Source organism: Coturnix japonica, unplaced genomic scaffold (assembly GCF_054131305.1).
Source record: "Coturnix japonica strain WE unplaced genomic scaffold, WE-NBRP24 Scf046, whole genome shotgun sequence".
Taxonomy (NCBI): Eukaryota; Metazoa; Chordata; class Aves; order Galliformes; family Phasianidae; genus Coturnix; species Coturnix japonica.
Window position 1 is genome coordinate 2,092,626 of NW_028188949.1, and position 112,020 is coordinate 2,204,645.

Here is a 112,020-nt window from a genome sequence, read left to right on the forward strand (position 1 = left end):
CAGGGGGACTGGAACTAAATGACCTTAAAGATTCAGTCAGTTCTATTGTTTTTCTACCCTTAATTTTGCTTGAAAGGTTTTAGAATAAATGAGATTCTGGTTTCCATGAAAACTGTTTGCAGGGAGCTCCATTGTAGCTAGTAAGTCTATCTTTAAGTTCAAGGGCAATAATGCATTGACTGTTGAAAAGGGAAATGACTCAGGAATGGATGATGGTTTAGAATAAAACATAATCCTACTTATTTTCTATGCAAATATGTGTAAGGAAAAGATGCTGCACTCAGTTCTGGAAATACCCTGACAAATATATCTCTAGTGTTTCACAGCTGGAGATATCAAGATTGTTAAACCACTGGAAGATGTGGAAGTGAATGAATATGGGAGTGCATCTTTTGTCTGTGAGATTTCACACGATGAGGTTCAGACCCAGTGGTACAAAGATGACAACAAGCTGAAGGCTGATGACAACATTAGATGGTAGGGTGTAAGAGGGGGATCTTTCTCCTGAGTGGGGGGTGGGTTGGAGATCAAGCATATAAGACATCTGAAATGAAGTGAAGAGGGTTCAGAAGGGAGTTCCCCTTTTGTTTTGGGACTGAGGTTTAGGTGGAACAAGTGACATGGTGGGATGCTTAGTGTGGGAAGTGTGATGCTATCCCACCATCCCACACTGCTGGGAGCAGGTAGGAAATGAGTGCAGTTATTTCCAAAGTGGGGGTGAACAGGGCAGTCAGTTCACCTCTCCAAAGAGGTTTTGTCTGACAGTGAGTGTGATCCTTCTGTATCAGGTACTTTGAAGGTGACGGTGGCCACATTTGGTCAGTCCTTGTAGAAGCCATGTTTAGATTACGCTTTGGTGGGGATGTGGACGTGGGGGAATGGGTGGTTTCATTGACATGGGAGAACAGGCAGTGATGCTGTGAAACCAGATGGGTGATGCTCAGCCTGGCCATGTGCCTCAGAGCTCTTTGCTCAAGGAAGCCAAGTGTAGTTGTGGGTTTGCTCTCAAGAGCACAGTTTGGTAGGGATGAGTTGGTGGCTGGACTAGATGACCTTAGTGGTCTTTTCCAGCCTTAGTGACTCTGTGGTTCTCTGCTTCAGGAAAGAGCTACTCGCTGACTTACACACTTGTCCAAGTCAAGGATGCAGCAGAAATAAAATCTGTAGCAGAAAAGGCAGAATCTCGTGCCCATCTTACAGTTAAAGGTAATTATGCTTCTGATGACGATTTTGATTAAATTATCTTATGTTATAAACGAGCTAACATCCTTTGCTTTAATGTCAAGGAAGTTAAACACCACCAGGACCTTTCACAGAAATAAAAACTCCTACCTACCTACCTTTCTGCCCACAAAATATCCAGCTTCTCTTTTGGAATTTACTTTTGCTAAGTAAAACAGATTATTTTCTTAGGAGGTTGATTTTCTACGTTTAGACTTCAGATTTGTGTTTGAACGTTGAGGGATAAAAAACATAGCTTGACCTTTTCTTCATTTTCTCTTGCTGTTTGAAAAGAACACAGGGTTTTGTTTTTTTGTTTTTAATATATACAATGTTAGGGTATATATATGATGTTAAGTGTGATAAAGAAAAGGGAGACATTTGAGTTAGCACACTACTCAAGAGTTCAGTCCCCAGCTTTGCCACTGTTACCATTATAAGGGCAAGAAAATCCTGGAAAATGAATTTCTCCTAAGTAGAGTCATTACATTTGAGCTACAGAGACCTTTACTAGGAGAAAACTTGTTGTTCAGAGCTAAGTTGCTGTATTTAACCAAAGTAATTATCAATGTCCGTGTTTCAATGAACCTCTTTTCCATTTCGTAATGCGAGGAGTTTGATATTGGGATGGGAAGGTCATGGTTTGATTTAGATGTTGGACTGGGAATCAGAAGATCTGGGCTCTTTTCAGGTTGTCAGTCTTATTGTCTGACTTCTTAACAACATTCTTTTCTTTCTATTATTTTTTTAATGATGTTTCAAGGCATTCTGAGCTGATAGGTGTAGTGTTCATGTGCAGTAATGCTGACGTGAGTAAGTGGGGTGATAATGTAAGGGTTTTTTACATTCCTTCTAAATCTCTGCTTTCTCTAGTTCCATACTTCTTAAAGAGCAATCCATTAATCTAGTAAAGGAGCTGTGTGATGACTATGTGACTGAGACTGAAAAAGCCAAATTTGAATGCGAGATATCCATTCCTTCTGTGAAACCTCCCAAGTGGTATTCCTACGTGGGGAAGTCTTACAGGCTGGCAGAAACTTGATTATGCAGCAAGAAGGCACCATCCACCAGCTGACCATACCGAAAACCACCACTGATATGACAAGCACCATTCAGTTCTCAATTGGCAAATCCAAATCCACAGCCAATCTGCTTGTCAGAGGTAACATATCCAGGCTTGGTTTACATCATGAAGATGAAGAATTAATTAACGTACTGCCTTCCTTCACTGGGGTCTTTGAAATATTGTGTGTGTGTCTGGAGGGTCTGCTCCATTTCCAGTTCAAAGTCGTTGGACACTAAATGAGACAGCTGCATCTCAGTAAAAGATCTGTTTGAATAGCTGTGATGTGATTACTATTCAGATCTACAGAGCTGAGGTTTTGTCCTTGGCTATACCAAAGAAGTCAAATCAGGTGAAATTAATTGTATTTCTGAACTAGACAAGGTTAAGTTTGGTAGCACCTAAATTTGGTGCGGTTTGTCATTGATTTCACCTGAATGAAACTTCCAGGCTTTTTATCTGCTGTTGTCCCCAGCGTAAGATTATCCATTCACATCCTAAAGTACTTGTTATATTTTCAACTCACTCTTATTTGAATAAAAGCCTCAACAATTGGGAGCAATTTAATAAGCACAGAACAAGAGCTGGACCTTGCATTTGGTAGATAATATACAGTATTACTTTATAGAAATGTAGTCAATGGCATTCCCTATAGACAATCGTTTGTTTTATCTTTAGAGTCGTTCAAAGAACCATTGTGAACTTGACATTAATTGGAATGGAATACACGCAAGAGACTTTCCTCTTCTTCCAATTGTCCTCATCCTTTCTTCTCTTCCACCCCTGCTTTGCAGATTACCATATAGAAATCACCAGGAAGTTGGAGGACAAGACAGCTTTGGAACATCATTCTGTCATCCTGTCCTGTGACTTCAGGCCTTCTCCAAAGGTTGTGAAATGGTTCAAAGGCCACACACTCATCAAGCCCTCTGAGAAGTACAAGATCAAGAGGGATAAGCATTCAGCAGAGCTCAGAATTCTGAAGCTGAAGCCCGATGATGCTGGTGTGTACAAGTGCAAGGCAGGAACTGCAGAGACTGAGGCCACGCTGACAGCTGAAGGTATGAGCAGGGAGGGTGGCCTCTTCCATGTCCTATTTCACCTCAGATTTCTCTTCTTGAGGTTGATTTCTGCCGTTCTCTCCTGCTAACTTTATAAATGTATTATCTTCACTGAGAAGATTACACAAAGATCATCTAGTCCAACCATTCTACCACATCCCAGTATGATTTATAGTAACAGTGGTAACAGTTCACCTTGTTTCCCCACAGCCCGCAATGTAGAAGTAACGAAGCACCTGCAGGATGTGGAAATTGAAGAGAGCTCCGCTGTCTTCTCCTGCGAGCTGTCCCATGATGACGAGGACGTGGAATGGTTCCTGAATGGCAACCTCCTTTACACCAACAATTACAAGGACATCAAGAACGTTGGCAATTGCTGCACACTGACAATGAAGCAGGTTAAGCCTGAGGATGCTGGCACAGTGACAGTGGAGTCAGACAAGGTGTCAGAAAGTGCGTGCCTGAAGGTGATAGGTGGGTCTGATCACACCCCTCCTGGATGTAAGAGATGCTAAGGAGCACCAGTTCATTCTATTGTGCAGCAATCCTGCTTCTAAAGCTCACCTCTCTGGGGTGAAAAGTCATCAGAGGCTTTCTTCCAGTGGGAGGTTCCATTGCAGCAGATATCAACGAAGGAGGATGGTTTTGGTGTCCTGCCAAAGCATTCCATTGCTTTTTATCATCATTTTACTTAACACAAGAAGAGTTACAAGAGCAATTTCTTTTACTGCTTCAGTAACATGCAGTGTCAGTGCTGTTGTCTCCAAGGATTTATGACTGCAGGGAGAGATCATTCAGTGTGTGTTTTGCCTCTGGGATGACTAATGACCAGGCTGTGAGCAACCTGATCTAGCTGTGAATGTCCCTTTTTATTGCAGGGGAGCTGGGCTAGATGGCCTTTAAGGGTCTCTTCCAATTCTAAGGGTACTGTGATTCTAATCTGCTCTCCCCAGCAATTAAGCTCTTTTACTCTGTGCGCTCAGAGTTTGAAGGATTTCCTCTTTCTCCTTTCTTTTGCATTTGGTGGAAGTTTTTTCCCTAGTATAAACATCTGATGTGTGAAGTAGAAGACAGATAAAAGGAGTCAATAAAACAGGAAAATCAAAAGTGTTCAGCAGCTTATCCTCTTAATCCTGTGGCCTGCTGTATGAGCTCTGCTCCATGTGAGGGCAATGCCAGCTCTCCAGCTTTAGAAGAGCTGCATCCCAATTACTTCATATGATATCAGTCCCACCCAAGGCAATGCAGGCTGTCCCTCCTATTCCCTGTATTCTCCTACTGATTAGTTCAGAATTCCATAAAGTGCATTCAGTCAACACACATGAAACCGCTTTATGTTCTATATTGGTGTCGTCAGTGCTGGTAAAGATTTATTTATCCCTCTTTAAAAATCTGAAAGCAACTGGAAATGTCTCAACTTCTGTATCACATTGTTCTGTTTTGCCTTTTTAATGGCAGAGAAGCCTGCTGTCTTCGTGAAGTCCTTGGATGATGTTTTTGGTGAGGAGCGGGGTGTGATTAAATTGGAATGCAAAGTCTCTAAAGAGAAGGTCAAACCAGTGTGGAAGAAGGACGGTGTTCTGCTCACTTCTGGCAACAAGTATGAGCTGGTACAGTCTGGGAAGACCCTATATCCCCTTATCCATGACTTCGAGAAGTCAGATGCAGGTTTCTATACCTGTGATATTGGCAGTGATGTTGCCAAATCAAAGGTCGGCATTCAGGGTAAGTACTGTGGAAAGTAAAGGAGTGCTGAAAGCACATTCAGTGTGGTCACTATGTCTTACACCTATTCCCCCACGAGCCTTAATAGTTTCTAAAAATAGAAGTGTATTACTGCAATTTAGCACAGTGATGTCTGGAAAATTCCCATTGCTTTTGATGTAAATTTATCTCATTTTGCCATGAAAATCACCAAACACATCAAGAATGTCCTGGAAATATTTCCTTTCTAAACATCCCTAAAATGGAGAAATGGTTTGAACACCAGTAGGGGTAGGATGGTAACAAATTAGCTAATAGAAACATTTAATTTCTTGTCATAGGCAAAACCCTTTTTCTCACGCAGCATCCTAGAGTTGTCCTCTCTGTTAGGTTGTTCCCTTTGTAGCTCATTGAATCTTCATTCTGCTCCATGGACTGAGCTGCTCGCCTTGTAGTTCTTCCAGAGCAAAGCCAAGAGATTCACGTCTCTTTTTTTTTTTATAGCTTTCTGGTAATTCTGAGTGGAGAATGTCTTAGAGAATACATCAGTAAGGAATGCAGCCATGTTCTGCAAATCCTGAGTTAAAACACCAGTACTGCTACTCATGTCAGTCACAAATGCCTTTTCTCCATATAAACCTCATACTAACATATCTCTTACCTTCCAGAGCTGAATAGTGGCATTACCAAACGGCTGAAAACCACTGAAATCCAGGAGGGAGAAGATTGTACTTTTGAATGCATTCTGTCCCATGAAAGCATTGATGAGTTCAACTGGACACTGAATGGAAGCAGAGTGGAAAATGGTGGGCGATTTAAAGCTTGTAACGTGAGTCGGAAATATACTGTCATTATCAAAAGTGTGACTCCTACTGACGCTGGGGAAGTCGTTTTTACTGCCCGTGGTCTAACCTCCAAAGCCTCTCTGTCTGTGAAAGGTAATGAGATGGGAGAGATTCTGGGGTCTGATTCCTTCAACTGTCTTCTGATAAGATTGTCGTGAGAGCTAACTCATAATATGGTTAAAGTGAATAGCAACCTTCTACTTGAACCTTGAAGCACTGAGAATTTCTCTTAAAAATAAGTAAAAGGACAAAACATTTTACACAAATGTGAGAACTACCCAAAGCACTGGGGTAGTGTTGGAAATGGGCATCTCACTACAGCTTGTTCCATTAACAGTAAATCAGGAATGATCTGTTGAGGGAACTGTGGGAGCAAATATCCTCTAAGTATAAGCTGAAGGGATGGCCTTCACATCATCTAGCTGTACAACAAATTCCTATCTAGAGCATGTGCATCTGAGAGCATCATCCGAGGCTCCCAGTGTGATGAGTGGAGAGAAGAAAGAGGCAGTTTTCAGACATGGTTCATCATCCTCAATTGGGTAGATTTAAGAGAGAATAAATGCTGCCTGGAATTCTATTGTCTGTACTTTGCAGATTACTGCTGGCTGTAGGATGGCCTCTGTTGCAAGTGCCTCTCTAACTTATCTCCAGCATGTAGATGCATGTATTTTGAGAGAGGCATCCTACCCTAAGTGTATGTTACTCAAAAAGCAATGTTTTCTTCCAGGAAAACCTACTGAGGTTTCAAAACAGCTGGAGGATAAGACAGCAGCAGCAGGACAGGACATCAGCCTGAGCTGTGAGCTGTCAAAACCGGATTTGAACATCAGGTGGTACAAGGATGGCAAAGCAATCAGAAAAAGCCAGAAGTACGACTTGCAGCAGGAGGGAAGTGGGACCATTCTGATCATCCATGACTCTACTGCCAAGGACAGTGGGGAGTACCCCTGTGAGACAGAGGACTCCATAACAAAAGCCAGGGTCACTGTGCAAGGTGAGTTGAAAAGCACACTGGGGATGGCATGTAGAGAAGTCGAGGTAAATATCTGCAGCCTGTGGGTGATGTTTTTCTCTTCTGTTTCCTTGAGCAGGATCAATTCTTAGTTTTCAGAAAATATGATAGATTAAAATCTTTTCCTTAAAATAATCTGGAAACGGAATGATTCTCCAGTGTGATGTGGATCTGGGCAGCCTGGTCTGGTGGTTGGTGACCCCTTGGAGGGGGTTTGAAACTAGATGATCTTTGAGGTCCTTTTCTACTCAGGCCACTCTATGATTCTGTGATCATTCTATGATTCTATGATCTTGGGTGTTAGTGAGCCAAGAAAAGATGGCAATCTGAATTAGTCTCTATTGAATATGTGTAATCAAAACTATATGCAGTTGATCAGATGAGATCCTACCAGCGCATGTATAATGGTATTGAACTTTCCAGATATCTACTGGAATTATCAAACCTATGTAAATGGGTGGACTCTGTGGTCTTCTTAGACTCTTTGCATCTCTATGTGATATTCTGAAATGAGGGCAGAGGAGATTCAGGACACCTCTGTATGCTTGGGACTTGTTGTGGTAACAAATCCCTTTGTCCTACACCCTCATCCTTTTTTTTTCCCTTCCAGAAAAACCTAATTACTTTATCAAGGAACTTTCAGATGTGAAAATTGAAGAAAGTGGAAGTGCACTTTTTACATGTCAGAGCGAGAAAGCCGCATCCTTCGTCATATGGAGGAAAGGCATTGCTGAGCTCAGGCCTGGCAGGAAATACAAGAGGGCACAGAAAGGACGAGACCTGCAGCTGAGCATAAAAAATCTGGAGAAAAGTGACAGTGACGTGTACACCTGTGACATTGGTGATGCCCAGTCCAGAGCCAAGCTGGTTGTACAAGGTATGTGTGAGAGCCATATGACTGCGCATCCTGTTTCTCCACTCCCAAGACATTATCCTGGTAGAATTTGTACATTTATGGCAGGTCTTTGGGGCTGCAGCTGTCTGGCCTGAATAGCGGTTCACAAGCCATGCACAGAGCAAGCTGCACGGAAAGGGAAAGAACTACCGACTAGAGCAGTGCCATTGAGAACTTTATGTATCATTTAAAAACCAAAAATGCTGATGTACGGTGAGGCTGGTGACCCAGAAATCAGTGTGAACTTTCTATCTCTGACCTTTCTGAGTTACAAATAGTCCTCCAGAGTTCTAGGCAAATATTCCCTGATGCTGCATTCTGGGTAGTTGTCACGGTTTAAACAAAAATCTACCTGTGTCCGTGACAGGGGGGACACAGGCAAGTGAGGTGCTAGAAGGAGCTGAACCTCTGTCCCAACTACTTCAGAAGCAGCCCAAACCCCCTCGTACATGGCTAAGATCTCCTTCTCAGTTGGAGTGTAGCACTCCTCAGACCCTTTATATGCTCGACTCCAAAGTCCCGGGGGTTGGCCTTGGGTTTCTCCTAAAGCTCTTTGCCACAAACTCCAAGTGGGACCTTTCTCTCCAGCAGCAGTGTAGAGGATGTTCTTTACGTCCTGTCCGTACTGGCCCCAAGGCCACGGCATGGGCTATGTCTTGTTTTCTCTGCTCAAAAGCCTGCTGCTGCTGCTCAGGACCCCATGAGAAATTATTCTTCTTCCGTGTTACCTGATAGAGGGGGCTCACTATGTGGCTGTAGTTTGGGACATGCATTCTCCAAAAGCTTACTACTCCCAGAAAAGATTGGGTCTCTGTCTTGTTGGTGGGAGGAGACATAGCAGTGATTTTTTCAATCACATCTGCTGGGATGTGTCGATGCCCATCTTGCCATTTTACACCTAAGAACTGGATTTCCTGGGCAGACCCCTTCACCTTGCTGCGCTTAATGGCAAAACCAGCTTGCAAAAGAATTTGGATTATCTGTTTTCTTTTCTTGAAAATCTCTGCTGCTGTATGGCCCCACACGACAATATCATCAATATACTGCAAGTGTTCGGGAGCAGTAAAATTATTCATGCTTTATATGATGTTATGATGTGGAATACTGATAGCAAAATTACAAAATTATTAAACCATGACACCCTGGTATTTTTCTTTTTTTTTCTTAATTATTTTCCTTTTTTTTTTTTTCTTAAATATTTTCCTTTTTACTATTGAAATGTTATGGGCACATCTTATAGAAACACAAGGCTGTTTACAAAGAAGTGCATGCTGTGTTGCTGTATGATGAGCAAGACACATCTATTCTTCATCTAGCAGGAATAGTTGCTGAGCCTTAAGAACAGTTTCAGAAAGCTTTGGGAATTTGGGCGTTTTCCTTGTTTCTGCAACACAAAATGAAAATTTACGCTGTATACAAAGAAAAGGGGAGTCCGAACTTGTACGTTAAATTTGAAGGAGATCAATCTGGGGTAATATTAAAAAAAAAAAAAAAAAAAAAAAGGGGGGGGGAGTGTGGTCATCAAATACTATAAAATATATTAGCTGTTACTAGAATGCCACTTATCTTCCCCCCATACGAATCACTGTCATGTTGTATGTGAATTTGTGAGGTGGGTTTTGAAGCTGAAATTAAAAACTTCTTGTATGGCTGTCTTCATAGTGGCTATCCAGACTATCTGTAGAAATAACAGCTATTATGTAGTCAGCTATTCACCAGTTTTAACTGATTATAAATTATGTTTCAGGGTGGAGAACATAGCATAGTGCCTGACACCTGTGTTGATCCTGAGGGCATTCTTGATTCTGTGCATTATGATGTCATGGATATTAAAGAGCAAGCTGAGGCAGCACATAGTTCCATTGTATCCCTGGGGGACCCGAAGGAAGATACTGGCTGGTTTGAAAAGCAGCTGGAGAAAACTAACTTTGAACTGATGGAGACCAAAGAAGAGCTACCAGAGAAAAACACCAAACTACTTAAAACTGAAGAAGAGCTGATGCAGAAGAGCAAAGGTGAGTTATGCGATGTGAAAGGTAGAAGACAGAAATAGTTCATTAATCTAAAAGAGAAATAACCAGTCTGAGTAGGAATTAGAGGAGATGTTCTACCTTTGGAACCATAGCCTGTAGATAAGTGATAGTTTGTTCCTTGTGTATATTCAGGTTCAGCAATTCCACGGTTTTTGGTTATTTCTTTTCTTTTTTCCCCCTCTCCTTTAAACTGCAACTAGCAGCTTTACGCTTTCGTAAGTATGGGGTTAAATGTCTATATCTTGATTTTTACTTTTATATTGTAATCTCTACTCTTCTTTATGTCTTGTTGATGCAATGTTTTCGTTCCAAGAAATATAGAAAACTTTTGAATCACTCCCAATAAGTGAAGACCACATGCAAATTAATTAATCTGTTCAAAAGCTACCTAAACATTAGAATATCTGTAAAAATTGATTACTTAATAATCTATTGGCTACTTATGTAATACAACCTTTTCTGTGTGTTACAGACTTTGAAATGCAGGTGATTAAATTGGATGAGTCTGTTGAGCAACTTAAAGAAGCAACTGAGGTAACTTTATCAAGAAGATGTTGTGTAAAATTGTTTTAATACCAACTTGTGGTAGCTTAAAATGCTATTCCAGTAGGCTCCATTAATAGATTTCTTACCGAGCTTAGCTTAACTGAATTTGCCTTTAATGCATTGTGTAATTCAGCTACTTAACACTACATTAGAAACTGATGACTGAATTTTTTTTATTTTTTATTTCCAATCTCAATCAAGGTGCAGAAAGATGACATTATTACAGAGCTACAAGACTTAAAATCTCATTTAGAAGAAAAAGTAAAAGATTATGTGAGTTTTACACATCTCCGTATCCTTATACAAAAAAAGGAAAACACTAATTCTATGCTTGTAATCAACACATTTTTGGAAAACTGATTTTCTGTATGTAGCTGGTACTCGCTTGAAATTGTAAACAATTCAAATTTATCTGAAGGTAGTTGTTGTTAACACAAACAACAAAAATATCAGCGTGTTCCACTAACTCCTGCCTCACACTCCTACATCAGAGGAAGAGCAACAGTAAAAGTATGTTGAGTAGAGTTGGAAGTACAAGTAGGAATGGTCAGGATATCTCCACGTTCTATGCAGTCCATAAAACTTTAACCTGACTAATGTACCGCGAGCTACTGAATATGTGAAGACTAGCTTGATTAAGTATGTGTGCATACCACTTCTGGTGGTTTTTGTTCATTTTTTGATGTTTGGTAGCCTGAAGTAGCTCTGAAAACATTTATAGTTAATTCTGTCACTCAGATCTCTAACCTTGTAAGCTTAGCAACTTGACCCTTCTTAGTCGTTGACTGTCTGCATCACTGCAACTTAGTATTTCCATGGTATTAAAGCTGACTGTGATGAGTAGTCATGTCCTCACCTATTACTTCTTCCAAGAACAAGGCTCCAACTCTATCTGTGAGATTGTGTGGCCTGAACACTTCTGAGGCTTTTCTTTTCATAAGCTACTAAAGATGAATAATCAGTCCTTGGCAGTGCCAGCATGGCTTAACAATCGTCATCTTGTAAGTAAGGAAGCTTCACTTGTGGTCAAGGACACAATCTAAAATATGCGTGACAGAGCTGACTAAGCTTTAAGGTTGGATTATATCTGTCACGATGAAAGTGATTTTAGCAGCTTAGCAGAAGTGTGATGTGATGAACTTGTATGAGAGCTGACCATTTGCTCTTTGACCATGTTTGTAATTTTGTTGACTTCTTGGAAACAGGAAATTCTTTGATAAACTGGTAAACTCTTGATTGTGTGCAAGTCTTTTACTTTGTAACCTGCTAGGCTCTTGCTTTCCCTTGTATACTCTACCGAGTATTGCACTTGTCATTATCTGAAGGTGTACTTGTTCTGTCTGCTATTGAGATTTGTAACTGATGTCTATAGAGTCACCGGGTAAATATTTTAGCTGTATGGTTTTGTGTAAATATTTGCCTACAGAAGATTACTGAGACTTAAGTGCTCCTTTTGTTAAGCTTCAATGTAACTGATCTTATATCAATACAGGAAAAAACTACCTACCATTTAACTACCATTAAAGCAGAACCGGCAGAAGAGAACACTAATAAAGGAACTGAAAGCAGCCAATTTTCAGTGCTTTCAGTTAAAGCACTGAAACAAGATAAAACTGAGTTGGAAGTGGGAAGAAAGCGCAGTACTGATGAAGATAAGCCTACTGTGGAAGAGCCACCTCCAAAGAAAGGTACAGTTTCTTCCATCGTTGAACAGGGTGTCTTCCAAAACAATAAATTGCTTCCTATTCCGGATAGGAAGCAAAAGGCTGTGAAGCGCGTACCTTATGGTATAAGGAGAAAAGCCACTGTGTTAAACTGTAAATAGAAGTAACTGTTATGTAAATATCCCTTTTTCAGAAGGTCCTATGCTGTTCATTTTTGAATGCTTAAGAATAAAAGTTTTTGCACTATTTTTTTCCTTTTTGCTGCTTTTTCCTCATCTGTTGATGCACTTGCAGATTTGGTAATAGTTTTAAAGCAGTTTCTTTAGGATTGTTTCAACTGCTGTTGCTGATCTTCTGAGTAGCATCAGCTGTTCAAGTGCTTTTTTTTGTTTGTTTGTTTTGTTTTTCCTGAAGCAACTATCAAAATTGTTGACGACCTGTTAATTGCTCGCTCATGGGCAATATTTGAGCAAAATGGTTTGGATAAGCTCTGATGCATTTAACTTCACTTCTGGGCACAGCTGAGCATCAGTGTTCCTAGAATTACGGAAGGCATATACAATGTAGAAGGGAAAATCTAAAACTTAGCTGTAGTCCCTTCCTTTCTTGTATTCCTCTTGCAAAATATGTGCAAGGGAGAAAGTCAAGGCCTTCTTTGGATGAGATGCTGTTCTTGGATGATTTGTCCCTGCTGCCTTTATTTGGCATAAATATTGAATCCTAATGTGACCACTGAATGGCATCACATATAAGCATCTTACCAGAGACTGAGGGAGGGATGTGGACTCCTCCATACTCCAAATAGTAGTGGGTTTGTTCTAATCATATGACCAAAGCTCTCATTTAAAAATTAATGACAGCAATGCTCCACATAGGAATTAAAATGGGTAGCTGATAGTCACAATGTCAGCATGAAGTTTTCTGTTAAGAAGTACTGAGTATTCAATCATGTTAAAATTTTCTTCTATTTGTGAGTATTAATAGCGTCCAATTTCAAAAACCGCTTAATATATATTCTTTAGCTATGTTAAATATACACAGTAGAACAATGAGCACAGGTATGTTGTGCTGGTTCTTTTGTAGAATTAGTTATATAAGTAGCACGAGCAAAAGTGTTTTAGGAGATGCTAGGTTATCTCAGCTTCAAGTTCAGGGTATTTACACCATTCTCTGAGCTTTTAGGTCTTGTTTCCTATGCTCTGTAATAATGCTTTTTCCCTACTTCCTGTGTAAGGAGCTTCTAGACTGAACATTACACATCTTCTCCCTAGTCTTATTTATCTTGCTTTAGTGCTTGCTTGTTGTTTTTAGCATAAAGTGTTTAGATTACTTATAAATCATATTCCCCTCACTAGTGTTGCTGGGAGCAGCAGTCAAAACCCAAAACCTGGTTTGGGGTGGAATACGCCACTGCTGTTTCTTCAGTATGACTTTTAAATCAGTTGAGGGCTGTATATAAAACTCCTTAGATGAGTTAAGAGGCTGTTTCCATGCAGTACATGTGAATCTGTATGTAATGCAGGCTGCACGTGGGCACTATAAAATTCTTCATTTCTGTAGTTGTAGTAATAAAAGGACTGTACAAGAATCACCATGGAATATATTGTTGTGGTGACCCAATCCCTAGTAAGTCTTGACTTATATTTATTTTTCTAATACTTAAAGTATGCATATTATGGAATGGACATAACTGGATTCTAAAGCAGTGATGAAATACAGCAGAAGTCGCTTTTGATAGAAAGAAAATGCATGTGATTTTAGCTAATTGCTCACCAGTTAAAGAAAAAAACAGCCCCAAGCTAATGGAATATTTATGGAAACTTGAATCTGCAAATTTGTACAACTTTATGAGTGAACTTTATATGCAAAAGAGTAAGTGTGGACAGAAGTAGGAATCCTCATATTTTGTTTAGAGATCAACTGAATAAGAGAGACAGATATCAACACTTAAGTGATCAACTTGTCCAGGGTTTTATCTTTCTTTTGAAAGTAAGAGGACTGTGAGTTGGAATGAAATTTCTTAGAGAACTTTTTATCTACCATTTAGATGTAGATGGAGTGATTCCTGGCTGCCTTATAGGGATTGCTGAAGCACGGAAGATAGAAAGAATATAGCTGTGAATTATCTATCTCGTTCCCATGTTTCTTAAATCTAATTAGATTTTCTACTGGTGTGGAGTGGAAGGTTTGAGTAGTGCCATGGTAAAAGTGTTCTTCCAGACTGAAAACCTTTTGCTGTTAATTCTGTATAGAAATCTGAGGCACCTGATTACGTGTTCAGAGGACTTTAATTCCTTCACTAGTATCAAATACTATGTGATGTGAGGGCATGGCTTGCATATTACGACAGTTTTTCACTTAGAAGTTGCTACTTGGTGTTGTGAACTGCTGTGTAATAATTATTTTAATCAATCTGAGCTACATTCCTTTTCCCTTTTTTTTTTTTTTGTTTGTTTGTTTTACAGTAGTTGTAAATGAGAGAAAGAAAAAGAACACTGTAGAGCAAAAGACAATTGAACACATGAAACAAAAGTGCTCCGCGTACCGAAAGGAAGTACTAGCTCTGAGGGAAAGAACTGAAATCTTGGAACGTCATTTAGCTGTGCTTGAAGAACAATGCAGAAGAGAAAAAAATAAAAAAGAAGATTTCAGTAAGCAGGTAACAAGCCTGCGTATTGAGCTTTCTTTTTCTGAAGAAACAGCTGATGTCCTCCGTGAACAAATTCTGCAGGGTCAAGCTGACTATCGGGAAATTGCTTCTGAACTGGATGAACAGAAATCTATAAATATGACACTAGAAGACAAAAATGCCCAACTAACTAACAACATAGAAGTTGCCAAAGAATATATAATTGATAAAGTGTCACAAGTAAAAGAAATGCGGACCAAATTAGATGAATTATACAAATGTCACTTAGAGTTTCATGCCATCAGTACTGACTTTGTCAGTGTAAAGGATTCCTCAGACTCTGAAAAAGATGAGACAGGGACATCTCAAATTAGTTCTGCATGCATTCAGTCACAGACTTCTTCCATCTCAGATCTTGTGCAGGACCTCTCCTTTAGCTATAGTCTTGAGAGGATTTGGGAAGTATGCAGAAGTATTGTTGATGTTTCCTCACAAAAAAGTCAGCACATCAAAGCACTGCTTCAAGACAATGAAAACCTAAAGGCGGGACTGAATAATGCTGAAAATCATAATCGTCAACTTGTAATGAAGCTATGTGAGATTACAACTCACACTAGTCAGGAAGAAGATCTTGTGAATCAGTTACATGAGCAAATAGAAAAGAAAACTCAGGACTTTGAAGAAAAGACTGCAGAAGATCAGAGAGTGCACAATTTCAGGAGGAAGTTGCCAACTGTGAGGTAAAAATAAGAGAGCTTGAGTATCGCCTGGAGGCTTCCAAGACAATGGAAGACAATGTGTCAAAACTCAATGAATTACTTAAAGAAAAAGAATCTATTATTGTTAATCTAGAGACAGTTACAGCAACTCTGCAGGAGAAGTCTGCAAATGCAGACAAAAAGGTTGAAGAGTTAAGTAGCAAAAAAGCAAATCTGATTCAAGAAGTTATGCAGTTGAAAAACAGCTTGGAGCAGATGAAACATTCTCTTCGGGAAAAGGAAAAGAGTGAGATGGAGAAAGTTCAACGTACAGAATTGTAAGTAACCACTGAGTTAACTTAGAGCCCTTTGAGAATGAACTAGAGTTAAAAATAGTTAATGGGAACATCCCTTCGACTTAACGCATTTGCATGCTTATCAATGGCCAAACTACTACTTTAGGATGCTTTGGTATGCTACTTGAGTTCCAAGGGAAAACAGGAGTGTGCAAGGAAATAAAGAATAATATGGGGATTTCTGGTGGTTTTGTTGTACATCCCTCAGAATAGCATCTGAATAATTTATTGCTTCAGCATCTGATTATGAGAAGCAAGCTGAAATTCAAAAGTAATTGTTTAAAACTTGTCACTGGTCTAGATAGATTTAAGAGTCTTTTTACAAATAGAAACCAACAGGCAGGGCATGGATGAAGCTGTAATTGCTGTTTCCATGAGATGTGTAACATTAATGTTCTTTGTGTCTTTATTTTTAACATAAGGCTAGAAAATATTCTTTCTGAGAGTTCTGCCCTTGTACTGAATTTGAAAAAAGATTTGCAGAGGAAAGAAGAAGAGTATGCAGATCTAAAAGACAAACATTCTGATGCCGAGAAACAAATTCAGCAACTACAAAGCGAGGTTTGTAGTCAACTGAGCTATTTTTTTTCTGTAAGATTATGCTTGGCTTTCTGCTGTTAAAACTTCTCTAACTATGAAGCTGGAAATTTCACACTAGTGTGGCTAGCAGCAAATCTTAGGTAAAGTTGCCATTGAAGCTCTAGAGGGGACCAGAAGTTAAAACATGGTTTCGCATAGATAATGAACAGAGGAAAGTAAAGTTGGTTGGTAGTCTGGAATAAGGTTTGTGAAGAGAATAGCTAATCTGCCTCTGGAGGGGACTTGTTATTATCTCTACGTTACTGGTGACTTGCCATTGGTATCCGTGGTAACTCCAAAGCCTAAAACCTAAGTCTTGTGAAAAAACGCTGATAACTGGGAAGAAGAATGCTATTTACTTGAAGAGAAATAGACTAATTTCCAGAGGCTCTTTAATATAAGCATGTATATTTTTTTTCTTCAATTTCAGCTTCAGTGATGTTAATAGTTAAAATTTAATTATTAAACAAGTAGATATTTTAAAACCCATTTTGCAGGATCTTAGTCTGCAAGTTTATTGGGTGTGCTTGGGTTGGAAAATTGAAGCTTAAAAATGAATTCATGTCTTCCTTGGTAACCTTGCACTTGCTGTCGTTTTCCTACTCAGCACTTGTTTGTGAATTCCTCTTTATTTAACAAAGAAGTATTTGGCCAGGTTGGATTACAGAAGTCTTTTAATGAACCGTGAGCTGTGCTTACATTACAGGTGTCCACGATGCGTTCTGTGGAGGAATACCTCAGGAATAAGATGGATGAAATTGAAAGGATTGATAACCAGTTTAAGGATGAACTTGAAAGTCTTGTTAACCATTTTAAGGATGAGCTGGATTATAAAGACTTCTATATCCAACAACTTAAACAGGTATTTTACTTGCTCTTAATTTTTATTAAATGAGTGATGGAGGTTTTCCAAGCAACAGGGAAAAGGTGAAAAAAAAAATTGGAGCAAAATAAAAGTGGCCAACTGAAATTAGCGGTAGACCATGAAAGATATTCAAATAATTAGTCACTACAGAGCACTGGCAGATTGTTTTCAATACAATAATCTGCATAGTAAATACATATATAATATATGCATATAACCTGATCTTGTTGAGTGACATCACGATATGTTAATTGAAATGTCTTACCATAAACTCTTTTTATCAGCTTGAGTCCTTATTTATGCTTTATGAAAAGCTTATTAATTCTAGGCTGTCTTAAAGATTCTGCTTGTTTTTACTGTGTATGCTTTTCTTTCAACATGAAATATAGGAGCTGGTGGAAACTGAGAGGATGGAAGATATCTCCAAAGACTATGACCAACTATGTGATGGTCAGCCATTATTTGTGTGTGTGTGTGTGGAATATCCGTGTAAATGTTGTCACATTGCTAATGACTTTGAGTCTTCTGTGTTTCGATTTTAAAACATATCTGCATGTATTTGTATGTAAATATTTCAATGGAGATGCTCTATTTCTTTTAAAAGAGCTTTTGGTCATGGGAGAATCTTGATTTGAGAATAATGGGAGCTAGTAGGGAGTTCATCTGTAAATTTTCAAACCTTCAGATCTGTGTGCAAGGGATAGAACAATTGAAGTTATGCGGATGGCATTAGAAGAACAAGAGGAAGTGCAGCTTGAACAAGATGAAATGCTTCAAGCTCAGTTAGAAGAGAACCAAAAATTAGCTTCAGGTAATCTTTCCAGGGAAAGGGAGCAGGGATGCAAAAGGGGTTTAGACGTACTGTGATAGCCACTTCCATTTTCATGTGACTGTTACTTAGGCATTAACGTTCCATAGTAAACAACAACTCTCTTGTAGTTAAAGGCTTCTGTTATTTCTTTATGTCTGTAGCAGATAAAACCGAAGCTGCTTTAGTAAAAAGTCATTGGTGTGGTATTTCAAATATATATTTGAAATGATATGTTATCTAACCTCATTTTGTGTATTGAGTAGAACTGATTGCATGGAAACACAAATACAGTGAACTGGAATACCAGAGCAATAGTGACTGGCAGCAAAAGAACAACAAAAGTGATGAGGCAAATTTGAATGAAAACAGTACAGAATTAATAAAGCTGCAAAAAGAGCTGGAGGTAACTTAACTTCAAAGTTGTAACTTGATAAAGTAAACTGTTATATTGATTACAGAAACTTCCTGTAAAAGCTGCAGTGCAACATGCAATAGGGACCAGGTGCAGCTTTTTTGTGGTACGTTAAGAATGGCATCACTGATGCCCCCATAGTATAGGAAGTGTAGCCTTCCCTACATTATGCTGCCATGAGCAGTGCTTCTTTTGCTGGCCTTTGAACAGTTAGTTGTCTTATCCCATCTGATGTTATTTTTTGTTGTTGTTGTTTGTTTGTTTTTTTAAATAAAAGTAATGGGCTGGCAGTGGGAGTTTTCTAAGTGAGTATACAATAGGTTACATCCACTCTGTTAGTGGAATGGTTCTGAACTTCTTTCCTCCTTCACCTTGAGTAGGCTTATTCATGATATATTTTTTTAATGCACAGAGCCAATTCACTTTTTCAAGAAGAGGTGAAAGTTGAGCATTCATTGCTTCATTCTATACCACGTCAATGTGCTATAAGCAGAGTATACTTATACAATTGTTGTTTGCAAGAAAGGAATACTAACTCAAAGCAAATTGTAACTTACGGTGTATTTGTCAAAACTGTTTTCTGTTAGTTGCTTGGGCAACTAATATAAGCTATCGAAATCATCATCTAACTTTATCACCAGGAAGCCTTTTTTGTTGGGCTGCGGGTCTACTAATTGTCCTTGGTTAAAAGACTTTTATTTTTCCAAGCAGTTTCTCAGGTGCTCTGTCCTATATATGAGAATGTCTGCCAGTAGGTTTGATAGGAAAGGAGACTACTCCTACAGTGTAAACTGTGTTGCTTTTCTTTGTCTTTCAACCCTAATGGAGCTGCAAGTTTTTCTACAACTGCTGCAAGGCAGCGTAAAGTGTTAGAAGTTTTTAAGTTAAAAGAGTTTTTCTTATACTGACTTTTGGTGTAAGTTCTGTAAAGCTTGTGTGAACATTTATAAAGAAAAAGAGATGTTTTATGGAGGCTCTCCAGTCTGAATAAGAAATACTGGAAATGATTATTTTTTAATGGAAAAGAACTAATGATTATCCAATACCTGCCTTTGGGAATATTCTGTAGTAAAAACTGCTAATGTTTCTGTTATCTTGCAGAAACAAGTCTATTTAATGATGACCTGGCTTTTAAGACTTTTATTCCTTAATGACTCACTATTTCATTTTTGGTTTCTTTGAAATAGGAAAGTGAGACTAAGTATCAAACTGATAGAAAAAAGTGGCTGGAGGAGAAAGAAGAGCTCCTAAATCAGATAAAAGAAGCTGAGAATCTTCGCAACAAAGAAATGAAACAATTTGCTGAGGACCGACAACATTATAGAAAGCAACAAGCAGAAATCGTAAGTGATGAGATCCTGGCAGAGTTGTCTGGTGCCTGTAGTTTGGAGACAACTACATACCAAGTATTAACAGTAAGGGTGCATAAGAGCAGCTTGTCCAAGTCCCCTTGCTTTCTTATGCGCCAAAGCCCATATGAGAACTGCTTGATTTGGAAAAGGAAGGAATGGGGGGGCCACAAAAAGAAAGATCTTTCATAAGCGCATAATGAAATGTCACATATGTGGGACATCAATAAGAAAATTACAGTTGAAAAATAGATCACTATTTAATGAGGCTAAGAAAGTATTTTGTACAAAAGCTTTTGTTTGTTCTCTTTTCTGCAAAGCAGAAGGCCTTTAAGCCTTTATAAGGAAGAAAAGGCAATTGAGTTTCTAAAGAAACCCCACAAACTTCTCTCCAGATACTGAATAAAAATACTTGGTCAAACGGCCACAGTTTTGCTCCTTTATCACTTTCCAAATAGTGACTGATAACAAAGTCACTTGAGTTACTTGAGCTGTTTGCTGGGCTCTTGTCATGTAACTTCTTAAACATGTGAATCTGTACATTCTGCAAAGCTTTTTTTACATCTGGAAGTAGTTAGTCCCGACTTTCTGGACCTGCAAGCAGCATAGAAGGATGTGAGGAGCTTAGTATTATTATCACTTTGTGACTTTATTTTCCTAAAGCTCATTAGTAATCATTAAATGAGCAAATTGAAGTTGTTAAATAATACTAATATTTTTTCACAAGGAGAGTAATGTAGGTTGTCTAATAGAAGCATGGTTTTGCTTCTGTAAGTTTGTAGTGCAACTAGTTCTAGAGCTCCTGTGGATCTTGAAGAGATCATACATTTACTAAGACTGTAAAACGGTGCTAACTACCGAAGTGTTAGAACAGTTCAGTGTGTAGTAGGTGATGTTCACTGTTCATCTGTTCTTCATTTAGGAAAGACTTGTTGCCCAGCTGGAAGAAAAGGACCGTAATCTTCAAAAGTGGCGTGAGGAGAGAGATCAGTTAGTAGAAGCTTTGGAAGAACAGCTCAAAAGTTTGGCTTTAAATGAAAGCTTGGAGCAGATGAAACATTCTCTTCGGGAAAAGGAAAAGAGTGAGATGGAGAAAGTTCAACGTATAGAATCGTAAGTAACCACTGAGTTAACTTAGAGCCCTTTGAGAATGAACTAGAGTTAAAAATAGTTAATGGGAACATCCCTTTGACTTAATGCATCTGCATGCTTATCAATGGCCAAACTACTACTTTAGGATGCTTTGGTATGCTACTTGAGTTCCAAGGGAAAACAGGAGTGTGCAAGGAAATAAAGAATAATATGGGGATTTCTGGTGGTTTTGTTGTACATCCCTCAGAATAGCATCTGAATAATTTATTAATTACAGAAGTCTTTTAATGAACCGTGAGCTGTGCTTACATTACAGGTGTCCACGATGCGTTCTGTGGAGGAATCCCTCAGGAATAAGATGGATGAACTTGAAAGGATTAATAACCAGTTTAAGGATGAGCTGGATTATAAAGACTATACTATCCAACAACTTAAACAGGTATTTTTCTTGCTCTTAATTTTTATTAAATGAATGATGCAGGTTTTCCAAGCAACAGGAAAAAGGTCAAAAAAAAAAAAAAAAATGGAGCAAAATGAAAGTGGCCAACTGAAATTAGTGGTAGACCATGAAAGATATTCAAATAATTAGTCACTACAGAGCACTGGCAGATTGCTTTAAATACAATAATCTGCATAGTAAATACATATGTAATACATGCATATAACCTGATCTTGTTGAGTGACATCACGATATGTTAATTGAAATGTCTTACCATAAACTCTTTTTATCAGCTTGAGTCCTTATTTATGCTATATGAAAAACTTATTAATTCTAGGCTGTCTTAAAAATTCTGCTTGTTTCTACTGTGTATGCTTTTCTTTCAACATGAAATATAGGAGCTGGTGGAGGAAAAGGACCATAATATTCAAAAGTGGCGTGAGGAGAGAGATCAGTTAGTAGAAGCTTTGGAAGAACAGCTCAAAACTTTGGCTTCTAATGCCATACAAAAAGAGACAGAAATAGCAGAACTGAGACAATCTGCCTTAAAGGATTCAAGCAAGGTCAGCTCTCCTTTCCTCCTACCTGATTAGCTACCCATAAATTCTGTAAGACTCCTGTACCTGCTCTTTGTATTCTGGGTGTGCTTCTGTTCTTGAACACTGTCGTATTGACATCATGTGCAACTAACCAAAAAAAGCACCAGATTTTATTTTTGTTCTTCAGAAACAGAATTTCTGTTAATTACTAAAATTTCAAATTTTTCAGTAGTTCAGATAAGCAGATGTCAGTTTGATGCTTATGATCCTACAGTCAGACTGGACATCTGTAGCTTTTTCCGATAATTCACAGCATTTCCGGATCCCAAGCTAGGCTCAATACTCAGACAGTAGTTCTGTCTCAGGTTTCTTACTTTCTTTGCTTTCTCTGAGGTAGTATCTACAATGGCATGAAAAGACAGAAGGGGACGTGGAGAGAGATTAAGGGAAGCATCAAAAAGCAGAGGGGGGATGATCTCTGGAAGTTGCATTTCTTATTTCAACATCCAGCTTTTAATCAAGATAGCCAATCTAAGACGTAGCATAGAATTTCAGAAGCTAAACAGAAGACTAAATGAGTTGTGCTCTTTTGAGAATGTTTGGATTCACTTTCTCTGAGAAGAAAGATGTTCTCATAGCAAAACTTCCCCTACAACTGCCGACTTTCTCACAGTACCGAGGATTTGGGAACAAATAAAAGCTCAGGTTATTATATCTTAAGAGAGATGAAGGCTGAAGCACATAAGTAAAATAGAAGAATCAAAATATATTGTATTACAACTTCCCAGGCAATTCTGTGACTACTGCACTTGTAACAGTGAAATGTTACTGTTCTTGAATAGTTAAGTGTTCTAGCCTGCAATTCTAAAACTGATGCTACTAAGTAATTGCAATACTGCTTGTGTGTGTTAATTCCTTTTGCCAATCCCACAACTCAGCAGTTTTTACTGTTTATTAGGATAATGCAACTGTGATAGAAGAGTTAAGAAAAGAACTGGCTGACAAAGATGACTTTATAAAGGAATTAAAACAACGCATTAACCACAGTAGCCCTCAGTGTTTGCCAGAAATACCTTTACTTGAAGAAAGACAAAGTAGAAGGAATGACTCTGTAAATGAAAAGGTATGATTATATTTATAGAAAGTCAGTACTTAACATCTTGTTAACCCCTTTTTGTTCTTCTGTTTTCCTAGGAGATACTGGAGCTGGAATCATTTTTCTTAGCATATAGTCCTTTAACTCCATATTCAGTGATGAGTACTTGTTGGTTCTTTTTGTCTTCCACTCAAACATGAGCTCTCATCTTCTCAAAAATATTTTATTTACTAGAACACCATCTCTCTGTGTACATTATGGAACTTTTCCATGCAGTTTTCCATGTATTCGTATGTGGATGCTGAAGATTAGGCAGAGGTTTAGCCTTTGGTGTTCTAACATAGCAGCTGTGAGCGTGCAGAGTATGGGGGGAATGGATGACAAAATGACCAGCGTTACAGATTTTGTCCCTAAATAATGTCTCACTTTCTCTCTTTTGGAGGCAGAATACTGCCTGAGACTGTTAGTGAGACCCAGTAGGGTGTATCTGAAGATCACACAATGAATAGATGTTACTACCTTCCCACGCTTGTGCTGTGTTTCAGCTTACGTGTTCATGTGGCGTCTGAGCTTGAGGTTTTACACTGTAGCTTTAGAAAACTCGAGATATTTTGGAGGTCTAATGCATAGCCTAATCTTTACTCCTTTTAAATATTTACAGCTTAGGAAACAACAAAGCAAAACTAAAACTGGAGAAAGTATTCCATTAAGATACAAAGCTGAAGACAATTATTTGTCACGTCGATGTACTAGGAGCCTCACTTCATTAAATGAATCTGAGGTTAGTATGAAACTTCAGATCTGAAAATGTTGTGATTGTATTGCTTTTGATAAGGAATGAGTAGGAAAAGATCTCATGTTCTCTAAACAATTCCCAAGTTTTAATTTATTTATCCCTTTCAAGGTGATCAGATCACCTGTTTTTATAGCCTTTGATAGGAATAAAAGCTGTTGAAACAATTGTGTGATGAATTTTTGTCAGGTGCTGTTGAAAACTCTCCTCATGTTAATGCTTATGAAGTGGCTCATGATTAGATAAGTTACTTGGAAAAAATTCATGGAGCCACTGAAACGGGCACAGCAAATTGAACTTATTTTCTTCCTCTGCGGGATTTCTGGATATTGTTTTGTTAGCAGATGATGTTAATCATTCCTATATAAGTTTTTAATTGCTAACTTTCATAAAATAGCAGTTACATATATTTTAAAAACAAAGTATTTATTAACCAACTTAATTCTTGGAAATACAGTGGGTGGTGATACTCCATTCAGATTCTTAGCAGAGCCTGATAAAGTGGCTCTGACTACTTTTTGTCTTTCTACAATCTTTGGTAACTTTTTGAGAGGAAGAAGACTCCCCTCAGGGGGTCGGAACAGTGTAAGTAGTAAAAGCTGCTAGTCTGTGTTTGGGACACTGGAGTTTGCTAGTTACTAGCAGCAGTAGAAGCAGCCATCTACCATTTTCTGATGCCCCCAGCAGCCTGTCTTCTATGTGTTCAACCAGCATCTGAACTCATTTTTGATATGCTAGCTGAATTCCTGCCATAGAGAAGGAGGAGTCCAGGTGATCTCAGTTCTGACTTTGTTGTTCCTGTTGAGAAAAACAGGATTGGGTGGATTGTGGACAGTAAGTGCTGCTGGGGAAATGCATACTGACATTTCCCTGTCACTTAGCTGTGCATTTGCTGCCATTTGACCATGAGCAGGTACATGATAGCCTTCAGCTTAAGTACGGTGTCATTGCTTGAATGCCTGTATTCTCTCCAGGGAAAAGATAGCAATGGAGTTCTTTAATGACTTGTACTGGGCTTGCACCTTGCCAGCTGGACCTTACTTATGTAAATAACATCTCTAGTGTAGAAGAGGAAGGGCAAATTCCCTAAGATTAAGCTGGAAGTTAATTGAACACTTGAATCAAATGCTCCTTTTCCTGCCCAGTTCTGACACAGCAGAGTTGAGATGAAGAAAATCGTGTCAGTTCTACCACCATTCTCTATTAAAAAAAAGTGTAGTTGTCTGTGCCCTTGAGAAAAAATGACTTGTAAAGTATCAGGCTTAGTTTAACATGGAGAACTTTTTTTGTGATCATAGATTGGAAATAATTTTAAATGTAACAAGTTCTAGGAAAGAGGGGTAAAACTCTGCTGTAACTGAAATAGACTCCTTCTGTTACAAGTGTTCTTACAGCAGGAAAATCGAATGCTTACATATCCTTTTCCAGATGCTTTATAACTTTTTAATCTCATGGCTACCTTAACACTTGCACTTAAAATTCTTCTGTGCTATCAGGAGCATTTGGAAACTGTCCTCGACTCTTCTGGAGTGTCCGCAGAAAATGGCAAAACTAGTCAGTTCCCAAAACCGGAGCTGGAAATCCCACTGACACCTCTGCAACCTGATAAGATGGAGATAAAGCAGCACGGCAGCATGATACCTTTAGGAGTGAAAATGCCTAAGGCAAAAAAGAAAAGAAGTGATGACATGGATGAGGTATGACCTAGACCCAACAGAAAACAAAATATCTGATGCCTTTTTACCATTCTCATTTAAGCATTAAAAAAATGCTATTTCTACCTCAGTAAAGTAGTTGAAGAATTTAATCAATGAACTGCTTTAATGAACAAAACTAATAGCCAAGCTCAGTGATAATGGTTTAAGAGAAGGGAATTTCTCTTAACTCCATTGTGTATTTTCTTTGAAACCTGTAGACATAAATCAGCTTTTTAGACATTGTGAGATGTCTAATACTGATATCTTAATGTCCTGTTTTTATAATTGAATGCTTATTTATTATTTGATTTACAGTGGAATAGTTACCACTAGCAGATACTTCCCTACTATTAGCAAAAGTTTTTAAAGTGTTCACTTTTGTGACATCAATTGTTCTTTCCAAAAGAATCATGGCTGAAACTTGTCTTATTTTCCCAGGATTTTGTGAAAAATGAGAACACGAAAAATACAAAATCTGTCATGGCTTTTAATTCACCCTCTGCAAGTGACGAGAAAATGGTTGTTTTTTGTTCTAGTTTTGAAGCTAGCTTGGGACTTCCTGTAATTGTGTGGTCACACGAAAGAAGCAGTGTCTTATCCTTATGTGTATACCTGAATGGGAATCTTACATGCTTATGAGCTCTTCCTATTAAATTCCATAAGCTAACCAAAGGGCAAGTCAGTCTGTCCCCAGAGCGTGTAATGGCTGTACTGTGTAATGATTTGGAGGGAAGGATATTGCACACTGAATAGTTGGGAAGAGAAGCTTTAGTGTATTATCGTGTGCTTTTGTAAGTGAAGCCCTTGTATTAAACTAAGGTTCATATCATTAATATGCATGGCAGTTATTAAAAACAGATGTTCACATGTGATAGCAGTATCCTTGGCATGGTCAGAGTATGAGTAGTAGATTTTTCCCATCTGTTGTCTTCTGTTTTGTATGTTTGTTTATTTTATGTAATTAGAACAGCTTATGTAAGAATCAACTCCACCGCTTGGGAGCTACTTTTAAAGAAACTACTGCTTTATTAAGAAACTGTAAGAAACGTATGCCTTGAAATAGCTGAGATTTTGACAACTCCCTAAAGGGTATAAAATTGTCTACATTACTTGCCGTTGTGGTATCATCAGCATAATGAACAGAGGTGTCAGTAGTAAAGCTCAAAATGTCAACTTAAAATAACGTTGAACTAAAATGAAGTTTAAACAATGCTCTTGTTTCACATGTTCACATCTCTGTTGAACAGAAATCCGGAAAAGACTACTTCCTGAGAAAGCGAGTACATGCTTCAAGACTGACTAAAAAGAAGGATGAAACACTGCAAAAAGTTGGAGATTTTATTCAAAGCTCTCCTTCTATTATACACTCTAAAGGTTGGTGTAGAATAAGTTTTATTCCATGTTTTCTAGACATTGTAGAATGGCTTGTTTCTGCTGTAGGCTATTAATGTATGTGTTCTTAGACTTGTCTGCCATGTTAAGTTGTCCTTTGATTTATGAAGTAAATGCATTCATTCGTCTCTTCAGAGATTCATTATTACATTTGTGAAAACCTACAAGTATACAGAGAAAGTTGGTTCTGTCTTGTGCTTCTGTCAGCACGAAAGTTAGGCCTGTTGTTTAACTCCTGCTGAAGTTTCTGACTTCCAGCGACTTCTGAGCCATGATTGTCTTTCATACTCCATTTTAATGCGTGCTTTAATCTGCCGTACCTGAACCTATAAACAGTTTCAGCTATAGAAGCAATAAAGAACCTCGATGAACAAATACAATTTCTGAGTATTTTCACTTAAATTTTATGTGTCATTTATAAACCAAGTTTGTTACGAAGCTTTTTTTGCATTCAGTGATTCAAAGACTCACAAAACCAGTAAGTTGATTGGTTTATGTATCAAAACAAATTTCTTCTAGCCAAGAAGCTGATGTCAGCAGTAAGTTCTCCTAAATCAAACGAACCTGAAAGTCTCGAAGAAGGAGAGACCAAGCCAAAACGATCCAAAAGGAAGCTGTATTCCACTGTCGTTTCTGGCCCTCTAGATATACCTGCTTCTTCGGTAAGCGATTATACTGTAGTCTTGGCTTAAAATAAACTACTAAGGAGTCCAAACAGACTGGAGGTTTCATCTATTTGCAGGGGGAGGTTGAAAGTACTGAGGTATTTCTTTATTCTACCAAGTCATTCTTGTTGGTCTTCCTGCTGTTCTGTTTTATTTTGTCCTCAAAGATCTCTGTGTTTGGCTGGCTTACAGTTTACTAAGTAGGTGATGTAGCAATCACGGAGATGTCTTCTAATTTGGAATCATAGATAATTTCAGTGTGTCGAAGTGGGATTATTCTACTACACGCTTTTCTAGAGCACAACTTAGACAGCTTTTTAGGTATGCTTAAACTATGATCTCCTGTCTAAGCCAACTTGCAAGGATCTGATGTGCCAGTTTCATGACTCTGTCAGCAGCTATTGTGCTAAGAACATTCTTGCTCTGTTGGAACTGCATCTTTTAATTATATTAGAGTCCTTTTTCTGTTCAGCATAGTGATCATTTGCCCATACTGTAATATCCCTCTGAATTTTTTGATGATTTGACGAATGATAGGGGCAGAAAAAATGTTATTTTTTTTTTGTTAGAGGATGAAGAAGATGAGACAATTTCTTCTCTCACTGTAGTTCTGAGAACATGGAACTGAACCGAGAACTGAAATTCTGGGCAAGTCATAGCTACAGGGATTGAGGCTAAAAATGTTTTCTGAAAGCTTCATGTTTCACAAAACAAGTATTATAATACTCTTTTGAAAACAAGTATTTCAAAATGAAAGCTGCCTTCAGGCTTTCCTCAGATGTGTGTGCTTTTTTAAGATAAACAGGATTTTGTACATTCTCCATATTTGTTCCTTGTGATTAAGCTGCATTAAAATGATCTCGGTATCCCATAGTTTTCTGAATAAAATATAATAAGCAAATGCCATTCTGAAATCCATTTAGGGGAAGAAATATGTTTGCGTGGGTCAAGAAGAGCTTGTCAGTCTTGTGTGAAAACATGAGTAACTTTTGAAATGTTTTCTTCAGGAATCTGAGGAACAAAAGAAGGAAAGTGATCATCTGATCATCAAGCGACGGCTGAGATCCAGAACAGCTAAAAAACCTTGAAGAAGCGTGTTTGTTCCCCTTTCTCAGGACATACTTTTATCGTAGTATTAAAACTGGTTGTTAATAAACAGTAACAGTTACTCCGTTGTGTTCTTAAATTTGTATATAGGTGTTTGTTGCAGAACGGCGGGAGAAAAGCAGACGACCACACCTGTCATTGACATATGATCAGCGAATCTCATTTATTCCTTGGCTGCGTGTACCTTTATAATACGGATAATTAGCTCATACATATTGCAACATATCTCTGTTTCGTTCGATTTGTTGGCCTCAATTATATTATATTGTGTTATCTTGTATTTCGATATCATATTTAGTAAAGTAAGTTTTTCCTCCTTAGATTGCCGCTGTTTTATCCCATTCCCCTTTTCCCCCTCCTTTCCGGGCCCCGGGGGGGGGGGCCCACGGGGTGGCTTCCCCTGTCACAGGCATAGGTAAATCTAAGTAACCCGTGACACCATCCAAAGCCAATCTTCCCTCTTTCTGCCTGAAACTGTTTCCCCTCCTCCTATCCCAAGTGACCCTGCTAACAGCTTTAGAAAGCCTTCATGCAGCATGAAAACTTGCCTGTGAGCAAACAAGCAGAGAGAGCAGCAAGGATTGCTGTTGCACTGCGTCACGCCGCTCACTGCCCTCTCCTCCCTTACAGGTTTCAAATGGAATTGGTCCCCAAACTGCCGCCCCTGATACACCGCAAGTCCTCCGGGAGCTTCTCTGGGGCACGGAAGCCAAAAAAAGATGAGACTTTGCCACCTCTTTCCAAGGGCAGGAAAGGTAAAGTGGCTTCCAGCTCCTTTCCACGGCACAGGCAACCAACTGGAGGTGGGCAGTCTCTTGCTGACCATCATCCCAGGGCTCTCACTTGTTTCAAACCTTCCTGCCGGCTCAGCATGGCTTCTTCCCCTTAGATAATGGTTGGCCTGTCCAAAAGGGAAGTGCTGGGTGTGACGTACCCCCATCCCTGGCTATGGCAGGAGGATGTGGGGATCTCAGGCCCTGCCCTCCCCCAGTGGAAGGGCAGGGACCCCAAAAGTCATTCTGCTGCCTTCTTGTCACCAGCCAGGTCCTCTTTCCCATAGCCAACGTCCCTCCTGCAGCCCCAAAACAGAGCTGAGCTGCAGAAAGGAGGCCCTCCTGTTCATATGCTCCCTTCAAATACTACAAGGCCGCAGTGAGGTCTCCCTGAAGCCTTCTTTTCTCCAAGCCAAACAAGCCCAGTTCCCTCAACCTGTCCTCGTAGGAAAGGTGCTCCAGCCCTCTGATCATCTTCGTTGTCGCCCTTAGCATTATTTGCATTTCTCTTTTGCCTTCCTAAAAAACACACCTGCTTCCGGGCACATTTCATCCCACTGTTAGGCCTTGTAAGAAGCACTATGGCAAGTCCACATGCAGAAAACACTGTCATTCCATTCAGTAACAGAGAAACCATTCTGCCCTTGCTCATGACTCTCGTCCCTGTTTCCTCCTGAACTGGGCAGTGTTTGTGGGCAATGAAAGAAATCCCCATATTCCAGAAAATAAAGACAAATAAGAAATAGGCAGAAAAGCGGCACTAATACTTTGTCACTGGTGGGAATCTCCACAGAATGTGTTGTGCTGAAGGTGTGAGGTTAAGGGATCATCACTCTCAAGATAAAAGTCATAGCATGGAAGATTTAGGGATGGCGTGCTGACTAGAAGGAATAAACAACACTTACCTTGTATCTTATTCATTTTCTCTCTCTTATCATCGGATATCTTATCCTCATCTACAAAGCTCTGAGGTTGTCCAAAGCCTGTTGCCATGAGCTTTGCTAAACGCAGCAGTGCTGTGGCTCAGAGGTATTACACTGGCACATCGCAAAGGAGAACTCCATAACCCAAGTGTAGAGGGAAGAAGAAAGGGGAACTGTTACAATTAATTACCTCCTCTAAATTGGTAACTGTAGGCTTCTTGTCACACACTCGTGCCTTAAAGCAGAACACCACAGATGTTGACAACCATGACAGGGATTTCTGCATACAAGCAACCACACGAGGCTGGGCACACTCTCCTGTCTCTTTGCCATGTCTAGAAAGACCCAGAAGAGCTCAGTGTTCTCTTGCTGTTAGTTTACATCCTCCAAGCACTTCCAAAGGCACGCTGCTCTGTAGAAAAAGCTGAGCTGCCCAGAAAGTTTGTGCAGGAAGAAGGCAGCAGTGTCAGTGCCCGTCATCCTGGGGGACCTGAATGCATTTGTGAAGAGAAAAGGGAAAGTAGAGCTAAGAGAGCAAAACCAACAGGCACTAGCAGTGCTGCCCACAGGGGGCGGGGCTTGAGGCAGGGCCTGTGCCAGAGGGGGGCCTGGCACAGTTAGGGCCAGCTCAGGGCCCAGAGCAGAGGGGGAGCAGGCAGAGGCAGGGCCTTGGGGCCCAGGATGGAGGAGGACCAGGCACAGCTGGGGCCAGCTCAGGGCCCAGACTGGAGAGGGACCCAGCACAGTTGAGGCCACTGCAGGGCCCAGGTGAGAGGGGAACCCAGCACAGTCGGGGCTGCTTTGGGGCCCAGGCTGGAAAGGGGCCTGGCACAGCCAGGGCCTTGTGGCAGCACTCAGACTCTCCAGTTCAACCGTTAACCATAACCTCAAATGGTAACTGTAGTGGAAGGCAGGAGCTGATACAGCTGCTTTACTCTGTTTTAATTTTCCAAAGAATGGTGAAGGACTCGAGCTAGTATCCAAAAAAAGGAATTTCTGAAAAAAAAACCCAACACAAATCTAAACAAAAAATCCCAAATACACTTTTCTGAAGAACAGGATTCACAAAATGTTGCTATGGAGCAGATCTCCAAATAGAGACTCTTTCTCTTAGACAGCCAGCTCTAACATGAGATTAGGGAGGGCAGCAACCAGGCTCTCCCCCTTTTTTGCACATATGAAGTGCTTCCAGCTGTGCTCCACAGCAGAACATCTTTCAATGAAGATTAAAGCCTGTGAAATGAAAGAATCCATTCCTATTTCTTTCACATTTGTGTTCATTGACTTCAGTTCCAACCAGGTGGACTCGCAGTGTCTTGCAAGTGACACCTGGAAGCAGGTACAGAGTGGAGACCCAGCACCCTCAATCTCCAGGTGAGTAACAGCAGCCAAGGAGGCCTTTGGGCTCTGCAGGGTCCAAGTGTGGAGCATTACACACAGGAACACCTGAGTATAAAGACAGTGGCAGAGCTGTAGAGCTAGCCATAACAGAGAGGCACAGTGGCTCAGTTAATTTCCTGCAGTAACACAGAAAAAAAGAGCCATGAGGGAAATGCAGATGCTTTCTGCCTTCCTCTTTTGTCTCATGCCTTCTGCCCCCATCAGAGGGGAGGAATGAGCTGCACTTCCACAGAGACATTCCCCTCACAGCCACTCACACCTCAGGTGTGGAGGAGCTAGCTGGGGCTGCTGGTGGCAGCTGTGGAACACTGCCATCTGTGGTGCCCCATCCTACCTTTGACACTGTGCAAATGACTGCAAGCAGAGATGTAGCAGAGGGAACACAAAGCATTTAATAGCTTATCAAACAAAGCAATGAGTAATAGAAATGACAGTATTTCCAAAGAAGTGGCAGGGAACTGGGGTTCTGTAGCAGGCTTTAGAGGCTCTGCATGGAACACAGCCCCAGGACACAACCCATCAGCTGCTGGGGCAGCAGCATCCTTGTCAGTGGGGGATGTCGCCAGTGGTGGACAGGGACAGAGAGAAGCCACACCTTGATGTAGCTCTGCATCTGCTCCTTTCCTGCTCATGTCCAGTCCTTTCATCTATTGCACTTTCAATCTTCTGTCCTTCTTTCTTACCTTTATCCTTTCTTCTTTTCTGCTCTTTTCCTCTTCTTAAGTTGTTTTACCTGTATCTGCTTTTCCCCTCTTCTGTTGTTTTACTGCTCTGGTCTGCATCCGGTGTCTGCACCACAGCTCTAGGTTGGACTTTGTGTTGGGATGGAGAAAGGTTCACAGGGCATAGATTTGTACAAGAAGAGCTCTCGTGCTGTGCCCAACAGGTGATGAAAAGGAGCCCTCAGGACCCAGGACCACAAAGGCAGCTTTTTTTCCCAAAGGCCACAGCGTAAGCTCGTGTAACTGGGAAGGATTCTGTTGTATATCTCCTGGAAGTGCCTTTGAATGAATAATTTTCTGATTTGTTCCCAATTGTTGCTCAGAGGAAATGAGGCTTTTATCCTTGTATCTTTGCAGGAAGACAGAGAGGAGGGAACCTGTCTGGTGAAATGCTCAGGTGCCATTTCCTTCCTTGCACCAACAGCCTGTTTGTGTCCACGCGATGCCAGTTGTCCTCCTGACAGTTTCTACTGATGTTTCCCTGAGACCTTCTGCTAAGCTCTACTGTTTCTGTTTTCTCAAAGCTTTGTTAGGACTAAAAGAGGAGTGGATAACAGATGGAAGGATCTGGCCTTCTGCTGGATGATAGCCACCTGCATGTCATGTTCCTGCTTTCTCTTTTCCACAGGTGGCATTGTGCTTCCCAAGGAGCATATGGACCTTTTAGATGGGAGTGCACAGCAATGATCCAACAGGGTCTCAGCTTCCTTCCTGCTCTGCACCTGAGTGAGGGACACCGTGACCTGCTTAGGAGGCAAGATGTCATGTCAGGGAGGTGCGTTTTCCTTGTTTTTTTTTTTTTGTCATCTGTGCTTTGCTGTGCTGTGATATTTTTTTGCGTTGCAGTGCTATGGTTTTCTTTCCTATTTGGTGTTTTCTATGTCTTATTCATTTATTTATTTTTATAATTTTTTTCTTGTCTTTCCTTCTTTTGACTTGAAGGGGTGGAGCCTGGCTGCACCTCTCTTACAGCTCATTTCAGGGGGCTGACTGCCCTTGGGTGGGATTTTTTTCTGTTGATTTCTCCTCTGTGGAGTTTGTTCTGTGCACTTCCATCCTCAGAGGTGGGTGAGCCATTCTTTCCTTGCCTTTGTAATATTGTGCTAGTCTTTCTGCTGCTACAGATAGTATGTGGTTGTTTTTTCTGGGTTTTTTTTTTTTTTCCTGGGTTTTTTTATACTTAGATTCCCTGGTCTTTGGCTTGCTTTTTTCTTTATTTTTCTTTGTATTGCTTTTTTTTTTTTTTTTTTTTTTTCCTTAATTTGCTGTGTCATGTTCTCCTTTATGGTGACATTTGCAAGAGACTGTGAATTCTCCTGGTTCAAACTGCAGTCGGCTTCATCAAATGTGTAAGAAATATATAAGGGCTGCTGAGGCCAGGCTAGATTTCCATTTCTTTATGAACTGGGGTGTTGCTGCGGATGCGTTTATCTCCTGTTTTGTCTCTTGTGCTTGTTCAAGAATTTTAGAACATACTATGTCAGTGTTTGTTTCTATCCTGCTTTCTCTTCTCTCTGGCAGGTCAGCTCATGCTAGAAGTTGATGGCATCACTGTATGAATCGAGGTCAGTTTAGGAGCAGCTGCTGGTGGAAGGAATCAAGTCCAGGCTAATAAATGGAAGCATCTCCTGGTAAGGTGTCAGAGGCGGCAGTAATGATGTCTGTCATCGTAAAAACCAGAGGGCAGGCTCATCCAAGTTCTTGCTGGCTGATGTTTGGGAGTATCTTGTTTTCCAGCTGAAAGATAAGAAAGCTAAACATGCTGAGCCGTTACAGCTTGAGCTGAAGTTGTGAATGTGCTCCCGGATGTTTCCTTTAGTGGTAAATCATGTTCTGGCACTGTGGTAGTCCTATCTCTGTCATGATTTGGAGCACAGTGTCTGGTTGCGAGCCTTGTGTGCCTGTTTCCATGAACCTTGCTTTCTTTCTGTCTTCAGAGTAAGGGCAGGGTGCTTCCTTGCTTTTGGTGGATTCATCCAGGAGGCTTTCAGAAGGCCAATTGCAGTATTCATAACACAGAGGGACACAATGGGAATGGACTGTTGTTACCACCAGGCAAAAGTTTCTTATGTCATGAACAATATAAACAAAATTCTTACTTCTGGCCTGGCCCTGAGCTGCTGCAGCTTAAAGGCTGTTTGCTTTTGGGTGGCCCTTCGTGGAATTACCTGATGAATTTTCCCCCAATTTTTTAATGGCATTTTTAATGGCACTCATAGCTACTAAATTTGGGAGAGGAGTTAGATAAGGTTAGGGTAAGCTGCTTCTTTTTTTTTCTATTCTCCTAGGTGACTGTATTTTCTGCCAGTGCTGTGCTAGCTCTGTAACCGGGGATGGTCCTAATGCTCATGAAAAGGCTCTACTGGCAGCACAGAATTTGACCATTGGGCTGCCTGCTGGATTAATTTCTGTAGATTGAACAAACCATCTCAAAAAGCATACAATCAGTTTATTTTTTGAAAGGCTGTCAGCTTTTGAGGTCGCTGAGAAGTCTTGGTTTATCAGTCACTAGCAGCTTGCTGGAGCTTGAAGTAGTTGAATCGTCCCTTACAGAGCTGTTAAATAAAACCTTCTAATTACTTTGGCATTGTAGCTCTGAGCTAGGCTATACCGCTGGTGTGTGTGCCTGTGCTGCAGATGCCATCCTTCCTCATCCTTCTCCTCCTCCTTGGCAGAAGGTATCACCATCAGCTTTCTACCTCACCCAGCAGTTGTTCTCTGAGCAGAGACTTGGTCGCTTCCCAGTTTCTCTGTGGCACCCCCCTAGGCTGTTAGTTCTCTCTTTTTCTATTGGTGTTCTGTTTAGTCTTCAGTTTGCCCTTAGATGCCAGGCCACTTGAAAAGAGTTTTCAAATCATATCCATCCTGATTTCTTTACGTGTTGTCCTTTTTAAAAACAAACAAACAAACAAAAAATCAGCAACAACAACAACAAAAACCAAGAGGAATACTCTGGAATTTTCTATAGCAATCACCATTTCAGACTTGTCCATTATTCCTTTTGAGGCTGTTCTCTAATTTATTTAGTTCAAGATCAGTCCCCGTCCTTTGTTCTCCCTGCTTTTCTGTCCTGTCTGTATTTATTTGTTTTTCTCTTCAGCCTGCTTTCCTTCCAGTGCTGACAGTCATGGGGAACTCCTAGTTGTGTCAAGGAAAATGAATGCCACAGCACACATTCCTTCTTGATGTATAGCGGGTGCTGGTGATAGCAGAGCCCCTGTTCTCTGTGAGCAACTTGTGCTTAGCCTGCATTCGTTGATCTCTGATCTGCTAACCTTGTGAGAAGATGAAACAGAGCATCCAGCTACTTCACTGGGATTGTGGTTTGCACTGCTTTGACTTTAGTCCTGCAGGCCAGTGATGGACAAGGCAGAGGTGTTGGGATACTGAGAGAAGTGTTTGTGTTTGGAACTCTGCATTTTTTTATTTTTATTTTTTTCTTAACCATCACTGGGGACTGCTTCAGTTTAGCAGAGGAGCCTTAGTGGCGTGGTTGCCTCAGGTGTACCTGATCTCATGATGGTATGTGGCCTTTTGGCAGAGTTTGGGAACTGACACCTCAAAACAGTGTTTAGAACTAGTTGCAGGTGATAGCAAGGCTAATCCAGTAAGGTTTTGATGAATCTGTCACAGAAGAGTTACCTGTCCTTATGAGCATGGCTGGTGTGTGGTATGTTGCTGCGACCTTCCTCCTTCTGTGTTTGATGAAGTAGATGCTTTTTGGTAGGGACGTTAAGGCTTTGGATGTGATAAGTTGGAATCCTATTGTGAGCCCAAATTCAGCAAACAGTTACTGCTTAACAGGGGCCTCAGGCATATGTTTTAAGTTTCTCTGTTTCCTGTAGGACTTAAAAACATGTTTATAGCTTTGCGGAATATATATGGCACAAGGTGTGCTTGAGTATCTTGTGTTCTCTTTGGCAAGGACGTAATAAAAACCAGTCCTGGATGTTTGGTGAGGGAGCAGTGTTGAGAGGGGCGAGCCAAGTGGTGGTAGGAGTCCTGAGCCACCTAGTTTCTGTGCCTCTGTGTGGAGCTTTGTGCTTTGGAAATGCCCAGATTAGCTTTGGCTAAGCCTCTGAGCTTCTGGATGCTTCTCATAACCAGCTCAAACCTCTCAAAAGCTTGAGGATTGTCCATCGCTAATTTTCAAATGAATTGCATGGGGAAATGAAGATAAAAACCAAAACCCTCAAGTAGAAGTACTTGTTATTTTAAGAATAGAAAGGATAATGAATATGCCAGTAGTGTTTGATTGTTATGGAGGAGCACAAAGTAGTGGCCAGGAGATAGGAGAAATAAGGAGGAATGTCTCTTGGTTCTTTTCTCTAGGATCTTCAGGAACTGTTGATAAACGTAAAGATGGGTAATACACACATAAAGAATGATAGTGGTTTTAAGGGTTGGAAAAATATTGTGAAGCACCCGTGTTTCGCCCCAGATTAAAAGATTTGGAACTCTCCCAGAGTAGAGAACAGTTTGTCTGATTTCCATTTTGCTGAGCAGTTCAGGCCATCAGAGAGGACTTGCTGGCCTCTGGACAAAGGGAGAGTGTGAAGGAGAGGAGGAAATAAAGATGTTAAGATCTGTGAAGAAGGATGAATGGCAATGGTTGTTTGTCACCTTACTGCCCTTCTTGTCTCCCTAGAGCCCAGCTGACTTCCTGGGATTGCTGAATAGCTGCCTCTCGCTGCCTTTTGCTGCCTCCTACCTATCAGACTAAAAACCAGTGGTGTAAAACTGAGTGTGAATTTAGTGGGGTAAGTCCTTGAGTAATCGTTATTTCCGTAAAAGGCATTGGATGTCTCAGGATGGAAGTCCAGGTACCTGCCCAAGTGTATTACAGCAGTCATGGAATTTCTATTTCAGAGACTTTTTCAAAGCCCTTCAGATGGAAAGGCAAAGGGATGTGCAACTTTGGAGTAGTAAATGGTGCATATCAAAATGTAAAGAGGGCTAATTAATGTAAACAGACTCCAGTCATGTCGGTGTATAGCTTTCTTTAGGAGGGTACTCAGGAATTCTTTTCTGACAATGAGTGATAGTGTCCCAACTCCAGGTGCGTGCTCAGCTTGGAAATGCATGCACATAGCTTTTGCTTGGCCAGCTGCTTTGAATGCATCGCACTACATCATCTTGTCTTGACCTCTTTGCTCCCTCCATCAAAAGTTTTGCTCGGTCTAGACTCGTTGCAGGTGCTCACTGTGTTATCTTGACCCACGTGAGATCAATACAGAGATGAATACAGAAAATTAAGTAGGGTTGTGCAGCACTAATTTGAACGTCTTAGGGGAATGATCGTGCTTAGGATAGGGTATCTTCCACACTGCTGATTGTCATCGTCGCCCACCCTTTGTGGGACTCAGACTTGTAGAACTAGCTCTTTGAAGAGAGGGCTCCCAAGGTATTAACCCATGTAAACTTCAGAGTACCAGGTTGTGTGATGGCATTTATGGGGCAGAGCCCACAGGGAATATGCCTCTGTGTCACTCAGTCTTGTGATGACACAGCGCCCGCTGCAGCCTGGGGTCAGTGGGACTGCAGGCACAGCGGCATGGAAGCTGAGCCAGCCACAGCCTGGTGCGTGCTGTGCAAGTTGCCCTGCCTGGTGCTGGGCTTAGTGCTGCCCTGTGCTGATGAAGGCAGCCTCGGAGTGGTGTGGGGCAGCACTTTTTGCAGCTCCCTGCCAATCAGGACCCCGACCAGCAGCAGGTTACTTGTGTGAGCAGGGGCGTGGGGGGGAGCCCATTTCACTTGCTGTTACAGCCTCAGAGAAATGTGGTTATTTTTAAAATGAAGCTTCTGACTGCCGGAGGACTCGTGTCATTCTCGCATCCCACTTTAGTGGATCCTGTCATGTGACTTGAAAGCACAGGCTGAGAGTGCAGGCTTATTGGATTTCATTTGATCTTTCCTGACGACAGGAACCAATGGGTGGCTTCCAGAATAGTTCAAGATGTCTCTGTTAAGAGCGAGTTTTACTACACGTAACTGGAACACCAAGCTCTTGATATTGTGCTGGTGATTAAAGCATTCTTTCCAATCAGCTGAAGAAATAGGCTTAGGAACACAGAGCATAATTCCTAGCTGCAGTAGATGATAGTGTAGCTTGAAGAAGTGTTCCCGTGGCGGCTCAGGTAGTTTAGATCTTAGTAGCATCTGGTAGTCTAAAGTGTGACTAATTCAGCTGATGTACTTCTCTTTGTATTTTTGGCTCTTCATTGTTGGTGGGTAATTTCAGCAACCAGCCCAGCAAAGACTACTGGTTGGCAGATAGGCTTCTGTACTTAGCCTTGGAAGGCAGAAGGATGCAGAGAGTAACATTTTGCAGAGTGCAGAGTGATTATAGAAACTGCAGAAGGTCAGCTTTGATAGGGATCATAGAGTCATAGAATTGCTCAGGTTGGAAAAGACCTTAAAGATGGTCAAGTCCAACCATAACCTGACCAAACGTACCCTAAACCTGACAACCTGCTGCCAAATCATGTCCCTGAGCACCACATCCAAATGGTTCTTAAACACATGCAGGGGTGGTGACTCAACCACCTGCTTGGTTTTTCCTTTGAGGAGCAAGCTGTCAGAGATGTCACTGCAGGAGCTGGTGCGGAAGCTGGACAGAGGTGTGTACTTGGTTTTCAAGAAGTTGCAGGGCCTAAGAATCTGCCTGGAGAAAGTGATTGTGGGGAAGCCAGAGACACTGCAAGTTCCATCACAGCTGCCACAAGGACTGTGGTGTTAAATCTCATAGAATCATAGAATTGCTCAGGTTGGAAAAGGCATTAAGGATCATCAAGTCCACCCACAACCTAACCGTACTAGCCTAACTCTAACAGCCCTCCACTACACTTTGTCTCTGAGCACCCCATCAAAATGATTTTGATGATACCTTTTGCATACCCCTTTTACCTTTGCCTTTTCTTCTATGTCACTTACCTTTTGCCTTTCCTCTGTTGAATTTGCCCTCAGGTTTTTGCTTTTCGCACTGCCATTTGCTTTTGCCCTTTGCCTTTGAATTTTGCATTTTGCTTTTGGTGTTTTCCTTTTGTCCTATGTCATTTGCCGTTTTCCTTTACCTTTGGCATTAGCTTTTTCACTTTACCTTTTGCATTTCCCTTTTGCCTTTGTCTTTTGTCCTCTGCAATTTTCCTTTTGCCTTTGCCTTTTGCTTTTTCTTTTGCCTTTGTTGTTATGCACTGTCTTTAGCCATAGCCATTTGCATTGACAAGTTGCCTTTGCATTTTCAGTTTTCCTTTTGGCTTTTGCCTTTGCCTTCTCTCCTGTGCCATTTGCCTTTTTCCTTTGCTTTGTCATTTTGCCATTTTCAGTTCCCTTTTGCCTTTGCCTTTTGTACTAACTGTCCCACTTAGCTTTTGCCTTTGCCTTTTGGAATCTGCCACTTACCTTTTGTCTGTGCATTTTTCTTTTGCCTTTCGCCTTTTCCTTTATGCTTTGTCTTTTGCTCTTTCCATTAGCTTTCACCCGTTGTCTTTGCATTTTCAGTTTTTATTTTGTCATTTCCCGTTGCCTTCTGTCGTATGCAATTTGCCTTTTCCTTTACTCTTTCAATTTTCCTTTTTCATTTCCCTATTGCCTTGGCCTTTTGATCTATGCCACGTACCATTTTCCTTTTGTTTATTGCCTTTTACCTATTGCATTTTACATTTGTCTTTGCCTTTTGCATACATATTACATTTTCCCGTTGGCCTTGGTGGGTGCATCTGCCCTTGTGTTTTGTATTTTCCCTTTGCCTTTTGCCTCAGCCCTTGGCTTTTGACCTTCCGTTTGCCCGTTGCCTTTTTCTTTTGCCCTTGCCTTATAGCTTTGCCGTTGCATTTTGTCTTTTCCCTCTGCCATTTGCTTTGGCCTGTTGCATTTGCCTGTTGCCTTTGCCTTTGGCAGTTTGCTTTTGCTTTTGCCTTTGCCTTTGCCTTGTGTCCTATGCCATTTTGTTTTGCCATTGCCTTTACCGTTGCCTTTTGCCCTTTTTATTTTTCATGTCTTGCTTTGCTGCTCCGTCTATGTTCCCATGGATTGCTTTTGAGTTTTGGTTTTTTTTTTTCATATCTGTGGATTCCTTTATTTTTTTTTCCTTTTCCAGTCTTGGCATTCTTTTATCCTTCACTATGCGGTATTCCTTTTTGTTACTCAGTATTTCAAGCCATTTTGCTTTCTTTACCTTGGCTTCTTAGTTCTTCAGCTTTCATTTCTCTTTTTTGTTTTATCTTTGCTCTTTAGTTTTTCTTTTGAATCTTTACCTGCCCTTGTTTTTGAGTGTTCTTTGTTTCTTTCCAGTGCTCAGCACTGGTGAGCTTTTTTATTGTTTCTTTGATATGGACTCTTTGCTTTGACATGATCTTGTGTTCAGGTGATTTGCTTTACTCTTGCATTTCTAGACCTTTTTTTGCTTTGCTCTGTTTTCCTTCCATGTTTCGTTTTCCCCTGTTTGATTTTTTATAGTGCTCCTTTTACTTTACTTTCCATGGTCCTTGTTTCATTATTGTTGCCTCTTTGTCTTTCCTGTTCCTTTATTTTCCTTAGTGATTTTTGATATTGTTTTTCTTTCGTTTCCTCTTTGTGTGTCCTGCCATTCTGTCTCCTGCCAGTATGTGTTTCCTGCTATTGCGTGTTTGTCTCCTGCCAGTGTGTTTTTTCTTTCTGTCTTATAATACTTCTCTGTTTACTCTCATGGCTGCTTAAATCCATCCCTTACCTCCTTCTTGGCATGACTGCAGATGCTTTGCATTCCTACAAAGATATGTTTTGTTCTAAATGTCATCCGGAGACCCAATCTGGGCTTGTCACCCTGATGTAGCATCTCTGGTTGAGGCAGCAGCATGCCCTGTAGCTACCCATTCCTCCTCCCTGGCATGGATGTATTACTTTTTGTGTCCTCGAGACTCTGTTTGCATGTCTGCATTCTGTCTTTGATACTACTTTTCCCTAGTGCTTTCCCTTCGTACATTTCCTCAGAGTTTTTCCTCATTGATTTTTCTTAGTGTTGTTGCTTATTGTTTTTCCGTACTGTTGTGTTTTTTTTATTTTATTTTTTCTTTTTTTTTTTGTTTGTGTTTGTTACCTGCCAGTGTATGCCTCCGGTCAGTTCGTGTCTCCTGCCAGTGCTTGTGTCCTGCTACTTTATGTTTCCTGCCTGTGTTCCTCTCCTTCCAGTCTGTTTTTTTTTTTTCTTTCTTTCTTTCTCTCTTTTCTTTTTCTTTTCCTCTTGTCACTTCTGAGATTCATTTCCCAGTATCTAGCCTTACCTTCTCTGGTGGAGGTAGCAGCATGCCCTGTAGCTACCTATTCCTCTTCCCTTGTATTGTTGGTGATATCTTAGCCTTTTTCTGGCTCTGTTGTCATCTCTGCATCACCATGGGAGTGCATTCTTTTCCTTATCCTTTGTTTGATCTGTATTCCTTTGTTTGTTTCAGTTGTTGTTGAATTGTTATTTTGTTGTTGTTGTTTTTTACTTATGCTGTTTTTTTCATTTCTCTTAATCTCTGAATTTTATCTCGTTATCACTTAGCCTAATTTATAGCCTGCAGTTCTTTTCCCCGTGTCACGTTCAGGTTTGGAACCAGTCAGCCTGGGGTTACACCTCCCCATGTTGCATCTTTGTTGTTGCTAGGGAAAAGGAGTGGTTCCTTTTCTACAAGATACTCTGAAAACATCTGTACTAAATGCACGGGGTTTGATTTTGGTTGGGGAAAACAAACTGCTTCCCGTCTTACTCCCCCGTCACTTCCTTGGAGCCTTTCCTACTGCTTGCATTTGCAGTTCGTCTTGTAGACATGTAGTTAGATAAGAGCATCTCTGCTTTCCTCGTCCCTTTCCAGCTTGCCCTGATTCTTCTGCTGCTGTCCTGCCTCTTCTGCTTCTTTCTCTGGTTCTCCTTGTTAAATAAATTGCAGCCCAACCTTCAAAAAGGAAAGAAGAATTTAACTGCAGTGACCCATGTCCTTATCCCACTGTGGTCTGTGCTGAAATGGCTATTGACTGAATTGGGAACAAGGCTGCCTTCCCCCTGCTTTCACATAGCCTCTCTATGGCATACAATAAGTGGGGTTTCACAGGTTGCGTGAGGAGCAGCCAGGTCCAAACCTTCCCTCCTTGTCAATGCAGTGGCTGGGGAGGTTTCAAAGCTCCTTGGAGCCAGGGAGCTCTTTGGTGGAGCTGACGGAGGAAGGTCCCACCTCCATCAGGGGAAATAAGAAGGAACTCTGCCATGCAAAATAAGGAATAACATACCAAGTGGGGATTGTACAGTGAAGCAGGAAACTGATGCTCTGTTGGAATATGGAATAAAGGGGGACTAAAAGAGGGAAACTTAAAGCTAGTTTATAGAAACAAGTAAAGGATAGTTAAATTTTACAAGTAAAAGAAACAAGGGGCATAGGAGAGCAAAGAGGATGCAGCTAAGGAGTGAGACCTCACGGACGACATCAGGCAAGGAGGAGAATAACTACTTGTAAACTACCAGAAGAGGAGTTTCATCCCCCTGATAAGAACAAGAGGGGGTCTTCATGCTAAAGACCTACTGAATATGTATCAGAATTCCGAGAACTACTGACTATGTATTAGAATTCTGAGAAATCATTGACTATGTATTAGATGTACCTATATCTGTGTCACGATTTTACAAGTTGGTGTGCAAGTTTGGTGGAGCTATCCCCCTTGCACCCGGCACTGGAATAAACATACCTGCTTTATAACCCATCTCTGGATTATAGAGTTTTATTCCGCAAGTCAGGATGAAATGCATTCATTTGGCTATGGCTTTTTGGATGCAGCACTGCTCAGTAGCCCTGGGCTGTGGGAGCACTGACATGATGCAGCGGGATGCCACTGGGATGCAGGGACAATTCCTGCTTTTCCGCAACCCAAACTCAGGTCTTGTGGAGGCCCCGGAAGGAAGAGTGCAGTGCTGTGCAGTGTTACTGGGCTGGGGATGAAGGCTGAGGATGACTCATCCCCACTCAAGGGAAGTGCTGTGTGTGGCTGGTCTCATGCGTGTGCCATGGACTCTTTCCTTACCGGAACACACAGGAGTTTTGAGGCACAGCACTGAATGACTGTGCTGGGTTTTCCAGAGCCCCCAGGGCTTTGGGGACATTACTGCCACCATGTTGCTGTGCCCTGGCTGCTGGTGGGTCTCAGTTCATTGCTGTCCCTTTACCCCCCACCGCTGCCATCCCTAGAATTGATCCCTAGCTTGATGCCTTGTTCCATCCTCTTCCTGGTGACTCTTTAGGACAAATAGGGACAGAGCCACTGGTGTCTCCCCGCCTTGTAGGCCTGGGGATTGTCCTGAGTACCCAGCATCACTCTGCTGATGAGAACCAGTTTCTAGGGTCTGTCCCCTGTCCTCAGCTTGGCTGGGGTCCACCCGTATGGAATCACCTGTAAATAAGGGATAATAGGGACAGCAGCAGGACTGGGGGCTGCTGCAGCACCCATGTGCATCCAACCCCTCAGCATCACATAGGAGACCCCCTCTACTTGCTCAGTGAAGAAATAGCCCCCCCCCCCCCCAAAAAAAAAAATCCCCGAGTGACTCATTTGGGGCTAAAAAGGCAGCAAAAAGCAGAAGCTTGGGAAGTGTGGGAGGGGCATGGGAGGCCTTTGCTCCTGTCCCCATTTGGGGTAAGAAAAGGGGCTAAAGGGTTGCAGAGTGGGACCCCCTCAGCTGTCTGCCCCCAGAAGCTGGAGGGGGAGGAAAGGAGAGGGAGAAGTGGAAGATGAGGGGGGAAATGAGGACACTTTGAGTTTGACAAAAAGCCTTTCATTCCAGGAAAGAAACGCTTGGCTTTGACTCAGCAGCACTCAGAGCAAAAGCCATCCCCGTGCCCGCTGTGACATCCTGCCAAACTTCTGCCCTGCAGCGCTTGGCTCACCTTGTTGCCTCTGTTTCCCCTCGTGCGACGTGCAGTGGTGCCACCCCCAGCCATCCTCAGGACCCACAGTGAGTCTGTTGGTGGCCAGTGTGTCACTGAGTGACAGCATCAGGTGGGAATGCATCAACATAGAGCCAGGGGAGAGCAGAGCAGCGCTGGGGTGGGGGGAAGTCAGCCCCAAGGGGAAAGTCTCCCCCGTGAAAAAAGTGGGTCATTTAATACCTTGCGTGAGATGCTGGAGAACAGGAAATGAATGAGCTTAATATGTGCCACCTGGGTACTTCCTGAACGTCCTCCAACACCACAAGTGCTGTCCAGAGCTCTCCAGTGTCCGCTCGTGCTCCTTGCAGTTCCCCAGTAAGCTCCCATTGCTTCCCAGTATTGTCTAGACTCTCTTTGTGCAAACTCTGTATCCCCCAGTACTGCCTGGAGCCACCACAGTGCTGTCTGCGTCCTTCAATAGCCTCCCAGTGGCACCAGTACTGCCCAGTGCCCCCAGTTAACACAGCCATTGTACAGTACATGACCATCTCCTTCCACGAGAACAACACAAGGCCACAGAGACGTTGACAGCAACGATGGTGCTGGAGACATTCAGTCTGGAGGAGCTGCAGCTCTTGGTTCACTGCAACCACTCCAGCATCCCCAGAGGTGGGCATGGAGGTCTGGGTGGCCTTTGGTGCTGCAGGAATGACTGCAGGCAGAGATGTACCCAAGTGAGCACCAAACATTTAACACATTAACAGTCTAAACAGTAAAGAAATGACAATATTCCCAACCATTTCCAGGTAAAGGCAGAAATCTTCCTTTTACACTTTGTACCTATTAAACAAAGAAACAAACACGTGCTGAAATCACAAGTGATAACCTTGCTGCCAGTACTGGTTGACCTGAGTGATCTCTCCAGAGGTGCTTTGAAGTGGTTGTTCCCTTGGCAGAGGAGAGAAGTAAGCTTCGTGCTTGGGTACTTAAAATAAAGTTCAGTGTTCTGGGTCTTCCAGTGCGCCTGCCTGGGGAAGCAAGCAATTCTTTGGGAGAAACCATCACATTTCTCTTTCATTTGACAGAACTCGGTGCAGTATCAGCTTAATGTGAACACTGAGGTCCATCTGCAATTATTTTAGAGAGTTTTGTGCCACACAACCCGACTGTTTGTTTCATCTTGCTTCAGATGGAATGGCTGACTTCCTGACTGGCATCCTCACTCGAGCAGAGAGCCACTTGGGCTCCTGTCCCCGTGACCTGGATGCTGAAAAGAAGCTGTGGGACTCAGCCAGGAGGGATCTGTCATTTCATTTGCTGGGAGGAACCAGCAGGCCTACCTTGCCAGTGTCCAGAGTGCCTGCCTCATTTTTGGCCAAAGTCAGCAGTAGATGGACTCAGAGCTCTGTGCATGTGCCTCTTCACTGTCCTGCTTGGCTGGTGGCACTCAGGGGGGATTTTGTGAGGTGAGGTCTCTGCTGGGCGATTCAAGCCCAACACATTTGAAGTTGAGTGGCAGACAGTATGTATTTTGATTTCCAGGCTTGTGACTTGGTAACAGGGACTGGCAAGTAGGATGGAGAGGGCTCTCTGGAGATTTTGCCCTGTTGCTGCACATTGCTGCCAGCACCACAGCAGGAGGCAGATGGCCATACATCAGTGGTGGGATGCACAGAGAATGAACACCTGCCTGCCCATCAATAATTCCCCAGAGACCACAGTCTGCAACTAAGGAGACAGAGTGACAGAAAGCATGCTGTAGGTTTGCAGTCCACTTTATGTCTAGCACTTAGAGGTATGTTTTGTCTGAACTGTCTGATACTTTGGTCAGTTAGTGCTACAGAACAGAAGCAGACAGTGACTTCTGTATGGGCAATTGATTCTAACAAAGAGAAAAGCACTGCAGGAAGCCTTACCTCCACCTGCAGAGAAATCAGTTCCCAGCCCTATGTCAGTTCAGTTAAGCATCACTGCTCCTTCCCCAAGGAGGATCCTCTATGAAATGCAATAGGACAAAATGTGAACCTTTCACAATGTATCAATCCTTTCAAACCAAGGCATCTAGCATCTCAAAATGACTACTGCTCGACTACCAGGTCGTTTCAGATCACATAGGCTTCAACATCTGGGAAGCCTCTGTTATTAAAGGAGAAAAGGGCTCATGCACTTGAATAAGGGCCACAACTTTGGGGACAGCAGCTACTCCCATTCTTTTCCATCTAAAGCTGTAATTTAGCTTTCACTGCATCTACTTCATGCAGCCATTCATTAGTTCTGCAGTGCACTGAATGGTGCAAAGACTGTGGATCAAGGGAACCAATCTAACCAGTCCTTAATTTCCTGATGAGAAATCTCTCTCAGTCTCTTGGAATAGCACTGATCACTTGGAGCACATTAAAGTAAAGCACCCAGGAAAAAGGTGGCAAAAGTTGAATCACAGCGCCGCCTGCTGGAGACCGACATCTCGAGGGAAGCAGGATGGGTGTTGCAGCCAAATGTGCTCCTCCACCACTGGTTTTCTGAGACGTACCCGTGAGCACCACACATTTGTACGGTCTGTCTGTCCGTAGAGCTACAAAGGCAGAAGCAGAACATCTATATGGTTTGTTGCAGCTGTGGGTTGTGACTGATATCAGTCCTTGGATCTGTTACACTTCACAATTGCGTTCAGAGTTTTTTCAGGTCATCCTGGCTTTCTGGTGCTCCCTGCACAGTGACACCATCTCTTCTGTCACCCCATTTAGTCAAACTGACTGTGATTTGCATGTAGCTCCTCCACGGTGCTTCCAAATTCCTAACAAAGTGGGAAATGAGCCAAGGGACCCATCTGATATCTGATAGATGCTGACACAAAAGCAATCTGTCATAAAGCCCTTTGCACTGATGCGATTCAGTGTAATACCTAGCATGGGTTTGTTTACCTTTCCTTGAGACTGCAGGTCATTTCTAGCAGTAACAATGCTTACTGCAGGTCACTCAACACCACGTTATGACTATGAGTCTTACTTGAAATCCATTCCTAGCCATGAGAGCTGGGCAGTATTTAAATAGCGCTTCTTTGGAGCTCAGGATTGGTTCATCCCTAAAGGTAGGAAATAGGGAAGGGGGGTGTCCTGGAAATGGGTGATGCTGAGATGGTGGAGATGCTGAACGCCTTCTTTACTTTGGTTTTCACTTCAAAGACTGCCCCTTGGGACTCCTGGACCCTGGAGGGAAGAGAGAAAGCCTGGGAAATGGAGAGCTTTCCTCTGGGTGAGGACGGGGTGATCTGGGAGCATCTGGGTGGGATCAGTGTGCACAAATCCATAGACTCTGATGGGATGCATCCACATGTGCGGAGGGAGCTGGCAGAGGTAATTGCCAAACTCTGTCATCTTTGACAGGTCTTGGAGAAGAGAAGTGCCTGAAAGCTGGAGGAGAGCCTGTGACTCTGCAGTCTTCAGAAAGGAGCAGGAGGAGGATCTGGTAAACTGCACGGCAGTCAGTTTCACCTCTGTCCCTGGAAAGGTGCTGGAACAGTTTGGTCTGGATGCCTTCTGCGAGCAATTGGAAAGGAAGAAGTTTATCAGCAGTATGCAGCTTGGATTCACCGAGGAAAAGTCATGCTCAACCAACCCTGCAGCCTTCTATAATGGCATCACAGCACAGAGTCCATTTGGAGACCTGTGGCCTGCAGTGTTCCCCAGGGCTTGGTGCTGTGTCTGATCTTGTTCAGTATCTTCACTGATGACCTTGAGGAGGGGATAGTGTCCATGCTCTGTAAGTACGCCTATGATACAAAGCTGGGAAGAATGGCTGGCACACCTGAAGTCTGTGCTGCCATTCAGCAAGACCTGGACAGACTGGAGAGCTGGGCACCAATAAACGTGAAGAGGTTTAACAAAAGCAAGTGCAGAATCTTCAGCCTGGGAAGGAGTAGCAGCAAGTATCAGTACAAGGGCATGGAATGTTGTGTGGGCACCTGGGTGTGCAAAGGAGGCATGGTGGCACACATAGATGCCCATGCACATGGGTAGACAGAAGGACAGGGTTGCACATCAATGTGTGTGCACAGTGTTATTCAAATGGCTGGGGTCATACAAGTATGAGCAGGCATGTGGCTGTGTGCAAGAGAGGAGCTGCCCATGTTTGTGTGCAGGGCTGTGCAATGGAGTGGGGTTGTACAGCTGTGTGCGGGGGCCAGGTCCTGTGTGCCATGGAGCTCCATGGGAAACCTCTATGAGTGCTAGCAACAGCAGGAGCACTTGGAGCACTGCCTGGAAGAACGGTGCTGGGATGGGCTGTGGTGGGCCGAAGATGCATAGTGGACCGAAGATGCGTAGATGCTACTCTGGACCAAATGTCGGGCAGCTGCTCATGGAATGCCACTGGACAAATCAGGCTGTGCAGTCTTTGTGAATATGTAATTATGATAGTTTATTGATTGAATGCATTAAAGAAAAAAAAAAAGGAAAAAAAAATAAAAAAATAAAAATAAATAAATAAATAAATAAATAAAAGAAATCCCAGAATGTAGTAAAACATGGAATGCTGAGTTGGGCTGCAACTGAAATGCTGTGCACTGCAGCCGCTGCCTTGTGACGCTTTTCCTCTCAGTCCTTCATGTGCACCTTCTGCATCATCTCTGCAAGGCTGTTCATCTCTGCGAAGAACTGGAAAGAAACAAAGCAAGCGTAGAAGTAGGACAGAAACAATCTAGGGAGATCTCATGAAGAAAGCCTGACCAGTAAACATCCAGAATGGCCCCGTGTGGAACAGCATGTTCCTTTCATTCAGGTCACTGACACTACTTCCCATGACACGTTGTCTATGGTAAGATTCATGCTCTGTCATGGGAAGGTCGTTTCAAAGGTTGCAGTGCCCAACATGGCAAGCTTCTTTATCACAGCAAAACCTTCTGGCTGTTACCAACCACATTGTTCTCAAGCCAGAGGAAGGCGTCCAAGCTCCCCATGGCAGCTCTCACTGACAGTGTCATTTCCTCAAACACACAATTTTTCTATTCCATCGCTTCTCTCAGGATTTTGCCATCTCTTTTATGTCTGACAGATGTAGGCACTGAGACCAACAAGAGAATGCGTGTCTGTGTTCACCAAGGACTCACCTCTGCACGTGCAGCTCTCAAAGAAGCCTTTCTCATTTCCCTTTTCCTTTCTTTTTGTTGTTGTCTTCTTGCTGGAAAGCAAGAATACCAATGAATTCATTTTGTCTACAGCAAAGCTGCAGAAATATGGGTGCCGAGAAAACAAATGGCAGTCCAAAGACAAAGCAAATGGGACTAGGAAGCCTCTCAGTGAGTAACATTTCCAGGGGGAAATACGGAAGAGCATAATGATGTTAATGGAAAGAGATGCGTTTAGGTATTCTGGCACCTCGCTGCCTTTGGACTTTGTAGCCTTCAACTCCTTTCCCCTCCACAGAGAAGGAAAAGGTAAAGCAAGCCCTAAGCAAACTCAATGTGTTTGATAAGGACAGCACTTCACCGGGACGGTGCCACAGCACCTTCTTACCTCTTTGCTTGGAGCTCCGTGGTGGGGTTGGGGCCGGCACACTGCCGGTGCTCTGGCCCCTGGCTCTTTTGTTAGCAGGCAACTGCGCTGCTGCCTGTTGCTCTTCGTCCAAGCCCTTGCGTTTCCCTCCAGCCAGGGTCTTGGAGACAGAGCGGGGGCACACAGCCAGGGAAGGTCTTCTCCCTGAGCTGGGACCTGCTGTTACTGGAAGCCCTCCAGCCTGGAGATGATCTCTCCCAGAAAGCACTTCCTGCACTGCTTTCACGTAGATCATTCCATTTGGCTCACATTGTACATCTGTTATAATCAAGAAAGGAGAAGCAGTTAGACTTCAAGGGAGCCCAAGGCTACTTTCAGTCTGCAGAATGGGCCACAATACTAGGAAATCTCATCTTGAGTGTTCACAGCAGCAGATCTTGGGTGAAGTGTGCGTTTGCATTTCAAATCTGGACAGGGAAGGTACTTGTAAATCCCAGGGACAAAGACCTCAAGCAACATGCAGCAACAACACTCCCAGGAAAGAACAGACAGAAAGCCTGACTAGAACGACACTGAATCAAACCCCGATGCCTGTTGTGCCTCTGTACCTCTCTTGGGTGCCACGTCACAGGCTGCAGTCCTACCCAGACCTGCCGCAAGGCTGCGCTTTGCTGGAAGGCCACTTGCGTCATCTTCTGGCAGAAAGAAACAAGAAATACTTGAAGAGCATCTCTTGGGAGGAAGATTTGAGCACAGCCAACCACCAACTTCAACTCTCCAAGTGTAGTTCCTACCATTTTCCTTTTTGCTGCTACAGCATGGTGCCATTTCTGCAGTCAGCACAGATCTGCAGTGGGCTTTCTTCACTCTTCCATCACACATGCACCCCTTCATGCAGCCCTATTTAGTGGCAGGTACCCACACCACAGCTCTTACCTGCATGGGCTTTCCGTTTCCCACCTTGCCCAGCACCATTGCATGGACGCACGGGCTCTGTCCCTAAAAGAAGAGATCGTGTGTTGATTTCACAGATGACAGTAGCAGTATTGTCCTGTTAGCCCGTGTCCACCCCCCACTAAAGAAAGACCCTGTTTTACAGACAGAAGAGAAACTCACTTTTGCGTGGCAGTAAAGACAGTCCATCCCCATTGTGTCCCTCTGCGCGCTGAAAGGTGCAGCTGGATGTCTGGCAGCTGCGCCGCCTCTGAAGAGAGAAAGGAAGAAACTCAGGTCGGAACGGGCAGCTGAGAGCTTCCAGATCGTGCCAGAGATGGGATATCAGAGTGCTGAGACATCATTGATCTCTAAGGGAAAATACAGCCTGAGCCCTGCCCGTGCCATTAGCCCAGGCTGTCAGCAGTGAGCTCAGGATCCAACCGCTTACTGAGGTCCCAAAGGACCAGCAGGGCTCCCCCTGCTCCACTCCTTCCCTTTACAAATGGGAACAAAGAAGAAAAGTCAAGCCAAAGGAACCCAGCCATACCTTTCCGCTCACAGAGCAGGCATTGGATCCGCACTTGTCTCCTTGCTGAGACATGATCGCTCAAGTGTCAGAGGAAGCACAAGTTCTCTCACAAGCTCTCTCCACAGGAACTTTCCCTGCTCTTGGAAAGAGCTGGCTTCACTCTTCCTAAGACTGCCTCGATCCTCCAAATCTCCCTGCAAACAGGAACCCTGCAGAAATCATCCACAAGAGAAAAGTCAATGGGAGAAGTATATTCCCAGCTTTGTTCTGCCATGCAATTGAGTCTCTTGTGGAGGAAAAGGTCTGGGAATCAGCTGGCTGCAAGAACGTCCCAACGCTAGCTGCAGCTTGTGTCTGACTGCCATGGCTTGTGTCAGCAAGTGCTCTTCTCCATCTCCTCAGGAGCTCTGCACCCAGCCATCCGTGTGGTAGTGAGGCACAAGTTGCGCTCTGTTTCCTTATGAATGGTGTTTCATCATCCTCACCAAAACACGGGTTGGAATCTCCACAAGAACCTCTTTCCCCTGGGAACAGCCATGTGGAGGGGCACTGCTGGAGCTGGGGACTTCTCCCCGGCCTAGCATTTCATGTCTGTAGAGACACCTCCCAGCAGCCAGCCAGCACCAAACCCAGCTCACCTGTTGGGCCTGTTCAGCCTAAGCTGCGCTCAGCTCACCAACACAGCACAGCAGTCCTTCGGACAGGCTCTGCCAGGGTGATCTGTTCCACGAAATGCACAGAGCTCAGTCTCCGCGTGCAGCACGCTCGCCAGAGCACCAGCTCTGCTCACCACCTGTGGGACACGTGCTCCTCCCACCGTGCCAACCATTGAGACCTCAGCAATGCTCGCATGACTTCTGCGCTTTCATCATAATGGAAGTGGACGCCTCCTAGATCCGAATTTAAGGAAACCAACGCCAGGGTCAGCCCATGGGGTGATCTGAAGTCAAACAACAGGGAAGTGAAGGTGACTCTTGCGCAGCTGTCATGGTTTTGTAATTTTCATTAAAAACCAGTCAAGACTAATGTGGCCTCATAGTGCTCAATGGAGTCCCAGGGGAGATCGTGGGAAGGAATAGGGGTGCACATCTGTATGCCCCGAGGCTGGTGCTCACCTCTCTGATTGTGGCTTTAGGCTCCAGAGCCGATGTTGACTTCCCTTACTGTGGCTTTATGGCCCAGGGCCAGTGCCGGCCTCATGGGCTGGGGTTTGAGGCCCTTGGACCATTGCTGGCCTCACTGAGTGGGGCTTCTGCCAGTTGGATACAGCTGCTGGCTGAACTGGCCAGGATGGAGCCTTCCCTGTGCAGCCTCCCATGTGCATATCCACCCCAAGAATGGAAGTCCTCCTTCTATATGTACTCCTTTCAACCACAATGTGGAAAGCAAACCATTTAGGCACCTGAAATGCTTCTGCTCCTGCAGTCTGGCAGAAAGCAATGCCCTCTGTTTCATGCCACCTCTGCACAAACTGGAAGGGAATGGGGAGACGTATGTCAGAACCAATGGGACAGGACTTCACTGGATGCAGTTTAAAAGCAAATCACCCCAGCTCTTGGTTGGGCTGTTGCCCTCTATTGCTGGGGATCCTTGACCCCTGGCCACTGGCTTTCCACCCATGCATCCTTCCTTGGAGCCAAGTGTGCCTTTCCCAGCAGCAAGCACCAGGCTGGAGTCAGCACCAAAACCAAAACCTCCTTGCACCTTTCCCGTCCTTCTTTCACACATCGTCTTTTAGTTTCAGAAAATAGGGCCAGACCCCAGTGAAACAAGAGCTCTAGGACAAAGCAGCTGCTTTATTTTCCTCTTTCCCTTTCCTCATCTACACCCCACAGAAAGACCATTTGCCAAGTAAGGGATGCAGTGATCAGGTGTATGAGGGGCAAAGCAAATCAAGCTTAATTTCAAAGGCTTGCCTCTTCCATGTGACTTCCCTGAGGTCTGATACAATCATAGACTCATCTGATACAGTCATAGATTCATAGAATAGCCTGGGTTGAAAAGGACCACAGCGTGCAGGGTCATAAACCACCAGACCAGGCTGCTCAGAGTCACATCCTCCCTGGCCTGGTCCTATCACTATCCACCCTCAGGAGTGGGGACAGAGATGGTTTCAGGGCTGGCTCTGGGAACAGGCCTGATTGCTGCTAGTGAGCGAGCCAAAGGCTTGATGGCGAATCTCCTCTTCCTTCCCAACTGCAGTGAGATTTGACATGACTCCAACCTACACCAGAAGCCTGAGCACTGCAAGTGTTGACAGCGGGCAGTTGCGAAGGAGACGGAGCTCTCTGCAGAGGGAGAGCATTGCCTACAGGTGAGGCTGGAGGCTGTGGGCTGGGATGTGCATGGGGGTGACCCAACGAGAGCCCATTCCCTAACGCCAAAGGGTCGCTGCTTGTTTGTGGCTGCCCGAGAGAGGGATGGGGAGGCCAGGAGCCCCCCAGTTCACAGGGCTGGTCCCTCTCCACGTCTCCAGAGAGCCATGGGACAGCCCATCAGCTGTCTGTGGGGAAGGCTGCATTACAGCCCAGGCTCCTGGCTCAGGCTGGCGGGATGCGGCCCCAAAGCCATCAGCCACTCAGGCAGACCCCTCCCGCTCTGTCCTTTCAGTCTTCTGCCACCCATCGGGGCTGTGCTTGAAGCCCCAAAGCAGCCGATGAGCTGCCAGCTGCAAGGCCAGGAGGGAACAGAGAGCCAAGAAGAGCTGGGCCCAACAGGATGGGTGGACGTATCCAATCTGTTCAATCTGTTCAGACGTGTCCAATCTGTTGATGTTGTTGCTGCAGCCCCTTTGCTGTGTCTGCGGCGGTCTGTAGGGAAAAGGGGGATCAGGTCAGATGAAAGCCCCTTTAGGGCTCATGGCGGGGGCAGTCCCGCTTTGGGTTGGGGGTTGTTGTTGATTATGGGACGGGGGTCTGCTCACATCCCCTGTGAGCCCCTCCCCCCCAACCCCATCCCATAACCCCTGTGACCCCCCCAACCCCATCCCATTCCAGCTCCCTGCAGGTCACACAATGGAGCTGCTGCTGCTGGTCCTGTAGGAGGATGGTCCTATGCCCACATCCCCAACATCCTCAGCTTCACCCCGTGAGGTTTTTGGGGTCCACATCCTCAGCTTCACCCCAAGGTTTTGGGGTCCACATCCCCACCGGGTGTCCCCAATGTGTCCACAAGGATTTGGGGTCTCATGTCCCCATAGAACCCCAAGTGTCCCCCCAAGGTTTTGGGGCTCACAACCCTGTTGGATATTGGGGAGGTGGTGCCTGCATGCAGCAGGGCTGGAGTCAGGGAGGTCACAAGTGTCTGACAGGGGTGGTCACCTGTAGCACAATATAGGGTTATACACCCCCCATAACCCCCCACCCTTCTTTTGTGTATATGTTGATGTTATTTAATGGGGGGGTGGGGGTCTTCACTCACCACTCCCCCCCCCCACCCCCCCGAGCAGCACTTCCTCCAGCTCCGCTTTGAATCGCACTTTGGCCGCCCGTTTCCCCACACGCTGCAGCCGTTTCCACACCGAAGCCATCGCAAACCCCCCAAAATAAAGCCCCCCCCCCCCCTTCAATATATACTCATTAATAACACACACACCCTTTATATAGAAACTCAGAACGCAGCGTTGGGTGCGGCACAGCCCCGGGGCAGGAAGCGCTGATGATGGGAGGGGGCTGGGCCATATACACTCATATGGGCCCGCCCCTAAGCTCTGCCCCCCTGCACGGAAGGACACGAAGTTCCCCTGTCGTGGCTGTGGGTGACCACTAGGGGGAGCCGTAGGCATAAAGATTGCCCCCCACGCCCCTTCCCCTTCAACCCAATTTGGTTCCAAAGAGACCCCCCCGCCCCCCGCATTAAACTGGGGTCTTAGAGTGCCCCCACTGACTCCAAATACCTCCCCCAACCCACCCTATAGACCCCAAACCCACCCCACTGCACCCTAATCCCACCCCACAGCCCCCAAAAACCCCCCCAAGCCCACCTTAAAACCCCCAAAGGCCACCCCATAACCCCCAGATACCCCCCAAACCCACCCTATGGACCCCAAATCCACCCCTCAGCCCCCAAATACACCCAAAACCCACCCTATGGACCCCAAATCCACCCCTTAGCCCCAAAATACCCCCTTAAACCATGCTGGGGCCTTGGGGGCGGCTGTTGGCGGCCCTCAGCCCACAAACCTCTTCCGCTCCCTCTGCCGTTCCCCCCCCTCCGCCCCACGCAACCAGGTCAGGCCTCTCCGGTCTCCACTCCCCCTTCCCCCCATTATCCCCAATGGGTCCGTGCCGTAACCCGCTCCCCCGGAGGGAACGCGTGCTCTGCGGAAATGAGTCCCCTGGGAAACGCGATCTGCTTCACTGGCGTTCCGCCCTCGCTTTGGTTCCTACGGTCTACAGAGCCGGAGGAAGGCGATCCCGGGGAGGGGGGGGGGGTGTCCTCAGAGGGGTGGGGACGTGTCAGCTGTGTCTCCACGGAGGGCTGTGTGTCCCCCCCCTACAGGTGGAGCTGCTGCTGCTGCTGCTCGTGTACCCCCGTGGGCGCCCCCACCACCACCACCCAAAACGAAGGGGGGCTGCGGGGATACCTGAGAGTATTGGCTCAGGCGCCCGGCCCCCCCCGGCCCAAAGCGTGCAGCCGCTACCTGCGGCGTTTGGCCGCCCGGAGCCTGGGGGGGTTACGGGAGGGCTTTGGCACGATGGGGAGCCCCGGAGGGGGGTTACAGCTTTGCATCCGTTTGGAGCCCGACGACGCGACCCCCCCTCATCGCCTCCACATCCTGGCGCTGCTGCTGCAGGTGGGGGGGGGGGGCTCAGGGCTGATCGGTGCGGTTGGAGTCGGGGGGAGCAGAATTAAGGCTCACCCTGCGCCCCTCCCGCTTTCCCCCCCCCCCCCCCCCCCCCCCCCCCACTCACCATGTGGGAAACGCTGGGGGTGGGACCTGAAAGCCGGTTGGTGTGGGAAGGGGCTCGGCCCCCCACCGCCATCACCCCCTTCGTGTTGGATGAAGGGGAAGGAGATGGGGGGTGGGTGGCGGCCGCCTCGTTGCCCCCCCGCGGTCTGGCCATAGGAAATAATTCATCTCAGTTGTTTTCTTATGGATTCATTTGCTTCCTCGAGGTTGTCCTGACATTCGGCAATTTCCTTCAGTAGCGTTTCGAGCCTTTTCACTTCTGCATCCTTCTGCTGTAGAAATATCACATTCAAAACAGGACGAACCAGATCATTTTAGAAACAATTACAAGCCAAGTTGCATTTTGGTGTTAAAAACAGCCATAGACTCATAGAATAGCCTGGGTTGAAAAGGACCACAGTGTGCAGGGTCTCCAACCAGCAGACCAGGCTGCCCAGAGCCACATCCAGCCTGGCCTGAAATGCCTCCAGGGATGGAGCATCCACAACCTCCCTGGGCAACCTGTTCCAGTGCGTCACCACCCTCTGTGTGAAAAACATCAACCTAATATCCAACCTAAACGTCCCCGTATCACTTTAAAACCATTCCCCTTGTCCTATCACTGTCCACCCTTGTAAACAGCCATTCCCCTGCCTGTTTATATGCTCCTTTCAAATACTAGAAGCCAACAGTGAGGTTTCCCTGGAACCTTCTCTTCTCCAAGCACAAGCCCAGTTCCCTCAACCTGTTCTCATAGGAAAGGTACTCCAGCCCTCTGATCATCTTACTGGCCCCCCTTAGCAATATTTGCAATTCTCTTTTGCCTTCCTGCAAGCACACCTGCTTCAGGGCACATTTCATCCCACTGTTAGGCCTTGTAAGAAGCACTATGGCAAGTCCATATGCAGAAAACACTGGCATTCCATTCACTAACAGAGAAACTATTCTGCCCTTGCTCCTGACTCTTGTTCCTGCCTCCTCCTGCACTGGGCAGTGTTTGTGGGCAATGAAAGAAATACCCACATTCTGGAAAATACAGACAAAAAAGAAACAGGCAGAAAAGCGGCACTAATACTTTGTCACTGGTGGGAATCTCCACAGAAAGTGCTGCGCTAAAGGTGTGAGGTTAAGGGATCATCACTGTCACGATAAAAGTCACAGCATGGAAGATTTAGCGATGGCGTGCTGACTAGAAGGAAAAAACAACACTTACCTTGGAGCTTGTTCATTTTCTCTCCTATCATCGGATATCTTCTCATCATCTACGTAGCTCTGAGGTTGGCCAAAGCCTGTTGCCATGAGCTTTGCTAAACGCAAAAGTGCTATGGCTCAGAGGTATTACACCGGCACATAGCATAGGAGAACTCCATAACCCAAGTGTCAAGGGAAGAAGAAAGGGGAACTGTTACAATTAATTACGTTCACTAAATTGATAATTGTAGGCTTCTTGTCACACACTACTGCCTACAGCAAAACAGCACAGATGTTGACAACTGTGATTTCTGCATACAAGCAACCACTCGAGGCTGAGCACTCTCTCCTGTCTCTTTGCCATTCCTAGAAAGACCCAGAAGAGCTCAGTGTTCTCTTGCTGTTAGTTTACATCCTCCAAGCACTTCCAAAGGCACGCTGCTCTGTAGAAAAAGCTGAGCTGCCCAGAAAGTTTGTGCAGGAAGAAGGCAGCAGTGTCAGTGCACGTCATCCTGGGGGATCTGAATGCATTTGTGAAGAGAACAGGGAAAGGAGAGGGAAGAGAGCAAAACCAACAGGCACTAGCACTGCTGCCCACAGGGGGCGGGGCTTGAGGCAGGGCCTGTGCCAGAGGGGGGCCTGGCACAGTTAGGGCCAGCTCAGGGCCCAGAGCAGAGGGGGAGCAGGCAGAGGCAGGGCCTTGGGGCCCAGGATGGAGGAGGACCAGGCACAGCTGGGGCCAGCTCAGGGCCCAGAGCAGAGGGGGACCAGGCACAGCTGAGGCCACTGCAGGGCCCAGGTGAGAGGGGAACCCAGCACAGTCGGGGCTGCTTTGGGGCCTGGGCCGGAAGGGGGCCGGGCACAGCCAGGGCCTATCCCCCTTTTTTGCACATATGAAATGCTCCCAGCTGTGCTGCACAGCAGAACATCTTTCAATGGAGATGAAAGCCTGTGAAATGAGAGAATCCTTTCTTATTTCTTTCACATTTGTGTTTGTTGACTGCAGTTCCAACCAGGTGGAATCGCAGTGTCTTGCAAGTGACACCTGGAAGCAGGTACAGACTGGAGACACAGCACCCTCAATGTCCAGGTGAGTAACAGCAGCCAAGGAGGCCTTTGGGCTCTGCAGGGTCCAAGTGTGGAGCTTTACACACAGGAACACCTGAGTCTAAAGACAGTGGCAGAGCTGCAGAGCTTGCCATAGTAGGGAGGCACAGTGGCTCAGCTCATTTCCCACAGTAACACAGGAAATAAGAGCCATGAGGGAAATGCAGATGCCTTCTGCCCCCATCAGAGGGGAGGAATGAGCTGCACTTCCACAGAGACATTCCTCTCACAGCCACTCACACCTCAGGTGTGGAGGGACGAGCTGGGGCTGCTGGTGGCAGCTGTGGAACACTGCCATCTGTGGTGCTCCATCCTACCTTGGAGGTGGGCATGTAGAGCTGAGGACCTTTGTCACTGCACAAATGACTGCAAGCAGAGATGTAGCAGAGGGAACATAAAGCATTTAATAACTTATACAAAGCAATGAGTAATAGAAATGACAATATTTCCAACCAAATATCCCCCATCCTAGCAGTCATATCTGATCTGTACAATCCCACCCAAACAATTTCCCAGCCCCCTCCAATTCCTCCTCACTATCCCACCCCTGAATTTCCTTCCCCCAATTCCCACACAGTAATTGCCCACACTAATTACCAGCATGCAGGGCATAGAGAACACCTGTTCCTTGTGTGCAGACACCTGAAAAAAAGAAGTGGCAGGGAACTGGAGGTCTGTAGCAGGTTCTGGAGGCTCTGCATAGAACGTAACCCCAGACCACAACCCCATCAGCTGCTGGGGCAGCATCATCCCTGTCATTGGGGGATGTTGCCAGTGGTGGACAGGGACACAGGGAGAAGCCACACCTTGGTGTAGCTCTGATCTGCTCATGTCCAGTCCAATCCTCTATAGCACTTTCCATCTTCTGTCCTTTGTTCTTAACCGTATCCTTCCTTCTCTTCTGCTCTTTTCCTTTCTTTTAGGTGTCTTACCTGTATCTGCTTTTCCCCTCTTCTGTTCTTTTACTGCTCTGGTCAGCATCCAGTGTCTGCACCACAACTCTAGGTTTTGGGATGGAGAAAGGTACACGGGGCATAGATTTGTACAAGAAAAGCTCTCTTGCTATGCCCAACAGGTGACAAAAAGGGGCCCTCAGGACCACAAAGGCAGCTTGTTTCTCCAAAAATAAATAAACTTAATTCTTTTCTTTATAAGAAGCATTAGAATCTTACAGAGGAGATGAAAATCATCTTCACTATGCTTTTAGACTGTACATAGACTAGACCAAGATGTGTGGTGTTGCTTTGATACCTTATGAGGAGCACCGGTATCAGTGGATGAAGCTAACATTGTCTCAGAAGCACAATAATGGAGTACTTTTGTTCATAGTTGGCCTGAATGCAGTACAGGAGTGTGTTGCAGTAGTACTTGTTCTGAAATTCTAGGCTCTGACAAAGAAGTTTAGCAGGGTCCAAAGCACTTGTGAAAACAGTAAAATATTATTACTTCCTGTGTTAACAAATGAGTCTGTTACAATAGGATGATGAAAATAATACTGCTTTAATGTGCTAATCATCAAACAGAGGATCTAGTCAGATTTCTAACTTCCAGCTCTTTAATTTTAGAGGTCTAGTTTGGAGCCTAGGGGACGCATACAAGTTTGCCTGCGTATTAAACCCTTTACGGCACGGGAGAGAGCAAATGGATCGCAGGTAAGGCATTTATTTAATCATAAACAAAAAAACAACCCTTAAAGTATATATGTTTTCTTTCCTGTAAGATGACCTTTTAAAACTTTTTTCATGCCTGCATTACTTGTGCTTCCTTGTAATAGGGATGTGTTTCACTTGAGGACTCAACAAGCATCATACTGAAGTCCCCTAAGAGCTCATTGGGAAGAATGAGCAATAAAACTTTAGGACAGACAACACAGAAGTTCACCTTTTCACGGGTAAATTAATTGTCTTTAAATGATATTAAGTTATTTGTGGAAAAAGTTGTTTGTCTTCTGTTACTTCATATAAAGCAAACAAGTTTTTCTTAACTGTCTTTAGAATTATCAACGTGTATCTGACTCCTTACAAGTACTTAAATATTGCTTAAACAAAATAAAGAGATTAACCAGCTTCTTGGTAACATTCAGGTGTTTGGACCTGAAGCAACTCAAGAAGAATTCTTTGAAGGTACTGTGAAGCAACCAGTGAAAGAGTTCTTAGAAGGATGTAATTGCCTTGTTTTTACGTATGGCGTTACAAATGCTGGGAAAACTTACACATTCCAAGGTATGAGCAGAAATGCTTTTTCCTTGAATTAATTTCTTAAAGTGAGAACTACTTCTAGAAGAGAGAGATGTTATGACTTCTTACCTAGTTACTCAACAGGCCTTGTACGTTGCCTTCTTTTGAATACTAGTAGCCTTGAAAAGTCGTCTTCTTCCATAACAAATATTACTAAATTTACAAGTGTGTAAGACAGCATACACTACAATAACTTTGGTTTTTGTTCCTACTATAAATGCGTGCATCTTAAATGCTGTTCTTTATTTGAAGGCAAAGTATGTCTGAGTTTGTTTGATTTATTGTAGGCAGAAATTAAACATTCTGAAACATTTGATCAAGGTATTTCAATCTTTTTTCAAATTTCTGATTTTAGTAATAACAGCAGCATAGAAGATTGTGTTCCCTGAGCTTTAGTAGTACAGAAATAATACATCAATCTCCTTTCTGGCTGGGAGCAGTTGTTTTTTATGTTTAATATTGTCATAACAAATGAAACGATTGGGTTCACAGGAAACAAATTCCCCTTATTTCTGTTATTTAGTGTTCTGTTACTATGTATTTCCAATAGTTTTATATGCGTGGAGCTGAAGACTTTCCCATAGTAATACCTTTTTAGGACTTAAATATTAAGAATCAACAGGGTAGTATGTTCAAAAATTATCTTTCTATGCACCTTCCATACAGCACTATAGAAATTCTTCTGCGTATTGTCCTCTCTTGTGTTCATGACTGACTTTAAAACACTGAAGCTTGCTTGGTATTTAGTGACAGTGGAAAAACTAAGGCGTGAAGTAGGCAAGATGTGGAGGTAGTTGTGTGCTCCAAGAAAAGGCAATGGGAAAGGAGCTGAGTTACTTTAACAGTTTTTATGAGACTTGTAGATATTTCTAAATAGGGTTTGTGGGACGAACGGGATGTTGTAGCAGAGACATCACTCTGGTTTTTATTTCAGGGTTGTTTCAGAGCGGGAAGGGAGCCTGGTAAACAGTTGAAAATCTGCACGTCTGTTAAATGTGGGAGTTTGCTGTGGGTTAGTTTTTCTTCTTAAGGCTAAGCTTATGCAGAATATTCTGGCTGTTTTAAAGTGATGCCCTGTAATGTCTAAGGAATGGGATGTGAGCTGTTGCTTAAAGCCAGTATTTTTCAGGGAACAGTCTAGTAACACTGCAAACATTGCTTCAGACTGTAACTGGCCTCTAAATTCTTTGTGTATACTTTGAGATTAGAATCAGTTATCTTTGTCTTCATTTATGTTTATATGTTGCTTACAATAGTAACCTGGCCCTTCTTTTGTGTATTGCTTACAGGGACAGAAGATGATGTTGGTATTTTGCCAAGGACGATGGATATGTTGTTTAAAACTGTTGGAGGAAGGCTATACACAAAAATGGATCTGAAACCTATTCGGTGGAGAGATTACGTAAAACTGACTAATGACAAAGTGAGAGAAGAAATTGCTCTTAAAAATTTGTTGCTTCATCTGACAAAAGAGGTAGGAAACTACTTTATAAAGAAATGATGAGTACATGCATCTTGTGATAGTTCAGTGTTATCCTTTCCATTCTGTAATGAAAGAGGGTTCTGTATTTACACACAGTTTTCTATTTGTCTTTCTGTTCTTGCTGAAAAAGAATGAAGCATCTTATTAGTGGTGTGCTACACCACACTGGGGTATTTTAGTTGTGGAGTATGTTAACTTGATCTTACTGATGAGGTGGTTAAGTGTGGACTTCACAGTGTGAAAGGCAGGTGGCAGTAAAATTCCTTCTGAATTATTTCAAGAGCACAGCTGAGTATGAAGTCTGGCTCCAATGATCTTTAAGTATTTCGGGGAAAAACAACACCTGTCTTCTACATGAACCAAAGATGTGTAAAACTGTTCTAGGTTTAGTGAGTATGTGGAAAGAAAATGCAGTGAACAGCTATATGCTGATCTCATCCTACTCCATTAGAGAGTTAAGATGTGGTCGTGCGATATAGGTGCCTCCTCTAGTTTCAAGACCCGTGTTCCTAGGTAAAATACTTGACCTTATAAGCTAAGTAGGTACAAGCTTTGCTGACTATACAAAGCCAGATCTGGGTGAGTGTCATGTAGATGAAAACTTCTATGTTAGAAGTTTTACTTCTAAGCATACTGTATCTGGTAGGTGAGATTACTCCTCTTCAGTAGATGAGAATTTCTTTCTACTTTTGTGCTCTATAAAAAAGCAACACAACCTGAAGCCTGGGAACTGAGTATACATCTATGAACATCATGAGATCAACATGTTGGGAGCTATTCTGTATTTTCTATGACCAAACTACTTAAAAATATTATATTTACAAAATTTAGTCATAACTTCATTTGTGTAACACTTTGATAGCCTGAGTTAAGAAATAATAAGCTGCTTATCTACATTAAGTGATCAAGTATTCTACCTTAACTTCCTTTTCTGAGAGTTGACCTAATAAGCCATAGGATATGGAAGTCCTGAATTAAGAAAATCCCAATAAGAAAAATATTTCAGGAGTCCAAGATTCATGAAGGGTAAAATGCAGATTATAAATGGGCTATTGAAAATCATCTTATTAAATAACTCCTTTTCCTGTTGGGGATTCTCTCCCTATTTGTTCTTTTTCTTTCTGAATCAGGAAGCTGAAATGCATCAGATCTTATAGTAAAGGAATTGTCAGAAATGAGTAGTAAGGTGAAACCAGTCAAAATGTGTAGCCAGGATTTTTGTGTTGGCACCTTGGAACTATACTGGTTCTGGTAGAGCAATACAGCTGCTTTTAAAATAAATAAATAAATAAATAAATAAAAGCAACCAGTGGTGTATTGGTGCTGTACATCAATAATAAATCCTAAAGTCTCTGTTTTCTTTCGTAGGTAGACCATCACAACAGCACTAATGACAAATCCCCATCTGATTCTAAGGGTATGTTTTATATTAAACAGTAGCAATTAGAAAAGCTTCTGTAAGGTCAACGACTGGCTTTTTTGGCTAATGCTGATAATAAAAGGATTATTTAGCTTTTATTTGTAACAGAACGGAATAATGGGCAGGACATCTGGGCAGAAAACAGAAGGAATAAAATGGCTAGGAGACTACTGGGACATCTATCATAACCTGGTTTTATGAGGTGAAAGTAAAACAAAGAAAAAGAGTATGATTTCTGATAAGATCCCTAGTGGTTTTCCGACAGGCCTTTAGGGCACTTAAGAACTCACTAAATACTTTTTTTTCCCTAAAAAGTCAGAACGAAGTGTCCTTACTAGTTCAGTTCTCTATATTGTAAAGACTGAAGAGTTCTGAATATTTCTAACCCAACTATAGATGTTAGATTGGGTTTTGGAAGTGAAAAAGCAAGCTTTATAGCAGGTGTGTCTTTGCAAATGTGTAGGGCACGCGTCTTGACTTCCAGATACTTGGTGTTTGTATGAGAGGTGGGGATTCTCTGTGTTTATGTTCTGGGAAAAGTTTTAAGCTGTAAGCTTAACTATTACTTATTTTTAAATGCAGCTACTTTTACTGTCTCTACATTGACTTGTAATATTTTCTACTTTGCAGGTGCAGAAAATCTCTCAGAAGGGTCAGACCAACTTAGCAGATTATCTATAGATGATTTTGTGAAGTTCTCTGGGTTTCATTTTTTGAGATTTACAATGAATGTTTTTATGATTTACTGGCTCCTTTATCAAATGACAGAAAAAAAAGGACACTTCGCCTTGCTCAAGACATCAAGGGATATTCTTACGTAAAAGGTAACTAGAATACTTTGCAAACTGCCAAGCTTGTCATGGAATAGTGTAACATGTTTCTTCTGAGATAGAAAACTCTTAAATGTGTTCAGTGTAGCTCTAGAAGTGTCTGCTTGAATGCGAAGGCAACAAGCTACATGTATGTATCTGCATCTTCAACAGTATTCTCCTTATTCCTGTACTTTGCCCATAAAGCCTGTGTGAACTCCACTGCCTTCATCATCCTTGAAAATGAGAGCCATACAGTCGTTATAATGCAGACAGAATCCAGATAACCCATCCCCAATAAAAACTACAAGCTAAAACAAAAAACTTCTCAGATTGACTTCTGCACCAATGAATACAAACTTTCGGCTTCTGTAGTTTAAGAACTTAGCTTTTGTACTTTCAGTACTAAGGCTGCTTGCTTAATTTGGATGGAACATACTTTAGTATACTGGTAGGATAAACTGTTGTGCTATACTATACCTTGCCCTTTTCTGTGGGAGGAAGAATCTTAGTCTTATCTGCCATCAGCTTGTCGTATGTTTGAGGCAGAGTTAATGAAGTATTTTATTGTCTTAACTAAATGTTCTTAGTTTGTATACCTTATTTCTTGTTCACTTTCTCTTTTGCTAGCAAAGCTTGCAAAAATCACTTTTCCTTCTTTTGAAAGGTTTGCAGTGGGTTCAGATTTCTGATTCTAAAGAAGCTTTCAGACTTTTTAAACTGGGACAGAAACACCAGAGTTTTGCAAGCACAAAGCTAAATACTTGCTCCAGCTGAAGGTGGGAAACTTTCACTAACATTGGGTGTAACATAGTGTGGGGAAGAGGGATGAATGAAAATATTGTTTATGGCTTTTTTTCGGGGAAGAGGCTTTAAAAAGGCTTGATATCTAGTGTTCCATGTGATATTTTGTGACAGTTTGTGATTCTAGTGCTTTGAACTAGAAGGATTAGTCCTTCAAGCAGATAAGTGCATACAAAAGCTAAGTGTTTTATCAAAAACTCTCAACAAAACAACTAAGCCTTCTTCCATGTAAGTAATGGTGGTTCATGAGGGGGAAGAAAAGCAAAATAAACCAAGACGGAATGTCTCTTTAAAAGGTTTAATGCATCTAGTAGAATTATTGTTAATTGAATCTGGAATAAATCCAGCAGTGTTTTGAACAGATGTTACAGATTTTAGAAAATGTGTGTATTTCTGGCTATTGACCTTGCTTCATTTCTCCTTTTAGCCACAGTATATTTACAATTAAGGTACTAAGAATTGAAGACCTTGAAATGCCACGAGTGACACGAGTCAATGAGTAAGTTCAGAGCAGAGTTCCCTTCTTCTTTTAGGATGAAATTGTCAGTTACTTTCAGTATTGATGTATTGATATTGGGCTACGGACACTAGGTTCCCTGATACAGCTTCCTGTATGAGTGGTGGTTCCCCATTTCCTGTCATTATGCAGTACTAAACCATCAAGTTGTAATGCTGTTCTATATCTTGTGCCCACTGTTCCACACAGTGTTCCTTTATCCTTCTCACTCAACTTCTGAACTAAATCCTCAGAAGGAAGAATATGGCAGAAAAATGGAAGCTGTGTTGGAAAAGAGTTTGGCAGGAAGTAGTGTGCAACTTCACTAGGAAAGCAACATTAAAAAGCATGAAAGGGTTCAAGAAATTGTTCCTCTAGGAGGAGTGGTTGTGTTGGAAATGATAAATAATCAATGTACATTCAAAGGCAAGAAAACTTAATTTTCCTATCTGCCTTCAGATTATCACTGTGTGATCTTGCTAGTTCAGAAAGGAATACCAAGACGTGCAATGAAGGTGACAGACTGAAAGAGAGTGGAAATATCAATGCATCTCTCCTAACTCTAAGCAAGTGTATTAGTGCACTCAAGATCAGTCAGCAGTCAAAGTAAGTCCTTGTACAAACTGTAAACTAGTAGTAGATTTCAGATATCATGTACAATGTTTAAACTATTGTTTAAAATGCAGAGTACGAAACTATGTTATGAGTGAAAACTATCTGTAGGCTTCTGCAGATGTGTGAAGACTTAATGATCTAAGAAAGTGATCTATAAACTTGCCTTCTTTTTGTTGTTGTTTTTTGTTTGTTTGTTTGTTTTTTCAAATAAAACCATTCTAGTTCTAAATTTCTGAATGTGTTATCATAGACTTAAGCAAATTAGCGTTGTGGGTTTTTTGTTTTTTTTTTTTCTGGCCTTGCCTTCTCAAACAAGTCCTGGGGCAGATTATAAAATTTGTTTTCACTATTTTCACTTTAAATGTGTGAAGTGTTAGACCTTTTCCTCCTTTGTTAGTTAGTTGCATTTATCATTTAGTTCTGCTGTAACAGTTTTCCTCAGGGATATTGCTGTGCTTTGTCCTAGCCAAGAGACATGGTCAGAATATATATATTATATATATATAATTTGGAAAAGAAAAATTATATATAGATATATATAATTACATATATACATATAGATATATATAATTACATATATACATATATATATATTTTTTTCCAAACCTTGATGCAACTTCATCATTCTTTCTGATCTAGCTAACCAAATTCAGAGAGAAGAAAGCCTGCTTGCTACTTCTGTCTGAGGTTGTGCTCTAAATGAGTGCAGACAGAGCTTTCTGTATTTTAAACAATGTAGTATTTATTTACAGTCACAGCTGGATATAATTGCAGAATTCTCTGCTGATTCTCATTTGAAGGTGTCTTTCTGTCCCAAAGATTAGGTGAGCTCTGTGTTCATGAAATGCCACACTGTGCCTGGTAGCCTATTCAAATTCTGTTATGCTTAAAAGTAGATGAAAATAGGCCTTGCTACTGGATTAGTCTCTTATCTGTCTGTCCTTTCTAGGGAAGAAGGATTCCTTAAAATTAGCTGCTGCTTAAAGTGCTTTGATTTATTCAGAACTGTTTTATTTGTTGGTCCTGATCACTTGAAATTTTAACAATATGGGGGAAATGTAGTGATGACTTTGATAGTAATTTTCTTTAAAATAAGAACTCATTTACCACTCCTGCACTAAAGCTACTTATGGGTCACGTGTGTTGTGACAGGAGCGTAGCTATGTGAAGCTTTTAGCTCTGTTGGCAGAATTCAGTAGCTGTAAAGAGTCCAGCAGGTAACCTCACTAGAGAACAGTGTGTTTAGTCACGCTTTAGGAGTTCTCTCCTAATTTTCTGTACATCACCAGCTGTTTGATTCAGTGGCTTAACCTTGGTTTAGGAAACACCAGAGATGTTGTGATAAGTATATGCTTCTTTATTTCCAAAGTATTTACTATTGTCCTTTCCTAGAGACAATATACTGAGAGAGTGGTTATCTCTGATTTTGTTGGGTACTGTTTTCTTAGAAGTAGATAGGTCAGTTTGCCAGATGTGGTAAGGGAAAGAGAAAGGTGAGAGAGAATTTAAGCTAACGTGAGGCTGTATGACCTATCTTAGGCTGGATGTTGAATGTACTTTTTGTTTTAAATGTTCTCGTGGGTTGTCTAAGAAGATAATGGCTGCATAGTAGCTGGAACAATCATACAACCTGACTGCAAACTAGCAAAAAGATTAAATTCAAAACAACCCACAACTCAAAATGATTTAAAGACTAGTGCAGTTATTAATGTGTTGTCTTCCACTTGGATAGCTCTCACATTGAAATGAAGCTGTTAACTTCTGCTAATGGGATTTGTTGTGGTTTTTGTCTTCAAAGGGTGCAGCAGTACATACCGTTTAGTGAAAGTAAGTTAACACACTTTCTTCAGGGATTCTTCAGTGGAAAAGGGAAGATACACATGTTAGCAAACATCAGCCAGTGTGCTTCAGCCTATGAAGAAACACTCAATGTGCTAAGATTCTCAGCTATTGCACAAAAAGTGAGTATGTTGTAGTCTATTTTTTTGATCAGTACTTATGATTTGCATTTAAAGAAAAAATTCTGTTCTTCTAAGAATATGAATCTATTTGTGTAGTATCTGTAGTGAATCTGGGTGTTTGTCTCCATACAGCAGTCAGGTTTTTTAATTTAGTGTTTTAGTTGAGCTTAATTTTCCTACAGAGTTTTCTAAAAATCTCTACTGGGGTCTTTGTGTTTCTTTGGGGTGTGAGGGCATAAGCATCTTCTGAAAATCTCATTCCTAAAAAGTATTCAACCTAACAAGAAGCAACTTGTTACATCTGGAGGAGATTTTATGCTATTTACTTAATTTTTCTCTCTTCTCAAAATATGATCCCATGTAGGAAAGCAAATCCAGCTACCCCATATGTTGCTGCTGTTGTAATTTTGAATATTGTCCAGTTCAAGTGTTGACAAAAGAAGTGGAGCAGTAAAGAGTTTGAAAAGCTGTGTTATGGCCATCAGATGCTTCAGTGGGAAAGTGGGGGTTAAGCGGAATGGGTAGGAGTGAGTGCTATGATATAACACTGAAGAAGTTAAGCTGTCAGATCAGTGCTACAGTCTTGATGGAAAACTTTGAAGTGCTGAGAGTTTGTGTTTGAAGCACAATTGATGGATGTGTGCCCTTGGATTGTGGCCTTATCTGAAAGAGGTTAAGTGTGAAAGTAGAGGGAGCAGCCTATGAGGGTGATGTGGCGCTGCAAGACAAAGAACTGAAAAGATGATGATCAGTTGCACTGAATGCAACTGGAAAGTCAAAACATAAAAAAAGCAGAAATCTATGGCTGCATGAAGTGGCAGTTCTTGTACATTGTTTGCCTAGTGAAACTCTTGAGGTTAAAAGCAGGATTGGAGTCTGCAATAACTCTTTTGTACTTTCTTGAAAACTGGTTTAAGTAGTGACCAAACATCAAATACTATAAAATATATCAGCTGTTACTAGAATGCCACTTATCTTCCCCCCATATGAATCACTGTCATGTTGTATGTGAATTTGTGAGGTGGGTTTTGAAGCTGAAATTAAAAACTTCTTCTATGGCTGTCTTCATAGTGGCTATCCAGACTATCTGTAGAAATAACAGCTATTATGTAGTCAGCTATTCACCAGTTTTAACTGATTATAAATTACGTTTCAGGGTGGAGAACATAGCATAGTGCCTGACACCTGTGTTGATCCTGAGGGCATTCTTGATTCTGTGCATTATGATGTCATGGATATTAAAGAGCAAGCTGAGGCAGCACATAGTTCCATTGTATCCCTGGGGGACCCAAAGGAAGATATTGGCTGGTTTGAAAAGCAGCTGGAGAAAACTAACTTTGAACTGATGGAGACCAAAGAAGAGCTAACAGAGAAAAACACCAAACTACTTAAAACTGAAGAAGAGCTGATGCAGAAGAGCAAAGGTGAGTTATGCAATGTGAAAGGTAGAAGACAGAAATAGTTCATTAATCTAAAATAGAAATAACCAGTTTGAGTAGGAATTAGAGGAGTTGTTCTACCTTTGGAACCATAGCCTGTAGATAAATGATAGTTTGTTCCTTGTGTATATTCAGGTTCAGCAATTCCACGGTTTTTGGTTATTTCTTTTCTTTTTTCCCCCTCTCCTTTAAACTGCAACGAGCAGCTTTACGCTTTCGTAAGTATGGGGTTAAATGTCTATATCTTGATTTTTACTTTTATATTGTAATCTCTACTCTTCTTTATGTCTTGTTGATGCAATGTTTTCATTCCAAGAAATATAGAAAACTTTTGAATCACTCCCAATAAGTGAAGACCACATGCAAATTAATTAATCTGTTCAAAAGCTACCTAAACATTAGAATATCTGGAAAAATTGATTACTTAATAAACTATCTATTGGCTACTTATGTAATACAACCTTTTCTGTGTGTTACAGACTTTGAAATGCAGATGATTAAATTGGATGAGTCTGTTGAGCAACTTAAAGAAGCAACTGAGGTAACTTTATCAAGAAGATGTTGTGTAAAATTGTTTTAATACCAACTTGTGGTAGCTTAAAATGCTATGAATGCTCAGGATATCTCCACGTTCTATGCAGTCCATAAAACTTTATCCTGACTAATGTACCGCGAGCTACTGAATATGTGAAGACTAGCTTGATTAAGTATGTGTGCATACCACTTCTGGTGGTTTTTGTTCATTTTTTGATGTTTGGTAGCCTGAAGTAGCTCTGAAAACATTTATAGTTAATTCTGTCACTCAGATCTCTAACCTTGTAAGCTTAGCAACTTGACCCTTCTTAGTCTTTGACTGTCTGCATCACTGCAACTTAGTATTTCCATGGTATTAAAGCTGACTGTGATGAGTAGTCATGTCCTCACCTATTACTTCTTCCAAGAACAAGGCTCCAACTCTATCTGTGAGATTGTGTGGCCTGAACACTTCTGAGGCTTTTCTTTTCATAAGCTACTAAAGATGAATAATCAGTCCTTGGCAGTGCCAGCATGGCTTAACAATCGTCATCTTGTAAGTAAGGAAGCTTCACTTGTGGTCAAGGACACAATCTAAAATATGCGTGACAGAGCTGACTAAGCTTTAAGGTTGGATTATATCTGTCACGATGAAAGTGATTTTAGCAGCTTAGCAGAAGTGTGATGTGATGAACTTGTATGAGAGCTGACCATTTGCTCTTTGACCATGTTTGTAATTTTGTTGACTTCTTGGAAACAGGAAATTCTTTGATAAACTGGTAAACTCTTGATTGTGTGCAAGTCTTTTCCTTTGTAACCTGCTAGGCTCTTGCTTTCCCTTGTATACTCTACCGAGTATTGCACTTGTCATTATCTGAAGGTGTACTTGTTCTGTCTGCTATTGAGATTTGTAACTGATGTCTATAGAGTCACCGGGTAAATATTTTAGCTGTATGGTTTTGTGTAAATATTTGCCTACAGAAGATTACTGAGACTTAAGTGCTCCTTTTGTTAAGCTTCAATGTAACTGATCTTATATCAATACAGGAAAAGACTACCTACCATTTAACTACCATTAAAGCAGAACCGGCAGAAGAGAACACTAATAAAGGAACTGAAAGCAGCCAATTTTCAGTGCTTTCAGTTAAAGCACTGAAACAAGAGGAAACTGAGTTGGAAGTGGGAAGAAAGTGCAGTACTGACGAGGATAAGCCTACTGTGGAAGAGCCACCTCCAAAGAAAGGTACAGTTTCTTCCATCGTTGAACAGGGTGTCTTCCAAAACAATAAATTGCTTCCTATTCCGGATAGGAAGCAAAAGGCTGTGAAGCACGTACCTTATGGTATAAGGAGAAAAGCCACTGTGTTAAACTGTAAATAGAAGTAACTGTTATGTAAATATCCCTTTTTCAGAAGGTCCTATGCTGTTCATTTTTGAATGCTTAAGAATAAAAGTTTTTGCACTATTTTTTTCCTTTTTGCTGCTTTTTCCTCATCTGTTGATGCACTTGCAGATTTGGTAATAGTTTTAAAGCAGTTTCTTTAGGATTGCTTCAACTGCTGTTGCTGATCTTCTGAGTAGCATCAGCTGCTCAAGTGCTTTTTTTTGTTTGTTTGTTTTGTTTTTCCTGAAGCAACTATCAAAATTGTTGACGACCTGCTAATTGCTCGCTCATGGGCAATATTTGAGCAAAATAGTTTGGATAAACTCTGATGCATTTAACTTCACTTCTGGGCACAGCTGAGCATCAGTGTTCCTAGAATTACGGAAGGCATATACAATGTAGAAGGGAAAATCTAAAACTTAGCTGTAGTCCCTTCCTTTCTTGTATTCCTCTTGCAAAATATGTGCAAGGGAGAAAGTCAAGGCCTTCTTTGGATGAGATGCTGTTCTTGGATGATTTGTCCCTGCTGCCTTTATTTGGCATAAATATTGAATCCTAATGTGACCACTGAATGGCATCACATATAAGCATCTTACCAGAGACTGAGGGAGGGATGTGGACTCCTCCATACTCCAAATAGTAGTGGGTTTGTTCTAATCATATGACCAAAGCTCTCATTTAAAAATTAATGACAGCAATGCTCCACATAGGAATTAAAATGGGTAGCTGATAGTCACAATGTCAGCATGAAGTTTTCTGTTAAGAAGTACTGAGTATTCAATCATGTTAAAATTTTCTTCTATTTGTGAGTATTAATAGCGTCCAATTTCAAAAACCGCTTAATATATATTCTTTAGCTATGTTAAATATACACAGTAGAACAATGAGCACAGGTATGTTGTGCTGGTTCTTTTGTAGAATTAGTTATATAAGTAGCACGAGCAAAAGTGTTTTAGGAGATGCTAGGTTATCTCAGCTTCAAGTTCAGGGTATTTACACCATTCTCTGAGCTTTTAGGTCTTGTTTCCTATGCTCTGTAATAATGCTTTTTCCCTAATTCCTGTGTAAGGAGCTTCTAGACTGAACATTACACATCTTCTCCCTAGTCTTATTTATCTTGCTTTAGTGCTTGCTTGTTGTTTTTAGCATAAAGTGTTTAGATTACTTATAAATCATATTCCCCTCACTAGTGTTGCTGGGAGCAGCAGTCAAAACCCAAAACCTGGTTTGGGGTGGAATACGCCACTGCTGTTTCTTCAGTATGACTTTTAAATCAGTTGAGGGCTGTATATAAAACTCCTTAGATGAGTTAAGAGGCTGTTTCCATGCAGTACATGTGAATCTGTATGTAATGCAGGCTGCACGTGGGCGCTATAAAATTCTTCATTTCTGTAGTTGTAGTAATAAAAGGACTGTACAAGAATCACCATGGAATATATTGTTGTGGTGACCCAATCCCTAGTAAGTCTTGACTTATATTTATTTTTCTAATACTTAAAGTATGCATATTATGGAATGGACATAACTGGATTCTAAAGCAGTGATGAAATACAGCAGAAGTCGCTTTTGATAGAAAGAAAATGCATGTGATTTTAGCTAATTGCTCACCAGTTAAAGAAAAAAACAGCCCCAAGCTAATGGAATATTTATGGAAACTTGAATCTGCAAATTTGTACAACTTTATGAGTGAACTTTATATGCAAAAGAGTAAGTGTGGACAGAAGTAGGAATCCTCATATTTTGTTTAGAGATCAACTGAATAAGAGAGACAGATATCAACACTTAAGTGATCAACTTGTCCAGGGTTTTATCTTTCTTTTGAAAGTAAGAGGAGTGTGAGTTGGAATGAAATTTCTTAGAGAACTTTTTATCTACCATTTAGATGTAGATGGAGTGATTCCTGGCTGCCTTATAGGGATTGCTGAAGCACGGAAGATAGAAAGAATATAGCTGTGAATTATCTATCTCGTTCCCATGTTTCTTAAATCTAATTAGATTTTCTACTGGTGTGGAGTGGAAGGTTTGAGTAGTGCCATGGTAAAAGTGTTCTTCCAGACTGAAAACCTTTTGCTGTTAATTCTGTATAGAAATCTGAGGCACCTGATTACGTGTTCAGAGGACTTGAATTCCTTCACTAGTATCAAATACTATGTGATGTGAGGGCATGGCTTGCATATTACGACAGTTTTTCACTTAGAAGTTGCTACTTGGTGTTGTGAACTGCTATGTAATAATGATTTTAATCAATCTGAGCTACATTCCTTTTCCCTTTTTTTTTTTTTTTTTTGTTTGTTTTACAGTAGTTGTAAATGAGAGAAAGAAAAAGAACACTGTAGAGCAAAAGACAATTGAACACATGAAACTAAAGTGCTCCGCGTACCGAAAGGAAGTACTAGCACTGAGGGAAAGAACTGAAATCTTGGAACATCATTTAACTGTGCTTGAAGAACAATGCAGAAGAGAAAAAAATAAAAAAGAAGATTTCAGTAAGCAGGTAACAAGCCTGCGTATTGAGCTTTCTTTTTCTGAAGAAACAGCTGATGTCCTCCGTGAACAAATTCTACAGGGTCAAGCTGACTATCGGGAAATTGCTTCTGAACTGGATGAACAGAAATCTATAAATATGACACTAGAAGACAAAAATGCCCAACTAACTAACAACATAGAAGTTGCCAAAGAATATATAATTGATAAAGTGTCACAAGTAAAAGAAATGCGGACCAAATTAGATGAATTATACAAATGTCACTTAGAGTTTCATGCCATCGGTACTGACTTTGTCAGTGTAAAGGATTCCTCAGACTCTGAAAAAGATGAGCCAGGGACATCTCAAATTAGTTCTGCATGCATTCAGTCACAGACTTCTTCCATCTCAGATCTTGTGCAGGACCTCTCCTTTAACTATAGTCTTGAAAGGATTTGGGAAGTATGCAGAAGTATTGTTGATGTTTCCTCACAAAAAAGTCAGCACATCAAAGCACTGCTTCAAGACAATGAAAACCTAAAGGCGGGACTGAATAATGCTGAAAATCATAATCGTCAACTTGTAATGAAGCTATGTGAGATTACAACTCACACTAGTCAGGAAGATGATCTTGTGAATCAGTTACATGAGCAAATAGAAAAGAAAACTCAGGACTTTGAAGAAAAGACTGCAGAAGATCAGAGAATGATTGCACAGTTTCAGGAGGAAGTTGCCAACTGTGAGGTAAAAATAAGAGAGCTTGAGTATCTCCTGGAGGCTTCCAAGACAATGGAAGACAATGTGTCAAAACTCAATGAATTACTTAAAGAAAAAGAATCTATTATTGTTAATCTAGAAAGGGAGCAGGGATGCAAAAGGGGTTTAGACGTACTGTGATAGCCACTTCCATTTTCATGTGACTGTTACTTAGGCATTAACGTTCCATAGTAAACAACAACTCTCTTGTAGTTAAAGGCTTCTGTTATTTCTTTATGTCTGTAGCAGATAAAACCGAAGCTGCTTTAGTAAAAAGTCATTGGTGTGGTATTTCAAATATATATTTGAAATTATATGTTATCTAACCTCATTTTGTGTATTGAGTAGAACTGATTGCATGGAAACACAAATACAGTGAGCTGGAATACCAGAGCAATAGTGACTGGCAGCAAAAGAACAACAAAAGTGATGAGGCAAATTTGAATGAAAACAGTACAGAATTAATAAAGCTGCAAAAAGAGCTGGAGGTAACTTAACTTCAAAGTTGTAACTTGATAAAGTAAACTGTTATATTGATTACAGAAACTTCCTGTAAAAGCTGCAGTGCAACATGCAATAGGGACCAGGTGCAGCTTTTTTGTGGTACGTTAAGAATGGCATCACTGATGCCCCCATAGTATAGGAAGTGTAGCCTTCCCTACATTATGCTGCCATGAGCAGTGCTTCTTTTGCTGGCCTTTGAACAGTTAGTTGTCTTATCCCATCTGATGTTATTTTTTGTTGTTGTTGTTTGTTTGTTTTTTTAAATAAAAGTAATGGGCTGGCAGTGGGAGTTTTCTAAGTGAGTATACAATAGGTTACATCCACTCTGTTAGTGGAATGGTTCTGAGCTTCTTTCCTCCTTCACCTTGAGTAAGCTTATTCATGATATTTTTTTTAATGCACAGAGCCAATTCACTTTTTCAAGAAGAGGGGAAAGTTGAACATTCATTGCTTCATTCTATACCACGTCAATGTGCTATAAGCAGAGTATACTTATACAATTGTTGTTTGCAAGAAAGAAATACTAACTCAAAGCAAATTGTAACTTACGGTGTATTTGTCAAAACTGTTTTCTGTTAGTTGCTTGGGCAACTAATATAAGCTATCGAAATCATCATCTAACTTTATCACCAGGAAGCCTTTTTTGTTGGGCTGCGGGTCTACTAATTTTCCTTGGTTAAAAGACTTTTATTTTTTCCAAGCAGTTTCTCAGGTGCTCTGTCCTATATATGAGAATGTCTGCCAGTAGGTTTGATAGGAAAGGAGACTACTCCTACAGTGTAAACTGTGTTGCTTTTCTTTGTCTTTCAACCCTGAAGGAGCTGCAAGTTTTTCTACAACTGCTGCAAGGCAGCGTAAAGTGTTAGAAGTTTTTAAGTTAAAAGAGTTTTTCTTATACTGACTTTTGGTGTAAGTTCTGTAAAGCTTGTGTGAACATTTATAAGGAAAAGAGATGTTTTATGGAGGCTCTCCAGTCTGAATAAGAAATACTGGAAATGATTATTTTTTAATGGAAAAGAACTAATGATTATCCAATACCTGCCTTTGGGAATATTCTGTAGTAAAAACTGCTAATATTTCTGTTATCTTGCAGAAACAAGTCTATTTAATGATGACCTGGCTTTTAAGACTTTTATTCCTTAATGACTCACTATTTCATTTTTGGTTTCTTTGAAACAGGAAAGTGAGACTAAGTATCAAACTGATAGAAAAAAGTGGCTGGAGGAGAAAGAAGAGCTCCTAAATCAGATAAAAGAAGCTGAGAATCTTCGCAACAAAGAAATGAAACAATTTGCTGAGGACCGACAACATTATGGAAAGCAACAAGCAGAAATCGTAAGTGATGAGGTGCTGGCAGAGTTGTCTGGTGCCTGTAGTTTGGAGACAACTACATACCAAGTATTAACAGTAAGGGTGCATAAGAACAGCTTGTCCAAGTCCCCTTGCTTTCTTATGTGGCAAAGCCCATATGAGAACTGCTTGATTTGGAAAAGGAAGGAATGGGGGGGCCACAAAAAGAAAGTTCTTTCATAAGTGCATAATGAAATGTCACATATGTGGGACATCAATAAGAAAATTACAGTTGAAAAATAGATCACTATTTAATGAGGCTAAGAAAGTATTTTGTACAAAAGCTTTTGTTTGTTCTCTTTTCTGCAAAGCAGAAGGCCTTTAAGCCTTTATAAGGAAGAAAAGGCAATTGAGTTTCTAAAGAAACCCCACAAACTTCTCTCCAGATACTGAATAAAAATACTTGGTCAAACGGCCACAGTTTTGCTCCTTTATCACTTTCCAAATAGTGACTGATAACAAAGTCACTTGAGTTACTTGAGCTGTTTGCTGGGCTCTTGTCATGTAACTTCTTAAACATGTGAATCTGTACATTCTGCAAAGCTTTTTTTACATCTGGAAGTAGTTAGTCCCGACTTTCTGGACCTGCAAGCAGCATAGAAGGATGTGAGGAGCTTAGTATTATTATCACTTTGTGACTTTATTTTCCTAAAGCTCATTAGTAATCATTAAATGAGCAAATTGAAGTTGTTAAATAATACTAATATTTTTTCACAAGGAGAGTAATGTAGGTTGTCTAATAGAAGCATGGTTTTGCTTCTGTAAGTTTGTAGTGCAACTAGTTCTAGAGCTCCTGTGGATCTTGAAGAGATCATACATTTACTAAGACTGTAAAACGGTGCTAACTACCGAAGTGTTAGAACAGTTCAGTGTGTAGTAGGTGATGTTCACTGTTCATCTGTTCTTCATTTAGGAAAGACTTGTTGCCCAGCTGGAGGAAAAGGACCGTAATCTTCAAAAGTGGCGTGAGGAGAGAGATCAGTTAGTAGAAGCTTTGGAAGAACAGCTCAAAAGTTTGGCTTTAAATGAAAGCTTGGAGCAGATGAAACAGTCTCTTTGGGAAAAGGAAAAGAGTGAAATGGAGAAAGTGCAACGTATAGAATCGTAAGTAACCACTGAGTTAACTTAGAGCCCTTTGAGAATGAACTAGAGTTAAAAATAGTTAATGGGAACATTCCTTCGACTTAATGCATCTGCATGCTTATCAATGGCCAAACTACTACTTTAGGATGCTTTGGTATGCTACTTGAGTTCCAAGGGAAAACAGGAGTGTGCAAGGAAATGAAGAATAATATGGGGATTTCTGGTGGTTTTGTTGTATATCCCTCAGAATAGCATCTGAATAATTTATTGCTTCAGCATCTGATTATGAGAAGCAAGCTGAAATTCAAAAGTAATTGTTTAAATCTTGTCACTGGTCTAGATAGATTTAAGAGTCTATTTACAAATAGAAACCAACAGGCAGGGCATGGATTAAGCTGTAATTGCTGTTTCCATGAGATGTGTAACAGTAATGTTCTTTGTGTCTTTATTTTTAACATAAGGCTAGAAAATATTCTTTCTGAGAGTTCTGCCCTTGTACTGAATTTGAAAAAAGATTTGCAGAGGAAAGAAGAAGAGTATGCAGATCTAAAAGACAAACATTCTGATGCCGAGAAACAAATTCAGCAAGTACAAAGCGAGGTTTGTAGTCAACTGAGATATTTTTTTCTGTGAGATTATGCTTGGCTTTCTGCTGTTAAAACTTCTCAAACTTTAACTATGAAGCTGGAAATTTCACACTAGTGTGGCTAGCAGGAAATCTTAGGTAAAGTTGCCATTGAAGCTCTAGAGGGGACCAGAAGTTAAAACATGGTTTCGCATAGATAATGAACAGAGGAAAGTAAAGTTGGTTGGTAGTCTGGAATAAGGTTTGTGAAGAGAATAGCTAATCTGCCTCTGGAGGGGACTTGTTATTATCTCTACGTTACTGGTGACTTGCCATTGGTATCCGTGGTAACTCCAAAGCCTAAAACCTAAGTCTTGTGAAAAAATGCTGATAACTGGGAAGAAGAATGCTATTTACTTGAAGAGAAAGAGACTAATTTCCAGAGGCTCTTTAATATAAGCATGTATAATTTTTTTCTTCAATTTCAGCTTCAGTGATGTTAATAGTTAAAATTTAATTATTAAACAAGTAGATATTATAAAACCCATTTTGCAGGATCTTAGTCTGAAAGTTTATTGGGTGTGCTTGGGGTGGAAAATTGAAGCTTAAAAATGAATTCATGTCTTCCTTGGTAACCTTGCACTTGCTGTCGTTTTCCTACTCAGCACTTGTTTGTGAATTCCTCTTTATTTAACAAAGAAGTATTTGGCCAGGTTGGATTACAGAAGTCTTTTAATGAACCGTGAGCTGTGCTTACATTACAGGTGTCCACGATGCGTTCTGTGGAGGAATCCCTCAGGAACAAGATGGAAGAACTTGAAAGGATTAATAACCAGTTTAAGGATGAGCTGGATTATAAAGACTATACTATCCAACAACTTCAGCAGGTATTTTTCTTGCTCTTAATTTTTATTAAATGAATGATGCAGGTTTTCCAAGCAACAGGAAAAAGGTCAAAAAAAAAAAAAAATTTGAGCAAAATGAAAGTGGCCAACTGAAATTAGTGGTAGACCATGAAAGATATTCAAATAATTAGTCACTACAGAGCACTGGCAGATTGCTTTAAATACAATAATCTGCATAGTAAATACATATGTAATACATGCATGTAACCTGATCTTGTTGAGTGACATCACGATATGTTAATTGAAATGTCTTACCATAAACTCTTTTTATCAGCTTGAGTCCTTATTTATGCTATATGAAAAGCTTATTAATTCTAGGCTGTCTTAAAGATTCTGCTTGTTTCTACTGTGTATGCTTTTCTTTCATCATGAAATATAGGAGCTGGAGGAAAAGGACCATAATCTTCAAAAGTGGTGTGAGGAGAGAGATCAGTTAGTTGAAGCTTTGGAAAAACAGCTCAAAACTTTGGCTTCTATTGCCATACAAAAAGAGACAGAAATAGCAGAACTGAGACAATCTGCCTTAAAGGATTCAAGCAAGGTCAGCTCTCCTTTCCTCCTACCTGATTAGCTACCCATAAATTCTGTAAGACTCCTGTACCTGCTCTTTGTATTCTGGGTGTGCTTCTGTTCTTGAGCACTGTCGTATTGACATCATGTGCAACTAACCAAAAAAAGCACCAGCTTTTATTTTTGTTCTTCAGAAACAGAATTTCTGTTAATTACTAAAATTTCAATTTTTTCAGTAGTTCAGATAAGCAGATGTCAGTTTGATGCTTATGATCCTACAATCATACTGGACATCTGTAGCTTTTTCTGATAATTCACAGCATTTCCGGATCCCAGGCTAGGCTCAATACTCAGACAGTAGTTCTGTCTCAGGTTTCTTACTTTCTTTGCTTTCTCTGAGGTAGTATCTACAATGGCATGAAAAGACAGAAGGGGACGTGGAGAGAGATTAAGGGAAGCATCAAAAAGCAGAGGGGGGATGATCTCTGGAAGTTGCATTTCTTATTTCAACATCCAGCTTTTAATCAGGATAGCCAATCTAAGCCGTAGCATAGAATTTCAGAAGCTAAACAGAAGACTAAATGAGTTGTGCTCTTTTGAGAATGTTTGGATTCACTTTCTCTGAGAAGAAAGATGTTCTCATAGCAAAACTTCCCCTACAACTGCCGACTTTCTCACAGTACCGAGGATTTGGGAACAAATAAAAGCTCGGGTTATTATATCTTAAGGGAGATGAAGGCTGAAGCACATAAGTAAAATAGAAGAATCAAAATATATTGTATTACAACTTCCCAGGCAATTCTGTGACTACTGCACTTGTAACAGTGACCGTACAAATCCGTGAAATGTTACTGTTCTTGAATAGTTAAGTGTTCTAGCCTGCAATTCTAAAACTGATGCTACTAAGTAATTGCAATACTGCTTGTGTGTGTTAATTCCTTTTGCCAATCCCACAACTCCGCAGTTTTTACTGTTTATTAGGATAATGCAACTGTGATAGAAGAGTTAAGAAAAGAACTGGCTGACAAAGATGACTTTATAAAGGAATTAAAACAACGCATTAACCACAGTAGCCCTCAGTGTTTGCCAGAAATACCTTTACTTGAAGAAAGACAAAGTAGAAGGAATGACTCTGTAAATGAAAAGGTATGATTATATTTATAGAAAGTCAGTACTTAACATCTTGTTAACCCCTTTTTGTTCTTCTGTTTTCCTAGGAGATACTGGAGCTAGAATCATTTTTCTTAGCATATAGTCCTTTAGCTACATATTCAGTGATGAGTACTTGTTGGTTCTTTTTGTCTTCCACTCAAACATGAGCTCTCATCTTCTCAAAAATATTTTATTTACTAGAACACCATCTCTCTGTGTACATTATGGAACTTTTCCATGCAGTTTTCCATGTATTCGTATGTGGATGCTGAAGATTAAGCAGAGGTTTAGCCTTTGGTGTTCTAACATAGCAGCTGTGAGCGTGCAGAGTATGGGGGGAATGGATGACAAAACGACCAGCGTTACAGATTTTGTCCCTAAATAATGTCTCGCTTTCTCTCTTTTGGAGGCAGAATACTGCCTGAGACTGTTAGTGAGACCCAGTAGGGTGTATCTGAAGATCACACAATGAATAGATGTTACTACCTTCCCACACTTGTGCTGTGTTTCAGCTTACGTGTTCATGTGGCGTCTGAGCTTGAGGTTTTACACTGTAACTTTAGAAAACTCGAGATATTTTGGAGGTCTAATGCATAGCCTAATCTTTACTCCTTTTAAATATTTACAGCCTAGGAAACAACAAAGCAAAACTAAGACTGGAGAAAGTATTCCATTAAGATGCAAAGCTGAAGACAATTATTTGTCACGTCGATGTACTAGGAGCCTCACTTCATTAAATGAATCTGAGGTTAGTATGAAACTTCAGATCTGAAAATGTTGTGATTGTATTGCTTTTGATAAGGAATGAGTAGGAAAAGATCTCATGTTCTCTAAACAATTCCCAAGTTTTAATTTATTTATCTCTTTCAAGGTGATCAGATCACCTGTTTTTATAGCCTTTGATAGGAATAAAAGCTGTTGAAACAATTGTGTGATGAATTTTTGTCGGGTGCTGTTGAAAACTCTCCTCATGTTAATGCTTATGAAGTGGCTCATGATTAGATAAGTTACTTGGAAAAAATTCATGGAGCCACTGAAACGGGCACAGCAAATTGAACTTATTTTCTTCCTCTGCAGGATTTCTGGACATTGTTTTGTTAGCAGATGATGTTAATCATTCCTATATAAGTTTTTAATTGCTAACTTTCATAAAATAGCAGTTACATATATTTTAAAAACAAAGTATTTATTAACCAACTTAATTCTTGGAAATACAGTGGGTGGTGATACTCCATTCAGATTCTTAGCAGAGCCTGATAAAGTGGCTCTGACTACTTTTTGTCTTTCTACAATCTTTGGTAACTTTTTGAGAGGAAGAAGACTCCCCTCAGGGGGTCGGAACAGTGTAAGTAGTAAAAGCTGCTAGTCTGTGTTTGGGACACTGGAGTTTGCTAGTTACTAGCAGCAGTAGAAGCAGCCATCTACCATTTTCTGATGTCCCCAGCAGCCTGTGTTCCATGTGTTCAACCAGCATCTGCACTCGTTTTTGATATGCTAGCTGAATTCCTGCCATAGAGAAGGAGGAGTCCAGGTGATCTCAGTTCTGACTTTGTTGTTCCTGTTGAGAAAAACAGGATTGGGTGGATTGTGGACAGTAAGTGCTGCTGGGGAAATGCATACTGACATTTCCCTGTCACTTAGCTGTGCATTTGCTGCCATTTGACCATGAGCAGGTACATGATAGCCTTCAGCTTAAGTACGGTGTCATTGCTTGAATGTCTGTATTCTCTCCAGGGAAAAGATAGCAATGGAGTTCTTTAATGACTTGTACTGGGCTTGCACCTTGCCAGCTGGACCTTACTTATGTAAATAACATCTCTAGTGTAGAAGAGGAAGGGCAAATTCCCTAAGATTAAGCTGGAAGTTAATCGAACACTTGAATCAAATGCTCCTGTTCCTGCCCAGTTCTGACGCAGCAGAGTTGAGATGAAGAAAATCGTGTCAGTTCTACCACCACTCTCTATTAAAAAAAAGTGTAGTTGTCTGTGCCCTTGAGAAAAAATGACTTGTAAAGTATCAGGCTCAGTTTAACATGGAGAACTTTTTTTGTGATCATAGATTGGAAATAATTTTAAATGTAACAAGTTCTAGGAAAGAGGGGTAAAACTCTGCTGTAACTGAAATAGACTCCTTCTGTTACAAGTGTTCTTACAGCAGGAAAATCGAATGCTTACATATCCTTTTCCAGATGCTTTATAGCTTTTTAATCTCATGGCTACCTTAACACTTGCACTTAAAATTCTTCTGTGCTATCAGGAGCATTTGGAAACTGTCCTCGACTCTTCTGGAGTGTCCGCAGAAAATGGCAAAACTAGTCGGTTCCCAAAACCGGAGCTGGAAATCCCACTGACACCTCTGCAACCTGATAAGATGGAGATAAAGCAGCACGGCAGCATGATACCTTTAGGAGTGAAAATGCCTAAGGCAAAAAAGAAAAGAAGTGATGACATGGATGAGGTATGACCTAGACCCAACAGAAAACAAAATATCTGATGCCTTTTTACCATTCTCATTTAAGCATTAAAAAAATGCTATTTCTACCTCAGTAAAGTAGTTGAAGAATTTAATCAATGAACTGCTTTAATGAACAAAACTAATAGCCAAGCTCAGTGATAATGGTTTAAGAGAAGGGAATTTCTCTTAACTTCATTGTGTATTTTCTTTGAAACCTGTAGACATAAATCAGCTTTTTAGACATCATGAGATGTCTAATACTGATATCTTAATGTCCTGTTTTTATAATTGAATGCTTATTTATTATTTGATTTACAGTGGAATAGCTACCACTAGCAAATACTTCCCTACTATTAGCAAAAGTGTTTAAAGTGTTCACTTTTGTGACATCAGTTGTTCTTTCCAAAAGAATCATGGCTGAAACTTGTCTTATTTTCCCAGGATTTTGTGAAAAGTGAGAACACGAAAAATACAAAATCTGTCATGGCTTTTAATTCACCCTCTGCAAGTGACAAGAAAATGGTTGGTTTTTGTTCTAGTTTTGAAGCTAGCTTGGGACTTCCTGTAATTGTGTGGTCACACGAAAGAAGCAGTGTCTTATCCTTATGTGTATACCTGAATGGGAATCTTACATGCTTATGAGCTCTTCCTATTAAATTCCTTAAGCTAACAAATGGCAAGTCAGTCTGTCCCCAGAGCGTGTAATGGCTGTACTGTGTAATGATTTGGAGGGAAGGATATTGCACACTGAATAGTTGGGAAGAGAAGCTTTAGTGTATTATCGTGTGCTTTTGTAAGTGAAGCCCTTGTATTAAACTAAGGTTCATATCATTAATATGCATGGCAGTTATTAAAAACAGATGTTCACATGTGATAGCAGTATCCTTGGCATGGTCAGAGTATGAGTAGTAGATTTTTCCCATCTGTTGTCTTCTGTTTTGTATGTTTGTTTATTTTATGTAATTAGAACAGCTTATGTAAGAAACAACTCCACAGCTTGGGAGCTACTTTTAAAGAAACTACTGCCTTATTAAGAAACTTTCAGAAACGTATGCCTTGAAATAGCTGAGATTTTGACAACTCCCTAAAGGGTATAAAATTGTCTACATTACTTGCCGTTGTGGTATCATCAGCATAATGAACAGAGGTGTCAGTAGTAAAGCTCAAAATGTCAACTTAAAATAACGTTGAACTAAAATGAAGTTTAAACAATGCTCTTGTTTCACATGTTCACATCTCTGTTGAACAGAAATCCGGAAAAGACTACTTCCTGAGAAAGCGAGTACATGCTTCAAGACTGACTAAAAAGAAGGATGAAACACTGCAAAAAGTTGGAGATTTTATTCAAAGCTCTCCTTCTATTATACACTCTAAAGGTTGGTGTAGAATAAGTTTTATTCCATGTTTTCTAGACATTGTAGAATGGCTTGTTTCTGCTGTAGGCTATTAATGTATGTGTTCTTAGAGAACTTGTCTGCCATGTTAAGTTGTCTTGTCCTTTGATTTATGAAGTAAATGCATTTATTCGTCTCTTCAGAGATTCATTATTACATTTGTGAAAACCTACAAGTATACAGAGAAAGTTGGTTCTGTCTTGTGCTTCTGTCAGCACGAAAGTTAGGCCTGTTGTTTAACTCCTGCTGAAGTTTCTGACTTCCAGCGACTTCTGAGCCATGATTGTCTTTCATACTCCATTTTAATGCGTGCTTTAAGCTGCCGTACCTGAACCTATAAACTGTTTCAGCTATAGAAGCAATAAAGAACCTCGATGAACAAATACAATTTCTGAGTATTTTCACTTAAATTTTACGTGTCATTTATAAACCAAGTTTGTTACGAAGCTTTTTTTGCATTCAGTGATTTAAAGACTCACAAAACCAGTAAGTTGATTGGTTTACGTATCAAAACAAATTTCTTCTAGCCAAGAAGCTGATGTCAGCAGTAAGTTCTCCTAAATCAAACGAACCTGAAAGTCTCGAAGAAGGAGAGACCAAGCCAAAACGATGCAAAAGGAAGCTGTATTCCACTGTCGTTTCTGGCCCTCTAGATATACCTGCTTCTTCGGTAAGCGATTATACTGTAGTCTTGGCTTAAAATAAACTACTAAGGAGTCCAAACAGACTGGAGGTTTCATCTATTTGCAGGAGGAGGTTGAAAGTACTGAGGTATTTCTTTATTCTATCAAGTCATTCTTGTTGGTCTTCCTGCTGTTCTGTTTTATTTTGTCCTCAAAGATCTCTGTGTTTGGCTGGCTTACAGTTTACTAAGTAGGTGATGTAGCAATCACGGAGATGTCTTCTAATTTGGAATCATAGATAATTTCAGTGTGTCGGAGTGGGATTATTCTACTACACGCTTTTCTAGAGCACAACTTAGACAGCTTTTTAGGTATGCTTAACCTATGATCTCCTGTCTAAGCCAACTTGCAAAGGATCTGATGTGCCAGTTTCATGACTCTGTCGGCAGCTATTGTGCTAAGAACATTCTTGCTCTGTTGGAACTGCATCTTTTAATTATATTATAGTCCTTTTTGTGTTCAGCATAGTGATCATTTGCCCATACTGTAATATCCGTCTGAATTTTTTGATGATTTGACGAATGATAGGGGCAGAAACCAAAATGTTATATTTTTTTTGTTAGAGGATGAAGAAGATGAGACAATTTCTTCTCTCACTGTAGTTCTGAGAACATGGAACTGAACCGAGAACTGAAATTCTGGGCAAGTCATAGCTACAGGGATTGAGGCTAAAAATGTTTTCTGAACGCTTCATGTTTCACAAAACAAGTATTATAATACTCTTTTGAAAACAAGTATTTCAAAATGAAAGCTGCCTTCAGGCTTTCCTCAGATGTGTGTGCTTTTTTAAGATAAACAGGATTTTGTACATTCTCCATATTTGTTCCTTGTGATTAAGCTGCATTAAAATGATCTCGGTATCCCATAGTTTTCTGAATAAAATATAATAAGCAAATGCCATTCTGAAATCCATTTAGGGGAAGAAATATGTTTGCGTGGGTCAAGAAGAGCTTATCAGTCTTGTGTGAAAAGATGAGTAACTTTTGAAATGTTTTCTTCAGGAATCTGAGGAACAAAAGAAGGAAAGTGATCATCTGATCATCAAGCGACGGCTGAGATCCAGAACAGCTAAAAAACCTTGAAGAAGCATGTTTGTTCCCCTTTCTCAGGACATACTTTTATCGTATTATTAAAACTGGTTGTTAATAAACAGTAACAGTTACTCCGTTGTGTTCTTAAATTTGTATATAGGTGTACAGTGTCTCTCTGACAGTTTCAAACTGACTCCACTGAGGCTGAAATAAATACAAGCTTTCTTAAACTGGGTTTGGATTTTATTGTGGTTAAGGGTTTATTTATTTTTGTCTTGCCTCCCCTGTATAGGAACAGTATCTCTAGGACTGATTGCTATTTACCCATTGTGCAGTAATAACTGTACTTGTTCAGGATGGCCTGGCTTGCTTTTTTCACGTGACTGGTGTACTTAGCAGAACTCTGGCAGAGAGAAGAGCATGAATACACATTAATATTTATGTATACTTAATTTTTGGGCCTTTTTAAAGAATTTTCTTTGGAGAGAAGATGGTGCCAATTCCTCAGTGTGGAAGAAAGGTGCTTTCCCTCACTTGTGCAAGTTCAGCTTTAAATTAATAAACTTAGAAAAATAAACCCAATACATTTGGGGGGAATTCTAATATCCCAAATACTGTTCTCCCCCTCAGTGAGCTTCGAACCTTTAGATGCTGTTGGATGAATTAGCTGAAAGGTTCTCAGCTGGCAGTATGTCCTTGTGTTGTCTCCAAGTCCAATAGTTCCTATAGATTCAATTGCTCAGGAGGTAAAAACATGGATGAAAGCCGACTTGGGTGAATATTTGAGAGTTTGATGGGAGTGAATTGCCTTAAAAGCAGCTGGTGATAGAACAATATACTGATTGTATTTAAAAAAACCCACAATCGTACTATTTGTTGCTGTGCCGATAAGCTTTCTCCTTGCTTGTAGGCTTGTGAGATCCAGGTTTGCAGAAAACAATCTGTGAAAAATCATGGGAATCATGTGGTTTTATGCTCAGCAATCTCATTAAAAACTTGAACTGACTTTTAGAAGCTTTTCTCCATGGTGTTATCTGGACAAATCTGCATGTGGATGTCAACATGGAGGCTTTTATTGACCTGGAGTAAAAAACAGCATTCGTACCTACCAGGTGAGATGGGCAGCTACTGCACAGGTACACAGAAGAAACTGATGGAAGCATAAGTACTTGAAATCACCCTCCCTCCTATTTATTGACCTATGTATGTGAATGCCGTGCATGAATGCCTCATAGCCAGATGTCAAAATGGAACAATGCTGCCTGAAGTGGTTGGTGACAATATGGAAGACGGTTCTGATTAGCTGCAGTTTGCAAATTACTTGCAAATATTTCATATCCAGAAGACTGCAATTTATCAGCCATGCGATATTGGAGGCAAAGTCATTGCAGGGGATGGGAGTGATCTACTTGTTCCAGAAGCTGTTAACAGAGCTCTCGTTGCTACTGGGTACATCATGATATACACTTAATTACACTACTTTTCAAATGGTATTTTTATTATGAGAACAGCCTCATTGCTGCCTGCTGCTGCATGGGAAAAGTAGTTGCACACTTGGTATAATTATATGTGGTTCTCTGCTGCAAAACTGACCTTTTACAAAATGTCACATGTGGTGTTTGGTGAGTCTCAGGCTTGCCTAATTTCTGTGCATTTTCGTAAGGCACAGCAAGTGCAGAAAACAGGTTGCTTTGTTTAGGGAAAAGAAAAACCAACCACAAATGTTTAGCTGACTTGCGGAATCAAACTCTATAATCCAGAGATGGGTTGTAAAGCAGGTATGTTTATTCCAGCGTTGCGCAGCGCCGGGTGCAAGGGGGAGAGCTCCTCCAAACCTGCACACCGACTTGTAAAGCCGTGATACAGAAAGCAGGCAGAAGAAACATCCTTCAAATCCAGAAGGTAAACTCCACCTATTCATTCCTTAACTGGGTTAATAAAGTGCATGGATTTGCCACCACTGAGTGTATGCATTCAACAATTCTATTACTTGCCTTCAAGTGTTGTACCAAACTACAGCACTTGCTATCAAAAATTTTTGCAAAATTGGAGTCCAGAAAGTCTTCTATCCTTCTACAGTTATGTGTCCTTATAGGGTACCACTTTACCCTGACTGGACAATCTCTTGCTTTTAACTTCTATTCAGGGCTTCATGTTTGGCCCTGATGCCCACACCCCTAAGAGCATCATGTTTGATATTGCTGTGACTCCTGGGGTACAACATTGTTTTTCCCCATTTGTGCTAATGTCAGACTTACAGTTTTTAAACAGTCAATATTGTTGGACCCTTAGCTCCAGTTTTATTAAATTTCTTGCCAGAGCAACCTGGCAGGTACAAGAATTTCTGTATTCCTACTTAGTTTATATTTAATTAATCCAAAAAAAACCGTAAACCTTTTCTTGTTGGGCAGTAGCTTCTATTACTGTTACAAAACCATCTATGAGTAGTAAGAAGCACCCATATCCACCAGAAAATAAATCTCTTTATCCTGCTTCCCTAGATGCAATTTCCCGTTGCAGTTTGCACACTGCTTTCCTTTCAGTGGGGCGGAGCCCTCCCTGGGCACTTCAAGCCCCCACTCCCCCCACCTCTCCCTGAGGGGATCTCTGGGTCCTACGGCCCTATTCTGGCACCACAACAGTAACAGCTGTTATTATCAGCAATTCCCTTACTATCTGTTTGTCAATCAGTTTTGTTTTGTTTTCATATCGTTCACCTCTTTTCAGTCCTGACATCCCTGTTATACCTTGCCAGTCCTTCCTCCTCCAGCCTGTGTCTGTCCCAAACTCTCTCACTTTCCAAACTCTCATCATTACATAAACTACTAACATCCTATTTCAGTTTCATCTCCTTCTCTCCAGGTGTCCAGTGCTAACACTGGGATTTCAGGTTTCCTACATCTCTGCACATGAAGGCTATTCTCACTTCCATTGCCCCCTCCTCCCCACCTCCCCCCTTTGCTGCTTACAGCAACAGTCTCTGTACCCGGCTCTCTCTCACTCCAAGAGTTCTTGCAAGGGGGGGGGGGAAACAATACAGGGGGTTGCTCTCATACCAGCACACATAAACTCACTTTCTCTTTAACTCTTTTTCCTTTGTACACAATTTCTCTATTTGTACCTTCAGTTACACTTCCACACACCCTCAATTATACTTCTGTATACCAATAGCAATTACACTTTCTTATACCATCAAAGCAGTTTGTCCCATTCCCTTCAAAACCCACGTATCAAACAGTACAATTTTTCAGTTTCCACAAACTAAAATTCCACAATCTTCCACAAACTAAACAATTACCCTTCAGGTATTGAAAGGCTGCAATGAGGTCACCCCGCAACCTTCTCTTCTCCAGGCTGAACAAACCCAACTCCCTCAGCCTGTCCTCATAGGGGAGGTGCTCCAGCCCCCTGATCATCTTTGTGGCCCTCCTCTGGACCCTTTCCAAAATCTCCATATCTTTTTTGTACTGAGGGCTCCACACCTGGACACAGTACTCCAGATGGGGCCTCACAAGAGCAGAGTAGAGAGGGACGATCACCTCCCTATCCCTGCTGACCACCCCTCTCCTGATGGAGCCCAGGATCCCATTTGCTTTCCGGGCTGCCATAGCGCACTGCTGGCTCATGTTGAGTCTTTCTTCCATCAGGACCCCCAGGTCTTCCTCTGCCGAGCTGCTCTCAAGGACAACTCCTTCCAGCCTGTACAGGTGCCTGGGGTTCTTCCGGCCCAAGTGCAAAACCTTGCACTTTGCCGTGTTGAACCTCATTAGGTTCACCCGAGCCCAGCTTTCCAGCCTGTCAAGGTCCCTCTGAATGGCATCCGTTCCCTCCACCGTTATCGACTGCACCACTCAGCTTGGTGTCATCAGCAAACTTGCTGAGGGTGCACTCAATTCCCTCATCGATGTCATTAATAAAGATGTTAAAGAGCACCGGTCCCAAGACAGACCCTTGAGGGACACCGCTCGTTACTGGCCTCCACCTGGACATAGAGCCATTGACCACCACCCTCTGTCTGCGGCCTTTCAACCAATTGCTTATCCATCAAGTTGTCCACCCATCAAATCCACTTCCCTCCAATTTGGAGATGAGGATGTGGTGGGAGACCATGTCAAAGGCCTTGCTCAGGTCAGGTAACTGACATCAGTCACCTTCCCTTTGTCCACCAACATTGTCACTCTTTCATAGAAGGCCACAATATTAGGTAAGTATGACCTTCCCCTGCTGAAGCCGTGCTGGCTGTCTCGGATCACATGCTCATTCTTTATGTGATCAAGCATGTTGTCCAGCAGGATCTGTTTCATGATCTTCCCAGGCACAGAGGTGAGACTCACCAGCCTGTAGTTCCTTGGGTCCTCCCTGCTCCCCTTCTTATATATGGGAGTGACGTGACCCATCCAGCTGCAGCTCAGCACAATGCTGCCATGCCATGTGCAGGATGCCTTCCATCCAGCTGCAGCTCAGCCCAGTGCTGCCATGACTAGTGCAGGGTGCCCTCATTCTGCAGATCAACCCAATGCTGCCTTGCCATTTGCCATGTTCCCACCCTCTACAGCCCAGCCAATGCTGCCATGCCATGTGCAGGGTGCCCCCCATTCAGCTGCATCTAGACCGAATGCAGCCATAACTTGTGCAAGGTGACTTCGGTCTGCAGCTCAGACAAATGCTGCCATACCATATTCAATGTACCACCCAGATGCAGCTGAACCCAGTGCTGCCATGACTTGTGCAGGATGCCCTCCATCCATCTGCATCTCAGTCCAATGCTGTCATACCATGCGTAGGGCACACTCCAGATGCAGCTCAACTCAATGCTGCCATGCCATGTGCAAGGTGCATTGCAGCTGCTGCTCAGCAAAAATGCGCCATGTCGTGTGAATGGTACCCTCCAGATACAGGTCAACCCAATGCTGCCATGCCATGTGTAAGGTGAACTCCAGCTGCAGCTCAAACCAATGCTGCCATGCCATTGGCATGGTGCCCTCCTTCCAGCTGCAGATCAACCCAATAGTGCCATGTCATGTGCAGGGTGATCTCCATCCAGATGCAGCAAAACCCAATGCTGCCATGCCATATGCCGGGTGCCCTCCAGATGCTGCTCAACCCAATATTGTCATGCCATGGGCATTGTGAACTCCATCCAGATGCAGCTCAAACTAAGGCTGCCATGACATGTGCAAGGTGCCTTCCATCAAACTGCAGGTCAGTCCAATGCTGCCATGCCATTTGCAGGATGCTCTCCAGATGCAGATCGACCCAATGCTGTCTTGCCTTGTTCAGGGTGTCATCCAGATGCAGCTCAACCCAATGCTGCCATGCCATGTTCAGGGTGCCCTCCAGATTCAGGTCAACACAATGCTGCCATAAATAGTGCAGGGTGCCATGCACATGCAGCTCAATCCAATGCTGCCATGCCATGCGCAGGGTGCCCTCCATCCAGCTGCAGCTCGGCATAATGCTACCATGCTGCAGGGTTCCCGCCCTTTGCAGCTCAACCCAATGCTGCCGTGCCATGTGTATGGTGCCATCAAGCTGCAGCTCAATCCAATGCTGCTATGCCATGTGCAGGGTGCCCTCCGGATGTTGCTCAACCTACTGTTGCCATGCCATGGACATTATGAACTCCACCCAGATGCAGCTCAAACCAAGGCTTTTATGCCATGTGCAGGGTGCCTTCCATCAAGCTGCAGGTCAGTCCAATGCTGCCATGCCAAGCGAAGGGTGCCCTCCAGATACAGGTCAACACAATGCTGCCGTGACTAGAGCAGGGTGCCCTCCCTTTGAAGCTCAATCCAATGCTGCCATAGCATGTGCAGGGTGCCCTACCTCTGCAGATTAACCCAATACTGCCATGGCATGTACAGGGTGCCCTCCGTCTGCAGCAAAACCAATGATGCCATGTCATTTGCAGGGTGCCCTCCATCCAGCTGCAGCTCAACCAAACGCTCCCATGCCATGTGCAGGGAGCCCTCCAGTGGCAGAACAACCCAATGCTGCCATGCCATGTGCAGGGTGCCTTCCATCCAGCTGCAGCTCAATCCAATGCTTCCATGCCACGTTCAGGGTACCCTCCCTCCTTCTACAGCTCAACCCAATGCTACCAGGCCATGTGCAGGGTGTCCTCCAGATGCAGCTCAATCAAATGCTTCCATGCCATGGGCAGGGAGCCCTCAATTCAGCTGCAGCTCAACCCAATGCTGCAATGACTTGTGCCAGGTGGCCTCCATCCAGCTGCAGCTCTACCCAATGCTGCCATGCCATGTGAAGTGTGCCCTCAAACCAGCTGATGCTCTACCCAATGCTGCTATGCCATGTGAAGGGTGCCCTCCCATTGTAGCTCAACCCAATGCTGCCATGCCTTGTGCCGGGTGACCTCCATCCAGCTGCAGCTCAGCCCAATGCTGCCATGCCATGTGCAGGGTGCCCTCCCTCCTTCTACAGCTCAACCCAATGCTACCAGGCCATGTGCAGGGTGTCCTCCAGATGCAGCTCAATCAAATGCTGCCATGCCATGTGCAGGGTGCCCTCCCTTTCCAGCTCAGGCAAATTCTGCCATGCCATGTGCAGGGCACCCTCCATCCAACTGCAGCTCAATCCAATGCTGCCATGCCGTGGGCAGGGAGCCCTCAATCCAGATGCAGTTCTAACCAATGTTGCCATGCCATGTGCCGAGTGCCCTCCATCCAGCTACAGCTCAACCCAATGATGGAATGCCATGTCTAGGGTGCCCTCTATCGAGATGCAGATCAAACCAATGCTGCCATGCCATGCGTAGGGTGCACTCCAGCTGCAGCTCAACCCAATGCTGCCATGCAATGGGCAGGTAGCCCTCAGTTCAGGTTCAGCCCAACCCAATGCTGCCATGCCATGTGCAGTGTGCCCTCCAGGTGCAGCTCTTGCCAGTGATGCCATTCCATGTGCAGGATGCCCTCCATCCAGCAGTTCTTCATAAAGCTGCCATGCCATGTTCAGGGTGCCATAGATCCAGCTGATGCTCAATCCAATGCTGTCATGCCATGTGCAGGGTGCCCTCCAGCTGCAGCTCCACCCAATGCTGCTTTGCCATATGCAGGGTGCCACACCCAGGTGCATCTCATCCCAATGCTGCCATGCCATGTGCGGGGTGCCCTCCTTCCAGCTTCAGCTCAGCCTAAGGCTGCCATGCCATGTGCACCGTGCCCTCCAGTTGCAGCTCAACCCAATGCTGCCATTTCTTGTGTAGGATTCCCTCCATCAACATGCAGCTCAACCCAATGCTGCCATGCCATGTGCAGGGTGACCTCCAGATGCAGCTCAACCCAATGCTGCCATGCCATGTGCAGGGTGACCTCCCTTTGGAGCTCAGCCCAATGCTACTATGCCATGTGCAGGGTGAACTCCATGCAGCTGCTGCTCAGCCTAATACTGCTATGCCATTTGCAGGGTGCCTTCCAGTTGCAGCTCTGCCCAATGATGCCATGCCATGTGCAGGGTGCCCTACCTCTGCACCTCAACCCAATGCTGCCGTGCCATGTGCAGGGTGCTCTCCAGATGCTGCTCAACCTACTGTTTCCATTCCATGGTCATTGTGAACTGCATCCAGATGCAGCTCAAACCAAGGCTATTATGCCATGTGCAATTTGCCCTCCATCCAGCAGTTCTTCCTAAAGCTGCCGTGCCATGTTCAGGGTGCCATCGATACAGCTCAAGCTCAACCCAATGCTGCCATGTGATGGGCAGGGTGCCCTCCAGGTGCAGCTCAATCCAATGCTGCTATGCCATGTGCAGGGTGCCCTCCATCCAGATGCAGCTCAACCCAATGCTGCCATGCCATGTGCATGGTAACCTCCATCAACATGCAGCTCAACCCAATGCTGCCATGCCATTTTCAGGGTGCCCTCCAGATGCAGGTCAACCCAATGCTGCCATAACTAGTGCAGGATGTCATGCACATGCAGCTCAATCCAATGCTGCCATGCCATGCGCAGGGTGCCCTCCATCCAGCTGCAGCTCGGCATAATGCTACCATGCTGTGTGCAGGGTTCCCGCCCTTTGCAGCTCAACCCAATGCTGCCGTGCCATGTGTATGGTGCCATCAAGCTGCAGCTCAATCCAATGCTGCTATGCCATGTGCAGGGTGCCCTCCGGATGTTGCTCAACCTACTGTTGCCATGCCATGGACATTATGAACTCCACCCAGATGCAGCTCAAACCAAGGCTTTTATGCCATGTGCAGGGTGCCTTCCATCAAGCTGCAGGTCAGTCCAATGCTGCCATGCCAAGCGAAGGGTGCCCTCCAGATACAGGTCAACACAATGCTGCCGTGACTAGAGCAGGGTGCCCTCCCTTTGAAGCTCAATCCAATGCTGCCATAGCATGTGCAGGGTGCCCTACCTCTGCAGATTAACCCAATACTGCCATGGCATGTACAGGGTGCCCTCCGTCTGCAGCAAAACCAATGATGCCATGTCATTTGCAGGGTGCCCTCCATCCAGCTGCAGCTCAACCAAACGCTCCCATGCCATGTGCAGGGAGCCCTCCAGTGGCAGAACAACCCAATGCTGCCATGCCATGTGCAGGGTGCCTTCCATCCAGCTGCAGCTCAATCCAATGCTTCCATGCCACGTTCAGGGTACCCTCCCTCCTTCTACAGCTCAACCCAATGCTACCAGGCCATGTGCAGGGTGTCCTCCAGATGCAGCTCAATCAAATGCTTCCATGCCATGGGCAGGGAGCCCTCAATTCAGCTGCAGCTCAACCCAATGCTGCAATGACTTGTGCCAGGTGGCCTCCATCCAGCTGCAGCTCTACCCAATGCTGCCATGCCATGTGAAGTGTGCCCTCCAGGTGCAGCTCTTACCAGTGATGCCATTCCATGTGCAGGATGCCCTCCATCCAGCAGTTCTTCATAAAGCTGCCATGCCATGTTCAGGGTGCCATAGATCCAGCTGATGCTCAATCCAATGCTGTCATGCCATGTGCAGGGTGCCCTCCAGCTGCAGCTCCACCCAATGCTGCTTTGCCATATGCAGGGTGCCACACCCTGGTGCATCTCATCCCAATGCTGCCATGCCATGTGCGGGGTGCCCTCCTTCCAGCTTCAGCTCAGCCTAAGGCTGCCATGCCATGTGCACTGTGCCCTCCAGTTGCAGCTCAACCCAATGCTGCCATTTCTTGTGTAGGATTCCCTCCATCAACATGCAGCTCAACCCAATGCTGCCATGCCATGTGCAGGGTGACCTCCAGATGCAGCTCAACCCAATGCTGCCATGCCATGTGCAGGGTGACCTCCCTTTGGAGCTCAGCCCAATGCTACTATGCCATGTGCAGGGTGAACTCCATGCAGCTGCTGCTCAGCCTAATACTGCTATGCCATTTGCAGGGTGCCTTCCAGTTGCAGCTCTGCCCAATGATGCCATGCCATGTGCAGGGTGCCCTACCTCTGCACCTCAACCCAATGCTGCCGTGCCATGTGCAGGGTGCTCTCCAGATGCTGCTCAACCTACTGTTTCCATTCCATGGTCATTGTGAACTGCATCCAGATGCAGCTCAAACCAAGGCTATTATGCCATGTGCAATTTGCCCTCCATCCAGCAGTTCTTCCTAAAGCTGCCGTGCCATGTTCAGGGTGCCATCGATACAGCTCAAGCTCAACCCAATGCTGCCATGTGATGGGCAGGGTGCCCTCCAGGTGCAGCTCAATCCAATGCTGCTATGCCATGTGCAGGGTGCCCTCCATCCAGATGCAGCTCAACCCAATGCTGCCATGCCATGTGCATGGTAACCTCCATCAACATGCAGCTCAACCCAATGCTGCCATGCCATTTTCAGGGTGCCCTCCAGATGCAGGTCAACCCAATGCTGCCATAACTAGTGCAGGATGTCATGCACATGCAGCTCAATCCAATGCTGCCATGCCATTGGTAGGGTGCCATCCTTCGAGTGGCAACTCAGCCTAATACTGCCATGCCATGGGCAGGGTGCCCTCCCATTGCAGCTCAACCCAATGCTGCCATGCCATGTGCAGGGTACCCTCCATCCAGCTGCAGCTCGTCATAATGCTGCCATGCCGTGTGCAGGGTGCCTGCCTTCTGCACCTCAACCCAGTGCTGTCATGCCATGTGCAGGTTGCCGTCCATCAACATGCAGCTCAACCCAAAGCTGCCATGCCATGTGCAGGGTGCCCTCCAGATGCTGCTCAACCTACTGTTGCCATGCCATGGACATCATGAACTTCATCCAGATGCAGCTCAAACCAAGGCTTTTATGCCATGTGCAGGGTGCCTTCCATCAAGCTGCAGGTCAGTCTAATGCTGCCATACCATGTGCAGTGTGCCCTCCCTTCTGCAGCTCAACTCAATGTTGCCATGCCATATTCAGGGTGCTTTCCAGCTGCAGCTCAACTCAAAACTGCCATGCTGTGGGTAGGCTGCCCTCCTGAAGCTCAACAAAATGCTACCATGCCATGTGCAGGGTGCCCTCCATCCAGCTACATCTCAGCCCCATGATGCTGTTACAGTGTGCTTTAAATAGTAGTAGCTATCTAGTACAAAGACTACTTTGGTCTCTTGTGTGTGTGATAAAAGCAGAGATGAGACAAACGTCCCATTTCTTCTGCAAAGGCTCAAGATAGAAAGGGATAAAAAAAAATTTGTATAAAAATATAACTGCAGATTTCCCCTTCTTAGAAGGACCTCCCACTGACTATATCATTATCCGTCTCATGTAGGATATTGGATTCAGGATCTATAGCAGTGAGCTGTGTTAGTATTGAATCTCATTTGATGTAATAAACCTTCCTTCTCCCTTACCCGCTTGGTCTTTCCAGTCCTTTTCATATGGTTGTAGCCCCCCCATAGTTCTGACCATAAAAGGATGCATAATTCACTGCCCTCTCTGTGGCAACATGGGGACCTACATGTGCTATAGGAAATGCAGATGTTTGTTTTGCAAATACAGCTCCTTCTTCCCCCCCATTATGCACGTATGTCGTATGGCCCATTTTATATGTTTGCTATTTGCTTGCTGTTGTTCTCCATAGGTGGACCCATTTACAGTGAACTTTTTCATCAATAAATATTTCTATTGAGCAGACTTAAGATCTGGAATTATTTCAGGGTTTTTTTTAGTGTACGAAATACAGGTTTGGAAATAAGCTCTCTCAAAATGGGAGGGAAGAAAACGGGGGAAAGGATTTAATCTGTAGTGGAAAAGTGCATCACGAATGGTTGTCAGTGGACATTTTCAAGGCTATAGGAAAAGGAGGACGTTAAAGCAGAGAGTAGAGTTTCAAATCTTGCAGAATTAACTGTGTAGCAAAATCAGTGCTTCAGGAAGAGGGAGCTTTCAGAACCTGTCTTTAATTTTCACATGGGAGCTTTTCTTGCAGGATGCGATGAGGGCTGGCGTGTCTCTTGGAATGTATACGGATAGCAAACTCGGTGTCTATGGGCTCCAATTTACCCAAAAGAATTTAAATAAACCTTTCTCAAGCCAATCCGAGCTAACAGTACAGTAAGAAAATGTGCTCTGTGTCTATATGGAGCTTGGAAAAAATGGAATTTTTCTCTGATGTGTCAGGCAAAGCTGGCTTCAGTGAGTGTGCAGATGTGAGATTTTGCTTCAAGAACTGGAAAAGACTGAGGCTTGACTGCAGGCAGTAGGCAAACCAGCAACCCTTTTCAGTTTGTTTTAAGCATATGATGTGTGTAGGTCTGAAGGATATTAAGTTGATAAGAATTTTATGGCAATGGGGTGCCTGGTGAGTTCTGGGTTCTAGCTGCAGAAAGAGCTGTATTGTGAATGCAACTCCCAGTTTTACAGCAGAGGCTCCATGAGATCAAGCCAAAAGGAATGTCCTCACCAGAAGCCAATTAAAGCCTGTTGTAACGAGGAGATCCAAAGATATTATATTAATCTGTAAAGTATGGTAACTAATGGAGCAACTTGAAGATAATATGCCGTGGCCATGGGAATTAGGGTAGCCAAATCCTCTACATCAATGCCATCAATATACACCAAGAGAGGTTCTAAAATTCACCTGCCTCTGCTGTAGGTTACCGACTCAGAGGAAGCAATGAAAACCTGGATCCCAGTAATTTCCAGCACAGTTTTTCAGACCATTGAAGTACTATTATTCCTACTCGAGGAGATTTGTGGACAAAAGCACCAAATCCCATCCCCAAACACAGTAATTGTATTTTGAGTGCCTCCTTCAGTCTCTTATCAATCCCTTTGCCTTCATAAGGGGTGTGCATTTCTTGATCCTGAAAGATGCAGTGTCTCCTAAAGCACTGCCCAGCTGTGCCAGGCAGTGGGAAAGGTGAGAACTGTTGTTTTGAATTGTAAAATCACCCTATTCATAATGCATGAAAGGACCTGTGCCACCGCACAGTGTTTCAGTCCTCCTGCAGCTCTGGAAAATTGGACAACCTCATAGTCTTTTATGAAAATATAATGTATCTTTGCTGCCTTTTGAGTAGTAAATTATGAATTTGAAAGTGACAAATATTAGCAAGCTGCCTTTATTGCTAACAAAACCAAAAGAGAAAAGGAGTCTGCAGAGCCTTAAGCAGAATGTTCAATAACTTTTGTGATTACTGTTTCCCAGAGGTGATGTGTATAATATGTACTTTTCCTCTTTCATTTTATCAAAACACTTATGCTGGAGACCACTGTTGTGTCTCTGCATTCCTGAACTTCTTTGTCAATTAGGGGTTATAGAGGTTTGAGCAAGCACAGTAAAAGCAAAGCTGTGAAGGCTTCAGCATCCTTTAAAAGAGAGTTGCACTACTTCAGCTTGGCCCAAAATTATGTAAATAAGCAGTGAGGTGCTGAAAGTCTGCAGTAGTAGAGCAGCTGTGACAGAAACATTTTGCAGATGGATGGTGAATAATAGTAGATCATGCCAAAACAGACTCCATCTTCGGGGTATTCAGGTAGAAGAAAATTCATTTTCGCTGATGGCTTTGGTATCTTGACATAGAGACATTCATAGGATTTTATATACAAATTGATTGTTGAATAAAATTTCAAGAGATAGCATTCTTAACTTCAAGTATAAAAGCAATATTTTTGGACTTAGCACACAGAGTGCAGTTGTAGTTGATGTGAAGGAAGAACAGAGGATGGGCAGCAGCATGTGTGCTCCTGGGACAAGCACTCAAGGAGCTCGCCAAGGCTGTGGTTCTCAGGTCAGTGATAACAGGATGAGGTTGCAAGATACATTTGGGATGATATCATGCAAACAAGGAACATTTCTTTTGAATGAAAACACCAGAGCTGGAGTGAAAGCTGAGTTCCCACTGAACTAAGGAATGGGTCCCACAGCTTCTAGACTGAATTACATCTATTTCTTTGCATCTGTTTTTGTAAATGCAGAAAGAACTGCTCAGAATGGTTTAACATCAAGGAACCAATGCTGCAGACTGTTATCCATGCTTGGATGAATGCTGGTCAAGGATGCGGATCAAATCACCAGCAACCATCTACTCTGCAAGGCCAAAGCCAACCATAAAGAACAGCTGCGCTATGGAGAAAAGGAGGAGTTTTCATCCTTTCATCAAGCTATCGGTTACATAACACAAATGCAATTAAAGTAAGTATTAAAAGAGTGATCCTAACTTTTGGCATTGGTAAATAGCTCAGCTAAAGCAGTGCACATTTGCTGTTATTACGTAGGTTTGCCGCGAGGTGGGTTCTAGACAGCATCTGGATCCAAAACTGGTTGGTTCCTTGTAACAAAGCTCAAGCTACAGTCAGACAAACGTATTGAAACCTAGTATGAGCTTTGCTGCCTGCAGTTTGGGGTGGGCTGTCTCCAGTTTCACTTCTCTTTAATATATGGAAAAGTATTCAAACTCTGAGTGTTGCTTTGAGGGTAATCTTCACCATTCCTAAAGACATCTCAAGTGCATTGAAGCACCTACACTTCCTGGTCTCCAGCTTGCTCCCTCTTTACTCTCATCCTGGCTTCTCTCCAGTCATGGCTTTGTACTGCACTTCATAGCACCTCCGAGTGAGAAAATGTATTCTAGCTTCCATCCTAAATCTGACTTCATCACCCTTTATTCCCCCCTAAACTTCAGTTTTTTTCTGTTTTGGTTCTTGGGTTCCCTTAAACATATAGGAAGATAAGTGGAACATGTTGTCAGTCTAAAGGTTCTCTGCTCTTGGGTAGTACACTGACAACTTTTCTTATTGGTAACCTCATAGTTTGTGTAATCAGAAAGCATAGTATTAGCTTCACAGACTCAAAGCAGAGAACAGATGCCTGAGAAAGGGAGGTGGAAAGTCACTTGAACTGTTTTTATTACCGGCTGTAGAAAGCCCAGGAAGGTTCCAAATTTGGAGATGGAAAGTAAGACATGATGCTATTTTTATTTGCCTGCTGTCCTGAGAATAGAACAACCAGTGGAATGATGCCCCAAAGTCATTTCTGGTACAGATGTACTTATGTTGTTAAGATCTACTAAAAGCCTGGATTTTCAGTGCTTAAATTCAATTGAAAATATGCCTAGGGACTCAAACTGCACAGACTTGCTGAGAAGTTTGTTTTGAGGGAACTTCTTCGTGGGATGCTCTCTCATGGAGCAACCCCCAAAATATCTCATAATTTTAGGGCAAGGAATTGCTCTAAGTCATCACAGAAGCTCTTCGGCAGCACAGTTTGGTGCTGGTGATAAAATACACGTAGCTTTTTCATCTTGAAATATTTGGTATTTTAAAAAAGAAGACAGTGTTATTTACTTCCCCCTTTGTCCCCCCCAATGGATGGTGTTGCTTATGTGCTGTTGGCAGATGGGATGTGGATCATTTTAATTAGATTTTATTGGACTGTTATATGGCCCATAATTGTGATCATTACTCATTTTCACTGTGGTTCAGACAGATCCTCTATTTAGACATGATGATATTTTGATGAGACAAGCCCCATGTAACTTGTTATGTTCGGGGCCAGTAGCCAAAGCAGTGGAATTGGGTGTTTTCACACCATAAAAATTAGAGTATATTAATAAAGGATGTAATGGTCAATTTGTGTTTCTTATTGTGCTCAGACTGCGTATGCTATGAGCAGAGTGTCTCCTTGGGCTGCTGGGTTCTGCTGCAGGCTTTTGCAGCCAAAGGAAGGGAGATGTGGCAAGGGGACAGGGGTTAGAAGCAAGGTCTGAGCTGCGAATGGATCCATGATCCAACAGATGCTTTTGTGAGGCTGTGTCCTTTTCTCTGATAGGACTGTCTGCTTACCTCCACCCCATGGTCTCCTTATTGCTTGGTGATCAGAATCAGCTTTCGTCTCCTGGCTATCCAGAAGCACAACTGGCATTTTGGATGTAATACTTCTGGAGTATGGAGCTGCCTCTCCTTTTGTGCCCTGAGGAACGCTGGTCATACATTGACGGGGATCATGGTTCAAGGATGTTGCCAGAAATACTTGGAAGAAAGATGTAGGTTTTGACATCTTCTGACCTCAACTACACTGTGTTTGCAGATGTTTGTGTTGGAGAGTTGAAAGTATTGGGGACTGTGGGCTTTGGGGTGCAATATTAGCAGCTGCTGATGCACAGATGTTAACTGAACTGCAAATATCTCCATCCCAGTAACAAAATGGTGAATATAGTTCAGTAAAGCAATCAGCCACCTCCCTCCAGCTGCCTGGTTTGTGTGTAGAGCCTTTCTCTACTTTTACTTTATCTGTCTCCTCCTCCTTTTAAACAGGGGATGAAACAAAGCAGAATATTCCAACAAATGGATACAGCTGACTTAAAGATCACTTTATTAGCCATTATGCTCTTGTTTATGGTCAATGATTGTCTTACACTTGAAAAATAAGTAGTGCTCCAAATAAAATGCTTCCTATGAAGAATCAGTTAGAAACTCAGTCGCTTTGTTCTGCCTAGTGGTAAATATTCTAATTTATTAATAAAATGCCTTTTTTTTCCTTCTTGGAATTGGATGAGCTCACCCTAGAACACTGTTTTTCTCTTTCGTTTAGTTCTAATAGACTCCAAATCAATGTTACTGCATAGGATGAGAGAACCTTTCCTAACAAGAGAATAATAGTCACTAAATTCTGGTGTGAATTTTCACAGAATGAAAGCGTACTAAAATGGATGAAACATCATGTTTCATTTTCTCATGCTGATTTTTCAAGTGAATAATTGCGAGCCATGATTAATGTCACCCCAGAAATCTGGCATGCTTATTTGTGAACATATTAATGAGTCTAGTTTTATTATTATTCAACCAACTCTAATGCCTCAGTGTGAGCCTTATATTTCCCAGTGTTTCTATCCTTATCCTTACAGAACTTTTTTTCTTCTCATTGGTTTTGCAATCCAGATTTTAAAGGAAGTAACTTTTGGCTTTTCAGGACTTTTAACAGTCCCCTTTGTGCTGATGGTGCTATGGCAGAAACTGCTTTCCTTGTGCCATTTAATCTTAATGTAGATATGTGGGATAGGCAAAATAATTACACCAAGAGCGCTGGATGAATCTTTTATTTGGTTCTTAAATGCTCAGATAAAGAACATTACTCATTAAAACTGAATCTGTTGGGTGGAAAATTCATGCACATTTTCGCTGCAAACCAACCAGGAAGCCTTTCCGAGTTGAATGTTTTAGGGGAGTGAAACATGCATTGGTTTTGCCCTTTGGTGTGTATACAGTTTGAATAGACAGTGATGTTTTTGTCCTCTTATCTCAAATATATGTTGGGAATCGGAAAGGTAGAGCAAAGGGGAACAAAGGTGATGTAAAAATACAAAATAATTAGTCACACTCTATGGAGATGCGAACTTTGGATTCTTCAGCTTGGAAAAGGAATCTCTGCTGTGATAGAAGTGAATAAAAGCCTGAGCTGCCAGGAGGAAACATGTAGGGAGAACCTGATCATTGCGTTTCTCACAAGAGAAAATGAAAGACATTATAATGATTTATCAGGATGCAAATTTAATATAAACAAAAGATGATACTTTTTCATATGACATATGGTTACATTAAGGAGCTGTTTGCCATGCAGTAATGGGAGATGGAAGTTTGCCTGGGTTCCGGTATCCTGATACATGGGAATAATGTTATCACTAGATACTGAATATGTTGTTACGTATCTTGCTAAGGCTGCTTGACTTGCTCCTACTTTTTGTTTTTCCCAGGCTGGCTGCTGGTTGGAGGAAGGTCACAGAATCAGATGGGCTTTTAGCTGCCCCATTTCTGTCATTAATTGTAATGATTTCAGGAGGGATGTGAAAAGGATCCCCCAAGGCCTGACATCTCATTGATTTCCCCATCAGTGTACCAAAGGGTCCAAGAAGCAGTTATCTTGGAGGTTAACACCTTCAGGACTGCACTTGCTGCCACCTGGATGAGTTTGTTCCAGCAAAGCCCCGCTGAGGTCTTTGAGAAATACTTGCATGCAAGTCGCTGCAAAATCTGAGTTCATTTCTGCATTGCCAAGGATGACAAGGGGAGCATGTCTCAGAATGGCAGAGAGGAAGGTAAGGAAGAGGGGACTGTCAGCAGCAAGAAAAGTCCTGCTTTACCTACCGAGAACAAATCGGACTAGGAAATATCTGGCAGAGTTCACAATAATTCAGACATTGTCCCAGACCTTAATTGCTGGCACAGGCAACCGTGTCCCTGGTAGGAGGGAGGTGGATCATGTCTGTGTGCTCCATCTGCTGCCTGCAGAGACGGGAACATTCCAGGCCAGGTGTTGCTGAGCATTGCTCTTATCTAGCAGCAAGATAAGTTTAATTAAAGGGCTAATTATTCCCATTCTGGAACGGACCTATTCATTGTACTTGCAATTGCTTTCTAACTCTCTTCCTCTGGTGTTCATGAATTATACATTTATCTTCCATTGTCACATTACTGACTTGTTTTGCTTAAGTCTTTGGTGTGTGTGAAAATTGGAAACAAAGAGAATTGGCGAGACTTGAGTTTAGGTGATACTTCATTGTAATGGCATTTGTCAGCACAAAAAGGCACTTCATGCTGGCTTTCTAACTTTCTTGTGAAATAGGTATTTTACAGTTGTGGTAACGAAGGGCTCCTATCAGTGGGGAATTGGACCCAGATGTTTGTGTTCTGCTACAACTGTTAAGAGCATCAGGCAAAACTTTTCTTCCAGTTCAACAAGGAGTAACCCACTGATGTCCAAAGAGCTGCTGGATTTACTTCAGGAAGGCAGTCCACTGGAATATATCTGATTTGAAGTGTTATTCTTTTACATTCAGTTTAAAGTCTTTAATGTAACCTATGCTTGCTTTCTTTGGCTCCGCGGGTCATGCAGAGCTTTGAATCTTTGCACTACTAGTAGCAGATGATAGTTTTCTCTGCCAAAATGTTACAGACTTGCTCATTAAGATGCTGTGTTCTTGTGGGTTACCTTCCTTTTGACCTTTTTGGACCTTACTCAAAAACAGCCAGTCTGGGTGAAACATTAGTTTAGAGCCATACCTTCCTCCTCACTCTTTGGAAACCTGCTGTCCTTTTGTAGGGTCCACAGAACGGATGGTCATAGATCACCCTGTTGACAGTGCAGAGCTATTTGTTGGAAATAGGAGTAATTCAAGTCAAATCTATTCTGAAAAATGAGCAGCTTAATTGCATTTTCACTCTTCTCTTTTCTACCATACAGTGAGGACTTTGGTTTCTGCACGTCCTGGAGGACTGGAAAGAGAGAGGGAATCTTCCTGTGCCTAGTTTTGTACCTATGACATCTTACATTAAACATAAATGACTATTTTTATCTAGAGCAGGAATTTTATTTCATGTCTTTTTAGGCTTTTTGTCAGTTAAAGCTTTGAACCAGGTCAAACCTACATGTGAGATTTTTCTCCCTCCACGTAGCCAAACTTCAAAAGACATGTTACTCACCCCATTTTAGTGTTCAAGGCTTGCATTAATTAACCACGAAAGGCATCTTCCATTCCTTTTCCTTTCTTTCTTTTCCCTGGAAGCAGTTTTTATCTTAATCATGGAGCCAGGAGAACCATCACTAGGATGGATAAGGATATACACACAGTGTCGGTAACCTGAATATAATCTCTGAATATTCCATGACTCTGTAATGTCTGTCATGCTGGGATTGAGCCCTGGTGCTGATGAACTGCCTGGGGCACTGTGTTGCAAATGCATTCTTTCACAAGATAAAGCAAAGCGGAGAAAACCATATAATGAATTCCAGTCATGTAACATTATGGACTAAGCAGAAGTGCCACTCCTTTACTAGGATAGTTGTAAGAAGACATTTTTGAAACCACATAGCTCAAATGATAGCAGCCACCAGCCAAAACCCCAAAATATTTCTGCATATGAAACAGGCGCATGTGGAATACATGGAAAAGCTACGGACTGGTTTATAAACTATATTTGTAGAAAGACCATTAAATTGGAAAGTGATAGCATTGCAAAATATACTGCGAATATAGTTTTGTCAGAAAAACTAGAGGGAGGATTTGGATCTGAGTGTTGATCAGAAGAGCCACAGTGTGGGCAATTCTGCACAGCAATCTCTTCTCATATTTAATGCCATCGAAGGGAACAAGGGACATTCAGTGTCCTTTGTGAACAGACAGGATCTGCTCATTGACTCCGCTGTTAGTCCTTTTCCCCTTACACAAGAGGAAAACTTGCAAGTACCCAAATTTTTTGCTAACTACTGAGGACAAAAGGGGATAAAAATAATCTGCAATCTCTTGAAACCTATGCAAGCTATCTAGGATATACAGCACTGTGACAGGGCATAACTAAGCTCTGAGATCTCCTATCTAAGTTTTCAATGTAAATACGTCTAACATGCATCCCATAAGTACAATTGAAGGCTGGAGAGAGATAAAACCCCAAACCACAATTAAACATTTTTGCACCACGGGAAGACTGGAAAATGTAAAATGGTGGCAGTGGGGCTCAGACTTGGCAGTATTTATGTGAGGAGACATTGATTTGTTTCAGCTTGTGTTTTGAAAATATGGTGTTTCAGCAGAGGTTTATTGTTGATGCATTTGTTGTGAAACCAAAGAAAACGTACATGAAGTTCTTGTCAAAACCATCATGGGAAGGAAAAGGGCAGCCAAAAGTGGAGGAATGGGCGTTCAGGGGCTTGTCAGAGAAGTCAGATGTATTTGAATGTATGGGTCCGAGAGAATCCACCCAAAGGTGAATTTCAGACCTGTGGGTTTGAAGGAACAAGGTGAGAATCTGAAAAATCAGCATGGGTTTATGAAGGGCAAATCATGCTTGAGCAGCACAGCTGCCTTTGGTTAAGAAATAACTGTATGGGTATAGCACAGGACAAAGCGGCCCATCTTATTTGTGGAACTAAAACCATAGCCTCGTGCTGGCAACAGTATGGAGCAGCAGGTGGGATCAGAGGGCCCTTCCAACCATCATTTCCTAGATTTTGTGGGTTGCTGAGCTGAAGCAAACGAGGAGCTGTGAAAACATTTGTATGACTTGGTATGGTACTCAGCTATTCAGTGCCATGAGGAGCTATTAGCTTTGGGAAGAGTTCTAGTATATACATTTCTGTAAGAAGAGAGGTTTGTTCCAAACATTCATAGGAAAAACCAACATTCTTTACTTGAATGCGGTCAGAGAAAGTTTATAATCAGGAAAGAAACCTGGCCTGTCATGGGTCAGCAAGGACCAAAAGCTAGGAACCCAGATTATTTATATTACCAGTGTCTTAAAATAATTTAAACTTCAGTCAGTTTTCAAAGCTTCCAAAAACATTAATCCACAACAATGTAGAACTCAGAGATTTCCAGCTTTCATTTCCACAGCCTGTGCCACTCAGGCTGAGCTGGGTGCAGAGAGGCCAGGGTGTGAGCAGGATGGATAAATGCTGCCCTTATCCACGCATCAGATCCTGCATGTAGAAATCCTTTGTATTAGTTATTCATGAATGCAATATGGCATGAGGATCCATGATCTTTATGGACAATGAATTCTGAACTCCCTGGGAGAGGAGAATATTTGCCTGTAGAAACCCAAGTCCAAGAACTGAACGTGCCCAGCTGGGGAAAGCACACACAGAAATAGTCTCTTGTTTCTGGCTGCAGCTCATACAGGCAGATCGCTTATTTACCTCATCTAAATATTTGACCTTTATGCTTTTTGGAAATTGTATTTTTTTTTCTTTTTCTTCTTAATTATGTGGAAGGAGCACCTCCTTTCAGTGCTCTGATGGACTTCTCTATAAATAAACCCTCACATCCCAGAACTTCACAATGAAACCTTCAGCAAAGTCAGCATCCTGAGGACTTTTTAAGGCTGAGATGGGAACCACGTGGAGTTTAATCATTAATCACCAGCCTTTAATTAACAGCTCTGGGCTTTGAACAAAAGGTGCTTGCTGCAAGGCTGCTGAGGGGCCCTGAGCTCTTCTGTGCGCTTTCATTTGAGGGACCCAGTGGCATTCCTAAAGGGGGCTGTTGGAGTAACCTTCTCCTTGTGGGAAGGGGTCACGCTTCCCAAGAAGAGCAGATGTTTGTGGCCCAATCTCCATTTTCACAACTGCCCTGCTGGCAGGCTGGAGGTCTGAGATGGCTCAGTGCAGGGATGCTACCAGTTCCCTAAGCCCTACTTTGCTCTGAAAAGGACTTGAGCATCTCCAGAGCCTTGTTACCTCCATCAGGTGAGGTGGGCTTTAACCAAAGGAAAGAGGAAAGTTGCTCCAGGCTTGGAAAATTTTATAGGGGAGTGTTCAAAATTGAGCACTTGGGAGAGAAAGAAAACATTGCTATAAAAGTTGACTCAGCCAATATTTTCTACATTCTTGCTGCTGTGATTGAAGATATTTGTTTTTAATATAGGTTTCTCCCATTTGTAGTCTGGCTTTCCTGTAGTAAAAACTAAAGGGCAGATCCTCAGCTGATATAAATTGGCTCCACTGAAGTTAATGGAGCCATGCTGGTTTGTACCAGCTGAGGGATCTGGCTTGTGCTGCAGTGCTCCATACCCCCATTATCCTGCCATGATTACGATACTAATTCAGTAAAATGGCTTCGCAGTGTAATAAAACCAACCCAGAGCATGGAAGATGAAAGGACTCCCTTCTCCATTTGACCTGGTATTTTTCACCAGAATGTTTTCCCTTATTTTCTCTTTTGTTAGGAAATACTCTAAACTTTTTTCTTGCTTTCTTGCTTTTTGGCTTCAGCACGAAGGCTGTGTGTGTGCAGAAAGCATGTGGCACATGCAGTGGTGTGATGGGTCAGGGCACAGTGAGCCTCGTGCAAGGGAACGAATTGGTTCTTCAAAGGGCAGGGCTGATCCTGCAGAGCAGCTAAAGCCCTGAGCTAACCTTGACTTCTGAAAAATGGGAGTTATCATACTCCAGGGCAGAGCATTGATCATTTTACTCATTCTCTGCCCTGTGTAGTTTTTCTTGATCTGCCTGTGGTGGAAGACGCAGCCCAAGAAGCTCAGTAAAGCTGCATCCACTTCTGTCACAGGGGAAAAAGACATGTTGGTGGCTTTCCTCCTTGTGATCAGCTCTTCAGCCATAGCAGAAAGGTGAGCAGTGGGGAGCAGGACGAGCTGTGCTATCTGGTTGCTTGGAGCTGTTGAAAACCGAAGGGAATAAAGAGACACAGAGATCTGAATAAAGGCAGACAGATGCATGGCTGGATCCCTAGGATGAAATGTTTTGTTTGCCACAGCGCAGCTGAACTGCACAGAGGTTTTGTTCTGAACCAGGAGGGAGTTTCACAGGGATGTTGCTAAATGGAGGCAGTAAATTTAACTTTAAAGGGCCGTGAATGGAGGCTTTTGTCTAAAAGCTGAAGTGCTGTTACTTTTTACTGGGCCTGTTTAACTCCACTTGGAACAGGACAGTGTGTTTGACTTATAAGGCTCCTGGAAGGCTTGGCCTGTGGGTCCTGCTTCTGGCAGAGTAGCAACAAGCCATAAAGGTGAGTGTGTGCCAGCCTGGCCCTTCTGTGCTAAAGGAAATACAAACAGATCTCACCTGTGGCTTAGGGAGAGCTGTGGGTGTAAGTGCTGGGAGCAGGGCTGTGCCATGGCAGCACAGTTTTAACTGTCAGAATAGCTAAAGGGTTCAAAGGCAGTCAAAATGTCCAATGTCCAGAATTGGCAGGTTTGCTTGAATCCTGCTCCCAGACCTGTGCTAATCCTCTAATATCATCGTACTAATCCTGATTCAAAGAAGGGTTTTCTTACCAGCTCATCATTTCAAAACAGTCTGAGCCTTCTTGTAGTATTATCCAATTTAAAACTGTTTAAACCTTCTGCTTCTTTTAGGGAAAAACATGCGTTTTGCACCAAAGTCTGCTCAGAAGCAGCAAAACCTCTCATGCTCATATCTACTAGTGTCTCGTTGCAAGCAATTTTAAAACATGCCCTGTGTTTGGATTGTGTTTGAGACTCGGTTATTTGTTGTGGGTTTAGCAGACTGCAATCACCCACTTAAGGTGGAACTTGGCCACCTTCATTCCTTTCCTCCCAATGCTAAGGAAGCATCCAAAATTCTTGTATTTGGCACAGGTTGGCAGTGGATGCTGTCCCAGACTGAGAGGACCATTCCTCATGTTGTGTGGTTGTGGTCTGAGTGTCTTGGCAGTGGGAAGCTCTGTTTGCCAAGAAAGATGGACCCAAGCTGCCTGGATGAGGGGACAGGAGCATGCACACAGGCCTTACCTGTGGGGTAAGTGCACCCTTTTCTTGCATTAATTGGAGAAAAGAATTAATGATCTGGAAAGCTCTGCAGAACACAGGTGTCTGTGTCCTTAACCAAGCATTGGTGGCCAAGTGATGGCTGTGCAGAGCCCAAGGAGCCTCTGTGCCCCCAGTGATTGAGCACTGTTCCTGAGAAGGGGAGGCAGAGCTGGAGCAGTGGGTGCGGGCAGACATCACTAGACCTAATCAGGCAAGGAAAAGCTTTGGAGCATATGGACCCCAATGTGTGGTCCAAGTACAACAGCTTGGTGAGTGTCCTGCAGGGAGACTTTTACTAGCGCTGCAACAATAATTCATCACTGCCTGAAGGCTTGATGGGTCTGGTACTCCTTGTCTTAATTGACCTCGGCTGGAGACCTGCGTTTCAGTCCAGCTTAGTCACAAAGGACTTGGTCTGTACCTGGGCCTTAAAGAGGATATTTATCAGAAAAATCATATGATTAATGGAACTGAGTGATGTTCGCTTGAGAGTGGATGGGAATTGAATTAACAGAGTAGGGATTTTGGCAGGTGTGAAGTGCTGAGACCGATGATGTCTGGGGGACAGAGCACCCCAAGCCCCACTGTTGTGCAGCCGTAGGCTGGGAGCTCAGGGTGGGAGGCTGAGAGAAACACAGTGCCAGAGTCTGGGCTTGTATGTGGGTAACACATGGTGTGCAGCTTGTTAAGCCCTCACACCACAGTGCCCAAATTGCCATTGCTGCCAGCCCTCTCAGAAAGGGCAAGGATAAAAAGGAAGCTGATACTCCCAAGTAAATGGTGATGGAGGGGGAAGAACAAGTGAAGAAATAATCAGAAAACTCCCAAAGCTTACTTTCTTGCCTGCTTCTTTTTCCCCACTCTTCTTTCTTTTTCCCTCCATGTCAACACCAAACAAGACAGGACTAAAATTAATGGGGAAAGCAGCAATTAGCAAATTAGGTTAGCGGTGTGTTGCAGTGTGCCATGGCTGCCAGGTGTGAGGGGCTCTGGCAGTATATTTATTAATGGCTGTCAGAAAAGTGACACTTTGATGAATGAAGCTGGGTAATCGGCACCCTCCAACAGCGAGCACTGAGAGGCCTCAACATGGTAAACTGCAAAATCAAACCTTTTTAACCCCCATACAAAAATACAACAACAGAAATTGCTGCAAGAGGAGTGTGTTTTTCCATCAGGGGCTGGAATTCATGTTCTCCCCTAAATACCTCCTTTCTGTAACTTGCTGGGAGGAGTTGTCAGCATGGAAGGTTTTCCCTTTCCTTCAAATATGGGCCTCAAGAGTTTATAAATGCAGGCAGCTTAAAAGTATGTTTTGTTTTGGGTATATATGGCAACCCTATTAAAGGCAAGGGTCCTGTGCTCGTGCTTTTTGGCCTTTGCCCTTTAAACATGATGGTATCAGTAATCTACAGACTGAGATGGTGTGTTAGGTATCGTTTTCTCTTGACTGGTGGTCAGCACTTCTCCTCATTAGTGCCACTGATGTGTGATGTCCAGGAGCCCACGCTGCCTACAGGAAGAGAGAAAATGCAACAATATGTAAGGTTAAATGTGTCAGATGAAACTTCACCTGCAGCACTGTTGCATACTGAAGTTTCCACTCTTGATAACCTCAGCTGTGGGCATCTCCCTTCTGATGATGTGTGTGTGCTGTGGGACATCAGCTGCCATGCTCCCAAGTGAGCATGGCTATATGGTATAATGGCAGGGTGCATTGCTGGTCACTTGGTGAATGGGAATTCAGAATTACTGGCCAACAAGATGTGAGTTTAGAAGTTCTCTTCAGGAAAAAAAGACCACAACAGAACTGTACTGAAGTTGTTGAGGAGATCAGCCCAGCTGCTGGGATAGCATCTGGATTAAAGATTGCTCTGCAAAATGCTGCACTATGTGAAATATTTCTTCCAAGTTTTCAGGCTTTGCATTGCACGCCGGAGGTAAGT

The 112,020-nt window shown here is 42.6% G+C and overlaps 6 protein-coding genes and 1 pseudogene across 12 annotated transcripts; 6 read left to right on the plus strand and 1 right to left on the minus strand.

Annotated features, from left to right (window-relative positions):
• Positions 1 to 3,630: 3,630 nt before the first annotated feature.
• On the plus strand, positions 3,631 to 8,098 carry LOC146752356 (obscurin-like). The gene is made up of 5 exons (XM_085531943.1): positions 3,631 to 3,819; positions 4,804 to 5,070; positions 5,718 to 5,987; positions 6,625 to 6,891; positions 8,091 to 8,098. Exons 1-5 carry the CDS (start codon positions 3,735 to 3,737, stop codon positions 8,096 to 8,098), a joined length of 897 nt encoding a protein of 298 aa, XP_085388069.1. The 5' UTR covers positions 3,631 to 3,734.
• A 1,384-nt stretch (positions 8,099 to 9,482) lies between these two features.
• Positions 9,483 to 21,296, plus strand: LOC146752357 (uncharacterized). The gene is made up of 11 exons (XM_085531944.1): positions 9,483 to 9,819; positions 10,310 to 10,371; positions 15,396 to 15,712; positions 16,153 to 16,291; positions 17,016 to 17,171; positions 17,564 to 17,624; positions 17,860 to 17,985; positions 18,249 to 18,388; positions 19,585 to 19,812; positions 20,669 to 20,859; positions 21,155 to 21,296. Exons 1-11 carry the CDS (start codon positions 9,543 to 9,545, stop codon positions 21,294 to 21,296), a joined length of 1,839 nt encoding a protein of 612 aa, XP_085388070.1. The 5' UTR covers positions 9,483 to 9,542.
• A 17-nt stretch (positions 21,297 to 21,313) lies between these two features.
• LOC116653214 (kinesin-like protein KIF20B) lies at positions 21,314 to 43,098 on the plus strand. The gene is made up of 11 exons (XM_085531945.1): positions 21,314 to 21,319; positions 21,676 to 21,840; positions 23,574 to 23,693; positions 25,202 to 25,402; positions 25,841 to 25,921; positions 26,650 to 26,776; positions 30,880 to 31,030; positions 31,553 to 31,636; positions 33,014 to 33,160; positions 33,907 to 34,016; positions 37,034 to 43,098. Exons 1-10 carry the CDS (start codon positions 21,314 to 21,316, stop codon positions 33,926 to 33,928), a joined length of 1,104 nt encoding a protein of 367 aa, XP_085388071.1. The 3' UTR covers positions 33,929 to 34,016; positions 37,034 to 43,098.
• Positions 43,099 to 48,649: 5,551 nt separating this feature from the next.
• LOC146752358 (zinc finger CCCH domain-containing protein 11A-like) lies at positions 48,650 to 56,273 on the minus strand. 7 transcript variants are annotated; one of them, XM_085532016.1, is made up of 9 exons: positions 54,807 to 55,014; positions 52,328 to 54,022; positions 51,231 to 52,152; positions 50,864 to 50,951; positions 50,684 to 50,746; positions 50,356 to 50,442; positions 49,769 to 50,065; positions 49,363 to 49,433; positions 48,650 to 48,910 (listed from the first exon to the last, which is right to left on the minus strand). In XM_085532016.1, exons 3-9 carry the CDS (start codon positions 51,282 to 51,284, stop codon positions 48,851 to 48,853), a joined length of 720 nt encoding a protein of 239 aa, XP_085388142.1. In that variant the 5' UTR covers positions 51,285 to 52,152; positions 52,328 to 54,022; positions 54,807 to 55,014; the 3' UTR covers positions 48,650 to 48,850. The 7 variants fall into 7 exon arrangements, with proteins under 7 accessions (XP_085388142.1, XP_085388145.1, XP_085388144.1 ...); XM_085532019.1 differs by having other exon boundaries at positions 51,231 to 51,421; positions 51,851 to 54,022; XM_085532018.1 differs by having other exon boundaries at positions 51,231 to 51,736; positions 51,851 to 54,022.
• Positions 51,576 to 68,971, plus strand: LOC146752359 (kinesin-like protein KIF20B; annotated as a pseudogene).
• Positions 68,972 to 71,229: 2,258 nt separating this feature from the next.
• LOC146752360 (kinesin-like protein KIF20B) lies at positions 71,230 to 75,088 on the plus strand. Its single transcript, XM_085531967.1, has 2 exons — positions 71,230 to 71,421; positions 73,863 to 75,088. Exon 2 carries the CDS (start codon positions 73,919 to 73,921, stop codon positions 74,921 to 74,923), a length of 1,005 nt encoding a protein of 334 aa, XP_085388093.1. The 5' UTR covers positions 71,230 to 71,421; positions 73,863 to 73,918; the 3' UTR covers positions 74,924 to 75,088.
• Positions 75,089 to 75,151: 63 nt separating this feature from the next.
• LOC146752361 (kinesin-like protein KIF20B) lies at positions 75,152 to 86,643 on the plus strand. Its single transcript, XM_085531947.1, has 9 exons — positions 75,152 to 75,270; positions 76,466 to 76,621; positions 77,550 to 77,740; positions 78,181 to 78,319; positions 83,108 to 83,308; positions 83,747 to 83,827; positions 84,555 to 84,681; positions 85,227 to 85,369; positions 86,384 to 86,643. Exons 2-9 carry the CDS (start codon positions 76,568 to 76,570, stop codon positions 86,462 to 86,464), a joined length of 1,017 nt encoding a protein of 338 aa, XP_085388073.1. The 5' UTR covers positions 75,152 to 75,270; positions 76,466 to 76,567; the 3' UTR covers positions 86,465 to 86,643.
• The last annotated feature ends 25,377 nt before the right edge of the window (positions 86,644 to 112,020 follow it).

What these genes read in the sequence shown, in the direction of transcription:
- LOC146752356 (XM_085531943.1), top strand. Translation starts at nt 3,735, where the DNA reads ATGAAGCAGGTTAAGCCTGAGGATGCTGGCACAGTGACAGTGGAGTCA. An exon ending in ATCAAAGGTCGGCATTCAGG is followed by an intron (nt 5,071 to 5,717) that starts GTAAGTACTGTG and finishes CTTACCTTCCAG; the next exon opens with AGCTGAATAGTGGCATTACC. An exon ending in AGCCTCTCTGTCTGTGAAAG is followed by an intron (nt 5,988 to 6,624) that starts GTAATGAGATGG and finishes GTTTTCTTCCAG; the next exon opens with GAAAACCTACTGAGGTTTCA.
- LOC146752357 (XM_085531944.1), top strand. Translation starts at nt 9,543, where the DNA reads ATGTTTCAGGGTGGAGAACATAGCATAGTGCCTGACACCTGTGTTGAT. An exon ending in AAAGTTCAACGTACAGAATT is followed by an intron (nt 15,713 to 16,152) that starts GTAAGTAACCAC and finishes TTTTAACATAAG; the next exon opens with GCTAGAAAATATTCTTTCTG. An exon ending in GAACCAAAAATTAGCTTCAG is followed by an intron (nt 17,986 to 18,248) that starts GTAATCTTTCCA and finishes TGTATTGAGTAG; the next exon opens with AACTGATTGCATGGAAACAC.
- LOC116653214 (XM_085531945.1), top strand. An exon ending in CTTCATTAAATGAATCTGAG is followed by an intron (nt 23,694 to 25,201) that starts GTTAGTATGAAA and finishes CTGTGCTATCAG; the next exon opens with GAGCATTTGGAAACTGTCCT. An exon ending in GAAGTGATGACATGGATGAG is followed by an intron (nt 25,403 to 25,840) that starts GTATGACCTAGA and finishes TTATTTTCCCAG; the next exon opens with GATTTTGTGAAAAATGAGAA.
- LOC146752358 (XM_085532014.1), bottom strand. Translation starts at nt 51,284, where the DNA reads ATGTCTCAGCAAGGAGACAAGTGCGGATCCAATGCCTGCTCTGTGAGC. An exon ending in GAAACGGAAAGCCCATGCAG is followed by an intron (nt 50,443 to 50,683) that starts GTAAGAGCTGTG and finishes TCTTTCTGCCAG; the next exon opens with AAGATGACGCAAGTGGCCTT. An exon ending in TGAGAGCTGCACGTGCAGAG is followed by an intron (nt 48,911 to 49,362) that starts GTGAGTCCTTGG and finishes GTTTCTTTCCAG; the next exon opens with TTCTTCGCAGAGATGAACAG.
- LOC146752360 (XM_085531967.1), top strand. Translation starts at nt 73,919, where the DNA reads ATGAAACTAAAGTGCTCCGCGTACCGAAAGGAAGTACTAGCACTGAGG.
- LOC146752361 (XM_085531947.1), top strand. Translation starts at nt 76,568, where the DNA reads ATGAAACAATTTGCTGAGGACCGACAACATTATGGAAAGCAACAAGCA. An exon ending in TTCAGCAAGTACAAAGCGAG is followed by an intron (nt 78,320 to 83,107) that starts GTTTGTAGTCAA and finishes CTGTGCTATCAG; the next exon opens with GAGCATTTGGAAACTGTCCT. An exon ending in GAAGTGATGACATGGATGAG is followed by an intron (nt 83,309 to 83,746) that starts GTATGACCTAGA and finishes TTATTTTCCCAG; the next exon opens with GATTTTGTGAAAAGTGAGAA.